General features: G+C 39.1%; 2 protein-coding genes across 2 annotated transcripts; one reads left to right on the top strand and one right to left on the bottom strand.

Annotated features, from left to right (window-relative positions):
* Positions 1 to 14,341: 14,341 nt before the first annotated feature.
* On the bottom strand, positions 14,342 to 15,864 carry Klln (killin, p53 regulated DNA replication inhibitor; the record flags this gene model as incomplete). Its single annotated transcript, XM_051199776.1, is given in 2 exon segments — positions 14,342 to 15,610; positions 15,613 to 15,864. Coding segments are annotated over 2 exon segments (492 nt in total), but the record flags the coding sequence as incomplete, so codon positions are not given.
* A 180-nt stretch (positions 15,865 to 16,044) lies between these two features.
* Pten (phosphatase and tensin homolog) lies at positions 16,045 to 81,457 on the top strand. The gene is made up of 11 exons (XM_051200073.1): positions 16,045 to 16,183; positions 16,313 to 16,885; positions 16,985 to 17,776; positions 35,565 to 35,649; positions 50,291 to 50,335; positions 54,448 to 54,491; positions 56,463 to 56,701; positions 69,211 to 69,352; positions 73,882 to 74,048; positions 75,943 to 76,167; positions 77,982 to 81,457. Exons 1-11 carry the CDS (start codon positions 16,045 to 16,047, stop codon positions 78,165 to 78,167), a joined length of 2,637 nt encoding a protein of 878 aa, XP_051056030.1. The 3' UTR covers positions 78,168 to 81,457.
* The last annotated feature ends 40,225 nt before the right edge of the window (positions 81,458 to 121,682 follow it).

The raw sequence follows: 121,682 nt of genomic DNA, 5'->3' as shown, positions 1-121,682 counted from the left end.
CATGCACAATGGAGCTTTAGACACAAGAACAAAATGGGTAGTAATCACCATGTTAAGTGAAATAAGCCAGACTCAACCATCAAATAACATTGTCTCTCATATTCAGACTCTGGATTAAGCAAAAACAAACAAACAAACAAAACAACAAACAAACAAAAACAAAAGAAAAAAAACCAAGCAGGTAAAATGGTGTTATGATGTTATGGCTTAAACGTGAACTATCTCCACAGGCTCATGTTTTGACTCCTGGTTCCCAGCCTGTGGCTCTGTTTTGAAGGTTGTGGAACCGTTAGACAGAAGTGCTCTCCTGGTGGAAGTGGGTCCCTAGCGGCCGCAGTGTGGAGGTTGTATCCAGGCTAGTTCTCTGCTCCCTGTCCACCACCATGTGAGGAGTCTTTGCAACATGCCCCCACTTTGTGTCTTCCCCACTTTGATGGTCTAAAGCTGTGACCCCAAGGGAGCCTTACCCCCCCTCAAGTTGTTTCTTTCAGGCACTGGGTCACAGCAATTCAGAAGTTTCTGATACAAATGGAATCAAAGTATTCATTATATACATGTATGAAAATGCCATAATGGAACTATTCTATGGGCTCAAAAGCACTTCCGCAGAGCCTGATAATCTGAGTTCGAGCCCTGGATCCCACACGCACACGCACACACACACACACACACACACCACACCACACAAATAAACAAATTTAAAATATTTTGTATAATAAACACACTAACTAAAGATAGTAACTAAGAATGCTTGCCTTGAAAGGGCTCTTTTGGTAAGAAAAGTACTTGCTGCTCTTCAAAAGGATCCAGCTTTAGTTCCCAGCATCCACATGGTAGTTCACAACTATCTGTAATTATGGTTCCAGGGGATTTGATACCACCCTCTGGCCTCCACCCAAATTAGGCATCTACACAGTCTACATAAATACATTCAGGTAAACACTCATGCACATAAAATAAATGTTAAAATAAACAAATAAAAGGAAATGCCCTAGTTTGCTTGAAAGAGAATGGAGTCATGGGAAAGTATCACATGAAGTTGGAAATATTTACCAAATTGGCAAACCAATTTAATTTAATGTCCATGGCTCCAGTATGCATTCTGCTGCTTCATTCCTTAAGATATATACTCTGATTAGTAAATACAGTAATTCAGATGCCAAGTCCTCTTATTTCTTCCTCTACTGGTGGAAATATTATTTGCAAGAAAACAGCGTTCACTAGTAAGGTTTGCATCTGTCTGGGCATGTCTGGTGAACTAACAGGATGAGTTTGCTGGGAGAGTACTTACAGGATACTGGAAACTTTAGAAAATTCCTTTAGGCAGAAAATTGCAGAAATGATAAGAAAGACTGAGCTGTTAGAGGAGATGGAGGATTTTAGCATGTGCGATAGCACAAGGCAGTATTGGGGCACGTTGTAGGAAATACATAAGAGTTCTGTTTAAGTCGCCTATACCTCTAGGTCACCTAATAGTAGTAGACAATCAATTGTTATTGTAATCAGTTCAGTTCATTATTACTTGCTAGGCAATGCTCACAGGGAGTGTCTTTGTAGAAACAAGGGATCTTTAGAAGATGTGCATACTCTTTCATGACCTCATACATTTCTGAATGTTATCCAATAAATGTTAGTAGTTATTTTCTCTCATCCTTAACATTTATTTAGTGTGTGAGTGAGTGTGTGTGTGTGTGTGTGTGTGTGTGTGTGTGTGTGTGTGTGATAGTACACATGTAAAGGTCAAAGGACAATTTGCAGGAGCCGGTTCTCTTCTTTTACCATATTGATTCCAGGGATTGAACTCAGGTCTTTAGGCTTGATGGAAGGTGTAGAACTTTCTTGTCATGACAGCCATCCCTCAAATAAGGACACAGACCCTTATTAATTATGAAAGCTCAGCCTTTGCTTAGGCTTGTTACCAACTAGCTCGTATAACTTGAATTGACTAATTTTTTTAATCTACATTCTGCTACATGTCTTGTTACTTCATCTCCATACTGCACATCCTGCTTCCCCTGTGTCTCTTTGGAGAATCTACCTTTCTTCTTCCCAGAGTCCTCTCTGCCCAGAAGACCCACCTATTCTTTCTTGCCTAGCTATTGGCCATTCAGTTCTTTATTACACCAATCACAGCAATACATCTGAACACAATGTACAAATATCCCACAACAGGTGTGTCTTTTACCCCCTGAGACATTTCACAGGCTTTTTCTTCTTTTGTGATGGCATTTTGCTTTTTTGCCAAGCTATATTTGTTTTTTGTTTTTTTTTGTTGTTTTTGTGTTTTTTTTTTTTTTTTTTTATTTGTTTTTTTGAGACAGGGTTTCTCTGTGGCTTTGGAGCCTGTCCTGAAACTAGCACTGTAGACCAGGCTGGACTTGAACTCACAGAGACCCATGTGCCTCTGCCTCCCGAGTGCTGGGATTAAAAGTGTGTGCCATCAATGCCCGTCGGCTGAAAGCTGTATTTGCCCATTAAGCTACTGAGTAAGTTGACACTATGGGCACATCTCACAGGGCCAGCTAAATTGCTATTGCTTTGACTACGTCCCTATTTTCCATTTTTTCCTAATTTTCAATGGAGTCAGTAAGAAAACAGAAAATAATTTTCCTGCTTTTTTTTTTTTTTCATCTTTTTGTTTGTGAGACAGGTGTTCTCTGTATATCCTTGGCTAGTCTCAAACTCAGAGATCTACCTGCCTCTGCCTCCTGAGTGCTGAGATTAAAAGCATGTACCACCACTGTCTGGTTCCTCCACGCCTTGGTTTAGAAATTAATTTTCAAAATATTCAAATGTTTTCATACATTTCTTTCAGCAGAAAGAAAAAGGTATAACTGATGTCACTAGGTGGGGAATATGGTTGCTATTAATGGGTATTTGTGATCTGCATCCTTCTAGAAGTGGACTCCTGAAGCAAGCTGAATTGCCACACAATCAATTCCTTTTTAGGGATGGTATGCGCTTATTTCCCCATCAGACATTGCCTAGAGCATAGTATTTCCTCTATCCTTCCTTTCTAACTGGCCCTGGTTAGATCTTTGTCAACTTGACACAAGCTAGGTTCATCTAGAAAGAAAGGTCCTCAGCTGAGAAAATGGGGTAGTGTCTTGATTAAAGATTGACGTGGGAAGAACTAGCCTGTGGATAGTGTCACCCATGGGCAGGTGGCCCTGGCCCTGGATATATTACAGAGCAGGTTGACAGCTGAGTGGTGGTGCACATCTTTGATCCCAGCACTAGGGAGGCAGAAGCAGGAAGATCTTTGTAAGTTCGAGGCCAGCCTGGTCTACAAAGAGAATTGTAGGATATTGAGGGGTGCACTGAAAAACCCTGCCTCAAAAAACAAAACCAAAAAACCCAAATAACAAAAAAAAAAAAAAAAAGGAAGAAAGAAAGGTTTACCAAGCCACAAGGAGCAAGTCAGTAAGCAACATTCCTCCATGGCCTCTGTGTCCTGACTTGCATCAGTGATGGATTATGATCTGAGATGTATAAGTCAAATAAATCCTTTCTTCCCCAGATTGCTTTGGTCATTTTTTTTTTTTTTAATCACAGCAGTAGAAAGTGAACCAGGATACTACCTAAGCAAATGAGAACTTTCTCCCTCATCTCTGGGTGAGCCAAGACTTCCAATAGATGACGAGAAAGGCCTCTGTTTCCTAATTGATTGCTTGGCCCTGTTACCTCCACCAACCTCTCAGGAGGTGTCAGGTCAGACAACTTCATGATCCCAGCTTCGGTATGACTGTGTTATATACCCATCAGCATTCTGTTCTTCAGGGCCAACATTTAGGGGATGTCACAGAGCCCAGGGTCTTCCTGCATGTTCTTGAGTTGTGAGATGGTTGGAACATGTGGGTGGGAAGAGAGAGCTTATTTTTATTCTATGGTCCAGATTTAACCAGTAGTTACTAAATCTCGAGCTACTTCCATGGTGATAAATGGGTGTAACTGATTCCTGTAACTGGTTTATAATGTTCTATCACATGGCAACATCACGTTCTGATTTGTATATATTGTTTACACTACGTATGTATTTTTTTATTCATCATATGTGTGTGTGCCACAGAGCATATGTGACAGTCAAAGGACAACCCGTGGAGGTTCTTTGGTTTCCTTTTCACCATGCAGGTTCCAGGGACTAAATTTAGGTTATCACACTTGGTGGCAAGTGCTTTTTGAGTCATCTCACCAGTCCTACACACATTAAAAAAAACTCCCCTTTGGTCTGAACTCTAGCGGCTGCCACTCTGTTTCTCTGATCCTTCAGCTTTCACTCTCTGATAGCTGACTCCAAGTTTTTATTATTATGACTAAAGAGAATTCCTGCTACACAGGTGTTTTGCCTGCATGTATGTATGCCTGGTACCTAAGGAAGTCAGAACAGGGTGATGGATCCCTTAGAACTGGAATTAAGGATGGTTGAGATCCACCATGTGGGTGCAGGGAACTGCATCCCAGCTCCTGAAAGAGTAGCTGAGGTTTTCTTCCTTTATTTTTCTTTTCCTTTTTTTTTTTTTTTTTTTTTTTAAAGATAGAATTTCATGTATCCCAGGCTATCTTAGAACTCACTATGTAGCCAAGGATGACTTTGAATTTCTGGTCTTCCTGCTTTTACCCAAGCACTAGGATTATAGGTATGAATCAATATGCTCAGATAATTTTTTTTTTTTGTTTTTTGTTTTTTTTTTTTCTCTCAGACAGGGTTTCTCTCTGTAGACCAGGCTGGCCTTGTACTCACAGAGATCCCCCTGCCTCTGCCTCCCGAGTGCTGGGGTTAAAGGTGTGCACCACCACTGCCTGACCAGTATTTTCTAATTTTAAAAAATTTTTCATCATTTTAAATGATGTGTTTGTCTACATATATGTGTGCAGGTGCTTGAAGAGGCCAGAGGTGTCAGACACCCGGAGCTGGAGTTACAGGCAGTTATGAGCTGCTCCATGTGGGTTCTGGGGACTGAACTCCGGTCCTCTGGAAAAGCTGTGTGTGATTTTAACATTTGGCTGTCTCTCAGGCCTCTTTACTGTTTCACTATTTCAAATAACATATGTAAACATCTTTATGCAGTGTGTATTTTTGCACATGTCTGAAATTTTGGCTAGCATATACACCTAAACTTTTTTTTGTAGCTTACCTCACAAAACCTTTTGCTTTCAAACAAAACACATTCCTAACACATTTTAGAGTTAGAATTAAATCCTCTGATTAGTTACAAAGAACATAATTTATTCATTAACATTTAGAGTTTTTGTTTGTTGTTTTTAGGATTACATGTCTCTTTGTGGTTAAGATTTGTGTATATCATGTTTTGTCAGCATGCATGCCTGCATGCCACAGTAGGGCAAAGGGTCTTATTATAGATGGTTGTAAGCTGCCACGTGGTTGCTGGGAATTGAACGTAGTACCAGTGCTCTTACTTAACCATCTCTCCAGCCCAGTCTGAGGTCTTTTAAGGAAAGGTCTCCCTTTGGAGGACAATGGTGAGTATCAGATCCATGTGATGTTTACATCTCATTGGGTAGATTTAACATTTCTACTTTTTCTGGGCATGGTAGCCATATTTTCAGCACCTTTTTGGATTTTTTTGTTTTGTTTTTTGAGACAGGGTCTCACTATGTACCTCTGGCTGTCCTGGAATTTGCTCTATAGACCAGGCTGGTCTCAAACTCATGCAGATCCCTGAGTGCTGGGATTAAAGATGGACGTCACCACTGCCTATCGTACTTTTATTTTATAAACCCTGGGTAGCAGTATTCAAAAATATAAGTAGATGTTAAGTGGCCATCACTCATTTAAAACTTTCCAAATTACATTCTATACATCACTTCATGGTTTTAGTTTCAATGACTTATCAATGTATAATCTGAATAGTCGCTTCTTTAATTTGACAGAAAAAAAATTGCTTTCAAAAGAGTTTGTTATTAAAAATCATTCAGCTCCTCACTACCAATTTCATTATTTTGGATTATCTCCTTAGCTCCTTGCAGGTTTTATACTTCAGGGTACATGTCTCTCTCAGCATCTATGTGAGTTTGCCCCTGGGACCACTCTCTCATTCCAGAGTACATGTGTGCTCATGACCCTCTTATACAATGGCACAGAATTTACATATCACCTGCTTTTAGACCTTTGAATAAACCATCTATAGATTACCTGTATCACCTAATACAGTGTAATGCGATATAAATAGTTGTCATACTCGATCTAGAGAATAATAATACCCAGAAACTGTCTCTATATATTCAGAATAGAGGTTACTTTTTCCTGGGTATCTTTGATTCATGTTTTGGGTGAATCTGCAGATGCAGAACCCAAGGGGACAGAGTGCCCTGTGTGTTCCCGCATCCGGATGCCTTTCCTTCTTAAGTGGGCATACACGCTGCTGTGAAAGAGGAGACTGGGACACAGAGCTAGGAAAGTCACTTGGCTGGCTTTTAGGAAGACAAGATTCAGGAGTGAGTACATATGACAGTTAAAGATCTGGAATCGATGCCCATGAACAACAGAGCATTCTCACTGCCAGTGCTCAGAACTGCTGGTGCTGGTACCCGTGAGGTGTGCCCAAGCCACATTACTGAAGGCACTGTCGTGCTTCTCGAGGCCTGGGAACAGTTGCTTTGGAAACTGGTATGCTTCAGGTGTGTGTATCTTTAATTTATGTTTATTTTATGTGTATGGGTGCTTTGCTTGAATATGTGCCATATGTGCCCATGGAGGCCAGAAGAGGGCACTGGATACCCTGGACTGGAGTTACAGATGGTTGTGAGCTGCCATGATGTGGCAGCATGGGTGAGGGGGATTGAATGCAGGTACTCCAGAAGAGTAATGAGCCCTCTTAATGGCCGAGCCATCTCTCCAGCGCCCATATCTACTTTTTGGGCAACACTGTCACTACTTTATTTAGATAACTGGTGACTGGTGGGGGAATAGGCCTCCAGAGTTCTGTGAGCCATTTAATTTATTTCTATAATTTGGTTTGTGACAATCTCTATAAGTATTTCTATTCGCCAATTCTATGTTTTTTTTTTTTTTTTTCTTTGAAGTCATCGTCTACATAAGGGGCAAAGATGGCACTGTAATTCAGTTACACCCTGTTCCCTGAAGCTCAAATGCTTTAAAGTCCTGTCCTTGTGAACTGCAAAGCAAATAGATGCCTGGAACAAGGTCATTAGAAATACTCTGCAGTGGTGGTCAGTGCACACCTTTAATCCAGCACTGGGGGAGCAGAGGCAGTTGGATCTCTGAGAGTTCGAGGCCAGCCTGGTATACAGAGTGAGTTCCAGCATAGCCAGGGCTACACAGAGAAACCCTGTCTTGAAGAAAAGAAAGAAAATAAATAAATACATAAGTAAAATAAAGCATTCTGCAGTCTTGGAGAACTAGCATCAAGATTTCTTGGCTTAATTTATGATACAGACTCAAGCCCAGGATGCTGTCAGGGGAGATTGATGTGGGAGGAAAAAAAGGGGGGGCTCCCCTCCCACAACAATTTCTGGATGTAGTTGAAAAGCACATTTTTAAAGTAACATATAAAATAAATCTATGTAATTTTTTAAAAAAATAATATAAACCAGGTGTTGGTGGCACATGCCTTTAATCCCCCATCACTCGGGAGACAGAGGCAGGTGGATCTCTGTGAGTTCCAGGCCACCCTGGTCTATAGAGCTAGTTCTAGGACAGGGTCCAGAGAAACCCTGTCTCAAGAAACAAAACAAAACAAAAGCAAAAAAAAAAAAAAAAAAAAAAAAAAAACCAAACCAAATCAAACCAAACCAAAACAAAAAAACAAAACAAAACAAAACAAAAAACCCCCAAAATTAATATACTGGTTTTTGTAAGGCAAGAGAGTTTAATTCAGGCGAAGATCTGAATTAAAAAAAAAAGAAAGACAGAGACAGTTTAACTGGATGTGGTGGTCTATACCTGTAATCCCAGCACATAAGGAGGCCCATGACAGCAAAGTCAGCCTGGGCTACAAATCAGGAACCCTATCACAGGGCTGAAGAGATGGCTCAGTGGATAAGAGCACTCCTCACTGTAGACCCAGGTTCAATTCCCAACAGCTACACGGTGGCTCACAACCATTCATGACAATGTGGGCCCTAGACATATATAGGGTAAAAATACTCATATGCAAAAAATTAATCTGAAATTTTTTTAAAGACCCTGTTACAAAAGGATAATGAACAGACTTAGAAATTTTAATGTGTCACATTCAAATTGTTAACCAGTTAATAGTGAAGTTGACCAGTTCATGCTCAATATTTAAAATACCCAGGATCTGAAATGCAAACAGTCTTGAATCTTACAAGGTCACAAGAACACATTAATGATATACAGTTAAGTGGCCAAGATTCACAAAAGAAAACTGCCTTTTCAGTGTCTGTAGAAAAGATAGAGTTTCCAACTTGGATCTGATGACATTAGGCTTTTCTGTAGTGTTCTTTTTGATGTTCTTAGCAGACACAGGAACCTCAGTTACTCTGGGGGAACCTTACAAACTTATTTTATGGATCCTGACACACAGTTTTAATAAAAAACACCCTATCTGGATGAGGTCTATAGCTGCTTTGGGCTGTTACCTAGTGTAACCGCAGAACTAAATGTGGTTTATGACTAGGTGACAAAATCATGTTAAACATTTAAGATACCAGCACTTGGGAGGCAGAGGTAGGCAGATCTCTGCGAGTTACAGGCCAATATTTGCGTATATAAGCAAATTTCAGGACAGCCAGAACTACATAGAGAAACCCTGCCTCAAAACAAACAAGCAAAAAAGGTATTCCATTCACATGACAGGAAAAACCAAAGGGCACCAAACAACAGTATAATGGCATCTTGAAATAGAAGAATAAAGAAGAGAAAGATGGAGAGAGAGATAGGCAAGGCAGAGGACATGCGATAGGAAAGTGGAGGTGTGGATGGAAAAGGGCAGGTAGAAGGTACAATAGCAAGTTCTTCTAGCCTTCTGTAAATTTCCCTTATGTGTGTAATGACTTTCATTGTTGTTTGTTGTTTTTGAGATAAGGTGTTACTATGTAGTCCTGGTCCTGTCCTAGAACACACTGTGTAGACCGGGCTGGCCTGAAACTCTGAAACCCACCTGCTATTTAAACACAATAGAAGAGAAAGGGATGTAAAGAACAAAAGTGGAAAGAAAGAGATCTGTTTCTAAGGCGGAAGAATGGTGAGGCACTGGAAACTTCTACCTAAAAGCATGCAATACTTGAAGAAACGCCTTAGTATTGTGAGACTTAGGTTTGGGGGTGGGAATAAAAATGTTACAGTAGGCTGCTACTATCTTACCCCAGCACAAGCAAGGTCTGAGAGTTGCACTCTCTCCCCTGGCCTGGCTGGGACTGAGTTCAATGCTCATTGTCCCTTCAGCAGGTGGCAGCATTCCCTTTGTTGTTTGGGGAAGTTTGATGTTTTCTTCCTAAGAAGGTCCTTTTCATGCCCCTTTCTTCCCTTTCTTCTCTCTTTTCAGTCCTCACTGATATGTGCCTCCTTCATACGTTTTGGAAATACCTTTCCAATCAACTTTTCCAATCATTCTTTACAACATGTGGCAATTCAGGGTTTCACATTTGATTCATTCATTCATTCATTTCTTCCTTCCTTCCTTCCTTCCTTCCTTTCTTGGTTTTCGAGACAGGGTTTCTCTGCATTGCCCTGGCTGTCTGGGACCTTGCCCTGTAGATCAGGCTGGCTTCGAACTCACAGATATCTGCCTTTGTTTGCCTCCCAAGTGCTGGGATTAAAGATGTGCACCATCACTGCCCAGCTCACGTTTGATTTTTAAGGCTCATCCTTGGAACTAAGTTCAGGAAGCACAGGACAGACAATGAACACCAATCACATCTCATCCCCTTGGTCTGTGTCCAACTCTAGGGCTACAAATGTTATGAAAAGTGATCTCTAGTCTAATCTTCCTATGGTACCTTGTCTGGGTTAAAAAAAAAAAAAAAAAAAAAAAAAAGCTAGGCTTTTGCCCCATTTTTGTTTAACTAAAGGAATTTCCCAGGCTCCTAAGTATTTGTAATGTTTTGTGTAGTAAGAGCATATAAATCATTGGTCCTATTTTCTTTGTATATATAATAGTTTGGTGAATGAAAGGGTCTTTGAGATTTCTTCTCAATCTTCTTCTATCACAGACAAGTCTGCTACCATGTAGGATGGAAGAAGGCTGTGGTACTGTAGAAATAACAATTATTTCTAGAGGGAAAGAATGTTTTGAGCAGAACATTGCTAAGTAGTACAAAAGCTGAAAAAATAGACACAGCTGAAGCAGTTGATACAGGAAAGAGAGGATATTTGGATCAAGACAGAGATCATATAACATACAGCATCCTGTAGCACACAGCATCTCTATGGCACACAGCATCTCTATGGCACATAGCATCACGGTAGCACACAGCACCCCTGTACTACACAGCATCCCTGTAGCACACAGCATTTCTCACAGATATCATTATGGCAGACACTGAGCAGACCTTTAGGCTTAAATACTGGAAATTTCTTAGTGAGCTCACTTATTTAAAAATGAAATTAGATCTGAACTTCCTCTCTGGTTATTTGATATTCTTTTGATAATAAACATTTATTTTTTAGCTTTAATTATATTAGGTGAAATCACTATTTTGTCTTATGACAAGAAAAGTTACCAGTGTAAAGAACACTTTTAATTCCAGTATGCTGGAGGCAGAGGCAGGCAGATCTGTTAGTTCAAGGCCAGACTGGGTCTACAGAGCCAGTTCCAGAATAGCTAGGGCTACACAGAGAACCCCAGTCTTGAAAAAAAAAAAACCAAAAAACAAACAAAACAAAGAACCCAAAAAACCCTTCAACACACAAAGAAACAAATAACACCTGAAGAGATATCAATCTCTCTCTGAAATGCTTTCCCTTCTTTTTATTCTCTCAGATATTTTCTGTGTATTTAGATGAGCATATTTACACACACACACACACACACACACACACACACACACACACACACACACGTTTTCAATTGACTTTTTTGTTTGTTTTTGGTTTTTCAAGATATGGTTTCTCTGTGTATTCCGGGCTGTCCTGGAACTCACAAAGTTTTCTGGAGGTGGAGGCAGGGGGATCAAAAGTGAAAGATCACTGTCAGCTACAATGAGTTCAAGACCAGCCTGGGATAAATAAGAGCCAGTCTCCAAAACAAACATCAGTCTTTCTAGAAAATTTAGGGGATTGGGAGTGTCTCTTTAGATATCAAGTGTCTCAGCCTAAAAAAAATGGCTTCAGGGGCCAACTATACAATATGCCCTTGAAATAAAGATCCAGGTGGCTGCAAAATGAGAAACTGCACCCATGCTCTTCATGATAGCTAGGTTATAAGCTCAGCTTTGGAGTAACTATATGAAGACAGGCAGGCCTTTCATCATTTTAGTTACCCCAGTTGAGGTTCTGGATATACAGGTTGAAACTACCTTGGACATTCCAGATCCAGCCAAATTCACAGCTGAGTAGACCATGTCTGTCCCTTGATCTCATCAGTGGGGAAAAGAATTGCCCAGCCACACCCTTCCTCAAGAATTGTGGGAAAACGAAGATGGTCGTCTCAAGTCACTGTTTTTTTATTTTTTATTTTTTTTATTTTTACTGTGATTTGTTGTGAAGCAATAGATAATTGAATCAGTTATCTAGCATCATAGTCGTTAACTTGACTTTGTGGGTTGTGAGGAGGTTGTAATAGTTTCAGTCCAAGGATTCATGTTCCCAAAGCTGACTCATCCTACTGAATGTGGACCCCGCTGGCCAGTTACTGTCCTACTCAAAAAGCTTAAGAGAGTGGGAGCACATAAAAGTCCCAAGTGCTTGTTGACTGAATCATTACAAGAATGGAGATAAGGCTCTCCTTGCCATCATGAAGATAATTTAAGCAGGTTTTGTCTGGTTTCTCTTTCAGAAAGGTGCTCCTCCTCCGAAGTAGTTGATGATCTAGAAGAAGCAATCTTGATGTCACTCCTATACCTAGCCACACGTGGGTTACCCTCATACATTTAGTTTCTATAATTAGAAGTGCTAGAACAGCAAACTATGTTCCATAGAGCTAGAACTGGAATTAAGACCAAAGTAGAAGATCTGACGGTCAAAGTTAATGGAAATAAAGTTGTTTTGTGTCACTCCCTGAGTGATAATTCCTGAATACCATGAGATCTCCTCCATGGTATGCTAGCACCCAGCTCAGCTTGTTTTTTTGAGACTAATGATATCATACAGAATATTTCTTTCCTGAGACAGGAAAAGTGGCAGAGAGCCATTTGCAAAAGCTTTGGGAGAGTTTAGAGTATAGAAAGCTTATAGACAGCAATGTTAAAGTTTCTCCTAGAGTATAGTATGCGTATGACTTATAGGAGGAAAGGCTGAGCAAACTGTGCTCATGCCTTTGATCCCAGCACTTGGGAGGCAGAGGCAGAAGGGTCTCTGTGAATTTGAGGCCAGCCTGGTCTAAAAAACTAGTTCCAAGGCAGCTTCCAAAGCCTATCTCGGGGGAAAAAAACTGGATGTGGATAATAGAAATAGTTGATGGCTGTTGTAGGTTCTACACTAAAGTGTCGTGTGTGTGTGTGTGTGTGTGTGTGTGTGTGTGTGTGCACTCCATTGTCCTAGTGCCTTTCTCCTCTCCCACACTCTGACCCTTCCACAAGACAGTTGTTAAGTCAAGTGCTTTAATTTTTAAGCAAGTGTCTTTTTTTTTTAACCTAAAAAGCACTTTCTAAATAATAGAAAATACTGGATTATGTAATATATAATTGGCTTTGAATTTAAATTGGCCTGTTCTATGGTTCTGAAAGCTTTCCTCTTATTTATTCTATTATTTGTTTCATTTTTTAAATTTACATTTACTTATTGTGTGTGCAAGCATGCACCAGCACATATACACAGTCCATGGCACATTGGTGCATGTTAGAGAACAATTTGCAAGACTCTGTTCTCTCTTTTGACTATAGCTTCTGGGGTTCTAACTCAGGTTGTCAGGTTTGATGGAACACACTTTACCCACTGAGCCATCTTACCACCCTGGTTTTTTTTTTGTTTGTTTGTTTTTTTCCGAGACAGGGTTTCTCTGTATTATTGCTTTGGAACCTGACCTGGAACTAACTCTGTAGACAATGCTGGCCTTGAACTCACAGAGATCCTTCTGCCTCTGCCTTCTGAGTGCTGGGATTAAAGGCATGTGCCACCACCAGCCGGTATCATGCCCAGTTCTTTGTGTCCCATTTATCAAAGAAACCAGGGATGACTTTTTTTCTGACATCTTTGGTGTGTAGTAACAATACAGTTTTGGAATCAGCTGTTAGAAACTATAATTAAAGCTGGTTTATCATACTCCCTAATTATTCTATAAAGTTAGTCTCCCTAGAGCTTTATATAATTCCTCCTTTGTTATAGGCTTCTGTTTCTCCCTTGGGTGTTTTAAATCCAGACAGGTAAGGAAATGAAGGCCTTGGAAACCAGTGTACTGTAGTATCAGGACAGCCAAGCAGATATATTTTCATTTGAACTTAAAGATTTTTTTATTGGCTGTCTGGGCTTTTCCCGTCCTGGCCTATTCACATCCTTTGAATGAAATAAAGAAGTGAAAAACACCAAAAATTTAAAAAGGCTACATCAGTATTTCAGAATCACTTAATTTTGTGAGAGGAAACTCTCAGCAAGACCTGATGTTGTTGTCAGCCTGGCCAACTTGGTTATCTATTCATTCACCATTAGGGAGTGGAGGAACCTGGCCTTCAGGGAAGCAGTTAACTGGTTTCCGGCTTTCTTCCCTCATGTGGAAGTATCTGTGGGCTGGTGTCAGGTTCCAGCACTTGAATGCTGGGATGTGCATCTCCTGTGCTCTAGAGTGATATTCTGGGAACAGAAATGGATCCCCTTTCCTCCAGCCCTGCATCAGGATGTTTAGGAATGAATGCCTTTCTTTTTCTTTAGAGGAAGATATCGGAGTGTCTTAGACAATCTTAGACTATGTAACATAAGATGGCTCCAGGGAAGAGGCAAAATAGGGTGATGCTAGTAACAGGGACTCTGGGGACAGGAACAAATGTGGGTCATTTCCCCCTTCTCAGCCTAGTTCTTTTGATGTAACTTCATCCTTATTTTCTCCACCGAGCAGTAGTAGATTCTCCACTGGGCACAATTTAGGTTTTTACCATGCATCTCATCTAACACCTTGACTTTGGGGGTTATATGTAAAATAGATCTCCATCTTAGATTAGGCTGTGTGAGCTAGGTTTATTTACATCTTTAGAAACCAAATGGAGTATTTACATCTTTAGAAACCAAATGGAGGGTTTTCTATTGTTTTTTCAAATTGCTCTCATCTGTCTTCCCTGCCTCCCCCAACTGACCAGAACCGTGCACAAAAACAGCCTGCAATAAACATCAATGCTTGCTTAGTTTAGGCTGCTGACTCCTGCAGAGAGATCTTAAAAGGATGCATCTAAATGCAAGGTTTGAGTAGCCTCAGAGATCTCTAATAGAACTGTAAATATCCCTGGTTTAATTAGCAGTCCTGGAGTTAGGTAATGGCCCGTGGCTCTCTGAGCCAGGCCTCTTGAGGTTTCTAGGCTTCAGGAGCTGCCTGCAACTATGCTGTGCACATACGCAATTTTCTTTCTCCTATACTTCATAAACCCTCAGCTGGCCTTCCTAGACACCTACTCGCAATTACTGCAATACCCATGATAATAGATTACTAATCTCCAAATTTCTAAAATGGCCCGGTGCCTCAGTTTAGGTCTCAAGTCAGATACTTTCGGACTCAAATTGTCACCCTGAGAACTAATTTCACCTCTGGGGAAAGAACAAAAAGGAAGAAATCCCTGCGTTGGTGTTGATGTCATTTTTCTCAAGGTGATCGCTTGCTTTGTGGCTGGCTCATTCGGGAGGAGGGGCTTGCACTCTAGTTATCAGCATTTCTGAACCAGCTCTCTCAACCGCGACAGGTCAGCCAATCCTGGCGGTAAGCTTTTACTGGACAGGTTTGTTCTGGGCGGACAGCCATTGACTAGGTGCTCAGATAAGTCACTTGGCTGAGTCTACAGTAGGTGGGGCGCGCTCACCAGTTCAGGGGCAGTGACTGGAAGTTTGTTGCAACATCGGTAAGCCCAGGCAGCCAGCAGCAACAGGAGATACCCTTTTGCCCCGCGAGTACAGGTCTGCAGAGGGTCCATCTCATTAGCAAAGGAGATGCGTCAGATCCCCTAAAGACCAGCCTCTTCTCCCACGGTTGAAAAGCGCGGTATGGGCAGATCCAGAGCAAGAGTCTCGGCCTTCTGCTTCTCTCGATGGGGTTGCAAGCGAAAGGGAAGAGCAGCCTGGGGAGTCTCCGCGTCACCGTGCACAAACCGGCGCGGCCAGCAGAGAGGGGTGGCGGGGGCACGTGTTTGGATGTGGGTGCTTGTGTAACCAGCTCCCCAGGCGCTTGGCCCCGACAGCGCTCCTGCGTGCTCCAGCGCTCGTGGGTGCTATTCTCCGCTCCGACCGGGATGAGCTGAGGTCCAGCCGCTCCCACCTGGGGTGACCATTCAGCAGAGCAGTAGGGTCCGAGCTCTCGCCTCAGGAGCACACAGATAGGGCAATGGGAATTTGGAAAGTTCCCCAACTAGGACCACACGTGACCTCCTCCTGAAAGTAGTTCCGACCGCGGCTCGTGTATCCTTCCACCTCGCCTTTGAGCCCTCCCAGGCCTGCTCGCCCCGCCCACTCTCAGGCTGCAGCTTCCGACCGTTCCACACTCCACACCCCGGCCCAGGAACCGGCTCCTGGACCGTGCACGGTCCGAGTGGAGCAGAACCTGGCCACAGCGACCCAATTCTGCCGGGTTTTCATAGCGGCCACAAACGGGAGGGGGAGGCTTAGCCACTTCAAGACAGAGGTTGAGTGATCCGGTGGACCCACCGCTGCGGGGAGCTGCGGGGCTCATCACCCAGCAGGAGAAGGGTGCGTGTGCGGTGCACCCTATTCATGGAGGTCCACTTTGTCCACCGAGGGGTATCCTCTGGGCCATGGATACTCTGGGGAGACGTGCATATACACGCCCCGTATGCACAATCGTCGTGCTTGGTTGGGGGCGTTCGTTCATCTCTCGGGCAAATGATCCCAGCCGCCTGGGAAGCAAGAGGTGGGGCAGGGAACCCGAGCCCGGTGAGGTGACCCACGCGGGAGACACAATAGGGGGTTGCTCTTTGTGCAAACACTGACACCTTGAGGACACCGTGGGGGTGGGGGGAGAGGTGCACTATCTAGGTAAAGACTGTCGCTGACAAATCGTAGCGAAGCACTGCAGTCTGACCACGGCGCAGGGCAGGCAGGGAATGCTAGCCCCATCCAAAGAAGCCCAGGGACGGAGGCAGGATGGGTGTCCCTGCCGCAGGGCCCTGCCCCTGGGGCTCCAGACACTGGCTAGCGCGGCCAGCTGGCCCGATGCACCGCTGAGCAGTCAGCGATCCTGCTCAGCGCAGCTTCCCTCCGTCACAGCCTTTCCTACCTTAGCCGGGTCTCCGCGCCGAGGCCGAAAGCCGGCGCAGCTCCCGGAGACAACCGCGGCCACACTGGGCATGCTCGGCGGGCGCCGCTCACCGCCCCGTCCCGCCGGCGCCCCGCCCCGCCCCGCCCCGCCTCCGCCCCGGCTCGGCCCGCCCGCCCGCCTCCCGCTCTCCTGCCGCCTCCCCTCCCGGCTGCCGAGGCGCCCGGCTCTCCTGGCGGGGCGGCGGAGGGGGCGGGCTGGCCGGCCGGCGCACGGTGATGTGGCGGGACTCTTTGTGCACTGCGGCAGGATACGCGCTTGGGCGTCGGGACGCGGCTGCGCTGAGCTCTCTCCTCTCGGAAGCTGCAGCCATGATGGAAGTTTGAGAGTTGAGCGGCTGTGAGGCCAGGCCCGGCGCAGGCGAGGGAGATGAGAGACGGCGGCGGCCGCGGCCCAGAGCCCCTCTCAGCGCCTGTGAGCAGCCGCGGGGGCAGCGCCCTCGGGGAGCCGGCCGGGCGGCGGCGGCAGCGGCAGCGGCAGCGGCGGCGGGCCTCGCCTCCTCGTCGTCTATTCTAACCGGGCAGCCTCTGAGCGGCTTCGGAGAGAGACAGACGGTGGAAGCCGTGGGCTCGGGCGGGAGCCGGCGCACGCTCGGCGGCTGCACCTCCCGCTCCTGGAGCGGGTGGGAGAAGCGGCGGCGGCGGCGGCCGCGGCTCCGGGGAGGGGGTCGGAGTCGCCTGTCACCATTGCCAGGGCTGGGAACGCCGGAGAGTTGCTCTCTCCCCTTCTCCTGCCTCCAACACGGCGGCGGCGGCGGCGGCACGTCCAGGGACCCGGGCCGGTGTTGAGCCTCCCGTCCGCCGCCGCCGCACCCCCCCTGGCCCGGGCTCCGGAGGCCGCTGGAGGAGGCAGCCGCTGCTGCGAGGATTATCCGTCTTCTCCCCATTCCGCTGCCTCGGCTGCCAGGCCTCTGGCTGCTGAGGAGAAGCAGGCCCAGTCGCTGCAACCATCCAGCAGCAGCAGCCGCCGCAGCAGCCATTACCCGGCTGCGGTCCAGGGCCAAGCGGCAGCAGAGCGAGGGGCATCAGCGACCGCCAAGTCCAGAGCCGTTTCCATCCTGCAGAAGAAGCCTCGCCACCAGCAGCTTCTGCCATCTCTCTCCTCCTTTTTCTTCAGCCACAGGCTCCCAGACATGACAGCCATCATCAAAGAGATCGTTAGCAGAAACAAAAGGAGATATCAAGAGGATGGATTCGACTTAGACTTAACCTGTATCCATTTCTGCGGCTGTTCCTCTTTGCTTTTCTGTCACTCTGATAACCTGGGAGTAGTCGGATGCGAAAAAAATTCCGTAGTTGGGGTGACTATAACGTTTAATCCTGGTCACACTTCTAGATCTTGTATTTTCAGTCTCTTCCAGTGTGTTCAAACCTAGGGGAGTGTTCAGCTAGACGGAACTCATGCCTGCTTTGCAAGTGTCAAGGCACGGATTGGTTTCTTGTCTAGCTCGGTGGTCTCTTCCTAAAATCTATTGTCCGTGAATGCTGAGTACTGTACATTGGATTAACGAGCTCATTAATCCAAGCCTTCTAAATGAACCAAAAATTAGATTCTGTGAGGTTGTGCATATTTCGATTAGATCGTGACTTAGGCCCTAGATCTAGGGTGTAGATCAGATTAAAATGAAAGTCCGTGCTGCACGTAGGCATATTGCCTCAGAATCTTGCAGTGATTGTTAGTTTCCTGGGTTGCGTTGATAGATTTTTCTAAAATGTGACCTGTGGACTGATTTGCATAACTTTATAAGCATAGTCATCCTCAGCGTAGATGGTGCACATTTGAGGGTAAAAGTAGGTCTGTGTGTTTAAACTGGGGTAATTACTACTTTGGAGCTACATGTAGTTCTGTAGTTTGAGATCAACAGTGCCAGAATTTGTGTCATTTGAGCTTTTAATAGAACTTTGTTAAATTAGACTTTGTTTCCTGACGAGACATGGGATGGGGCATAAACTTTGCATTTCAGTGGTATTTTACATTCATTTGGCCTTGCCATACGTGATAGGATAGAAACTGAATAGTTTTTGGTCCCAGATGATGATGTCCGTGTGAGTTCAAGGATATTATTGTATGTGGTGAATTGTTGCAGAGGTTAAACCTCAGCTCTCACATGAAATTTAACTATTATCGTGAACTGGAATTTGCTGCTCATATTTTTTATGTTTCAGGTGCTCTGACCCGTTGACTATCCATGGGTTTTACCCTGATATGTATAGAATGTCAAGTATAATTTAACCAGCTAATGCCCAGAAATACTAGCAAGAGTGGATCACTCTTCAGATTGTAGGTATGATAGCTTTTTAAATGCAGTAATTTCCTGAGTCAGCTTGTTGAATAAGATAGAAACCTTAGAATTTTTAACGGTGTATAGTTCTGATTGTCTAAAAGTTAGGCCTTTGTACTTCAAAAGTCCGTGGTTATCTTAAAGCATTTATCTTTGCAGTTTCAGGTATGATACTGGTTTTGGTCAGGGATATGAAGAGAGCCCTCCTGTTTTGGAGGAAGTATTGACAGATATTGAGAGCTTTTGGGAGGCTGGTGTGTGAGGTGTGTGGAAACACAAGTTGCTGGTCTGAAATGAAAGGCTTGAAAATCTATTGGGCCTTTTGTTATGACCAAATTATTTTTTCATGTGACTTGTAACAATGAGCAATATTTAGTTAAAATTATGTAATTGCATAATTGGTAATAAGTCATTCTTGGTAAAGGTTAATTATTAGTAAATACCAGTACACGTTTTCTTAAGGTAGGAGGGCAGCAACTTGTCTGTACATGCCCTGCTAATAATTAGAGCATTATGGAGAGAACTTTTTTTTAAGAAAATGTTTTCATTTGAAAGGTTTGGGATTTTCCTTTTGGATTGCATTAGGAGCATATAATATGCATAGCTAATTTTGACCGAGTTTTTGTTCTGAAATGAAGGTGAAATTCACTGAAGGACTGGCTTTAGAAACAGGTGAATTTTCTGTTAAGTTAAAAAGTACGATTTGAGAGGAATCTTTAATTTTTAAGTTTGCGTTAATTGAAAAGGTTTACTCAGGATGAACTTGACCCTTTCTGAAAGGTAATTGGAGAAAATTTCGAGTTATCGCTTGCTTCAAGGCATTTGGTGTGAATTAGTGATAGTAATCTAGATATAGAAGGAATTAGTCAGGTATGTTTAATTAAAAAAAAAAATAGGCCCTCATTCAAAAAAAATCTGGAATGCCTGGTAGTCAGGCTTTTTTTTTTCCGCTTCCACAGTAGTTTTGCTGTTCCCTCTTGATTTAAAATTATCAGGTGTATCGGACTCCAAGATTATTTATTTTGCCAGATTTTTATGTATGAACAGTGACAAGATTGCAGTTCCTTATTTGATTTCATAGTACATGGGCTTCTGCACATGCGATTTCTGTGACTTAGAATTCTGAAACTGTACTTTTTATGATATGCATAGAAAGCAGTATCAAATACTGCATCAAATGACTAAAAACAATTTCTAGAGCTGTGGTTTTATTGAGCCAAATGTTGATATGAAAAAGAGTCCGTGGGGAGAAAGTCGGTGAAGCCCTTGCTCTTGTGAGAGTTGTCCTCCTAATGGTTTTGATAAGCCAGAGGGGCTTGCTTGATTCTTCATCAGTGTGTTCTGTGTTTGGGGGCAAGAGTTAAAATACTCATTGAAGATTTGTACTAGTCAGTATTGGCACCGAAGCTGGCCAAATTAAATTCCTTTATGAAACTAGTAATTTGGGGTATTTCTATTCGCTATAGAAGGGTCAGCAATGGTGTACTTTCTGAGGACACCTGAGGAAAGTTGAATTTTAAAATCCTTTGCAAGACTGAATTATTGTAAGAATTTGGTTAGATTTCAGTCTGAGCAATCTAGGAAATAGGCTGAATGTGAGATTGCTAGATTTCACGTGTTTAAAGCCCATGCAGAGCTCAGGCTTCTGTTACATTTTTTTGTTTGGTAGATATTCACCCTTTCAGATACTGATCACGGGAATATTAGCACCTTGTAGTGATTATTAGTGTTAGCTGTTTTGTTACAGACGATTGTTGAAAGTAATTCCACTGTTTTTTTTAAAGATTCTATAGTCTTTATCTTGCATTTTCATAGTCTTTTGTTTCTTTCCAGAAAAAATGACTATATAATCCCTATGTAATAAGTTGCAAATTTCATTTTTCCTATACTTAAGAATAAAATGCTTCAAAACGAGTAATTTTCAGTTAATATAATTCAATGTAAAGAAAAGAAATTTCATTACATCAATTGTAAAAGTTGACATAGTATAGTGATGCAGACTTGATTGCTTTTAAAATATTAAAGATTAAATAGCTCAAGTTAAATATGACATATAACCATGTTAATTTTATACTTTCTTTTAGAAAGTGGAGATTCATTGCCTCTAAATATTTTATTTTAGTAACAGGAGAAAGGCAGATAGTATATTCTAATTTTTGTGTAGAACATTATGTCTAATTTCTCATAATTACATAAAATGTGTACCTAAGTATTATGGACTAACTAGCTTACCTTCTGGAAATGAACTCAATTCTTTGAAATGTTACAACTTGAAATTTGTCTTTGTTTGTTGTGCTTGACAGTATTTAACAATTTTTAAGACACTTCTAAAATAGTCACATTAGAAAATTGTTCATGTAGGAAAAAACAAAGTTTGAACATTCATTTTAGTAAATACTCAGTTTTCTATATTTTATTTTGGGTCTGTCTTTTTAGTAAGCACAAAATAGAGACAGTGTTTTTATGTTGATAGTGTGTGAATTCAGAGTTAGTAAAGATAAATCTAGAAGCCTGTGTATATAGGGCAGTTTTTCATTTCCTTGAAATGTTAGGCCTATTCCATCTTAGAAGTATTTAGTTTCAGAAGACAGTACTAGTTATTAATACAACTTAAGAAATTTATTGGGTAGTATTTTTTTTTCCCTTAGAAACTACTTGGCTTATAAACAAAACAAAACAAAAAAAGACAAAACAGAAGTTTTCCTGCACAAAACTGCTGAATCTTGAGTTGCCCCCCCCTTCCTTTCACCCAGTAAATAAAATTGAGTTTCAGAACAAACATTGGAGAATTGGTTTTGTGATGTACATTTAGGAAAAGTTACAAGGATTTGTTCTAAAAGTCACTATTTAAGACATTTGTGTGGTTATATAAGAAATGATTTCTATAAATATTCAGTGTTTTTTGTAGTTGCATTGTATCTGGTAGTTTTGAACTTGATACAGTTACTATTGGAGATATCAACCGATACTGAGCATAGATGAAATAGCATTTATGCATCCTTTTTAATAGGCCATGCTGCTGTCAAATAACTTTCTTGGTTAGGTGTCTAAAGGTGTTTTGCTATGGGAATAATTTATTGGTTCTCTTGGTATTGAATGTATTGGAAAAGATGAAGTTAAGATTGAGCTTGTTGCTTCACCTACTTTTGTATTCTCTTCCTGGGTTGCAGATGGGGGACTAGCAGTTTCATCTTTTAAAATAATTTGTACTGGAACAAAAAGATGTTTCTTAGGGGAATATTATCAGAGTAAACATGATTTAGGAATGAATTGATTTTTGGCTGGGAAGTTTCAGTTTTGTTCAGAATAGCACACTCTTCCATTGTAAAAGTTGGCATTAGGAAATTTGTGGATGTCTTTACAGTATTTAGACTTGTTGGTAGTGTTGAAATTTTTCAGGGATTGATATTGCAGTTGAGTCTGCTAACAAAAGGATGTTCTTGAGCTGTATGTATATGGTGTGGAAAAGACTATACTGTTTTTTGTGTAATTAGTCAAATAGTTATAATCAGAAGCCAACACTTTAAATATGAACAGTGACTCTAACATAAATATTTGAATTTTCTGTGAGTATAAAGTTAACAAACTCTTACTATTTTAGAAAATGGATTTTCTCCTTAAAGAACAGACTGCTTTGGGGGTCATTTTAAAACATGTTTGAGTCTTTTTTAGAGGTCCTTTTAGAATGTGATTGAGTCTTTTAAATTACATTAAAATGTGGCTGGTTCAGTCCACACTCTTAAGTTATACATTGTTTCATCTTAGTTTTAGGCAGAGTGGACTGGGGCCAGCTGCCTGTGGTATATTCTTGGCTCTGTCACTTAGTAGCTGGATGACTGTATGCTATTTAATTTTTCTCAGTCTTATTTTACCTGAAATAAGGGAAGGATAATGGTACCAAACACAAAAATTTATCTTGATCAAATGATGGAAATATCTGGACTTAGTGACTAATTGCAGCATGGCAGAAGCAGGAGGATTTTGGTAAGTCCTAGTGCAGCTAGGCTGACTGCATAGTGAGTATGAGGCCATCCTGTTGTACACAGTGAGTTGCAATCCAGCCAAGGTTCCATAGTGAGAGTTGCTCAAAACAAAATTAATCATGCTAATTAGAAAATGTTTGCTTTCAGCTTTTAAGGGAAGGTGAAAACTTCCCTTATCATAATGAATTTAAAACTATCTGTTGTAAGATTAAATTTTCTCTTAGTACTCTATAGATGGTTTAAATATGTAACACATTTCTAGCAGAATGTGTGTGTGTTTATACAACATGTATGGCATCTATGATCTATGGTACAGATATGATATATTTGCGTTTTTGAGTCAGGTTCTCTTGGCTAGTAAAATTATTTTTCACAAAGAATAATTCTCAGCACTAATAAATGAATTCTAATGTATAACTCTAAGAGTTATGTAAACTATAAGCATTTCCTTTCAGGTTCAGCTTTATGTGGTAGTCATGCAGCTCTGCCAATTTACATTCATTACAACAGACACACACACATATATGTGTGTGTATATTTAATATAAGCTGCAGTGAATTAGTATAAGAAGTTAAAGTTAGTGTTAATTCTCTTAATATTGCCCCCATTTTCATGTTTGGCCAAGATTTTCCATATAGCTAAAACTTTGAAACAGAAAAAGCTAAAGGAATTTTTTTTCCCTCGTATAACCTATTTTTAAAAATTACATTTATTTATTTGGGGTTGGGAGTGGGAGGAACGAAATGGGCATGTATTACCAGGGTGTAAATGTGGAGGTCAGAGGAGAGCATAGCTCATAGGTTGTTAGGCTCGCAGGGAGTGCCTTTATCTGCCTCCTTCCCCAGCCATTGTAGAAGCTTACATCTGCTTTGTTATCTAGGGGAGGGAACAGGCAGTAAACTTCCAATCTGCCTACCTGCATGAGACAGGGAAACTTACTTCTTTCCTTGGCTTTTTAGATGTTTAGTTTCCTCAACAATGGAGCACCTTAATTTCCAGAGGGTTTCAATTTACTTATTTTGAATTGCAGAGTGAATGCTGCTGTAACTATTTCATGACAGTGTTTTTGTGATTTTTTTTTTTCTTTTGTAACTTAGGTGTATTTTTGGTGTAACACAGGTTGTAAAGTTGATGTCTGAGCCTGCTACATTGTCTAAATCAATTTCAGTCCTTCTCTTCTGTGTACCTGTACTGTGGCAAGTGTATAGGTGCTGTATCATTAGAGCTCTGCAGGATAACTGACTTTTGTTTAAAAAGTAATAAAATTCCTGCAGATTTCAGGGTGAAGTAGAATAGTTTCTTTTTTTAATTAAGTGAGTGGTGATCTAATTTTATTTGTTTACTTTGGAAATCTTTGAATAGGATGTGATTACTCAAGGTATGTAACTGATTTGAATCAGGTATCTTTAAATGAGATGTACTCCTAAACGTGATCCATAAAATCAATATACATGTTTAAAGTTGGAAGCAAATTTTTGCTTTGATTTTTTTTTTCCATTAAAATTTTTTTCTCTTTTATGAAACTCGTTTTTTGAGTATTTGTGTTACTCTAAACTAGAGGTTAAATAGAATTTAAATTTTTCTATTAAAATGGAGTTTTGGGAGATATTATTAAGGTTGTCTTTAGGTCTCTGTATTACATTATGTCGAATCAAACAAACCTAATCAATGCGTTATACTCTGTATATATGAGTGTGTGTGTGTGTGTGTGTGTGTGTGTGTGTGTGTGTGTGTGTGTGTGTGTAGGCTAGCGATCAACATGGGTGCCTCCTCTATTACACTCTGCCTTTTGAGACAGGGTCTCTTTTTGAGAGACCAGTCATTTTGGTTAGACTGGCTCTCTTCTGTCTCTGCCTGCCAGTGCTGGGTTACAGATGTGCTGGTACCACTGTCCATGGCTTTACATTGATGCTGGGGGCCTGCCCTCAGATCCTTTTCATTCGTAAGCACTTTATCCATGGAACCATTTTGTTTGTCAGCCTTCATGGGATACTCATTTGAACTAATAGTATTTATAGGTGCATTTCAGCAATAGACATAAATCCTATTGCCTGACATAGGAAAAAATTGTAGATTTTTGTAGACAAGTCCCAGTGAATTAGAATGGCAGCCTGCTGGAACACAAAAGAATTAGCCAGACCCCAAATAAACTTAAATTCTTCCCCCGTTTAATCTGTGATTTGTAGGTATTTGTTTTTGTTAGAAGTATGTGGTATTTTCAGAGTATAGTGTACTCACTCAGGATCATCCCTTCTTACTTCAACTGGAACTTTTGCTAATGTCTAGAGACACTTTGGTGGGCATGGTCATAACTGAGGTGGCAGAAGGCTTGATTGCACTTAGACATCTGCAGGAGTGGGATCTCTCAAATGCTAGATGAAGTGTCTGATATGTAAGTGTAGTACCTTTGCCTTATATTGTGGAGCCACGAAGGTCAAATTGTTACTAAGTGGTGAAGCTAGGCCTAACTAGGTTTTCTGATCCTTGTGGGGCCTGTGTTTCTTTATAAGAACTTTGTCCACTGAAGATGTGTCTTTTGGCATTGTGAGGTTTTGGACCTCTGTTAGAAAGGTTAAACTTGTTCCTAGTAAACCCTGCTTGTATGAATCACTGTTCCAGAAGGGTATCACATGGAATGCAAGAGGTGTGTGCTTGAGAGGAAGCAGGTAAAGTCTGGTGTGTTGCTCAGGCCTATAATTTCAGCCTTCTCAAAGCTGAGTAAGGATTGTTTTATGTTTGAGGATAGCCTGGTCACCCTCATACTTTTGAGTTCTAGAATCAGACCCTAAACAAGAATTTTTTTGTTTGTTTGTTTGGACAGTTTTTTCTGTAATCATTTAGGGAGTTACTTTGCTGCTAGTATCTTTAATGTTGTGGTTGTTTAACATTTTCTTTCGTCTTAGACTTTTACTCTAAACCTTTGTTTCTTCAGATCTGATGAAGTTAAATGTGCTGATGCAAAATGGCAAATTTCTGACCAGTAATAACAGAAACCTTCACATTTCTCCGGATAAGGAGGACTGGGTTACTTGACTGAGATTTTCAGATGTGTGCCCCTTTCTGAGCTTCCCATTTGTTGTCAGCCTGCTTGAATTAAAGTGTTTTACTTACCTAAAATAAAGACTGAGATGCTGTGAAGGATTTTTTAATTGGGCATGCGATTTTCATCTACAGATACAAAAAAAAACCAAGGGAATATAAAGGACATTAAGTTTCTTGGTTTTATTTTTAGAGATTGCAAACATAATTTTAAGTATTCTAGGAATAGAATAGTTGCTATGCTTTTTTTCTTTAAACAATTTCATTTTGTGCTCACTTTACACAGAATAAAATGTCAAGGTATTATTTTTTAGATTCTTAGGAAATTTAAGTACTGATTTAGAATTTTGGTTCTTGAAGTTAAGGGGGTTATTTAGATACACTAAAAACCAACATGACCTGTCACAATAGCTTCATATTCATCAAGAAAAGCAAGTAGTATTTATTGCTTTAATTCAGCTGAAGAGATTTATAGTGATTAGGTCTATGAATTAAAAATTTACTTTTTAAGAAAATCCTTTTTCTTTACAAGAGCTAGTTTCAGGACAGTTAGGGTTATACAGAGAAACCCTGTATCACCCCCCCCCCCACACACACACAAAAACAAAACAAAAAAACAAAATTCCTTTTATAAAAACATTACTAAGATAAAAATCACCTTTTTTCAAGCTTCAAAACTTCACAGCGTTTTCTGATTCATGGTGAACCTAAGGAGTTATCTTTCTCTTTTTGATAATTTTGCATAATGCTTCATAATTGAAATTTTCAAAAATATTTACCTATATATCATGATCTCATCTTTTTTGTCTCTTTTCTATAGTTCCTTAGAGTGAACTTAAGGTGATAAATAGGAACAATTTTTATGATGCACATTTTACAAAAATCATGTCTATTAAAAAAAAAATTGAAGTATTAGCCTTGAAATTCTTCCTCCCAAAATAACTTCCAGGAAATCTATTGCAAATTTAATACTTAATGTTTCTATTCCTTACGTAAGATAACACATTATATATAGCATACAATACCTATATAATATATATGATATAACATTACATATCTCTGATCTCTAGCTCTAGCTTTCCAGCCTCTCAAGGGCTGTGATTATAGGCTTGTATTACTATTCCAGGCCCAGAATACTTTTGATATGTTAATTTCATTTGCTTTGGAGCATTTCTGCTGTGTTGAAATTAAAGTAGAATAGAAGTAATTTGAATAAACTACTTTTGCACTAAAATGGGCATAGCTCTGGTGACGTCCTTTTTGAATCCAGGATTATTGGCTTGCCATGGTGCTACTGTTGCATAGTTTGAGTGATGTGGCTTATAGTTGCACGGTTGCTCATGTTATTGTTGTCCTATTAATTGATCAAAGTTTTCTGTGCATTCATTTGTGATAATAACAAGGACTATATAGTCAAAAATTGGATTAAGTAGTTTTGTTAGATTTTAAGTCAGATAGAAAGAGACTCTATCCTTGCCAGGCAATTGATCATTCTTTGTCAGTGAATTGATATTTTTGAACAAAATGTTTAAAACAAAGTGATAGAAAACACAATTGTCTTATTTTTATAAGCAAAGTTATTACCAGGTGTGCTTGTATGGCCTGTAATCTTAGCATCTGGGAGGTGTCTCCAGGAAAATCAGAAGTTCGCTGTTGTCCTCGGCTACATTAAAGTTGAAGCCCAGACTGGGCCACCGGAGACCCTGTCTTAGAAAACTTAAAAACCAAGGAAAGACAAAAAACAAAATAACTTGCTTATTATTAAGTACAGTTTTTTTTTTCCCTCAAATAAAATGAAACTTAAACTTGAGATTTTCATCTGGGCATGATGGTTGCTGTCTTAGATTCTAATAAAAATTAGTGATAGCAAAAATATTTTGTTAGTGTTTTCATGTTGCCTTTTGAGGGTGGCAGACATAGACCAGTGTCTTGTAGTTGCTGTGGACTAATTTATAGAAGATTTGCATGAAATAACAGTATACTAAACAGTGTGATACATTCTTTATCTAGATTATATCTATATTGTGGTCACAATTGTATGTGACTGGAAATATGCAAGGGTCCTTATTAAGGGTGTTTGCTTTTTACTACTTGAAAATGTCACAGGTTGTGATTGTCTGTGGTGTCTGGGAGCTGAGGCCTGCCATCATTCTTCAAATGTAGGAAATATTAAGGTAATTCAGTGATAGTAAGTGGTTTTGACACCTTTGTTTTTGGAGTCATCTAATTACAAGTTTTTAAGACCTAAGATTAAACTTTAGGCCTTTGTAAAAATGAAACTTAAGATCTGCTGGCATCTTCCCTTTGCTCCTCCTCAGCCACTAAGGGGCTGCTTAGGATCTAACATTGCTGCTGCGAGCCTGGAGTGTTTGGATGCTTCAGTAGAAGTGTTGTTTTCACTTGAGATACCAAATTGCACAAAATTTTGGGGTTTTTAGCTAGGTCTTCTAAGAAGTTACATTAAGAATTGATAATATGAAAGTCAGGAAGGGGACTGCTTTAATAAGCAACTTTAAAAGTTTGCTTCAAGTATATTTCAAGTCCTCTGCTCTTTTTCCCTCTTCGCAGTGTCATTCTGGACCGTGTGTAAAATAACTTTCTCATTTAAACATTTCTCTTGCTCTTAAACCACGACAGAAGTTGTTTCTAATTTATATGTTTTCACCCCTATGAACTTGATGCTAGCTATGCTGTATAGAAATCTCTAGAATGCCTTAATAGAATTTGATGAATTTTATTTATTTTATTTTTTATTTGTTTGGTTTTGGGTTTTCAAGACAAGGTTTCACTGTGCAGACCAGGCTGTCCTTGAACTCACAGAAATGTACGTGTCTCTGTCTCCCAAGTATTGGGATTAAAGGCATATGCTACCACCTGGCTTAGGTTTTTTTTTTTTTTTTTTGTTCTTTTTTTTTAAAACTTACCTTTATTTTCTTGAGTAGGTTTTTTGTCTTTTTTTAAAAAATATGTCAAATGGTTACTCTAATAAAAAAAAAAAAAGTAATGTTTTAAGTACTATAGAATTTATAGTCTCAAACCCAACTTTGCCTGGGGCCTGTACTTTTGGTACTTCAGCCTTGTCACCATAGCCACGTTAGCATCTGTGAGGAAGAAGATTGTGTTCGTACAGTTCCAGGGCCTGACTGGAATGACTTTTCCTTTGGTCAGGACTCAATTACAGGCCATGAAACTTGTGGGCCTTTTTGCATAGGAAGCCAGTGTGTATGCTTTTACCCAAATACTGAAAGTTTAGAAATAATTATCCATTCTACTTACTTAGTGTTTGGATAATGTGGAGTCCTAAAGAGTTCCTGTCTCATTATTTTCATTTATGTTCCTTCCATTTAATTGGTATTTTTGTCATACTGTGTACTGAACTTTCTGTCTTCCCCTCTCCTCCTTTCTGTTAGGGCCTCACTTTGTGGTCCTAGTTGCCTTGAAATTCCTCCTGCCTCTACCTCCTGGAGTTAAAGAGGGTCGTACCACACCTCAACCAAACAGTATCAGTTGAAAAGGTTGACTTCAGTTTTGTTTTTTGTTTTTTTTTGCTTTCCTATTTTCTACATTTTAAAAATGTGTTCTTGGAATATAAAGATCACTAACCACAAAAGTGCTTTTTTTCACAGTGGCAGTAATTGTTTTCTTTAAAAAAAATTGTACACCTCCAGTAAATTACTAAAAAAATAAGGCATTTGTTTATTACTTAAACATGCACCAAAGACTTGTTCTTACTTTCAATCTATCAATACAGTTAAAATGTCATAAAAATTTCATATCCTAAAATGAATTTTGACCAACATTTTTGTCTATTATTTCAGAGTTTGACAGATAATTTATAACTCAGATATAAAGTTGATTATAATGGTAAGAATACTTTCAGTGGGAATAGGAATCCTTTCACAATATTAAAGACAAGGCAATTATAAAATCATAAATATGACTCTCTTTACTATAGTTATGAGTGACAGTTTATATGTTTTCATGATTTAAAACCCACATATTCTGGTTCCTGTCATTTTTCTTCACTTCAGAACAACCTGTTGAGGCAAATTTATTTATATCACTTGGAAATGAAAAGTCATTTCCAGATGATAAATAGAATGGAAGTATAGGGTAAAGAAACTTGATTTACTTCATATATTATATTAAAGCCATATGTAAAGTAAACTAATCTAGTCTACACATTTGGAGTTTTTCTGTTTTAAAGTCTCAAAGACTTTAAAGGGCAATTTTTTTTTTTTTACCCTTTCAAAGAAATTATCTTTTTTTGGATGCCTTTTTATTATTATTTTTTATAACCAAGTCCATTTAAATGAAAACAAACATTTATAGACAATATTTGGGAATTTGGGCGTCGTTCTTTCCAAACTACTTCCTGCTGGTAAGGGGCAGCATGGGGGGATTCTAAGAAGATGCAGAAATCCTGGCTGTAGTCTGCAAGGCTGCTTTGTCCAGTTGTTTTGAATGTGGGATCACCTGGTACTATTTCAGGCGGTCTGGCTTGATCAACCACATTAGTCTGGAAGGATAAAGGGCAAATTTTGATTGTTAAAAGCAAATGTAAAGATTTTGCCATTTTTGGCTGAATTAGTAGAGAAGATGCATTGCTGGGGACATGTTTTGTATTAGCTGTGAGGTGGGCTCCGAGTCTCTTTAAGTTTGCTGTTGAACCTGTAACAACAGTGCAGGTATATATTTTGGAATGTTTTTTCAAAATACAGTTACTACTAAGTGAATTGGCACCAAATATGACTTCTCAAGTAATTTGTTCTCAAATTACTGGTACATCTCACCTGTTGTAATATCCTTCCTGTCATAAGTTAGAGACCTTAATGTCTGTTGTGTGATTATTAAGTATCTAAAACTTAGTGGGTTTTGTTTTTGTTTTCTTTTTAAGCTGCAGGTTGTAAGAGTGACCTAGAAATCTAACATCAAACATAGATTAGAGCATTAGAGGTATTCCTTATGAACTCTGTGTTGGGTCAATTGCAGCTTTAATCTTGTAGTCTTCTGTATGCGCCATTATGATTTTGCTATAGAAAATTTGGAGTTTGTGTTTGATTAATTCTCATGAGGCTGTTAACAAGGATGCCTAATATGTATGTGTTGAGCTTACAAGCTTTTGAAAGCTGTTATGTAAGTTATTTTTATATTCTTGCGTGATTTGTCATTCATTAGTGGTCAATTGTAGGTGGTTTTTAGTGGCTAGAGAATCAAAGAGACAGCAGAGTACATGGATGTGTGTACATGTATGTGTACTTGCATGTATTTTAACTGCCCTGGATTTCTGGAACCAGAAACCAGTCTTCAGAGACTTTCAGAGTCCTAGGAAGAAGGTAAATTGTTGGGCTTTAAAGGCTCACATATGTAGGCTTGAGCAGTGTAAGTACATCATTTCATAATTATCTGAAGAAAATCTGGGTAGAAAAATAGAGAGGACTGTTAAGCCCCCAACAAACACACCCACTAAACCTTACTTTGAATTCCAGAATTTCTGACAGTAAAAGGGACTGAATAAGCCAAACTTAAAGTTCAGAATATTTTATTCCTTAAAAATGGAAAGTTTCTTCATTGAGCCTATTCTTAATCTATATGCACATAGGATTGAATTTCTTTCAGAAGGATTCTTAAACTTGGAGGAATTCAGTGAACTTGGCTTGCAAGGCAAGGGGTTCTGCTATTGAGCTAAGTAAGCGTCCCCTTCTTTACTTTCCAGTCAGGTTTTCCTTAGGTTACCCTGACTATCTCACCCTGATGGTAGCCCAGAGAGCCTAGTACTTGTGATCTTCCTTTTTCAGACCTTCCAAAAGCAAACTACAAATAATTATATACAGGCAGCACAGCACATGCCTCTAATGCCTGCAATCCCAGCTCTTGAGAAGCTGAGACCAGAGGGTTGCAAATTCAAGGCCAACCAGGTATACAGACCTGTTTTCTAGTTTTTCTAGTTAATAAACAATACTATAAATTGGTACACTCGACAAGGAATCTCTAAGCTACAACTATAAAATGTTTTCATTCTGCTCTAGTAATATAGTTGAGGAAAATATACCACACAAGAAAGCATAGTCTTCAAAGACTCAGAGCAGTGCCATTCATAAGAGAAAATGGAAAAAATTACAACAAAGTACAGAAGCAAACCATGGCATTTAGCATTAGCATAGCTTCCTTCCTTTTTTTTTTTTTTTTTTTTTTTTTTTTTTTGATTGAGACAAGGTTTCGTAAAACCTCTGACTGGCTGGCCTGGAACTTGCCATGTAGACCAGGTTGGACCAGAACTTCGTTGATCCTCCTGCCTGCTTCTCAAGTGCTTGATGTTAGATTTGTGGCCACCACAGTGGACAGGAAGAACTCTGATAATAATAACCTCTTAGTTACAACAGAGACCATTGCCTTTTTATAAATTCAAAGATATTTTCAGGTATCTTAATTGAATCAGCTAGCAAAGAAGCTAATCAAGAAATACTGTTACTTTACATGAGAGCAGAACTAGCGAATGGGGCCCAGACATGGGTTTACCTGCAGCCAATCATCAGCTTTATGTTGTAGAATTGGACATATAAACTTGGTGTTCTGTATCAAATGGAAATATTCATTCCATGTTTAGAACAGGGCCTGGTACCTAGTAAACATTTACACAGCCCTATATTCTTTTCTAGAAAAAATTTCAACATTTTCTTTGTAATATGTAACATGCAAACGTTCATTGCACTGGCAGATACAAGGGAAGACAGAAATGGTAAATTCCAGTAGGTCTTGTCTGCTGATTGGACAGGCCACGATCAAGATTGTCTCTGCACTTGTTCTTGGCTCTGACTTCAACTGTGTATATATACCTGATTAAGTTGAGCTGCTTGCCATGGCATCCGTAACCCTATGTGTGCTTTATGTAAATCCTATCTTTCTGTGTTTCTTTATGAGCTGGATTTCTGTCTCTTGGGCATTCTCTGCTCAGATCCATCTAGCCACTAAGTCTTTCTTTTCTAATGTGACATTTATTTTTGTGTGTGTGTGTGAGTGTTAGGCCTGCACTTGTGTCTGTTCACCACATGCATGCCTATTATCCACAGAAGCCAGAAAAGGGCATAGGATCTCCTGGAACTTGAGTTATGGATGGTTGTGAGCTGCCATATGGGTGCTGGGAACCAAACTTGGATCCTCTTTCTGCGAGAGCAGTGAGTGTGCTTAACTGCTGAGGCATCTCTTCAGTCCTGTGTTTTCTTTTGTCACTAATGTATGATAAAGCTGGGAGGGATTCCTACCATAATACTCACTTGCTGGCAGTTTATTCCACAGAATTAACTCCTCCCTTAGAAAACATCTTGATTTTTAAAAATGTACTAGTACTTTAAGAACCACTGTAGGTCTGTGTGCCTGTCTTTCTTGAAAGAACAGTAGCTCCATGAGGGCAGTCGTCTTGACTTAGCCTCACGTTGGCAGCGTCTAGTTCATAGACGGTTCAGTACGTGGATGACCTCACGAATGGACGGGCCAACTGAGTTTAGGAAGTAAATAGCATCCATTTATCTGTAGTTACTGACAAGGTTTTCTTTAGGAAGGTAACTAAGCTGGGGATAGTGTCCAGAGGCAGAACACCAGTTCTACCAGCAGCAACAGAAAAGAGGTCAGGAAACTAACCCAGTCTTTTGCCAACTTGTTGAGTTCATTAGTACTCAGAGCACAAAGCTGAGTTTGAAGGTAGACCACACTTCAAGAGACCTTTTCCTATGCTTTTCTAAGAGAAAAGTCATATTAACATTCACTGAAGATGGTAATAATTGTATTTTTTCTTTTAATAAGATTCAGTTCTTAGTTGCGTTGTTCAGTAATTTTAGAGTAGTGATAAATATCACTGCTTTGGGCCTCTATTTTGGTGACTCATTCTTTTGCTTGTGTTTTCCATTTTTCTTAAATTGGTGCTCAAAAAATTAAATCTTTTAAAAAACATCTCAGAAGTTGTATTGCTTTTGTCTTGGTTAAACCTTTCTTTGCTTTTCCCCCTTATTACTGGACATAATAATCAGCACATTTTAGTAATTAAAGACGAGCTATATTTTCAGGTCTGACCATTTTCTTAATTTAGAATTATAGGTAATATTTGTGATATTTAAATGATACTCATTTATTTTGAAAGTTTTCTATTTTTTTGGTTGAAGTGAAATTATATGTTCTTACAGTGACATAATTTGTTCCTGGTACAAAAAATGTTATTCAAGTATATATGTCTATACAAGCACTTAAGAAATTAGGAACCTTTAAGGCTGTACCTTGACTTGCTGAAGATGCTAGGTTATGTCCTGCGGAATTTTTTAATTTGTCTCATTTATTCTTGCATGATGTCATTTAGCCATCTATATTATTCCTGTAAATTAACATTTTCCCCTAAAGGCTTTGTGGGTTGGTGTTAAAGATACCTGACCATCACAGATATTGCTCTGCCCTTGTAGTATATGGCTCCAGTTTTCTCAGTGGCTGGGAGATTGATTGCTGAGTTACATGTGGGAGACAAATAGATCCAGAGTGTGTAGCCAGAGATTTTTAGTGACTGTTTTAAAGCAGGCAGCTTGCCTTAATTGATTGATGTGAAAAGTCTGATAGGTAGTCATGAGACGAGAGAGGATGGGCGGAGCCCCAGAGTAAATGGGAGGTGGGAAAGCGGGCAAGGTTCATTGGGATGTAGATTTTTAGATAATTGGAAATAATTTCTCCCTGAGTATAGAGGTTTGTTTTTATGTTAACTGTTGGGTAACAGAGTTGAAACTACAAGACATGCTAAGTACTGATTACATTGATTAGAAGAAAGTAACCAGACTTGAACCTCAATTGACTTCACAAATGGCAGGGACTAGAGGTCTTCCAGGTTATCTCTTCCTGCTCAGTCATTGGGTAGCATAGTCTAGGGATGGTAAGTGACTTGTCCAGGTTATACAGCTCCAGGGACAGCTAGCTCACTATCTTCCTGATTTTCTATTTACTTCTAACTCACTGTTCTAATCATTGTTACCCAGGAAAAATTAGAAGTTGTACAGTCTTTTCAGGCTGGCTCAGGTTTTTGTTTTTGAGTTCGCCGTGACATACCAGCTATTTGGTTTACAAAGTATAGAGGTTACATTTTCCTTATATGTCTTAACAGTGTAAATATGGAAATGACCTTTTGTCTTGGGCTTACTTTCCTTTTAATTTCTTTAGGCATGGTTTCTCTGTGTATCTGTAACTGTCCTGGAGCTCACTCTGTAGACCAGACTGGCCTAGAACTCAGAGATTTGCCTGTCTTTACCTCACAGGTGCTGGGATTAAAGGCCTTCCAACTCCTTACTTACTGTTTTTGACAGTTTGTCACTATAATCTAGGCTCTTCTGAAATTTGTTCCATGTCAAAGGATAGCCTCCAGTTTGAAAGCTTTTTGAGTCCTGGGATTATAGGCTTTTGTATAATGCCCAGCTTTAGGGTTTTTTTTTTTTCCCCCCCAAGGTACTAAATAGAGAATTTTTAACAATATTTTGTTGTAAAATTGTTTTGAAAGTCTCTTAGAGTGATGTGTTTATTATTATTTCTTAATTATACATAGTAGGTTGCAGGCATACATTTGACAACCTTTTATGATTATAGTTATAGTGGGGGAAGTTAATGTTTTAAAAATGCATGAATATATGTATAGTTGCATATTTTAGTTATTTCCTTAACTTAAATACTCAGATATTTATCCAAATATTATTGCTATGGGATTTCCTGCAGAAAGACTTGAAGGTGTATACAGGAACAATATTGATGATGTAGTAAGGTAAGAACTCTTGATTTTCTACTTCATATATTAATAAACTATATTGATGTGTTTTATTTAGAAATGATTCCCAAAACACAGCACAGTACATACATTATGATGTAGGCTTTGTTTCTTTGTGATAATACTCTGAAAGTTTTTAACCTAAAGCATCTGCTAGTTCTCAGTAGGATGCAATTCACTGGATAAGAACTGACTTCATATATAATCATGTATTTTTGTGACATAATTTTTTTGTATTTGATAAGATGCCTCTTACCAGGTTAGTGCCTGGTTTCTCTATTACAGTACAAGTTTTTTTATTTTACATTTAGGTTAAGCCTTGAATGGGTTTATTTAGTTATTCACACTGAGGTGTGAGTGACTGGTCATGTATGTTTATGTAGAACTTACACTTGTGGTAATGTTTGATTATAGTGACTAAAAAAGGAACATATGAAAGACTAAATTAAGAGTTTTATAATTTACATAATTTTCCATGTGTAATTGTCATTTAATTCAGAAAAGTATTTCTCAAGGTCCAGTTAAAAAATACTTTATGACCTAAGAATATATGAAATTGCCTGTTGGGCAAATAGTTTTAATATATTTTCTTATTTCAGAATAAAAATGCATGTAAATGATCATTAAATTTTAGTACAAACTATAATGGTACTTTAATAGTCCATTAATATTGTGGCTTGCTATGTTTGCTATGCTGGTTTTGAAGTATTTAATTGAGTTAAAAGTTAAAATTTTGGTCTATTTCCTTTGTACTTACAAGTCTTGGACTTTTAACTACTTTGATCATGCGGATTTAAATGGGTGGTAAAGCACGTTGTAACTTATAAAGTATTAATGCAGCTGTAGAATGCTTTAGTAATAGTATATGGATATATGACTTTATACCTTCATATGTGCTAGCTATCGGTTTACCCAAGTGGTTCATTGTTATTGTATTACATTGTGTTAATTTAGATACTTATTATAGTATTATTTATGCTTTGTTCAGGCTTAAGTTTCACTATCTATAAAATCAACCAAAACAAACTCCCAAACTCCTGTACTACTTTGTAGTTTCCATGAATTAAACTTTAGGTTTTACTGTCAGAGGTACTGTTTAAAAACTTTAAAAAAAAGGGGGGAGGATGCATTGCCTTCTCATAATTCAGTAGAACATAGTGGAAGGGGGAAGCGTGTATCCTATTATTCTTCAGCAATAAAAACTTGGGAGTCAGGTATCGAGGTAAGAACCTGAATGTTCAGAGAAGTGGAGGTGAATCGACCAGTGACACCCAACCCCCAAGTCCTCCATTCAAAAAGGCTGAACTCCTCTCCCAGCCCTACCCTTCTACTTCCTGTGTCTCTCTATCTGTCCTCAGTTCTCTGAAATCTCTATGGTTAATTTTGGTCAGCTGGCAGCTAACTCCGCCCTTGGTTTTAAAACAAACTTTATTGTCAGTCTAGGGAGTGTCAGAATGCAATTAAGATATCACACCATAGAAGGGCACTTTCTATGGCAGGCCCATAGGAGCTGCAGCTTGGTAGTTAGTGGTAACACAGCCAAAATGCAATAGGCCATAGAAAAAAAGAGTAAGGGAGGGAATTTTGAATTGTGAGTTGTAGAATATGGTGAATGAGCAGCCTGGCCAGGCCAGATGTGGGTCACCAGATAATCTATTTTCTGCTGTGGTGCAGAATTGTTTATGCCTGCATGTAATGCCTTACAAAATGAGCTATTTCACATCAATTTTGCATTCAACCAAGAACCATTTCAAGCAAGCCAAATGAATACTTCTGCTGGATCAGAAAAGGGTCCAAGTACTTTGAGGAGAGGGGCAACTTTCTGGCCATGTAAGGTTTTTCTGACTAATCTGGCATGCTAATTTTATATTGGTTTCTATTAAGTATGAATTAGTCAGCGAGGGTGGTTGATCATCTTTCATTTTACTGTCAATTGCAGTTTCTAGACCTTTACCGCTGGGTCACTAGACTTTATACTATAATAACTCAGCCAAGAATATGTTGTGTTGGGAAGTTAGTGTGGTCCTGAATCTTCTGGTTTCATAATTCCTAAACTATGCTCACAAATTAAGAGATTTTGTATGTTCATTTTGTAATTAGCAACCAAGACTAAAATTAATTCTGTCCAGATTTATCTATCTAGTTTTATTTTGCTTTGTGGGTTTTGTCAGATGCTTTTCTTAAATAGTTTCTGATCTGGGTTATTTAGCTAGTTCCTACTGTAATGTTTTTAGCATAGCAGCATGGAGAATAGCTGTATATGAAACTATGCTCCTTGGTGGATTTGTTGTTGTTTTTTTGTTTTTTAAGTTCAATGCCCTCTATTGTAGATGAGAAGATGACAAATTTTTTCCTCCACACTAAAATGACTACAAAGAATATTTTTTGAGTGTGGGAGTTTTGAAGATAGGGTCTCATCTAAGTAGCCTAGGCTAGCTTGGAAGTCCCTATGTAGACCAGTAAGGTCTTGAACTCACAGGCATCTGCCTGCCTCTGCCTCTGAGTGCTGGGATTAAAGGCGTGTGTTACCATGTCAGCCCTTGCTAATAAACCTTAATTAACATGCCTTTAGGATCGACTTTTCCAAAGGTTTCTGTGTCCATCATCTAAGTAACTGATCAGTTTGTTTACGCTGTATTGGTGATATTAGAAATAATCAGTAGTGAATTTTTTTCTTGCCTCAAAGTTGATAACATCTCAGAAATATTTTCTTTTTCATATATACCTTTGTGTTAGTTACTATTGGCATCTGTCACCAAATAACCTGGCAGAAACAGGTAATGGAAGATGGTTTTGTTTGTCTCATGGCTTCAGAGAGATTTCAGCCTGTCATGGTGGAGAAGGCAGGAAAGAGGCACTGTATTCCCCGTTCATAACATCATGCACTTGGGGCAGAAGTTCATGGTGGAAGGAGTGTGTGGCAGTGACTCCTCATGGTAGTGGGCAGGAAGCAGGGACTAGTGGACTCTTCAGGTAGCTGTAGCTGCACCAGGTGACTGATTTCTGTCAGCCAGATTTTACTTCTGAAAGGCTCCACAATTGGGAGTGGAGAGAACTCAAACCTTAACATCTTTGTCCTTTTATTAATAAAATTCTTTTCAGTTGAACTTTCTTCACTTTATCCAGTGGGGTGTCCAAAGGATATTTTAAAGTGTTTTTCTTTTATCTAATTCCACATTTCTTATGAGTTCCCTCAAACAAGAAATACTGTATAAAACTCATTCTTTGTTATTGTACTATATCTTTACCTGGAGTGAAGCAAACTTAAATCACAAGCTTAAATTGTCGTGTCATGAGTAAAGGTTTGGGATGAGTAGTGTTCTGGTAATGTGAGATTTTGCATTTGAGAATTTTGTGGCAAATATTTAACCTCTCCATTTGAGATCAGGGCTTAATAAAAAACAAACAATGAAAATGGAGAAATGAACCGAGTTGTTCGCTCGCTTTCTCTGTTTCCAAAGACAAGGTTTCTCTGTGTATTGGACTGGCCTTGAACTCACAGAGATCCACTTGCCTCTGCCTCCCAAGTGCTAGGGCTAAGGTCATGTGCCACCACCCCTTGGCTGGAGCTTTGTTTGCTTTCTTAATTGCGAATGATTTGCTTAATCTCAGAAATGAGCAGTGATGGAGGACAGGTCAGGACAACTCAAGGGAGGGAAATAAAGAGCACCTCCATAATAGTTGTTTCTTTCTTTTCTCTCTTTATTTCTTGCACTGAGGTCTTGCCCTGAGCTGGGGGTAATATGAAACCAGTCTTTGTTCTGATAGCTCATTAATCTTTGATTTATGCATTTACATTGTCCCTTAGGCCAAGATGAAAGCACCCTGTTTCTAAATCTAAGCAGTCTTTAACCGACTGGTGCATAATACCTTTGTGAACTGTGAACTGTTGTGCCCCTAATGAATTAGGAAAATGTAGATGGTAACAGAGGCAAACTACCTTCTATGAAGATTCTTTACAATGCCACCATATGCACCTTTCCTCACCTCACCTTTTATGTTTACTCCATGCTTTCTTGGTTTTCTTCCATAATTTGTTTACCCTCCTAGACAGTATTTGATAGAGCTTAATGTAGGAAATGTTGAAAGTGAAAACGTCATGTGTGTAAATTTTTTTTCTCCTTGTCTGAATCTGTGGCAATTTATTTTAAAGTTTATGGTAAGAGCATTTTTGTAATTTTGCTGTTTTGAGATAGAGTGGGTCATGCTACATGAGCCAGGCTGACTAATGTTAAGTCTAGGCTGGTTTTGAACTCAAGACCCTTGTGCTTCCGACTATGGGTGCTGGTTTTACAAGCATGTCCACCAAGCCCAGTTTACCCATAGTTTAAAATAAGGAAACAGAGCTTTGTCTTATGATATAATGATTCAGCAAAGGCTATCTATCTGTTACTGTCTTGTTTACTTGGCTTCCTTACCCATGTGTAACCCGTTATAGATTCAAGAGTCTGTTCTTTCTTGGCTGCTAGCATATACACTTTTTTCTCTGAAGGAACTTTGCAAATGTCAACTCTTAATTATCTGTACATTCCTCAATCAAACTTAATCTATGTTGAGTTTTTAAGGAAGTATTTGTTTCCTAATAGCATTTTTGATTGCCAATTAAAAATAAGACTTGAAAATAGGTACAGCGAACTTGACAGTGATGAAAGTATATTACTTCTGTTCTTCCATGCTAACATTCCTTGTTCCTTCCCTCATTTGGCCTGCCTCTTTCCCACTTAAGTTAAAGTGAGTTTGTCTAACAATCACTGTTTTTGAACTGTGTAATTTGAGTGACATTTAATTTCACAGTATAGTCAGAGGTGATGCAGTCACCATGTATACCAAATTCCAGAACATTTTTGTCATTCCTGAAGAAAGCCCTATTTCCATCAGCTGCCTCTCACTTTTGCAGGGCGTATTTCTTTGCTCATAGGGAGATTTTAGTGTATTAGACAATAAGAATATTATGTGCACAAGTCTAGCTTTGCTATTTTAATAGTGGATACTGTTTTCTGTACATTACTATTTAACTATTGTACTACTAGCTTGCATATACCATTTTACTAAGTTTTAGAGTGAATCTAATCCCTGTTTCACTTTTATAAGTGATTTAAACCTCAATTGGAAGTAGCAAGAGGCTGAGAGTTGAGTCCATGTCTGTGAGATTCTTTTTTTTTTTTTTTTTTTTTAATTCTTGTTATTGTATTTGAGACAGGGTCTCATTATCTAGCTAAGACCAGTCTTCAACTCATGATTCTCCTGCCTCTGCACTCTTAGTGCTGGGTGTATAACCCTGTGGTAATCTTCTGGAGGTTGTATTTGGAGACATCACTAGATCCTCTACCACAGTGTAGAGCTCAGAGCTGCTTTTCCTTAGTATCTGCTTTCTCAGGTATCAGAAGACAGTCTGGAAACCTTTGGACAAATTTGGACCATATTTAAAAATCAGGAAGCCTCATGCTAAAACCTGCATTTCTAGCTTATTTTAAAAAGCTGATAGAATTGTAAAAACTGAACTCTCTCATTCCTACGTGACAGATCAGCTAGGGTTGTGTAATGCCTGACTTTTGTCGTTAAACACGTTGGTAAGTTGCCATTTTTTGTCTGCTAGCAGACTGATCACAAGGCATTAAAGATTGTAACTATGTGTAAAAAAAATGTACTGTTAGGGGCTGGAGAGATGGCACAGAGTTTGAGAATAGGCTGCTCTTACAAAGGACCTGGGTTTGTTTCCTAGCACCCACATAGTGACCCAGAAGTGCCTGTCATTCCAGTTCCAGGGGATCTGATGCCCAGATGGCACCAGGCACTCATCTGCTCTTCATGTGTACAAGCAGTCAAACCACTCATAAAATAAAATTTCAAAAAATATTAAAAAAAAACCCAAAAAACTTGTGTTCTCTATCATTTTTCTAAAACACACCAGAGGATCAGCATAAAATTCTGATCCATGAAGAACAAGCAGATGTTGGAAATTTTACTTTCTCCTACTGGTTTCTTTGTTTGTTTTTAATTATATTATATATTAAAATTGTTGTGTGCCTAGATTATTAAGCTATCATAGATAAACATGCATTGGGAAAATGTGTATACATGGTTTGTGGCTGTCCACAGTTTTAGGCAACCACTATGGGAGGAGGATGTAGTATGTCCTCTGAGGATGAGGGGAATCTTGTGTGTTGTAAATGTTCTGTCCCACTTTGAAGGACTAGTCGGGTGGTAATTAAGTTTTCTTAACTTTGCTTTCTCTGGAAATATCTCAGTATTCTTCCTTTTTGAAGGACAGTTTTGCTGGATATTTTTATCTCAAGATTTCTGAGGGGGGGGGAATCTACTGATACTGAAGCTCTATTGTTTGTGACCAGTTGCTTCTGTCATTTTGCATTGAGACTGTAGGCTTCCTTCCCTCCCCTCCCCTTCTCTCCCCTCTCCTCCCCTCATCTCTCCTCCCTTCCCCTTCCCTCTCCTCCCCTCCCCTTCCCTCCCAAGACAGGGTTTCTCTGTGTAGTTTTGGCTGACCTGAAACGCCACCTGTAGACCAGGCTGGGCTGGCCTTGAACTCAGAGATCCATCTACCTTGCTGCTCTAGTGCTAGGTTTAAAGGCATGTGCCCCCACCACCTGGCTAACTGTGGGTTTCCTTCCTTCCTTCCTTCCTTTCTTCCTTCCTTCCTTCCTTCCTTCCTTCCTTCCTTCCTCCCTTCCTCCCTTCCTCCCTTCCTCCCTTCCTCCCTTCTCCTTCCCCCCCTCTCTCCTTCTTTCCCTTCTTCCCTCCTTCCCACCCTCCCTTTGATTTTTTTGAGACAGTTTTCTCTGTAGCTTTGTAACCTATCCTAGAACTTGCTCAGTAGATCAGGCTGGCCTTGAACTCACAGGGATCGACTGGGTTTTTCTAAAGACAGCGTCTCACATAGTAAAAACTGGGTTGGAGCTCTCTAATATGTAAGGATGTACTTGAACTTGTGGTCCTCCTGCTTCCACCAGGGTAGTGCCGGGATTGCAGGGGAGCACCACCCTGAGGGTCATGCAGAGCTGCGGATGATCCCAGGGCTTTGTGTGTGTGTGTTAGGCAAACTCTCTTATCAAATGAGGTACATCCCCAGTTTGTCTTTTGATGGTTTGATTGTGGGCTGTCTAGTGAGTTTCTGAGTCTTTGTGACTTGTGGTTCATTGAGCCACAGTTCTTTATGTTTATATCTTTCATCAGATTTGAGAAGCTTTTGATTATTCTGCAAATAATTCTCTTCCTGGAATCCTCAAGGTAAATAAGCTAGACCAGTTGATGGTGTCTCACAGGTTGGTTAATCTCTTTACTTTTCCTTGGTAAATTGCTTTCAGTATTGATCATCTTTATCCTTTACCCCAGCTCTCTCAGATCCTCCTCAACCTCCCTACCTATATAACTTTATATATATATATATATATATATATATATATATATATATATAGTCTCCCCCACTCTCCCCAAATCAGGTAAAGTTAGTTAGTGTTGGACAACACTGCTTTATATGTTGTCTGCCCTGGAGTGTGGTTTATACCATTAAAGAAAACTAACTTTCTCCTAGTAGTAAATGCCTTAGTACTTCAGCTAGGGGTAGAACTTTGGCTTGCACTTTCACAGACAGGTCTGTCATGCTGTCACAGTTGCTGTGATCACCTGTAGTGTGCATCTGCCCTGTTGTGCCTGGAACACACTGTTACCTTGAAGTCACCCATCACCTTTGGCTTTTAACAGTCTTTATGCCTTTTGCATAGATCCCTGAGTCTTGAGGGGAGGGGCGGAATACAGAATACTCTCAGGGCTGGACCAGTCGTGGATCTTTGTGTTATTGCCATCCGGAAAAAGCACCTCTGGTGAGGGTTGAATGGTATACTGAGCTATTGGTATAGCAATAAGTCATTAGGAATCATTCTGTTACTGTGTCTTTTTTAATAGTAGGTTTCCTCGTAAGGTCCATGACCTATCTAGCCACAGACTCTTGGCCTCATGTTGACAGTGTTAGATGTGGATTCCATCTTATGGAACAAACCTTTCATCAAAAAGTTGTTACTCCTATAACGTTCTAATACATTTTTGTTCTGTGTACTTTATTTTTCAGCCATGGCTAGGATTATATTCTATTAAATTCTTATTAACATTTTCATATATTTTGATTATATTCTTTCTCCTCATCCAACTCCCAGTTGGATTCTTTCCATTTCCCTGTCTACCCAACTTCATATTCTTTTTCTCTGTCCTTTTCAAAAAGAAAAATATCAAAACAAACACCAGGCGGTGGTGGTGCACACCTTTAATCCCAGCACTCTGGAGGCAGAGGCAAGCGGATCTCTGAATTCCACAACAGGCAGAGCTACAAAAAGAAACCAGGTTTTGAAAAACAAAAACCAGACAAAAAAAAAACAAAACAGAGCACAAAAAGCATGGAGTCTGTTTTGTGTTGGCCAACTACTCCTGGGCATGAAGGCTGATCTGGAATGTGATTCATATGCCCAATGACACTCTTGGAGAAAACTGATTGTCTTTTTCCCATTAGGTATCAGCTGCAAAAAATTTCTTGGTTAGGGTCAGGACTCTGTGTCCTCTTCACCTGGGACTTTGTTTGGTTTGAACCTGGTCAGGTCTTGTACATGCTGTCTCTCTGACTTCGTATGCTGGTGTACATCCCTGGTGTATCTGGAAGACAGTCTTGTAACTTATTTTTTCCCACCTTTGAGTGATATACACTTCCTATTTTGGGATGTGTGTGCATGTGTTTCTGTCTCAGACTTGTAAATTGTGGCGGGTGTGGAGGAGGGGGACTAAAAACATTAATCTGGCTCTTCTGGAGTGGAATCCCTGGAAACCTGTGCTCCCGCTTTCCAGAGTTTGCTCAGCTTTTCTGGTGGGCATTTCTGTGCTGGGTATCTGCTATCAACGTAAGATTTTGTTTTAGGCCTGGGTTTTTTTTGTGGGTATAGGGGATGACTTTCTAAATTTTCTTGTTTTTGTAATTACTCTCCAATGTTACTACTCTTAAATGTTTGGCTTTTTGAAGGAGGAAATGGGGGGGGGGAGGAGGTTGGAGGGTGGTGGGGTAGGGGACACAGAAGAAGGCTCTAGATTTTAAAGCCTGGAAGTCTTCAGTTGGTCGAGCTTGCAAGCATGGTTAGTTAGATCAACTGCCTCTCTGTCTACACTTGTGTGATCAGAAGCAGCAATTAGTGACCAGAGCACAGATTGCTAGTATCGAAACACATGGCCTTTATCACTAACTATGGCTTCTGCAAGTTGTTTGCAGGCCTCTGTAGAGGGGTCAGTGACTGTATTATGGACTTGGATGAGTTAGAATCAGGGCTGTAGCAATGGCTCAGTTGGTAAAGTGCTTGCTGTACAAGCATGAGGATCTGAGTTCAAAGCCCTAGAACCTGTGCAAAAGCATGCCATGTTTCTGTAACACCAGTGATGGGGAGGGAAACAAAGAGGACTGGTCCCGGGGCTTAGCCAGAACAGTGAACTCCAGAGCTCCATGTCCTGTGACACTCTGATTCAAAGACAAAAACAGAAAACTAAGTTGCAGTCTGCTCCTGGCCTCCCTGTGCCACACAGGTACACACACACACACACACACACACACACCCACCCACCCACCCACCCACCCACCCACCCACCCACCCACCCACCCCAACGTTAACTTGTGGAAACTGCCAGCCATTGCCTAGATGCTCCAGAGCCTGAGTCGCCCTGTGGGAAAGTTCTGCAAGTGCAGTTGTTAGGTGAATACTGATTTCTGGTGCTGTTTTTTCTGTCCTCTTTTTAAAACAGGTTTTTGTTTTTTGGTCTTTTTTTTGTTTTTCCTTTGGCAACACTGTTATAATATTTGAAATATGTATTGTGTTAAAAATAATTTAAAAATTCACTCTTGTGACTTATCTAGAGGTATTTCACAAGAAATCTTCCATGCTTGGGTAAACAACCTCAGCGACACACACGGCGTGCACACATGCACGCAGAGTCATCAAAGTTGGTTCTTTTTGTTTTGTTTTCTTCAAGACAGGGTTTCTCTCTGTGTAGCCCTGGCTGACCTCAAACTTAAAGAAATTTACCTGCCTTTGCCTCCCTTGCTTCCCTGAGTACTGAGATTAAAGGCCTGTGCCACAACTGCCCAGCTCTATCAAAGTTGGAAAGAAGGGGTTCAGCAGGGGTAAGAGGGTAGTGGTGTGTGTGTGTGTGCGCGCGCGCGCGCGTGCATGTCAGAATTGCTTCAAGTGAGGTATAGTTATGAGTTATGAAAGACGTGTTTTACATTGTGTGGCTTTCAGAAGTGTTGCCTCTTTGCTTTTGTCCAATGCTTTGGCCTCTTCTCTTTGGAAAGTACTGTTTTCTTGCCTTTCCCCCCTTTCCTTTCTGTTGTGTCAGACTTAAAAGCTGAGCCAGATGTGGTCATGAAATTCCTGAGAGGACAGTGAAGGAAGTGGTGAATGTTTCCCTAAGTAATCAGTTCTTTGAAATCCCCTCCCCCAACACACACACACACACACACACACACACACACACACACACACACACACATTCACTCACACACCCCTTTCAAATGCTGTACTGTATATTTTAAAGGCTTCTTCTGGCAGTCTTGCTGTGGCTCACATGCTAGCTAAGAAACCATAACGTTCAACTGTTAAGGGACACACTATGGGAAATATTCTCTAAAAAGAACTATGAGCTCTTGGTTGCAGAGGACAGAAAGTGTTTTTAACTTACTCAGAAAGGCATAGTGCTGCTTAGGAAGTTCATATGTTGGAAAGCAGAAGTTTGGGAAACAACGGCATGTCTAGGAGGTTGGAGGGGCTGTAGTCTCTTAGGACATTGCTGTTAGATTCTTGCTATACATGCTCCTGCTGCCCTGCTTACATCCCGGTGGCTGCCCTGGAACTGTCAGCTCTTCCAATGAGATCTTTGAAGAATCTGTTCTCTTGTACATTGCTTCCAGCTCTATAGGATTCAGTGTCTAACACAGAGGGAAAGATAGGGGGGAAAAAAAAAAAAACACCTGCTTCTGGTCTCCTATAGTGTTTGCTAACTGCTCAGCATAAGGATGATGGCACAGCTTCCCTGTGAAGCTTTTATATTCTACCTCCATTTGGAACGGTGTTTAGACATTAATCAGCTTTTTAAAAAATATTATTTATTCACTAAATTTCCTGTGCACATGTGTGTACACACTTGAACTTTCCAGCTTCAGAGCTATGGACAGCTAATTTCTGTTGTTAATACATTACCAAATCTAGTTGGGCATGGTATGCATACTGGTATTTATATGTGTGTTGACTTTCTTTTCAGCTTACTTGTCTTTTAGATTGTTTTTCCCCTTAATGATTTTTGTTAAATCTAAAAAGTAAGGAAACTGTTGATTTCTTTTGTAGGCAGCTTTATAATTCCCTTCCCTTCTATGCTACTAGATTCAGATAAGCGTTGGTTACAGAAATTGATGGGTCATGATGGGTTCATAATTACTGGTTGCTAATTCTGCTTTATTAATGTATATATCACAGGGTCTCTCTGTGTAGCTCTGGGTCTCTGTAGACCAGTCTGGCCTGGAACTCAAGAGACCTGCTTCTCTGTCTCCTGAATACACCACCACCTCCCAGGCTGTTAAATTGTTTTTTTGTTTGTTTGTTTCTTTTGTTTTTTGTTATTGTTGTTTTTGGTCTTGAAGAATTCATTGCAAAAGAGAATCCTAGAGAGTCTTAACCAAATCCATAACATTGTTATTATGATTGCTGTGGTTTTTTTGAGATAGTGTCTTTAATCCTGTCTGACTTCACACTCATAAGACTTGGCTGCCTTCTATGTATTGGGTTTACAAGTGTGTTGCGATAACACACATTCACCATGTCACTCAGTGGGTTTTTTTTTTTTTTTTTTAAGTAATCAAAGTATGTCTTCATGTTTTTGTCTTTTTTGAAATAGCATTTTTCTTTCTGTTTTTTAAAAACTTATAATAGTTTATAGTTGCCCTATCGACATAGTTGAATTATTCTGTCTGTAGTCTTTTTCTTTTAGATTTGGGTATAGATCTTAGGCTGTTGATGGAATGAAGCATTTGAAATGTTTTACAGATCAGTATCGTATCTCACTATGCCAGTATTTCCTTCCTTGTCTGACGTGAACTCTAAAATTACATGAACACTTTCTCCGTTTCCTGACATTTCCAGAGTTGTAGTTTCCTTTAAAAAATTATTTGTAAAAGAGAATTGACCCAGCATTTCAATATTTATTTTAAAAAGAGAAAACCGCTGTAGTTAAAAGATTTAAAGTTCCTAATATTTTGCTGTATTTTTCTTTAGTTTTATATTGTATTCCAAGGATATACCCACTTCATTTACCTGACTAGGCCGAAAGTATGTTGTGTCATATACTGTTTAATTTTCAATTTTTTAAATTGAGAGAGATTTTTTTTTTCATACAATATATTCTGATTTCGGTTCTTCCCTAATTTCTCCCAGTCCCCCTCCCATACCTCCTCTCTCTTATAAATTCACCCCCCTCTCTAGGAAACAGAGACACTTAATAAGAGTAAAACAATATAAGATAAAAGCAAGCAAACCAGAATAGGACAAAACACACACACACACACACACACACACACACACACACACCACAAAACAAACAAAAAATGAAAAAGAGCCAAAGAAAAAGCACAGGAAACCCATTGGCACACACAGAAATCCCATTAAAAATGCAAAATGGGGAAGCAATATATCTGTAGTAGATCTATGTTGATTCGAATTTATTCACAAACCTGTCCGTCATTTCTGTAAATCTCACACTGGGTGAGTGCACCCCTATCCCCCCAGACAGTGTTTCTTTTTGTAGCCCCGACTGTCCGCCTTCTTCTGCCTCCAGAGCTCTGGGATTAAAGGTGTGCGCCACCACCGCCCACCACTGTGGTTGAGCATGTTTGATGCTCTTCAGTCTCTCCCTTTCCTGCTGGAGTCACCTGATCTGCCAGACTCGTAATTGCTGTCCTGTGTGTGCAACCTGCCTGACATGCCCTTTTACCCATCCTTCTTGGGATTCTCATTTCTTCTCTTTCAGGTTGGGTTGCCCAGTTCCTAGAACCTATTATCTCCATTCATGATTTTTCTACTCTCAGCAGCTTTTACAACTTCCTGAGAATAGTGTATGGAAAACAAAATGACTTGTTATTTAACCACTGCTTGTATTATCTATTCACCTGCGATCGTCTGTCTTGTTATAGCGTTCTAGGCTGGGAGTAATTTTTTCTGAAGGTCAGACTTTTGTATAGTTACTTTTAGAAGCTAGTGTTATTAATGGCAGTCTTTGATATCTTCTTGTTTTTATGCCATCTATTTCTTTTCTAATAGACTTTAGGGTCTTGTGATATGTTTGCTATTTAGAAAATACATAAGATGTGTGTGTTTCTATTGGAGCCTTTTTTCTATAGTAATTTTTATCGGCTATTTATCCCTTCATCTTGAAAAACTCATGTTGGGCTCAGAGATGTAGTTAATTGACAGGGTGCTTTTCTAGCATGAATGAGGCTCTAGGTTTAATCCCCAGCACTGCCTAAACTCTACTTGGTGACACATACCTGTAATCCCAGTGGTGGAGGGAGGAGGGTCAGAAGTTCAGGCTTATGTACCACCACATAGCAAATTCAGGATTAGTTTAGGCTACAGGAAGCTGTCTTTCGTCCTTTTGTCTTATAATTAATTCTTCAGTGTTCTACCTCGCTGAGCCTTCTGTTACAGTCTTGAAGATTAAACAAATTTACACATATAAAGTGTTTAAAATAATACCTGGCATATAATAAGTGCTTTGGTACCTGTAATTATTGTTTAGTTTCACAGCTGAGGGAGTGGTCCTTGGGTTTGAATCTTCCCCTACACACTTCAGGCAAGTCTCCTAATCTCTTTGAGACTACTTCCCTTCTCTGTAAAATGTAAGTTCCACCCTTTTGGTGCTTATGAGGGACAAGAGAGAACACACATGTGAAAATGCTTACTAAACTTTATACAGGATTACATTGCTACTTGTACCTTCAAATATCTTTTTTTTTTCCTTTTCTTTTTCTTCCCTTCATTAAGAAAACTAAACTTGTCAGGCTGTGGTGGTGCATACCTTTCAACCCTAGTAGCTAGGAGGCAGAGGCAGTCAGATCTCAAGTGTGAGGCTAGCTTGGTCTACAGAGCCAGTTCCAGGCAGGCTACAGAGAGAAACCCTGTCTTGAAAAACAAAAAAACAAAAGGAAAAAAAAAAAAAAAAAAAAAAAAAAAAAAAAAAAGAAATTTAAAGCATTTAAAAAGAGTACATTATTGCTTATGCTTTTTATGGAAATCAGTATGAGCTAGGTGCACTTGGGAATTGCTAATATTGCCCTTTCAAGAGATTATCATGATTTATTAGGATTTATTAGGTTGAAGATAGAAGAGATGAACGTAGTTTTTTTGATAAAAGTCGGTTCTACTTCAGATTGTATGAATCTGTGTAATGTTATTAATGAATGATGTGAAGTTGGAGGTTATATGCGTTTGGGTTATTAGTAGTATTTGAGGTTAGGGAAAATAAAAATCTGTTTTAGTCCTGCTCAATATTGTTGTAATTTGAAATGCTAGTTCATTTTTGTTAATGGTGGCTTTTTGTTTGTTTTAAGGTTTTTGGATTCAAAGCATAAAAACCATTACAAGATATACAATCTGTAAGTATGTCTTCTTATTTGTATGTATGTTCAAATACCTAAGTAAAAGTTATTTCCTTGTTGGAGTTAAAGATATATTTTAGTAGAGCTGGATTCCTCAAACAGTTGAAGTCCGATAGAGAGGGTTGTTGGATCTAGAAAGTGTGGTGATGAGGTACGACAGTGCTGGCAGATTCATGTTACTTGATCTGCTTTAAAAGACTTGGCGCCTAGCCCATCCTTGAGCCTATAATCATGTGATAATTTGAAATGTAATCCACAGCAGCACTGGGGTTAGTGTTAATGATGGCATCTATGGAGGCAGACTCCAGGGTGGACAGACCTGTCTTTCTCTGTGCTTATCAGTTAATTGACTGAGACAGCTATTTGAATACTCTCTGTGTATAACCTAAATAAGTTAGCCAGCATTGTTTAACCATCTGGAACAGGATATTAGGGATTGTCTATTAAAACTGGTAGGCCTGTCTTTAAACCTTTGTTTTGGAGTAGAGATGTGAAAAAGAGAAAGGGGGGAAAATCTTTAAACATTGAAGAACAAAAACTTTCTCCAAATACTGAGTATTTTTTATTTTAAAATGCATAAATTATAATTATTTTTCTATGTGCCCTTTTGTCTTTTATATCTGATTTATACAATAGGAGAATTTTATGCAGTGTTAAATACTGATTAATAATTACCATTTTCTGTAGACTTTATCAAATATAAGCACAAGTATTCTCTCTTCTGCTGGGTGAAAGGTGTTGAGACAGGGTTTCTCTATGTTGTCTTGACTACCCTGGAACTCACTCTGTAGACCAGGTTGGCTTCAAACTCACAGAGATCCACCTGCCTCTGCCTCTCGTGTGCCACCACTGCCCTGGTGGGCATTTGAATTTTTATCCAGAGGATTTTCTGGCCCTTGTTAGATTGCTGGATGCTGCTTTTTTCTTTCAGTCTTTAATAGTAATTCTGTTTTTGATAAGAGTTAGGAGTATTCATGTGAAGTAGTTACCAATATTGTGTCTCATAGTTCTTGGTGACTTCAGATTCAGAAAAGTGCAGCTCTTACTTAGGTAAACTATATAGATAGAGTGCTCACAAGGATAATTCCAGCCCTTAGGTAGTGCATAGTTAGTTTGAAAGTTAAAGTATTGTAGGAGTGAGTAGTTATAGAACTGTAGACAGTAATTGGGCTCCATGGGAAGGTTTTTGCAAAGGTCAGGATGTTTAAGCTGTGCTTACTTCTATCTCTCCCTGTTACATACCTGGCTTTGTTTTCTTTCAGTTGTAAGGATACAGTTGTATGTGATAACATCTTTCTTTGAAAACATATATATTTGAAAATCTTGAAGTATTCCCCTGAGGCTTTTCTGCTAATCAAAATTAGGGGTAGTTAGCCATTGGGCTGAGGAGTCTGGGGCATGGCAAGTTAGGAGATTGATAGCACAGTGGTCTATGAGTTACGAAGATTAAGTCATTTTTGGCAGGTGGTGTTGTATACTGTCTTAGGTGGTGTTATAATAATAAAAGGTGCATAGGAGAACTACAAAAGTCTGTTTTGAACAGCTGCACTGGGAAGCTGACTGAAAAAAGACAAGAGCTGTTGAAAGCTGGAATTCATTAAATGAGTCATTTTGGACTCGCACTGTCAGGATTGGAGATTTAGAGTCCCAATAGGGAAGTAGAAAGACACTAGAAGACACATTTTGCCTGTGTTGAAATTTTATGCCTGTTTAACATATCCAAAGAACAGGGAGGAAATTCTTTTCATTCCTGTGTATAGTGGCTTCCTGCTTCTAGAATTTAGGCATTAGGTTTATGCTATCTCCTTTGTTCTATTTTGGTATAGTTAAAGGTGGCCTTGGGTCGTAGCCTAGGAACTTGATTCCCTGTTTCTAAGCATTTGATTCCCAGTTTAATGAACTATCCCTTTATTAGTTGAGAATACCCTTTAGAGCATATTAATTTACTCCCATATCACCTATACGGAGGCTTTGAGAATGGCAAAGTTACTTAGTAGTAACTTCTCATCTTACAGATAGTGAATCAGGACTAGGGAAGTTTAAGGGAGGTGGCATTAGGTTATCCACGGTTTATGCCAGCAGATCCTTTTGTTAGGTCTTTGTTTTTACTTCTCCATGTTTTATTCACTTCAAAAGTTTCAACACGTATAATAAAGTTGAATGTTTTAATTCCCTCTCTCCCTCTCTCCTTCTCTTTTGGTTTTCTGAGACAGGGTTTCTTTGTATAACAGCTCTGGCTGTCCTGCAACTAACACTGTAGACCAGGCTGGCCTTGAACTCAGAGAGATCCACCTGCTTCTGCCTCCCTGAATGCTAGGATAGAAGGTGTGCAACCCCGCCCCCCCCCCAACACAAAGAAAATCTTAACAGATAAAAAAATAACACAGTTAAATGTTTGTCAAGAGCTTCATGCTTTTTATTTTTTCAGCCTCACAATCATATAACAGTTTATATACCCATTATATAGCTGAGAGAGCTAAGGTTTAGAAAGGCCCTTAAAAGCTTGCCCAATCACACCGGCAATCACACCATGATACATGAGCTCAAGTTCAGTCTCCCCGGGCACCAAAATCCAACAACTTTTATTAGTGTTTGATTCAACATAATAAAAACACTCAAGTTTTAAATGTTAAAGCAGTGTCAAGTTTTACTCAAATTAGTTAAAGTCAGCCCTAACATAAACAGTATCTGTCACTGAAGACGGACCCAAGAATTAAAATTTTGGAAAGAAATTACATTTCAATATGCAGAAAATTTCAGCTTTCAAAAAAAAATTGATAGGCAAGTATATATCCTTTGTGTTACCAAGTACCCGTGTGGTGGATTGGCTAGTCTTTACTGTAGTTGTGTTGTTGAAGCCTCAGATTGGGTTCTATTAGAACTTCAGGATTTGGGTTTGTGGGCTAAGGAGTAATGGAACTGTTAAAATGCCAACTTTTGTTTTCAGTAATTTCCTTTCTTGTTTTTTTGAGACAGGGTCTTCTTGATCTGTAGCCCAGGCTGGCCTAGGAATCACTGTATATATAGCAGAGACTAATTTTTTTTTCCACCTTGATTTTTTTTGAGACAGGATTTCTCTGTGTAGCTTTGGAGCCTGTCCTGGCACTTGCTTTGTAATTCAGGCTGGCGTCGAACTCAGAGAATCTGGCTGCCTCTGCCTCCCAAGTGTTGGGACTAAAGGTGTGCACCACCACTGACTGGTGCAAAGACTAATCTTAGCAATACAGTTTTCCTGTTGTATCTTCCGAAGTGCTAGGATTGCAACCTGTGCTAACACACCCAGCTTATTTTAGTAATTCTTAACTATTGTCTGATTTTGTTAGTAGTTGGGAGTTACCAGGATGCTGCTGACACCACTAATTTGTAGGAGACCCTTTGACCTTATTAATATTTATTTCATAGCCTGTTAATTTTGAGTGAGCCAGTTGCATAATAACTACCACTAGTGTTACCAAAAAGATATGTATGTTTTATAATGGTGCCAGCATTTTACTATTTACTATTGGCTTTATTTATTTTATTGTGATCTGATACTAAAATTTGTACTCAGAAACCATGGACAAAAATGACATTTGTATACAAAAGGATAAAAGGTCTGGTTTACAATTTTTAGTAAAAATTGTGTTAAGTAAATTAGTATCATTCAGTTGTCTTTTATGTTTTCTTTGTTCTTGTTTTCACTATGTATGTTTTAAATAATGGTTTCAGATTGTATATAATCATCTATCAGGTAAAAACAATATTGAAAGTAGCTATTCACAGGTATTTGTGAAATAAGAAACACATTCTAAAGGCATGTACAGTTTTCAATCAAGAAATCTACAGGGTCAGTGCAGTGGAATTCAGTGTTGCATGTTGATGTCACAAATTGTGATTTCATGAATGCATCTAACCTTTTTATTAAGCTTTGGTGTCTTTAGTAGTAGTAGTAGTAGCAGTAACAGTAGTAATAGTAATATCTACTTCAGAATTCTTGAAAATTGTGAATACAAAAAACACTTAGCATAATGGCTGGCATAGTATAAAGGGTGAACAAATGTTGGTAATGTTAATACTCTGCCTTCCAAGTGTGAAAGGTAACTTTATGCCACATTTAAACTTTTTTGTAGATGTGCTGAAAGACATTATGACACCGCCAAATTTAACTGCAGAGGTATGTATAAATATAACCATACATAGTATATTAGGTAACTTAAGACCAATAGACTTTTTTTTTTTTTTAAACTGTATAGCGATAATTATCTAGATTATTGAGTGAGATAGAAATCCTAATGGCCTTTGGCAATTTTAAAAAGTGAATTTAATTTTAGAGTTACACTTTAGGTCATATAGACCTATCATATTTGTCAGGAAAGCTAAATCACAGAGTAGATTGAGAACCAGGGGAGAGCACTAGACTAAACGAGGATTGTAAATGATTATAAGAAGACTGCAGAACCATTTTAAGTGTTCTATGTAGAATAATGATAAAAGAGGAAGGGATAGAGCAGCTGGGTCCATTCTGTCCCAGAGCCTGCAGATACTTCAGTGGAAGTCAAAAAGAAATGGGTACTGTGATGGATTTATGTTTGTCATCCAGCATGCGTGTTAATGATGATCTGAGAACTGAAGCATGAAGAACTAAGTGAGAACAATTTACTAGGAATGTTTCTTTTGTGGGATAGATGTAGGCTCCTGCTTATTAGGAAGCACACCACAGTTGAAGTTACTTAGTTTTAAATGTACATTTTAACAGACTCTCTTGAATGGTCTTGTGTGCCACTGGGGAAATGAGATTGGGATCACAGTTAATGATTAAGTGAAAGCTAGCTTGCCACCTGTGTAACTGTATGTTATTGTTAACCAGAGAGCTCCCCTTTCCCAAGGAGGGTCAAATGAACTGTTCTATCCCAGTTTAGGATAGCTTGGTTGGGATATATCATAATTTTTACATATAATACAGCAAATAATTAGAATAACAGTGTCCATCAGGAGTATTCTTTTACTTTTAAAATTTTAAGGCAGTGTCTCAGTGTCCCAAAGTGGCCTTGAACTCATTGTGTAGCTGAGGGTGACTTCAAATTTCTGATCCCCTGATCCTCCTGCTTTTGTCTCCCAAGTTGGTATTACAGATGTTCATCTCATCCTCAGCTGTATGTTTGTGCAGAGCAGGGTTGAACCGAGGGTTTGGTGCTTTTGAGCAAGCACTTGGCAAACTTGAGTCACACCCTTGGGAGTTCTTTAGGGTTTAAGGATCTCAATAGAGTAACATCAAGGCAGATACTAGTAAGACAAAAGCCAAGAGGGATAGAACGGAAGCCTTGTTTCTAGACAGTTACCAACCAACCTTCACAAGCTGAACTCTCACTGTAGGGAACAAAGACATTGTAGTCCATGTGAAAAAAGTCTAAAACTTAATTTGATAAACTTTACGACAGTTGTATGCTTTTAGTGAGTAATTAATTAGAGGGGAGATATATATGTACGTATATGTATATATACATATATGTGCCTTTCAAGCCATGGATAAACAATTGTAATATTTGTGAGACTATTTTAAAAAGCCAGGCAGTGGTAGCTCATTCCTTTAATCTCAAAACTTGGGAGACAGAGGCAGGAGGATTTCTGAGTTCCAGGGCAGCCAGGGCTACACAGTGAAACCTTTCTTGAAAAACTATAATAAAATGACGATGATGATGTCACCTGGTATTATTATGAGATATAAAAGCAGTCTTTTCTGTAGTTGACTATTAATAATCTATACTTTCTTCAGAACCTGTTTTGTGATAATGCAGTAATATCTGTTATTGCTCCTTCTGTTAGAAGTTACTTCTTGACGAGAGGCCTGTGTGACATCCATTTGGATTCAGCTGTACTGATACGCTGTGACGTGTTCCCTTCATGTAGCAGATTCCTCCTTCGTGGAGTGAGGAACACAATATTTGTTTCTTTGTCTGAATACATTTAAGAATTAATAAAAGACATTAAAAAAAACTGGGCTAATAAGCAATAATTTACTGGGAAGTTGGCTTCTTCATATAGCAGCAACTTCATATATAAAATTTTTAGAGTTGAGTTAAGCTACTTTTCAATTAAAAATTTAGAAGCTATCTTTTCTTACACTGAGGTTATCTTTTTGCAACAGTTGCACAGTATCCTTTTGAAGACCATAACCCACCACAGCTAGAACTTATCAAACCCTTCTGTGAAGATCTTGACCAATGGCTAAGTGAAGATGACAATCATGTTGCAGCAATTCACTGTAAAGCTGGAAAGGGACGGACTGGTGTAATGATTTGTGCATATTTATTGCATCGGGGCAAATTTTTAAAGGCACAAGAGGCCCTAGATTTCTATGGGGAAGTAAGGACCAGAGACAAAAAGGTAAGCTGTCTTATTTTCTTTTTCCTCTTTGTGGACCCAAGAATTTATGGGAAATGGGTCTCCCCCCCCCCTTGCTCTATTGAGGTGTAACTGAAAAATAAAAGTCTGATCTACTTAACAGTGCGTGTGTGATGTTTTGAGAAATGTATATTGTCATTACCACAGTTGTATCCTCTTAGTATGTCCCTCATTCCCTGGCATGGCTGTCCTCCTCCTTCACTTACTGAGAACGGTTGAGATCTATTTGGCAGTCGCTAAGCACACAGTGGTGTTATGTGCTGTTGGCTCTTGCTGCCATGCTGTGTAGTCCAGGTGTCCAGCTCTTGTTTTTCTTGTCTGATAGAATTTTTTTGTATATCTCCATTTAAGAGATGAGCTAATACCTATTTTTAATCCTTTCATTTTGTTGAGATAGGATCTCTCATATAGTTGAGGCTGGCCTCTGAAGTGTTATGAGTATCAAAATATGTCACTACTTCCAAAGTTTGTAATCAGTTCATTTAGTTTTTTCTCTTCATATTGATATTTTCTATAATACTAGCAAAATTACCTACCCACTAACTATACTGGAAATCTTTATAACTAAGGTTTAATTAAATAAAAGTATATATTAATAAAGTGTAATCCTGGTATTTCAGAGGGATACATGAAACCTGAATGCCATTACCTAGTAAAGCATGATATTCAATTTGGTAGTAAATAAAAACACTTTCTGTTATGAATATTTATTAATATAGTCAACTAATCAAAAAGTCGATTCATTGGTTATTCAGAAAACTAAAAGCTGTTGAAAATGAATGATGTGTTTAGTGATCAGTAAGCAAATTCTTGTAAATGCTTTTTCAGAGCATCCATTTCTTTAGAAAGTCAGTTGAAAAATGTTTAATACAAAGATTTTTTTTTTGCGTTTCTTCTCCAGATAAATTGAAAAGCTCAGGATAGCAGTGAATGTGACCTTAATATAAGATTATAAACTCAATTAAACATTGAATTGTTTTGCGATCTTTTTGTAATCCAATTGCATGGTTCTGGAGTGTGGACTTTGTAAATGACAACATATTTTGCAATGTCAAAAAGATGTACATGGAGTAAGACAACTTTGAAAATTGATTCTAGTATTAATTTGTTCTGCTACTCTGACTTCCCTTCCTTCTGTCTTTCCCTCCCTCCCTCCCTCCCTTCTCCCCTTCCTCCCTCCCTCCTTCCCTTCCTCCCTGCCTCCCTCCCCCTTTCTACTTTTTCTTTTAAGCCCTAATTTTATGTAGCTCTGCTTTGGACCATAAATAGAGGTGATCATACTTATTATGCTAAGTTCTGTGATTGCAGTGGTCCTGGCCCCCTCTACTTCTCTTTTACCTTCTGTTTTCAGTCCCTGTCTTTGTAACTGCTTTGAGTTTGTTTAAGGATGTCAAAGGAATGTTTACGGGTGTGAGTTCACAAAATTACACCTTTGATACAGTAAAAAAGTCATGAGCCAGAATACCAGGTTCAAGCTAGAGACTCTTCAACTTTGTGTGTTATACAACATCTTTCAAAACTCTGATGAAATCTGCAAATGTTCATACATTTAACACGTGCATGGTATATATGTAATTGTAAATTTTTGTTGATAGCTTTTATTTGCACTCAGACTTAAAAACAGTATAAAGAACTTCTAACAACCCATGTCCCACTTCCCCCATTTAAAGAGTCAGCATCCATTACTTGAGGGCAGCAAGTATGTAAGTGGTTTGGTTCTGCTCAGTAGTGTGAGAGGGCTACTTTTACACAATTTTTAAAAACAAGTTGAAGGGTTGCCATTGTTTGACTCCATCTTACGTGCTGAAAACTCTTATCTCACATATGGAACATAGCATTTCTGGACCAATTAAAGTAGACTGTGTCAGATAAAATCACTCTGAGACTAGGTAAGTTCATGTTGTATTAGTTTCTTTGCTTTCAAGGTCATTATGATTGATGCTGTGTGGCAGGAAAAGATTGTGGTCCATTTTAGTTTTAGGTTGAAGTGTTAAACTGTGACAGCGTTGCCTGACTTCTGGATATCAGTGGACCATATGCAGGGAAGAGCTGCATGCATAGTTGCTCCTGTTTCTTGACAAAGCCTCTCGAGAGTCTCTTTGATTGAAAGTCTTGGCTCTTGTGAGTTTGGGTTGTTCACAGAAGTAGGTTTTTCATGACAAATCTTTCATAGGCCATGATTTAAAATATATGCTTATAAGTTGGAGAACTTTTCATTAACAATAGACAAGGCTCTTTTAGGATTGATGTGACCTTGTTGCCCAGTGCAGTAGGGAGTGGCCATGGCAGAGAGAGCATCTGCCTTCACTAGTGCAGGAAAACCAGAGGTGGTGTAGGTAGTTTTTTATTTTTCCTTCCTTCTTTTTTTTCTTTTTTCTTTTTCTTTCTTTCTTTCTTTCTTTTTCTTTTCTTTTCTTTTCTTTTTTTTTTTTTTTTTTTTTGAGACAGGGTTTCTCTGTGGCTTTGGAGGCTGTCCTGGAACTAGCTCTGTAGACCAGACTGGTCTCAAACTCACAGACATCCCTCTGCCTCCAGAGTGCTGGGATTAAAGGAGGTCGCCACCACTGCCCGGCCTCAGGGTTTTTTCTTAGGCATTTTTATGTAACTTATTTTTTTACACATTGATATTTTTTTAATATAATTTTTTGAGATTATAATCAAATTATATCATGAGTAAGGTATGTATGTATGCATGCATGTATGTATGTGTGTATAAATACTACTATCAGATACATGTTTTCATTGCTTACCATTTGGTATTGGATGGCCAATTGTGCTCTTCCCTGGGGAAGACTATTTCTCCCCTTCTTAGCATTCCTTAGTTGCCAGTAGATCTTTAGTAGGGTTGAGGTCTGGTGAGGTGTCCCCTTCCATACTAACATGCCTGTTATCCTCCTTGCTCAACTTGTGATTGAGCAGTGATGTTGATGAGACTTTATGGGTGTAGCTTTTGACATTCCTAGAAGACACAATCTCTGGTCCTCTGGCTCTTACAATCTTTCTACCCCTCTTCTGCAGTGTTACCTGAGCCTTAGGTGCAGCAGTTGTGTTATGGATGTCTCAGTTGGGACTGGGCTCCGCAGGTCTGTATTTTAATTGGTTATGGTTTTCTGTAGTGGTCTCCTGTTGCAAAGAGATATTTCCGTGATACGGGCTGAGGACTGCAGTTATCTGTTGGTATAAAGATAAATATTTAGAATGTAGTTAAATATTAAGAATTCAGATGCTAGTGAGTGGTACATTCTAACATTTTAATGGCGCCTTGTAGCTTTAGAGAACGATGTTAGTTTTGGAGAAGTGGATGAAATGATTTGACTAAGGTCCTGCGGCTGTTTCAATCTTCTCTCCTGACATTGAGAGCCTCAGATATTTTCCTTTTTCTCTCACTCCCCTTTTGTGATGGTGAGGATTGAGCCTAGGGACATATACGTGGACACAGACTCTATTGCTAAGCTATATCCTCAGCCCTTGTTAAAAGTATTTCTGAGTTTGGCACCTGGTGCTATCATCGTGTTTAGTTGCATGACCTTTCTTTTCTTATGGCCAATTCAGTCAGATATTCTTCACTTGGGACAAATAATGGTTTTGGAATTGTCTAGGCTTTTCTAAGCTCTGCTGTCACCCATCCTGTCTTTTCTCCCTTCACTTCTTCAGAATTGTCAGCTGTCTGTTGAGGATGGTGAGATTTGCAATAAGAAAACCACTTGGGAAAGTCTGTCTCATGTTCAAGGATAGGAGTAAAATTCAAGGGTACTTGAACTTTCCTCTAAGTTTTCTGTTTTCAGTCCAGGTTTGGTACATGATCTAGTTTAGGTGCAGGATCCAGGTTAGGTGCAGGGGGCCAAGGTCAGAAAGTGTGGTCACATTATCTGCCAGTGCAAAGACACTCACTCTATTTATTACAACCTGGTAACCATAGTTTGTTTCCCTCTAGAGGGAAAGCGAGGGTGTTAGTGGTCTTGAGGAATATTACAGGCCAGGGCCAAAGTGAAAAGACAGCTAGGGAAGTATTTGTGAGAGTGAAACGTGAAGTCTCTAGTGTCATTTAGTAAAATGTGATGCTTGTGTCCTTAGTATAACTGTACTGGGCAGCAGACACTCTCTTACCTTTTCCCCTGAGTGAAGATAACAGACTAATATAAAAAGAAAATGCAGAGCAGTCGACATTGTTAGAGCTAAACATTTGATGTTTAGCTATTACGTTATAGGGAGATTCCTTAAGTAATTTAGCATCCTACAGTCACATCAGTAGTAGAACTTACTGTACTTAGCTGATGTATAATTAGTATACCTAGACAGTGTTTTGGGTGCATTATACACAGATTTTTCAAAAATTATACATGTTCCCTTTATTCTTTTGTTTATTTAAAGACAAAGAATTGATGAACAGATGCTGTTGACCAGTTTGTGTTTTGCTAAGTGGTTTATTTGCATTTTAAGCTGCACCTGCTTTAAAAAGCCAGACAAAGATAAAAAGCCTTAAGCTATCTCTACCTCAGGAATGCCTCTTTATAGATGATGTGAAGGCCCAGAACAGTGAACTGTTGTGATCAGAATTATACAGTTCATGACAGCATTTAGAGTATAAGCAAGTCCCTTGACATGTTCAGTTTCTTTTTATATGGTTTGTAGATTCTGAACTGCAGAAGGAACTTTGAGGCTGTTGAGTTTGTTACTTCTTTCCAGGCTTTCCTGAAAGGTTCAATAATGCTGATGGTTTTTTCAAGACACCTCAGTCTTATGTCTTTCTTTACAAGTCGTGTTTATGAGATTGCATATCTTGTAACTATAATGCTGTGCATTTCCTTACAGTTTTTACAATTAATTTTTGTAAAGCTTTTAAATGTAGAGAAAAATGAAATCATGAAATTTATAGGAAAAGGATGGACTGGAAGTCATTATTTTAAGCAAAACAAACCTGATCAGAAATACTTGTTTTTTCTCCTGTGAAGAACCTAGCTTGGAGGTGTATGTGTGTGTATACCACCACCAAGCTAGAAAGGAGACCTTTGTGGGAGGAAGTGACCTCAAAGGAAGATGGGCAGGGGAAAGGCAGCTAAATGAGAGGGATCAGTAGGAAATGCAATGATTCTTACGTGTGGAAATGCCATAATGGAGCACATTATTAGCAAGAAATAAATAGTAAGACAAACCTTAAAAGCTATCACTTATTTACCTAATGGTCAGTGTGGTAGTGAAATGATGGATAGATACATTTTAACTTGTTTTCATCATAAGAAGACTTAGCTTGAGTATGGTACAGTTTAATACAACTGAGAAATTCTTCCTGAGAAGTGAGTACCTTATAATAAATATAATTGATTACCCAGAGTGATTTCTTTCTTAAAACATATGGCAGTACACACAGTGGAATTTTGCTTGAGAATGCCATAATAATTACCTAACATTTTGTATGCTAGCTAAGAATCCCTCCCTAGTAGTATGTTTACCCCCTTCTTGTCATTTAGGTTCATTCTGGATTTGCACTTGGGTGCAAATTGTAAATGACTGGAAGTGAATAATAGTTTAAAAGTCTGTTTTGTAGTTTGTATGGAAAGAATTTTACTAGAATTGTCTTTATTATTTTGCTTATATTCTTAATTTTAACTATGGAGGGACCATAAGAAGCTGAAGAAAATTAAATTCTCGGGCAGAATCTTCTGTTCTTATTTTAAAGGAAGAGGTATCTGGCATGTTGTGAAAAATTTGTGGATTTTGCATAGCTTCTCAAAATACTATGACCAGGTTTTGACATATCAACTTGATGCAGATTGGATACACAAGCTCCTCATAAAATGTAGCATTGTGTTCTTAATGTTCAAACAATGCTTTAGATTTTCAATACTGCAGAGAAGTCCAATAGTTGATACTTCCTATGAAGAAAAATGTTTCAAGAGTGAGTTAACTGCTGAAGGGAACAAAGACTCATGTCTTTTATTCAGTAAAGCAAAACAAATATGTTATCCCATTTCCCTGGAAATTATTTACTTGTATAGTTGGTACTTTATGAAAGTGTGACAAGTTGTCCAAATGAAAAGCCATGAGGGTACCCTGTCTCCACCATGCTGTAAGTCACCTCCTGGGGTACCCCACCCCCTCGCTGTAAGTCACCTTCTGGGGTTGGTACCAGTCTGTCCTTTGCTGTTTGTCAATGGACTTAGGGTTCAGTACAGCAATACATAAGTTTACATTATGTAAACTGGCAAAAAAAAAAAAAAAAAAAAACCCACAAAAAAACAAAACCAAAAACGAGGGAAAACCTCTTAAGAATGCTGATGAGTGCATATTTTGGAATGATTACCCACTTCTACTTACAGACACTGTCATTTACCTTATTTAGAGTCACTGCTCTCTCCCCTTGCCCTTGAATAATGGCAAATAAAATAAACTTTAAACTTATTTTCTCTTATTAACGTTTTAAGGAAAAACAATTGAAAAGATTTCAGTTTTTTTTTCTTTGCTTCCAAATTGGTTATTGGAAAGGTGTGTGTGAAAGTGTGTTTTGTGCTTGTGTACAGAAGTGTGTGGTTTGTGTGTGTTGACCTAAGTACCTCAGCTTGTCAAGTATATAAAATAATAATGCTAACTTTACTATCAAGAGTTTTCATTATTTTCTCTGAGGAGTGAAGTCTTATAACCTATAAACAGTTTTTTCTGTTTCATTTAATATATTCCTCCATATCATAACTTATGGTTATTTTCCTTAAAGCAAAGAAAAAAATTTTATTTATTATGTATGTATTGCCAAGAGAACAAGACATTATTGGCCTTAATGTGCCAAACCAAAATTGCCAGCTGAACATAAAGATTAAAAATGCCTTTAAATATCAGGATTAAAAGTTGACTCTAGGGTTGGGGAGGTGGTGGTTCAGTGTTACAGAACCCTGGTTCAGTTCTCAGTACCCACATCCAGGAGATGGGATGCTGGGTTCTGCGTGGTCATGCTGCAGACACCATAGACTAACTAAAATGTTTAACTCTGGCTGAGACTGACCAGGACCATGTGTCAGGTGTTGTCACTCAAAACAAGAAGCCTGGAGTTCCTACTTAGCTGGAACGGGCATTAACTCTCTCTACCTAATGTGTGAACACTCAGGTCTAAAAAGGGTATTGAAGACTTGTCAGAGACAGGGGTCTGGGTGCTCCTAGGAGCAAACAAAAAATTATTAGGGCAATCAAATTTGCTGTGACATCAGTTGTCATGGGGTAGAGTGTGTTCGTTTGTGATGCATGCTATTTTTAGCCTATCATCCAGTCCATACATTCATAATTTTGTGCACTCTTATGCTTTGAAGGATTTAAGCCTCCCCTCAAACCCCCCCCCCCCAAGGAAGGTGGATCTACCTAGCTGAAGCTCAGACTGGGCTTCCTTCCTTCCTAAAAATTTATTTAATTTAGAAACAATCTTATTTTACATATCAATCCCAGTTCCCTCTCCCTCCCATCCTTCCATGCCTCCCACCAACCCCCCTCCCCCATTCCACCCCCTATTCACTCTCCAGGGAGGGTGAGGCTTAAGCCATTACTCAATTCAAAGTACACCAGCAAAGATCAAGCTGCTCTAAGTTGCATTTCTCTTTGTCATACTCAATCTCCCTGCTGTACTAAGTTCTACTTAATTTTTTCTTTTTGACTCCTAAAATAGAAAATAATGCCGAAAAAAAAAAAAAAAAAGAAAAAAGAAAAAAAAGAGAAAAGAAAAATAGCTGTTTTAAATGTGTGAGTTTTCCAGTCTCAGGTCAGAGAAACCGAACTTAAAGTAAGCTTATACAAAAAAGAGATGCTTACTGACTAATACAGCCTGTAATGTAAGCTCAGGTCTGGACCTAAAAGTTCCCACAGCAGATTCTGTTTTTTCGGGGTTAAAGCATGCACCTCTCTTTGAACCACATGTTCTTGCTAAGGATTGGAATCCTTTGATTGACTCATCTGAATTGAAGACTGGGCTCCACTTTGAAACCACAGAGAGAATGATAGCTTCTGAAAGAAGACTCCATGTGAGGAAAGAATGGTGGCTAGACATGATCTGCTTCACTTTTGTCCCAAAGATTCTGTAGAGCATGCCACACTTAAAATAAGAAAATATAACAGTGTTAGAAATCTTGATATACTCCAAGGAAGTGCAAAGCAAGATATGTATACCGTGAAGAAAGTAATAAAATTAGCATATAAACGCTTCATAGTTCCCACTCACTTAGATTAATAACTCATTAGACTAACTCCAAATCCTCTCCACAAGCCTTAAAAGTAGAAACAGATTACGTCATTCTTGATGGCACTTAAGTAGAGCTGCAGTTTAAAAGTTTAATTCCAATCCTTATGGAAAGGTGAGACCATTTTTTTAATTTTTGAGCCATTGAGGAAAGATATAGTCACAGTAAGATTATTAACCAGTAGAAATAGAAGACAAAAATATAAATGAATGAAATGGAATCACAGCAAACTATTTGGATTAATAATGAAAACACTAACTGTAGAAAACCAAAGCTAGTGTTTTGAGTGGTCTGTAGGGTCAAATCTGGGTTTCCGTAACTGAACAGATATGAGAATCGAAGATGACTAGTGTAAATGGACTTAATTTCTCTTCCTGTGTGTGCTTGTGTTTACCAGGCAGTTAAAAATCCTAGCTGGTGCATGGAACTCAGCTTCTCCTTCGCCTAAGGTCTTGGCATGGTGCAAGGCTTCACCGTGCATTTCCACTGCCTCTCGGCAGTGAGTCCTGGTCACACACCACTCTTGATCTGTGTATGGTTTACTTATCCACAGGCTCGTGTCAGAAGGACTAAGCGCTGTCAATCACATCCTATACCCATCACCTGATAAGACCTAAAATGTTGAGAACCATTTATTACTGTATACAAATGTACACCAAAAATAGAGGTCAAGGGAAAAATAACATCTGAGCCCCATAAACTACTAAGTTGAAAACCCGGTCTTAATGACTTGCATTTAGTCTCTTTTAATTAATTTCATTTTAAAGCTTTTGTGATGGGGGTCTCATTATGTGTCGTGGGGGTTAACTTTGACCCAGAATGCCTCAACTTCACAAGAGCTAGAATTACAGGCATGTATTACCGTATGCTTTGTACAGCTTAAATTTTTTTAAATTTAGTCTCTTGACTAGAGACAAATTCGTGGAGTTCAGAAGTTTATGTTGTTAAAACAGCAGCAACAGCCCTCCTCCATCTCCTGTCTGCTCTTTCTTCTACCTCGCTTGCTATGCTGTCTTTTTGTTTGTGTGTTTTTTGAAACAGGGTTTCTCTGTTTAATAGCTCTGGCTGTCCTTGAACTCACTCCATAGACCATGCTGGCCTCAAGCTCACAGAGATCTGCCAGCCTCTGCCTCCTGAGTGCTGGGATGAAAGGTACACGCCACCACCGCCTGGTGCAATGCTTTTAGCTTCATAATTGACAATGGCAACTTGTGTGCTGAAGTTTCATAAATAAGGTGCTCTAATGTGCAGTCTGCACTAAATTTAGTCCTTTTTAAACTTCAGGATACTCCTTAGTGCTAATGTTCTATAACAATTCTTTAAATTAGTGTGACTTTACAACACATTGCAATATTTTCCTAAAAAGAAAAGTGGAGAAATAAAATCCCACCTGTTCAGCATTTCCATAACTGTGTTTCTATAGCTGTTACTTAGTATTTGTACATTATTTTGTATTTTTAATGTTTTTTTTTTTTTTTTTTTTTTTTTTTTTTTTTGCCTTGTTTTTTTGAGACAGGGTTTCTCTGTGGCTTTGGAGCCTGTCCTAGAGCTAGCTCTATAGACCAGGCTGGCCTCCAACTCACAGAGATCTGCCTGCCTCAGCCTCCCGAGTGTTGGGACTAAAGGTGTGCCTGGCTGTTTTTAACATCTTTTGTGTAACTGCATTTACTGTTTTATCCTCATGAGAATCCTATTAAGAAGGTACATGTTATTTATTGTCCTCATTTTCCTAAAGAAACAAATTGAAATCTTACCTTTTGTTAGAGTTTAAATAGAAGCTTTGGTTAATGAGTGTGTGATTTGCATTCTGTCCAAACTCTTAAATGACTAATCATGATTTCAGGTGATTTCTATCCATTCTTGTTTGTTTTTATTTTTGAGACAGGGTCTCTCTTTGTGGCCCTGGCTATCATGGAACTCGCAGATCCTCCTGAGTGCTGAGATTGAAGTTGTGTGCCACCACTCTTGGCTGGTTATATCCATTTTGGTACACATACAGAGCAAAAAGATAGAAAGACAGACAGAGGGAGGAGAAGAAGACTAGAACCCATATTCCTCCTGTACTTGCTAGTCAGCACACTTGTCATATATTTTTAGCTTTTCTGTTTTCTGCTCATTTGAATAAGGATGTTTGTGTCTGGGGTTCTTAACACAGCAGAGGTTTAGATGTCATCAATAAATTAAAGAATATTGCAAATACTTTTTAAATAAACCTCAAATATCATTTTCTTATAATTCTTTTTTGTTGGTTGAGACTGTGCCTTACATAGACCAGATTGATCTTGAACTTCTGATCTTGGGTATACCCAAGTACTGAAATTACAAATGGGTACTACTACCATGCCAAAGCTCTAGTTCATTTTTTTTTTTTTTTTTTTACTGTTGGACTTGATGTTTATTATTTGCCTTACATTTCTAAGTTGATTTTTTTTCTCCTAAATTATATTGTGTAGTAGAAACATATTACTTATTTGTGAATGCATTGTTACATATGTGAGTGTTTTTTTTTTTTTTTTTTTTTTTAAAGAAAAGTCAGGTCTTTTAAAGTTTTATCTTTCTGAGCTCTATGTCTCTCTGTGTATGTGTGTGTAGGAATGAGTGTTCCTCCTGGTGATATATTTTTTTGGTGCCATACATCCTGTTCAGGCAGGGTCTCTCATTGGTCTGGAACTCATCAAGGTGGCTAGACTGGCTGCATGTGAACCCAGGGATCTGCCTCACTCTGCTTTCCCAGTGCTGAGATTATAAGCACATGTATGGTTACATGGTGCCTTTTTAAAAATATATGTCTGTGGAAGGGGGTCTGCTGGAGAGTTGGTTTAGAGCACTTGTTGCTCTTGGAGAATGCCTAAGTTCAATTCCTAGCACCCACATGGTTTTTCTTACCATCTGTAACTGCAGTTTCACGGGATCCAGTGTCTTCTGGTTTCTGTGGGCACTAGGCATATCCATGGTGCACTTACGTAGATGTAGGCAAAAAACTTGAACATATAGAATAAGCACTACAAAGATAAGAAATATATATACATGGATTCTGGGCCCTTCATACTTGTAAGGCAAACACCTTATTGATTGAATCATTGTATCCTGTGTGGGTGGGTGGGAGGTATGTGGATCTTATCTTCTTCTGTCTGGCCTGGAACTGTGTATCCCTGGTTTGAACTTAACAGCAGTCCTGCTTCAGCCTCTTCTGTGGTGGGATTACAGGTGTGGGGCACCATATCTGGTTAGGTTTCCCTTTTAAATACCATATGAAATTATGTCTTTTAAACATTTGCAATACTTCATTTTTTCTAAGCCATTTATTGTGTTCATCTATAATTTCTTCAAGGACTGTATAGCACAGGGATGCCCTTTATTATTGTAGGTGGAGTTTTTCATTGGGACCACCTGCCAGCTCCCAAATAACCACACAGAGTCTTAATGTTAATTATAAATGCTCAGTTGATAGCTTAGGCTTGTTACTCTTACAACTTAAATTAACCCACTTCTATTTTAATTTATGCACTGTCATGTGGCTCATGGCTTGTTACCTCACCTTCATGTCATACCTTCCTCTACGACTCTTTGGAACTCTGGCCTTCATCCCAGTGTCCTCTCTGCTCTGAAAATCCTGCCTAACTATTGGACTGTCAGCTGATTATTAAACTAATCAGAAGGCACCTTGGCAAAGATACATCGAAACACTGTACAAAAATATTATTCTGTAGCACTTCAGTACTTCTGCTAACAGGTTGTTGTATTTGTTTATCATTCAGCTGCATTTTCTTTGTTGGGCTCTAAGGTCAGAATCTCAATTTCTTCTGCTTTTTTGTATAAAGACAGGACATTTCTCTCTAGTATGCTTTTGCTTGGAAAGTAGGTAAGCAGGTTTGTGAAGAATTGTGCCGGAGTCCACCTTTGTGAGGAAGCGTGGATATAAAAAGCACAGCTATATAGTACAAAGGCCATCACTGTTACTTTGAATATGCAGTGGTCTTTGCTTATTGGGTTCATAGATTAGAACACTATTTAATCTTTGAATAAATGAGGTGTTTATTTACCACATCCTAAGAATATCTGATATTTCCCTTTCTTTTGCTATTGCTTTCATTGATTCTAATACTGACTTAGATTTGAGTGTTAGCCACTTAGAGAAACTTTGGAATAATCCAGCTATCATAGCAATTTAGTACAATAACTTCAATGAAATTTTTCTTTTGAATTTGTCTTGATTTATTTTTTCCTGTTCATTTCTTTTAAATTTGACTTTCTTTTTTTTCTTTTCCTGTTCACCAGGGAGTAACTATTCCCAGTCAGAGACGCTATGTATATTATTATAGCTACCTGTTAAAGAACCATCTGGACTACAGACCAGTGGCACTGTTGTTTCACAAGATGATGTTTGAAACTATTCCAATGTTCAGTGGCGGAACTTGCAGTAAGTCCTCTAAATTCTCATCCTTCTGTGTGTTGGAAAACTTTTCTTAACATATCAAAATGTGTATGTAAAAATTTAGAAATAAAGTGTCAGAATTAATTAGTTCTGTTGTTCAGTTCATTGGGCTAAGAAAGCCAAGAATGGTAAATTTGAGTGTTCTTGAAGCTAGTTACATGTATGGGAGAAATGTCCTGTGTCATAACCTCCAGCTGCAATCTCCGTTCTGACCGAATAACTGAAAGACACGCTTAGAGGCCAGCATGAGACTGGCAATGGGATCACCAGTTGGTCTTGGGACAGGAGCCAAGTCTTTCATCTGAGACGACAAATGAAGTGCCCCCTGGGAGTGGTCAATTATATTTATACTTAAGAATAATGCAGCGTCATCATTTCAGATAGGTGCCCTCATTAGAATCCCTTAATATATTATTTTACAAATGTTTAGCAATTTGTTAGTGATTTTAGTTTTTAGCTTTAAGCTGTTATTGAGGTAAATTTATTTGTTCTCTCTAAAATTATGTGGAGAAAATTAATTTCTTGAACTCATCTATGTTACTATGTTTTTCTGATGGATGTGATTACCATGTGTGACAACTTTATCAATAGAGGCTTCAGAGTTATTAATATAGCTTATCAGAAAGTCCTAAGGAGCATCACTGATCATATCAGTATACTTTTAAAAACTTGAGTATAAGGCACAGTGAACTATTGAACATGATTGACCTAGGAACCTCACCACATACATAGAGAGGGGAAAAGGGTGAAGACTCATGTGCTTCCCATGCTTTGTGTACCAGTGTAAGATCTAAACAGTTGGTGCAGGTGCAGGAAGGAAAAGGGAATCATACCAGGCGCTCACACTAGCCTGAGTCTCATGGAGGTTTCTTGTCAGTTCTACTTTGCCTGTCTAGGATTCATTTCTGTTTTGTTTGGCTTTTGGGCTCACAATATTATGTTCGTATCTCTGGACTTAAAATTATTGACTAATAATTTTTTTAATATTTTAAACTTCCTAGCTGGCCTATTTATGTGCTAGGATTTAACACTGTATATTGAAGTTGTATTAAAATACAACTCATGGGGGTTTATATACATAAATTGTAATGCTATGTTCATAAAAGGTTTTGGAAACTATTTCATGGAGAAAGTCTGCCATTGGAGAACACATACAGTTTAGATTGGCATTAAGTTTGAAGGAAATATTGCCAGCACTAGGAAATGGAAGGAACTGAGCTGGACAAGAAATGAAGGTGTGATTCACTGTTAGAGGATCTTGAGTGGGAGAGAATAGACTTGAAATATTGGTGTCACGATGATTTTAGGGATTTTAGCCATGTTTTTTTAAGAACAGTTGTATACTCTATGGAAAGTTGTCACGTAGGAGGGGGAAGTAAAACCAGCTATGTGACTGGCCAAATTTTGCTAGAGCAATGAAATGGGCTTTGTTTGGTTTTTCTTTAGCTGATCTTACTCAGGTGGCTGATTTACTGAAAGGGGATGAAGAGAACATTTGAAATTTGGAGACATAAATACTATCACTTTGGCTTTAAAGTTGTTTTAAATCTACTGAAAAGCTGTTTATGGAAAGATTTACAGTCCGGCTAGAGGTTTGTCTCAGGTGCAGTACTTGACTAGAACTAGAAAGCATAAGGTCTTGCGTTCAATCTCCAGCTTTTTTTTTAAAGATGCTCACTGGTTAAATTCTTGGTGGATGTGAGCATAGGTTCAAGTCTGTGTGGGAGAAACATCAGGAACAAGATAGTAATTTATTTAGCCTTTTGGGTGAGCATGATGTAAAGTTGGAAAGGGTGAAGGAAAGAAGGCACAGGGCAGGACTGAGAAGGGAAGAGTGAGGTGGGTTCAGGGAGAAGAGGAGGCGCCAGTGAGACAGAGCAAGTGATGAAAACTAAAGCACCTTCTGCAGTTTCAGGGGCTGGCGACAGTTTTCTTAACCTGATTTTGTTTTTTTGGGGGGTGGGGTCTTAATGCTTCTAACTAAGTGAAGGAAAGTTATGTATGGGTTCTAAGTATTAATAAGGTAATAAGGATGACCTGTGTATCTGTTGGGATACATTTCTTTTGAACATAGTTAACATACTGAAGGTTATATTTCAGATGTGTACCTTTGAAGTCAGAAAAACTTTATTATATTATAGTAGAGTGTTGTTGTTAGGATTTCCATCCCAGTGTGAATCTCATACTCTCATACCAGAGAATGCTTCCATTTATTCATTTTTTAAAAAACTTTATGCTCTTTTATTGTACAGGCCAACCAAGGGCACTGTCTTACTGTTCTATTTCTGTGAAAAGACATATTGACCACCACAACTTTAAAAAAAAATATTTAATTGGGGGATTTCTTACAGTTTCAGAGGTTTAGCATCATCAGCATGGTGGCGTGCAGACAGACAGACATGGTGCCAGAGAAGGAGCTGAGGGTTCTACATAGGGATTTGCAGGCAAAAGGAAGAACAGACAATGGGCTTGGCTTGAGCTTTTGAAAGAAACCTGAAGCCTATCCTCAGTGATGTCCTTTACTTCCTCCAGTAAAGTCACACCTACTTCAAGGCCACACCTTATACTCCCTTCCAAGCCGTTCCTTGCTGACTAAGCATTGAAAATATGAGCCTCTGGGGGCCTTTCTTATTCAAACCACCAGAGACACTGAGTTTAACAGCTCCCCCGACACACACACACACACACACACACACACACGCACGCACGCACGCACGCACGCACGCACGCGCGCGCGCGCGCCAAGACGGGAGCCCAGGGTCTTGTGTGCTAGGCAAGTATTCCACTACTTAGCCTCCCCAACCAATCATCATAATCTGTCCTCCATGTCGCGCTGTTAGTATTGCCCATTAAGCTCTGCGTAGAGTGTTGAACTGCTTTTCCAATCCAAAGTCCACATTGTGCTGACAAGCAGCATGGTCAGGCTAATTATTTTTAGTGGAAAAAACTTTTTTTTTTTTTTTTTAACAATTTTTATTATCTTTTTTTCCTCAATTACATTTTATTATCTTTTTGTTTTTTTCCATCTTTCTCTACCCTCTTTCCTCCTCTTTCCTTATCCCCTTCCCTCTTGCCTCCCACTATCCCAATTTACTCAGGAGATTTTGACTTTTTCCTCTTCCTAAGTGGATCCATGTATGTCTCTCTTAGGGTCCTCTTTGTTACCTGAGTTCTCTGGAGTTGTGGCTTGTAGACTGGTTGTCCTTTGCTTTATGTCTAATATCCACTTATGAATGAGTATATTTTATATTTATGTGATACATTTACACAATGTAGTACTACTCAGCTGTCAAAAGAACAATGACATCTTGAAATTTGCAGGCAAATGGACGGAACTAGAATAAGCCATCCTGAGTGACCTAACCCAGACCCAGAAGGACAACTACAATTAGTGAAACTGTTTTTATCTTATTTTCATGGGAAGTTCTAAGTAATATGGATTTGTAATTAACTTTGTCGATTGTTTGATAGTTGGTCAACCCTTGGAGATTTACACCTTAGATGTTGTTAGTTGAAATACAGATTATACTGTCTGTTTTCAAATTCTGAAATCTGTAGTATCAGATTCTGAACTAGTAGAATCAGTAAGTTTATAAGGCATTTTATCCTGATAATTTTTACCACAGCATTGAAACCATGCTTTGTTCATTTGTTTCTTGTTAACTTCATTATTGTATAGAGCTTTGGAAATATCTCATTGCATTTTGAACCTTTAGTTAAAGAAGTGAAATGTTTTGGTAAATTGTTGATGTAATGTTTCTCCTTTTTGGGTGGGTTTCATGATAAATATCTGGTAAATCCAGGTTAGAATAAGTCCACATGCTTTGTTAAGGGTCCCATTTTCTATGAGATGATTGTATTTATTAATTTAGAAATTTCACTTTCATTGGCTTAGCTTCCACATTTTCTCAGTCATTTGTCATATTGATTAAAAAAATCTCATTCTGAAAGAAATAATACCTTTGGTATTGATTTTTTTTTTTTTTTTTTTTTAAAAGTGGTTTTTCAAGGCAGGGTTTCTTAGAGTAACAATTCTGGCTGTCCTAGAACTAGTTTAGTAGACCAAGCTGGCCTAGGACTGGAATTAAAGGTGTGTGCCACCACTGCCCAGCACACAAGTCCTCTAATTTGAACATATTAGAGTCCTGTTTCTTTCTAGCTATAAATTAATTTGAGTACATTTTAGAAATAAAATGCCAGACAGTGGTGGCACACACCTTTAATCCCAGTACTTAGGAGGCAGAGGCAGGTGGATCTCTGTGAACTTACTGTTATGAAGTAGCAATTGATTTTCCTTACATTCCTTTACATAAGGGTTCAAAGAGGAATGATCTTTACTTGGAATGAGTGGTTATGTTTTAAATCAATTTATTTCTATTGATTTGTTTTAGATCAGTCGATATGAAGAATTATTATTTTACATTTACTTCTGTTTGTCATTAAAATAGTTTCTGATAATTTGAGTGTTAAAGTTATTTCCTGTAAAATGATCATATGTGTATTTAACCATGTAGATCCTCAGTTTGTGGTCTGCCAGCTAAAGGTGAAGATATATTCCTCCAATTCAGGACCCACACGACGGGAAGACAAGTTCATGTACTTTGAGTTTCCCCAGCCATTGCCTGTGTGTGGTGACATCAAAGTAGAGTTCTTCCACAAGCAGAACAAGATGCTCAAAAAGGTTTGTAATTAGCGGGCCCTGAGTAGCCTCAGACTTTTTTCTTAAAGGGACAGAGATACAGTCTTTCTTTACTGTCCACTGAGCTTTGATGGATTTCATGTTAGGTTTGCAGACACCTTGCCTCATCAGTGGTATTGATGGGACATGTAAGCAGAGCCTTTGTGCATTTTTGCTTTTGTTTTATTTGTTTTGCTCTGTCATCTTATGCATGACACAAACCTTGTTTTTACCCATTTGAGCTATTTTTCATTTTGGTTTACAAGATTTGCTAAGATTTAGTCAGCATTATTTAGTTGAAAGAACTGGCTATGAAGAATTAATTTAAAAAAGAAAAAAGAGCCAGGTGGTGGAGGCAGAGGTAGGTGGATCTCAGTGAGTTCGAGGTCAGCTTGGTCTACAGAGCTAGTTCCAGGAGAGGCTCCAAAACAATATAGAGAAACTCTGTCTTGAAAAACCAAACCAAACAAACAAAGAGTAAGATCACAAACATACCAAATTAACATTTTTATCGTAGACTCAATTTTCTACTTCTAAGAAAGAAAAAAAACGCTAAGTATAATTCAGTCTCTTTGAGTACTGTTTGTCTTTGAGAGTGCAATAGGTGTGAGCCAATATTTCAAAAGTCAGGTATTTAGAAGGCTCTGGTTTCTCCTCCTGCCTCCTAGAAGACTCAGGATTCACATAAAATTTCGTGTGTGTGTGTGTGTGTGTGTGTACATGCGTGCACACATTTTTATTCCTGATTTTCTTTGGTAGTGGTTGATTGTTTTGGAGATAGGTTCTCACTTTGTAGTTCATACTGGCCTGAACACAGTAAGTAGCCCAGGTTGGCTTCAGATGAAGCCTTTTGCCTTGACCTTCCAAGTGCTGTGATTATAAGCACTACCATACTTAGCTCTATATTGTAAAATAGATACTTACCTCATTGTCTCCTTGTCCTTTTAATAATGTGCTATTTCTATTTCTTTTCTTCCTTCCTCTCCTGGAACTCGCTCTGTAGACCAGGCTGGCCTTGAACTCACAGAGATCCGCCTGCCTCTGCCTCCTGAGTGCTGGGATTAGAGGCATTTGCCACCAACGCCCCGCTTACTCCATATCTCAGTTGTACATTTATATGCACGAAACTGAAGATTGGATATTTATATCTTTTATCTTAGATTACTTTATGTAAATTTGCATTTATCATAGCTTTTCCTGACTTAAGTCATTATGATTTAAACTAAAAAGTTTCAGAACATTAGTACACATCAACAAGCTACATTTTGGGAGTTTAAAACAATATTTCCTTTTTTTTTTTTTTTTTTTTAAGCAAACTATAGTTGCTAAATTAACAACTTTGCTACAGTAGCTGAGACCAGTAAGGTTTTAGAAAGGCTTATCATGGGCTGGAGAGATGGCTCAGCAGTTAGGAGCATTGGCTGTTCTTCCAGAGGACCCAGATTTGATTTCCAGCGATGTTGACTCCAGTCACAGGGGATCTGAATTACTTTCTGGCCTCCATAGGCACCAGGCATGCACAGGATATACATACGTATATCCAGGCAAAATATGATTGCCGTATTTACTTAGGGAGTTGGTGCTAACCTTCCTAGGGCTTCTACTGAAATAAAACACCTGAATTTTGCTTATATCTACATACATGTAAACTCCAAACATCCTTAAACTCTCATATTAGAATAGAAAATACTTAGAATTTTAGCATAAAGTAAGTTACCGGATTTTTACATGATTATACTTTTATCTGAAATTTGAGTAAAAGATAACTTAGTGAATAAGAATGTTGACATTCCATAAGTTGTTTGCCTTCACTTAGAATACCAGATTGGATATGATTTACTATGTTGACTATTTGTGATATATTTTTAAATAAGTAAAATACCTCTTTCTCTTTTAGGACAAAATGTTTCACTTTTGGGTAAATACCTTCTTCATACCAGGACCAGAGGAAACATCAGAAAAAGTGGAGAATGGAAGTCTCTGTGATCAGGAAATTGACAGTATTTGCAGTATAGAACGTGCAGATAATGACAAAGAGTATCTAGTTCTTACCTTAACAAAAAATGATCTGGACAAAGCAAACAAAGACAAGGCCAACCGATACTTTTCTCCCAATTTTAAGGTCAGTTAAAAATGTCTTTGGGTTGGGAATGTGTATTTTATTCTAAGTCTGTAGCTGAAGAACTTGGCTTCACTCATTTAATACTAAACCTGTGTTAGTACTCTTCAGTTTGTAACATTCTCAAGTGGTTGCCTAGCCTTTCCTTTCCCTTTTTCCATTGATTACTCTAGTGGCTCATGTTACTTCTCCTTCTCTTTCTGTTCCTCCCCCTTCTCCTCTTCAGCTTTCCCTTTCTCCTTGTTTAATTCTGTTGTATTTGTTTCATTCACATGCAACAAACTTCACCATAGATTAGGAACATAATAATATTCCCAATACTTAAAACAGAGATGGATAATTACGAGTGTTATGTGGAAAGAGCTCTACTATTCAATGCTTTTGGATATCAAGTTTAAGTTTCCTATAGAATCCTCAGGTTTTTGTTTCCTTTCTTTACTATAGATTTACATTTGTATCAACCTTTTTTCTGCTTTCTGGTTTTTAAGATAGGGTCTTGCTAGCAACTGTCATTCCTCCTGCCTCACTTGGCAACCACTTGCTTTTAAATGTATTTCTCTCTCATTTTACTGTTTTAATATTTCTCTGGCAATGTACCTGAACATGGGTGATGCCCTGAGTTCAACACCAAGTACTATAAAAACAATCATTAAAAAAATAAAGTATAAAAAGAAAAAGTTATTGTACATAAAAGCTGTTTTTGTTGTAACTGATCAAATATATCAAGGTAAGAACTACGGAGCACACGACTGGCAAAGATGGCCCGGTCAAGTGGATGATCTTTAAAGAATGAAATGGGCAAACTAACAACTATTTAGAAGAAGGAAGAGTAGATGCCAGAATCCTGAGGCAGCAATGAGCTTGACGTATTTGAGTGGCCAAAGTCAATTCCACTGAAAGAGAGTAGTCACAAGAGAACCAGTCTTGATTTGACTATGTGGAGTGTTGAGCATAGAAAAGCTGTAATGACCATTTGTCTTTAAATGTCAGTTTACTCCCCTACATCGAGACTGGCTAGGCAACTAGGGAGAGGAGGCAGGATGGAAGAGGAGAATGTGTGGGAAAATGACCCCACGGGCAGTCAGGTCCTGCAGATAAGAGGTGGTGCTTGCATGGTCTAAAGTAATGTCAGGGAGGGGTGGTAAAATACTTTGAAGGGGGAACTTAAAGCAAATGTTGGTAATAAGAAAATTTTACAATGACTTAAAATAGAGAAGCTATAAAGATTCCGTTTAAATCCAGCCTCCAATTCACCACCAGGTATTGTTCTTTAACATGGTGCCTAGTCTTCAGGTTCTTTGTTTCTTTTCCTTTAAAGTGGAAATATTTAATAATAAGTTACTTTTACTGCAGCCATGCACACATGTAAAGACCATTGACCCACTCTTTGGACTACTGTTAGTGTCCTCCACTCTCTGTTTAGGTGAGAGTTTTAGGGCTAATAAATCTTGAACACATTATCAATCAGTATTTGTATAGTGTTACTAATATAAAAGTTGTCTCAGATGGAGATAGAAACAAATGTTTTAGAAACTTAAGCATTTTTAAATTGAGTTTTGTGGTTGAAAAGCATCTGTAGTGAGTTCCTGTTTGCATTTCTTTTATAGAATTATATAGCTTATGCTTCTTTAAAAATAGTAATTGACATGTCAGTGTATCTTTTCAGTGCATAGTAGGCAATTTCATGGTTTTTTGAAAAGCAGTATCTTTCAAATTCATATTTGTTACAGTCCTTTCAAAGTGAATCTGTGAAAGTAAATGCCTTTGTTAATACTCATTGTAACTGTTCATTTTCATCTTAAACTTTCTTTCTCTAGGTGAAATTATACTTTACAAAAACAGTAGAGGAGCCATCAAATCCAGAGGCTAGCAGCTCAACTTCTGTGACACCAGATGTTAGTGACAATGAACCTGATCATTATAGATACTCTGACACCACTGACTCTGACCCAGAGAATGAACCTTTTGATGAAGATCAGCATTCACAAATTACAAAAGTCTGATTTTTTTTTTTTTTTATCAAGAGGGATAAAATACCATGAAAAAAAAAAAACTTGAATAAACTGAAATGGACTTTTTTTTTTTTTTTTTTATAATGGCAATAGGACATTGTGTCAGATTGCAGTTATAGGAACAATTCTCTTTTCCTGACCAATCTTGTTTTACCCTATACATCCACAGGGTTTGACACTTGTTGTCCAGTTGAAAAAGCTTGTGTAGCTGTGTCATGTATATACCTTTTTGTGTCAAAAGGACATTTAAAATTCAATTAGGATAAATAAAGATGGCACTTTCCCATTTTATTCCAGTTTTATAAAAAGTGGAGACAGACTGGTGTGTATACGTAGGAGTTTTCCCTTTTCTTTTCTGTCACCAGCTGAAGTGGCTGAAGAGCTCTGACTCCCAGGTTCACGTCCTACCCCTTTGCACTTGTGGCAACAGATAAGTTTGCAGTTGGCTAAGAGAAGTCTCTTACAGGGTTTTGCTACATTCTAATGCATGTACTTGGGTTGAGGGAATGGAGGGAATGCTCAGAAAGGAAAATTTTTAGCTGGGCTCTGGACCATATACCATCTCCAGCTACTTACATGCACCTTTCTTTAGCATGCTACAGTTACTAATCTGGACATCCGAGAAATTGGCCGCTGTCACTGCTTGTTGTTTGTGCATTTTTAAGAGCATTATTGGTGCTAGAAAAGGCAGCTAGAGTGATTCAATTTGTGTTGGGGTACAGGAATGAACCTTCTACAGCATCTTAAGAATCCACAAATGAAGGGATATAAAAATAACATGGTCATGGGTAAGAGACACAGCAACAATGACTTAACCATACAAATGTGGAGGCTATCAACAAAGAATGGGCTGGACAATTGACAATGATTTATTCAGTATGCTTTCTCAGTTGTAATGACTGCTCCATCTTCTCTGTAATCAAGGCCAGTGCTAAAAGTCAGATACTATTAGTACCTACATCAGTCAACAACTTACATATATTTTTATTAATTTTCAATCATATACCCACTGTGGATGCTTCATGTGCTGGCTGCCAGTTTCTTTTGTCGTTAAATAGAAAATGTTTTGTAATTCTTCACAGGAAATTTCAATTTGAGATTCAGCAGTAAGCAGTTTTTTCTGTAGAGATGGATGATGCACTTACTCAGTCCTGTAGCTGTCAGATGCCCCACCCTTTTGACCTTACACATTCTATTACAATGAGTTTTGCAGTTTTGCACATTTTTTAAATGTCATTAACTGTTAGGGAATTTTACTTGAATACTGAATACATATAATGTGTATAATAAAAAAAGTCATTGTTTGTGTTAAAAAAGGAAATTAGAGTTGCAGTAAATTTTCAGCACTGCACGAATAATAAGGCATTTAAGTTTTTCAGTAGAAATTGTCCTACAGATGCTTTATCGACTTGCTATTGAAAGAGTAGACCTTTTTTAATGTGCAGTGTTGAGTCACTTCTTTATAGTGGTAGAGTTGGGATTAGGGCTTCGATTTTACTTCTTAAATATCATTATATGTTCGATATGCCCAGACTGCATACAATTTAAAGCAAGAGTACAACTACTATTGTAATGGTAATGTGAAGATACTATTAAAGAGGATTTTTTTTTTTCCTGGGAATTTGGTGTCTTTCAAATTAGACCTTGACCTTGACATTTGAATATCTAGCCATTATATTTCTTAATGGTGTGAAGTCCCATTTTCAATAACTTATTGGTGCTGAAATTGTTCACTAGCTGTGGTCTGACCTAGTTAATTAACAAGTACAGATTGCGTAGGACCCACCAGAGAAGCATTTATAGTTTGATGGTAAGTAGATTAGGCAGAACGTCATCTAAAATAATTCTTAGAGAATAATGTTGATGTATTTTCCATACCTCATCAGTTTCACTCAACCAATAAAATTTTTAAAATTGTAACAAAGCTCTTAGGATTTACACATTTATATTTAAACATTGATACATGAATATTGATTGACTGTTGATAAAGTGATAAAGTTAGAGACAACTTTTCCTAAGATCTCACCATTGAAATTTGTATACCACCTTGTCTTTCTTAAAAACTGAAAGTGGTTGACTAAAATGAGAAGCAGCTATTGGTGTTTTGGAGATAGTGATGAACACTGTTCTTTGTTAGTTTTGGGCACAGCATGCTAAACTATAACTTGTATTGTTCCAATATGTAACACAGAGGGCCAGGTCATGGATAATGACATTACAATGGGCTGTTGCACTGTTAATATTTTTCCTTTGGAATGTGAAGGTCTGAATGAGGGTTTTGATTTTGAATGTTTCAGTGTTTTTGAGAAGCCTTGCTTACATTTTATGGTGTAGTCATTGGAAATGGAAAAATGGCATTATATATATATTATATATATATAAATATATATTATACATACTCTCCTTACTTTATTTCAGTTACCATCCCCCTAGAATTTGACAAGAATTGCTATGACTGAAAGGTTTTTGAGTCCTAATTAAAACTTTATTTATGACAGTATTCACGATTAGCCTGAAATGCATTCTGTAGGTAATCTCTCCTGTGTTTCTGGAATGCTTTCTTAGACTTTTTGGATGTGCAGCAGCAGCTTACGTGTCTGAAATGACTTGAAGGCATCACCTTTTAAGAAGGCTTACAGTTGGGCCCTGTACCATCCCAAGTCCTCTGTAATTCCTCTTGGACATTTTTGCCATAATTGTGAAAGGGTAGTTGAATTCAATAGCATCACCATTCTTTGCTGTGGCACAGGTTATAAACTTAAGTGGAGTTTACCGGCAGCATCAAATGTTTCAGCTTTAAAAAAATAAAAGTAGGTTACAAGTTACATGTTTAGTTCTAGAAAATTTGTGCAATATGTTCATAACGATGGCTGTGGTTGCCACAAAGTGCCTCGTTTACCTTTAAATACTGTTAATGTGTCATGCATGCAGACGGAAGGGGTGGAACTGTGCACTAAACTGGGGCTTTTACTGTAGTATTTGGCAGAGTTGCCTTCTACCTGCCAGTTCAGAAGTTCAATCTGTTTTCATATAGAATATATATACTAAAAAAACTGAGTCTGTAAAACAGCCTTACTCTGGTTCAGCCTCTTCAGATACTCTTGTGCTGTGCAGCAGTGGCTCTGTGTGTAAATGCTATGCACTGAGGATACACAAGTATGACGTGTACAGGATAATGCCTCATGCCAATCAGATGTCCATTTGTTACTGTGTTTGTTAACAACCCTTTATCTTAGTGTTATAAACTCCACTTAAAACTGATTAAAGTCTCATTCTTGTCATTGTGTGGCTGTTTTATTAAATGAGAATATAATTCAAATTGGTTAAACCCTTTGAAATGTCCAGTAATGGGCAGCCAGATATGATTACAAAGTTCCTGTAGGGTTTTCCTTTTTTTGCCCCCCTCCTAGATGGTTTTCAAAGCTGACTACTAGAAAAGCATGGCTTTTGTCAACTGGGAAGCACTTTGAGCCTTAGTTACTAATCATACCATAAATTGTTCTAGGCACAGTAAGGAATATTTTAATCTTGAAAAAGTTCAAGGTTTTTGGAAAATGGTGCTTATTTGTTTTATAAAGCCAGATGTGTGAGCCCCTACCACCATCCCAAATGGGCTTGATGTCTCAGGTCTGCTTTGTGGCTTTCTGTTTTCTAACTCTACAGTTGGCCCTCAGCATATGGCAGGCTTCATCAGGACTTGTCCCATATGAAGTTGGATGTTCAGAATAGTAGGCTCAAATATGATCTCATTTCTAATGTTCTTAAAGGTTAAAGAGTAAGGTATATCCTTTCAACAGTAAGATAATTTGTGACAATATGTTTTGTACAGATATTTTGAAAGTAAGCAGACCATTCTTGTCACTGTGAAATTTTAATGTTACATAAAGTTTAAAGCTTCTCTGAACTTTTTTAGAAAGTAAATTGAGTGATATATAAAGAAATTTGAAGATTGTATGAATTCACACATTTTTCTTTAGAATTCTTAAGTTGTGTGTATGGGTTAAAACTTGAATATAAAGGTATTTTGGTTTATAAGATGTTTGAAAACCAGAGTTTACTGATAATTTGCTTTTAGATCATGTCCTCATTCTATTATACTGTAATTTGAGCTGACTTGGTTCAGTGAATGCCATCACCATTTCCATTGAGAATTTAAAAAATCACCAGTGTTTAACATGCAGGCTTCTGAAAGGCTCCCCAAAATTCAAGACCCACAAGTCCAGTTAATGTACTGCTAATTTACATCGAAAGCAGAGTCTTAAGTGGCTAGTATATAGCTTTTGTCTAACAGTGCTGTTGCTAGGGCAGAGAGAAATGTTGCTAATGGAAACATAATACCCACTCCAGTCTGGTGCAGTGAGCAGTACCTAAAATCCCACCCTCAGGTCAATGGAACACTTTTAAAGTAGGAGTCTTAAAAGGCTGATTCCCCCACCCCCCTATGGAATTACATTGCAACAGGAAGCCTACTGGTATAGTTCCTTTTCATGTTAGAGCAAGTTTTTATGGTTATACTATGGCTGCTTTTCCATTTTGAAACAGTTATCAGGCTGTGGGTGGGTAGCTTTAAACAGCAGGGTTAATGTCAGTGACAGTCCTCTGGCTCTTAATTTAGCTGCTCTGAGAACTCTTTCCCTACATAACATCGTCACAAAGTCCCTTGCCCTTGGAGGCATACCCCATATTATTAAATATATTTTAGCGACTAAGCAATCATTTTTTTGTTTACACATGTACATTTTTTTAAAACTTAATTCTGCACTGTGTATGTCTCCATAGCCTTTAGCTTAATTCTTAGGGAATGGACACTGATTGGGTCACGTTTTAATACAGCAGGTATGGAACATGTGCATTATAAAGACCTTTCCAGTTCTGTGGGTCTTGCTGAATGTTTATTGCTGTCCTGAGGATGGTGAACAAGTGAGTTCGGTTACATTGGTTTAGCAGAGTAAACTTACTCTGGACCGCTCTTCTCGAGAACCACTTTAAAGCAGGGCATGTGAAGCGCTGCAAGGAGCTTGTAGTTTGCAAACGGTTGTTGGGTTTAGAGCAAATTTATATCTAACCCCGTCCCCTAAATAAAAGCAAGAACTACTGCTGATTTATTATCACCCAGCTGTCCTTACATGTGTGCCTGTGACTCGAATCACATGAGACCTAATAGTTCACAAATCACTACCATTTAGCTATGAGTGTTTAGTATTGTGGGCTTACAACAAACTCTGACAGTCATTTGAGAGTTTTCATGAAACATTTAGCTGAAAGCATTTTATAATTTATAAGAAAATGTGTTATCTCAAGAAACATATATGGGAGACATTAACTGCCACTTTTGAGCATACTGCATTTTAAAATAAAGCTGCATATTTTTAAATGAAGTGTTTAACAAGGATTTATATGTTTTGTTTTTTAAGATTAAAAATAACTTATGTCTTCTCGTGTGGGATCTTCTCTGTCACAATGGTTAGATTGATGTAGACTAGAGCAAGGTGTGTGTTTCAGCTTATGGTAAAATGCTTACTGTTTAAATGTGTTCACTTACGGCTGTCATGTCTGCCTTTGAGATTGTCTGCCTGTTTTGTGCAGTTGTGTAAATGATACTACACTTGGAATTATCACCTTAGTATCTATTTCTGTCTCCATTAAATTACCCCCATTCTCTACTGAGTTTGCAGGCATGCACATTCGCGTATGTGTGTTTGTGGGGTGTGTATGGGAGAGTTAGTTTTGGAAGTGCTAGAGTAGAGATGGAATTTGGTTCAAGCAAAATTTTCCCACTGGGATTTTGCAGTTCATTGTAATAAAATGTCAATCTTGGATGATCTTGAGTATTAATGAATTTGTCAGTAGCCTCTTGATGTGTGCATTAATAAGATATATCAAAGTTGTACATTAAACCAAAGTTGGAGTTGTGGAAGTGTTTTTTTTTTAAGAAGTTCCGTTTGGCTACCAATGGACATAAGACTAGAAATACCTTCCTGTGGAGAATATTTTTCCTTTAAACAATTAAAAAGGATCATTATTTTTGATGATTTGTTTCTTAGCTTTTTATTCATCAACGAGCTTTTTATTCATCCAACGAATGTTGACACTCTGCTGTGAATAACAGGTATTTGGAATGTTATTGAGTGAAGGAGGTGCACCTGGTCCCTCTGGTGGAGTTTAGATTCTGTCGTGCAAACTGCTTCAAAGCTGGGAGGGTGTGCTGGGAAGTATGAGGTGCACGTGGTACGCTGCATATTTCCAAACAGTCTATGGGCGCCCTGCATTCCCATCCCCTCAAGAGTTTCCATGCAGCCTGTTAACTACTGCATTCCGGTGGAATAGCCATAAGAGTATAGAGATGCTTCCAAGTAAAGGCAGTGAGAAATCCCTGTACCAGCCTGTCTTTTTTTTCCCCTATTGCAGTGATTTGAAGTATGGCATATTGTACAATGTCATGAGATACTACATGAAATAGAACTCTTGAATTTCTCCACCCCTCCCTCTTCAAACCACTTAGTCCAACCAAGAAACAATCACACTAGTATTTTGGGATAATACATCACTAGGATGTAGTTTATTCTAACTAATATACTCTGAAAAAAATTAGGTTTCTTGAGAAACAAAGGGAATTAATAAAACCGCTTGGTCCAATTTGAGCAGTAGTTACTGAGGTATGTCAGGGGCCATTATTCTGGATGCTGAGTGTGCACCTGTGTGAAGAGCAGTTTCCTGTCTGTGAAGTTTGCAGTCTAGCTAGAGAAATAGAACGAAGATCCCATATAGAGGCTAGTGGGTACATTTCGGGGAAATGGTCAGCTAACGGTGGGGTGATTGCAGTGTTGAATGGGGAAGGTATTTGGGAATGGCTTCACAGAAGTGCTATTTCAATAGATTGAAGCAATTAGCACTCGGAAGCCTCCGTAAAACCTTATTCAGGCTCTGACATCTTGAGTTTCAAAATTTTTAGTATAGCTAAGGAGAATTTATAATAATCCTACCCTAAGTAGCCGTGACCATTCTGTTGTCTAAATTGGTTTGATAAAACTTAAACAATTGGTTTCTTTTCTCAGAGTTAACTTTTCTTTGTTATTTTTCTTTGTGTGTGCTTTGGAAATAGACATTTTTCAGAAGTCAAAATTTCCTAAGCATTTCTGTGAAGCTGAAGGGTCATGTCTTATGAGTTGTTGATGGAAAACGACATAATGGATGAGATTATGGCCTGGTACTATATATATTAATTCTTAACTCATAACCAAACATCTGAAAAAAATACCAACATCTAAATATCAGAAATACTATTTTCACACAAAGATGAAATTCCCACCTTTCTCACCTCATCTCAAGGTTTGGATCCAAAATAGTTTAATAATCTGACACAGTGGACATTAGAAACTTGTATACTCACTGCATCATCAACATTTTACTAGTGACTCCCTCAGATCAGGGCCATAGATGGATATGAAATCTTTATTTCTGTGTATACATGTTCACATGTGCGGGGACATGTGTGACACATGTATGTACCTGTGGGTGGAGGCCAGAGGTTAATGTTGATTGTCTTCCACCATAGCTCCTTACTGAGTCAGGATCTCTCCCTAAACATGGAGGTTTTTGGTTCATCTGCCATTACTGGTACGGCCTAGCATGTAGCTGTTAAGACCCTGACTCCAGTCCTCAAAATTGCAGAGCAAACACAGCCATCTCCCCAGTCCCCAGGTATGAGATCCTGAAGGGAAAATGTTGAATATTCATTTTCTTCCTCATGATTCTTAATTTAAAAATAGATTTAAAATTATTTGAAAGGCATCTTTGTTCAGACAGGATATAAAACCATTAAGTGAGTTTTCCAATTGGGAGAAAATTTATGTAAATACAGAAAAGTTATCACAAGACCCTTTGGTCCCCCTTTAGCTGTTAAAATTTACATAGGTTGTTTCCTGAACTGGGCTACTGGATTTTGAAGAGTGATGCATTGACATTTCAGGAATGTGTATGTCAAAGAACTGTGGGTAACTGGGGAATGCCGAGCGGGAGAAAGTTCTCCCCTGGGAATGCTACACTAGTTAGGTACTTAGTACCAGATGGTCCACCCTGAAAACACAGGTAACATTATTATACAGATTAAGCATGTTGTATTCAGGGATATGTGTACATATATATATGCATGTAGCAATAATTAATGAAACAGACTGAATCTGTAAGAGCAACGGGGTGTATGGAAGGGTTTCTAGAGGGAGGAAAGTGAAGGGGAAAATGACATAATTACATTATAATCTCAAAACATCTGAAAATAACTGAAAATTTTAATTTAATGTGTTCATGAGAACATTATTGGTAGGAAACTAAGCATTTTATGCGATCACCTTTAACATGGAGCCATAAGCTGGTTTTTGTTGTTATTTATCACATTTGTGTGTATGTGTTTATGCATGTGCAAACATTTGCTATGGCACTCTGGTGGTCAGAGGGCAAGTTGTGGGGAGTCCATTCTCGACTCCTACTATGTGGTTCTCAGGAATCAAACTTGGGTTGTCAGGCTTGGCAAGTGCCTTCAGCGGCTGAGCATCTCATCTGCCCATGGACAAGCCATTCTTTAACAAGTGCGGCAGAAGGCACAACCAGTGCGGCCCACACAAGCAACAGGACTTCTTTATGGTAGAAATAATGGGCTGCTGCAAAGGTCATGTTTTAGCAATATACTTTTTTTGTTTTGTTTTGTTTTAAGACAAGATAGTTAGGCTGGCCTTGAACATGCTATGTAATCTAGGCTAGCCTACAAAGCACGATCCTCCTGCTTCAGTCTCCCAAGTGCACTGTTGGCTGTAAGTGTTCTACATTTAATGACTGATTTACTCTTTGGTAAAAAGTGTAGTTATAAGGTAAAATTTCCCTATGTCAGACTGAGTAGACACTATTTAATGGGGTCAGCCACCCATAGAGAAGAGACTTGAGATGTTGCTTCTATAAAACTCTAGAAAGATTAAAACAATGTTATAACACACTTTACTCAGGTATAAAAATCTTAACTGAGAGGCACTTGAAAGTCTCAAGCAACTTAATTGAATCTCCAAAAAGTTAACCTCAGAACCTGAAGACTCATTTAGGATGTATGGGAATTTTGCTTGCCTGAAGTGAAAAAGGAATACAGGGGGGAAAATAGGAGGAGGAGGAGGAAGAAGAAGAGCAAAAGAAGGGCAAGCATGAAGGAAATATAGGGAGAGCATAAACTACAGTGAAGGGCAGCCAAAGATGCAGAGCAATAGTAGCTTGGTGACTTTGAGTCTGCTGTTTGCAAAGCACACTTTACCTTCCTTTACCGCAGGTGATCTCATTCAGAAAACCGAAAAAATGTGAAGTACCCAAGTTCACAGTTAGGTAGTACTGAATTGGATTTGAACACAGAGCAGTCTGGCTTTTGCCTTAGAATGACCACTATCAAATACAAAACAAGCAAAACGCAAAGCTCTGAAATAACTTATAACACGGAGTCACTCGATATTATTTGTTAGAAATAATTTTCAAAAAGCAAACCAGTGTAAGATAAAAATCTTGCAAAATTGAAGTGAAAGATAAACACTTAGGAACGGGAAGATGACTCAGTGGTTTAGAGCATGGTTGCCCTTGCAGAGGACTCTGGTTCGGTTCTCACACACTCACATGGCAGCTCACAAGCAAATGTAAGTCCAGCTCCAGGGGATCCAACATCCTCTTCTGGACTCCATGGAATTGCATGCTTGTAGGGCAGGCAAAACAGCCACAGAGTGAAAATAAATCTTTACAAAGGCAAAGATTTAATCATTCAAGCCACAAAGTTCTTGACAGGCTAGATTAGTAAGGTAAGGACGTATAAAGTCCTATACCAGTAGATAGAATTTGAATTCTAATTTGCTAATGTGGTGTGAAAGCCACTGGATAAATTATGTCCTTTATTGTTGTATCAACTGGAATACCCAGATTGTTTAAAGTGTTGGTCCTCATCAAGTCTCTCAGATTAGAATTACTGTAGTCCAGGAGTCAGAGAAACTAGTCGATATTTTGCTGAAGGAGAACATAAGTGCAATGGTTTGATGTGGGAACAAAGATAACTATTTAGGAAACCATGAGTGTGAGAAGGCAGAATAGACAGCAGGATAAATGGTAGGAGGTGAATTTTGGAGAAGTTGTCAGAGGAGCTCATGGTCTGATCAAAGCAGAATAAAACTACGGAATCCTACCCCACAATTAGCAAGTAAAAAATCTCTGAACCAGTCAAGGGCTAGTCTAACTCTTCTAGTTCCTTATTCCCCTCTCAAAGGTCACCCTAAATACTGTTAGCTGTGTTGAGGTGTAGACCATTCTAACTTCTTCCAAGTTGGAAAAGGATAACATAAGGAGGCCCTCTGAGGAGGGCCAGTAAAGGGCTTTGATAAACTTAACCAATGGCAAAGATTCTGAACATAAGACGGCCATTTAGTGACTACGCATCCTTGGAGCTAGCTATGTGAGTAACACACAACTAAGATTGTTAGTACGATTACAATTCCCACTAAAACAGTAGTTTTGAAAATTGGGTGTGACAGCTCATGTCCCAGCATCTGGGAGATAGAGGCAGGCAGATCTCTGAGTTCAAGTCTAGCCTGGTCTAAAATAATAATTTCTGAGATAATCAGGACTATGTAGAGAGAGGCTGTGTCTAAAAAGAAGTTGTTGTGAGCAGTTTTATCCTTATTAGAGGAAGAGCACAGCCATCCAAAGAACCTTGGCAGGCTTTGTCATCAGCATCAGCGAGACTGATATTTTCTTTGCTACCTCTGTCCATTGCAGGATGTATCTTGTGGAGGAAGCCATTAGTCTGATTTGAGAGTTCAAGAAGCTTTTCATCAGTTCAAATTTAGAAGTTGGCCTTTGGGTCTGTTCTATCATGGCCTCATGGGGGAACATTAAGAGACAACGTTAATGAAAATTCCTTAACTTGATGAATAATGTCATGTCTTGTTTAGTGAAATGAAATGGAATTGTGCAGCTGATGACTGTGTATCAAAACTCTGTAGAAAGATGACATCAGAGAAAATGATCTTGTTTCTGTCTAGGCTAGTTTAAGTTTTGTTTGACAGATCCAAGTGTATCTGCAATCAGTTGTTAGTTACCTCAGACTTCTACATAAGGAGTGAATGCCTGGGAACTTCTCAAGATGAGTCAAAACAACAGTCTCATCAGTATCAGTACTCTCACAGGGAAAGGGCCCAAAAAGAGAGAAGAAAGATGGCAAACTGCAGGCTTCTTTCTCATACTCCTGGCCTGAGACAAAGGCCTAAGGGTCTGGTGGGCTTTTTATCCTGACAGTAGGTCCCCTTGCTGGTAGTCTGATCTGACAAGTTCAAGGCCTCATCAGGACAACTCCAAAGTTGTAGACAGATTAGCCTCCCTCCCTGCCTTGTTTCAAACTGACCAAGGACCCATGGTCTGACATTCCCCAAACTGTAAGCTAAGATATAATTTGATTCCTTTTAAGTTGCTTATCTCAAGTATTTTGTCGCAGTGATGCTAGTAACGCAACACAAGAGGTCAATTTGATTGTTAGTCCTAGGTTAATTATGCACGTGCTAATTCCTACACAAATTGGACATCTTGTTTTCTTTAAGAGCACAGGCTACAAACTGGAATGGGTAAAATTGTGATGTCAGTGGTGGCTCTGAAACCTAGTTCTCAGGATCCCTTTGCACTCTTGTAATATTTAAAGGCCTTAAGTAGGGTTTGTTACTGATATTGAACATATTTGAAACTAAAACAGATTGCTTGTTGTCTGATATTTACTGATTTAAAATAACAATAAGCCTGTGGTAGACTGAGTCTCAATTTCCTGAGGAACTGCCATACTGATCCCCAAAATGGCTGTACAAGTTTGCACTCCCACCAGCAGTGAAGGAGTGTTCCCCTTTCTCCACATCCTCTCCAGCATAAGTTGTCATTGGTGTTTCTAATTTTAGCCATTCTGACAGGAGTAAGATGGTATCTCAGAGTTGTTTTGATTTGTATTTCTCTGATAGCTAAGGATGTTGAACACTTTCTTAAGTGTCTTTCAGTCTTTTTTGATTTCCTCTATTGAGAATTCTTTATTCAGTTCTGTATCCCATTTTTAATAGGGTTATTGGTGTTTTGGTGACTAGTTTCTTGAGTTCTTTGTATATTTTAGAGATCAGCCCTCTGTCAGATGTAAGGTTGGTGAAGATCTTTTCCTAGCCATTTGATCTTGTTTACTGTGTCCTTTGCCTTACAGAAGCTCCTCAGTTTGAGGAGGTCGCATTTATTAATTATCGAGCTCAGTGTGTATGCTACTGGTGTTATGTTCAGGAAGCAGTCTCCTGTACCAGTTTGTTCAAGGATACCTCCCACTTTCTCTTCTAAGAGGTTCAGTTTGGCTAGATTTATGTTGAGGTCTTTGATCCATTTGGACTTGAATTTTGTGCATGGTGATAGACTTGGGTCTATCTGCAGTCTATCACAGGACCCAGCAACCCCACTCTTAGGTATATACCCAAATGATCCACATCCATGCAACAAAGGTATCTGTTCAACTATGTTCATAGCAGCATTATTTATAGTAACAAGAACCTGGAAGCAACCTAGATGCCCCTCAACTGAAGAAATGTGGCACATTTACACAATGGAATACTACTCATCCGGGGGGTGGGGTGAGGGGGGAGAAGAAACACAATGGAATCTTGAAATTCGCAGGCAAATGGATGGAACTTGAAGAAACCATCCTGAATGAGATAATCCAGTCACAAAAAGAGGAACATGGTATGTACTCACTCATATATGGATTTTAGACATAGAGTAAAGGATCACCAGCCTATAATTCACACTGCCAGAGAAGCTAGGATACAAGAAGGAACTTAAGAGGTTCATACAAATCCCTCACAGAAGGAGAAAGGAACAAGATCTCCTGAGCATATTGGGAGTAAGGGGGGCAGTAAGTGGAGAGGGAGCTAGGAGAAAAAAATGGGTAGGAGAGGAAAGCATGTGGGACTAGGAAGATTAAGTCGGGGAGGAATAGATGAGAGGAGAGAGAGGGAGAGAGAGAGAGAGAGAGAGAGAGAGAGAGAGAGAGAGAGCATAAAAGAGGGAGCCAATATAGGTTTGAAGAGAAAACTGACTCTAGAGAAATGTCCAGAGACCTGTAAGACTGACCCCAACCAACAATCTGAGCCAACAGTGGAAAGGTTACCATAAAGCCCTTCCCTGATAATGAGATTGGTGACTAACTTATCTACCATCATAGAGCCCTCATCTAATAGCTGATGGAAACAGAAGCAGACACCCTCAGCTAAACACTGAGCCAAACTGGAATCCAGATGCAGAGAGGGAGGAGTGATGAGCAAAGGGATCAAGACCAGGCTACAGAAACCCACAGAGACAGCTAACCTGAACAAGGGGGAGCTAATGGACACCCAGACTGATAGCTGGGAAACCAGCATTGGACCTACTCAGACCCCCTGATCATGGGTCTCAGTTAGAAGGCCTGGGCAGTCTAAGGAACCTCTGACAGTGGAACCAGGATGTATCCCTGGTTCACGAAAGGACTTTGGGAGCACATTCCCCATGGAGGGATACTCCCTTAGCCTAGAAACAGGAGGGAGGGCCAAGTCCCTACTCCAAATGACTTGACAGATTTTGTTGATCCCTCCTGGAAGGCATCATCCTCCCTGTGGAGTGTGTGTGTGGGGTAGGATGGGAGGATGTTGCTGGTGGGGACTTGGAAGGGAGGGGAAGGGAACTGGGATCAATATGTAAAATAATAAAAAAAACAATTAGCCATTACATACTCATATAAATATTGCATTTAAAAAATACACTTCTAGTGCAAATTTTTAGTTATGAGGGTGTTGTTTTGGAAACACTTCCTGATATCTCTTGAATATTTGACTTAGTAGAAAACAGCTGGCTTTCTGTGTATCCTTCCATACTTGATCTCTTGTGGTCTGCTCTTCTGGTTGTAACATATCACATACAGTTTTAAAAGAGTCATTTTAAAAGTCTTTTAAGACTATCAAAGCAGTAAAGTTGTAATTCTCTCTCTCTCTTTGTGTGTGTGTGTGTATATATATATATATATATATATATATATATACATACATATATCTAATATATATGATATAGATAAGTATACTTATGTATATGTATATGTATATGCACATATAGCCAAGTTGGCCTTGGACTCACTATGTTGTCTAGGCTGACCTTAAGCCACAATCCTCCTGTCTTGCTTTTCCGACAGCTTGGATAACTGACCCACACTACTATGTCCGCTGAAGTTTCCTCAAAGTTAGTTAACGTGTGGAATCAGAAACCCAGGAAGAACTTTTTGTACTATCCTCTTACCTTGTTCTGTGACTAGATCTGTTCTCCTGCTCAATTTTTTTACTTCAGCCATTAATTCTTTTGGGGGAAGAATGGTTCATTTGGTGCGTGTGTTGGGCACTATTCCCTAGAGGAACCAAGCCAGCAGAATGAATAGATTATTATGAAAGGGAGTTAGGAACTCAGAAGGCTGGTTCAGAGACTATGGGATGGAGTCAGGTTAGAGGGACTGAGAGCCCAGCTCAGTCTAGGAAGCTGGGTGCCTCCAGCAGTCCCAATCCAGTGCTGACAGTCTAGACCTCTGTATCTGGGAGGTGTCACCCACTCAAGGAGGTTCTAGATCACGGTCAATTGACAATCAAGGTTAACTAAGTTTTGCACATCTCGACAATGACTACAGTTTTTTTATACATACATACATACATACGTACGTACACACACATATGTATTGCATGTCTGTTAATATCACTACTGAGCTTACTAGAAAAGCCTTTACATATTGAGGCACTGTCAAGTTCATAATGGCAAGTACAAGACCCTGAAATATTATAAAAAAGATTGAGTTCTGTCACTGGCAATGAATGTCAGTTGTTTCCTGGCAAGGGTCTCAGCTCTGTTCTTCAGAGGCTGTGGCCCTCTTTTGAAGATGACTGGTATAAGAGATTTCATTGGGAGAAATAAACACAAGCATGTTTACCTAAAATGTCCAAGCAAAATAATTTTTCAGAGTGCTGAGGAATTTTAAAATGGACTCTCAGAGTCACAAGCAACACTGTCTGCTAAATTAAGGGAAATAGGAGAGAGTTCAGGCACACAGAAATGAAAAGAGAATGCCTTATCTCTCTAGAGAGATGGATTCTGGGTAGTGAAGGACAGGATATTTAACATAAATTCCCAGAAAAGTGGTTTAATATATTTGGTAACAGGCAGTTTTTATAAACACCAGAAAAATAACTCAGTGAATACCAGCTGTCCTGAAGGCCATACAGGCCATCTTAAAATCACCTCAAATTGTAATTTTCTTGTATGGTCATGTGCACAGTTTGCTACATGACAGATGGACATGGTTGCAACATTTATGTAAGACAGTTGAAAATAGTTTTTTATGTAACAAGCTGGGTGTAATCAGCTCTCTTTTGGTTAAGAATCTGGCCTTTAATACCTGCCGTATAAAAAATGTGGGTAGATAAAGAACAAGTCTAGAAGACAAGGGTGCAAACCTAAGCATTTTCCTTGAGAGCAGAGAAACCCAAAGGCACTCATGTGTCATAAAACACTGGAAGACTCTCTTGTAGAGAATTAGTATTACATTATGTGTGGCTCAGAGGAGAGATTTAAACACTTGTGTGCCCGTCTGACCTTTACCAGTGATGTGATAGACTAGGGCAGGTACTGTTTCACTTCTTGTCTTGTGCTCCATCCATTCTTAGCTTCTCTTTCCAAAGACAGATCATGCTTAGTGAATAATCTCGGGGTTTTTTTTTTTTTTTGTTTTTGTTTTTGTTTTTGTTTACAACACTTAATTCTCTTTTGGATCATTTCCTGGGGAAACCTATCAATTGCTGTGGAATAATCCTTATGCATATTATGAAGTATACTATGTGTTGCTCTCATTATTAATAAAGCGCTGACTGGCCAGTAGCTAGGCAGGAAGAGGTTAGGCGGGAGAGCCAGACTAAGAGAACACTGGGAAGGAGGGCAGAGTTGCTAGCCAGAGGCAGAGGAAGCAGGAGATGAACGTACTAGGCTGGAAAAAAGGTACTGCCATGTGGTAGAGTGTAGATACGAAATATGGATTAATTTAAGTTGTAAGAGCTAGTTAGTAACAAGCCTAAGCTATTGGCCTAGCATTTATAATTAATAATAAATCTCTGTATAGTTATTTGGGAACCAGCTGGTGGGACAGAGCCAGCTGACTGTCAGGACAGAAAATTCTTCCTACAATAAATATTCCTAATTTTAATCTTTTAAATAAAAGAATAGACTTTACATTGCATTGTATTTTGACATGGCTGTTCTTTCTTTTTTAAAACTAAAAACTTAAAATAAAAATTTGCTTTTGTATTTACTTTCTCACAGCTGATACACTCATTTTTTTTTCTATCCACGACATTTAGTCAGATGTATGTATTCCAGGTGTCTATACCCTACAGCTAAATATTGAAAGGTAAAACATATAGCTGGGCTTCCTAATCTTTCTAGACATTAATTCAAAATATCAGAAACAGATATTTCTGGCACATTAATTCTCATTCCTGAAGAGAAATTTTGTATCTTCTCCCCCCATTAAACCTCTGAAACTTAGGCCAGTGACACAACACTATGCCTTGAAGGTATCACAAAAACATATCTGTTATAGAATCTAGCAACCAGTGTGTGCGCTCTCTGATGCCTCGTTACAATAAAAAAGGTCTTGTTCATTTCTCTACAAATTCATGAAGAATACTCGAAATAAAGGAGAACACAGATAGGGCCTGGAGAGATGGCTCAGGGGTTAAAAATACTTGCTGCACTTCCTGAGTTGGATTTCCAGCACCCATGACAGGTGGTTCACAACTGCTTATAACTCCAGCTCCAGGTGATCTGATTGCCCTTTCCTCCGTAGGTGCCCGCATGTAGCATACATTCACACATGTATAATTAAGAACAAAATAAAACTTAACAAAATAGAAGACAGATAAATAAAAGACGTTTTCGGTTATTTTTTCCAGCCTCTTTGAAACATAATTGTATTAAGAATTCCCAGATAAATTGTCTCCATTTTTTCCCCTCTAAATCTTCCAGAGGCTTGGTAAATTGCAAAGTATGCTGGCAGGCCAAAGTCTCAGGAAAGATATATAATTGTAACCTGAAGGTCAATATGGGAGTTCTCAGCAAGACAGACTAGGGAAGCTGATAGCATAGCTTCCATTCTAAAGACAGACTATCATCCCAACTCGGAAACAGGCAGCATTCATCCTCCTTTATTAGAAACAAAACCAAGGGCCAGGAGTGGTGCTGCACGCCTTTAATCCCAGCACTGAGGAAGCAGAGGCAGATGGATCTCTGAGTTCAAGACCAGCCTAGTCTACATAGTGAGTTCCAGAATAGTAAGGGCTATGTATAGAGAAGCTTCCTCAAAAACAAACAAACAAACAAACAACATAAATCAAAACAAAAACAAGACCAAGCAAACAAATATCCCAAAACAACCACAAAACAAACCTCTCCATCTTTTGGGGTGATATCTACACATGCCTGTTTAGTTTGTGTTGTTTTTGTTAGACGTAATTTCACTATGTGGCCCAGGCTGGCCTCACACAATTCTCCTCTTCAGCCTCCTGAGTGCTAGGATTAGAGACCTAAGTCACCATTCTCCGCAGAGTTCTTTTCATTCCATTCAGGCCTTGAACAGGTTGGATGAGTCCCACTGATGTTAGGGCAGTCAGTCTTATACATAACACCATTCAGACATTACTATGGTTCAGGAACATGGCTGTAGACACTCTCAGAACAATGTTTAACCAAATATCTGGGCATCCATGGCCCAGTGATATTGCCACATAAAATTGCCATCATACTCAGAAACTGGCAGAGTTCCTTCTGGACAAGATTTTAGTTTTTGTTCTACTAAGATTTTAATTAACCATGTGAAACACACCCTCACTATGGTGACTAATTGCTTGCTCAAGGTACTCTGATATAAATGTTCATCTCATTTAGAGAATGCTTCATTATGGGGCTGGAGAGATGGCTCAGTAGTTTAAAGTACTTGCTGTGTAAGCATGAGGGCTACAGGGCCATCCTCACAGAGGCTAGGCATGGTCTCATGCATACCTGTATCACCAGCATTCATCAGGACAAAGACAGGAGGATCACTAGGTTTTGCTGACTGCCAGTTTAGAGAAAACAAAAGAAAATTGGAACCATGATCTTTGGATTCAGGGAGAGACTCTTCCTCAAAGAAACAAAATGGAGAGTGATTCAGGAAGACACTTGACACTGTCTTCCAGTCTCTTTGTGTACACACACGTGTGCAGCTTACAAGCCAATAAATAATGCTTTTTTAATAAACATCTATGCTTAGACTCGAACAATTATCTGGATAGTATGGTCCAGCCAATTATTAAACATAAAATTAAATATGAATTATCAAATATTTGATGATGTGTACTATAAAATGTATAACATCTAGAATTAGTGCAACAGTACAAAAATGGACAGAGGATGTATAAGGTATATAATTGCAAAATATTTACAATATACTTGAGGTGATATAAGGTGTGTGATTTTTTTTAAAAAATGTATGTTGCAAGTCCAAAAACAACCATACCACACTGAGAACAAAAAAAATCATAGCAGTTAAGATATTAGTGAAAATAAATGCAATGATTAAAAAATTACCACAATAATCCAAAAGAAAGTAAGGAAAATAGAAAGGGGACATAAAGTGTGGACCAATACTAATGAGGTAATTGAAAATCTGACCATCTCAATAAAACACTAAGAATAAATGTTTTAAAACATCTTATTAAAGGCAGTAAATATATGATAGAATAAAAACAAAAATTATAGTTATAAGCTGCCTACAATTCTCTTTTATATAAAATGTATGTAGCAGCTTAAAGGATAGCTCAGAGGTAAGAGCTTACTGCCCTATAGAGTTCTGGGACCTGGCAACTACAAATACCTGTAACTGCAACCCCAAGCCCCCATTTTGACCTCTATAGACACCGATACACACATGTGCACATACATGTATATCTGTGCATGCATGCATGGGATAAAACATACAGATAGGAATGAGAAGGTAAATGTTATGTAATTGTGAATCAGAAGAAAGCTGAAGTGGCTATATTGTTATTAGACAGCATAAAATTAAAATTAAAACATGTAGCTATAGCTGCTACTTTCTACTGTACATACATCTTATAGCAGAGTATCAACTATATGAAACAAAATCTAATAGAACAGATAATAAAATGGACATATACACAATTATAGTTGTAGAGTGTATTTATTATAAGGCTGATTAAGCTGTAATATTTAGAAGCACTTTGTTCATAATTTAAAATCAGGATACATAATGAAAAAGTCCACTATCTTGTCACACATTTGAGGCAACTACTGTTACCAATTTTTATGTATTACCTAAATGTTTTTTTATGATTATGCAAAAAAACTTTTTTCTTTATCTTTGACAAATAAATGATTACACTATATAAGTTTCAAAACTCCATTAACTTTGACCATTTAACAACACATTGGTTTTATTAATGGTACAAAAAACTGTAGATTAGGCAACTTTAGGAAGTGATATTTCTGTATAATTGTCAATTCTGGCTTTTATTTGATAGTACTTGGTATAACTTACAATGTGTCAGTAGGTCTTAAGCCCCAAGAAGACTTCACTGGATTTTTATTGAGATGTAATATATATCTTATATTTAACATTTACTTAGAATTTAGTACAATCACTGCCACTTTCTAATTTCAAAATAATTACATTATCTGTGTCCATTAGTAGTCATTCCCTACTGTCCTTCACTACCCTGGAAATTAATAATTTATTTCATTATTCTGTAGATTTCTATTCTGAACACTTCATATGAATGGAATCATGCAACATATGGCTTTTTTTTTGTGCCTGCCTTCTAAACTTACTTTTCTAACAACATTTTCTAATTTCATGCATTAAACTTCATTTCTTTTCATGACTTACTAACATTTAATTTTTTTAGATATACCATATTTTGTTTTCATTAGAATTTGAAACATCTTTATTAACAGTATATAAATTAATCAAAATAGGACCAGGAGATGCTATTTAGTATGCACCAAAACATAAGTTTTTTAGGCTTTTAATTGGAAGAGTTTACTTTTTAAAAGCATACTTTATATTCACAGTTTCTATAAGGATATTCAGACATGAGTGAAGCCCATTTAGGAGAATTGAGTCAGTGGCCCCTGAATTCTTGGAAAGATGGTAGTTTGTATATGAGCTTCTGAGGCTTTTCTCAGAGTTAAAATGCCCAAGAGACATAAAAACAAAATAACCTAAACCAAGGAATAGGGTCAACCACACTCTGCAAAATTCATGGAATTTCTGTTAGTTTTGGAGCAATGGAACCAGACCCAAGTGATTAGAAATCCCGACACATCTGTAGGAACCAGTTAGTTTAAAAACAATGGAGTTAAAAGTTAGGGTGGGAAATGTCTATAGTAGTAGGTTCCCATAGAAGCAGAGGTTCACAGCTAGGCACTGGGCTGGACTCCTGGAGTCCAATTGCAGAGAGTGAGGAGTGGATCAAGACCAGGCTGGGGAAACCCACAGAAACAGCTGACCTGAGCAAGTGGGAGCTCACTGACTCCAGACTGACAGCTTGGGCAGTCTATGGGGCTGCTGGCAGTGGAACCAGTATTTATCCTTAATGCATGAACTGACTTTTTAGAGCCCACTCCCTAAGGAGGGATGCCTTGATCAGCCTAGATAGAGGGGTGAGGGCCCCGGTCCTACCGCAAATGATGTGGCAGACTAGTGATTCTTTATGGGAGGCCTCACCTCCCATAAAGATGGGGCGGGATAGGGAGAAGGTAGGGGGCGTGGGAGATGGGAGGAAAAGGGAACTGGGATTGGTATGTAAAATAAGATTGTTTTAAAAATAAAAATAAAACAGGAAAAACAAAAAAACAAACAAACAAAAAACCTGGCTTATAGGTCCATGGTTTTTGAGGGGCAAACTGTATGGTTCAGGGAAAAAAAATCTATAAGACTTCTTTGAAATGTCTTTAGTTGTTCCTCTTATACTTCCTCCTCTACTCTCTGCCCTTCCTTTCCCCTCCCCATTTAACTCTTCCTCTTTTGTTATTCCCTTCACCCTTTATATCATTTCGTTCTATTTTCCATGGCCCCTTAATAATTCCCTCGCCTCGACAGTATTCCAAATGAAACTCGTATCTGAATACTCACAGCTAACATCCACAAATGAGAGAAAACTTATGGCTTGTCTTCTTGGGTCTGGATTACCTCACTCGGAATAATTCTCTCCATTCATTTACCTCAAAATTCATTTTTCTTAAAACCCGAATAATGTTCCATTGTGTAAATGTGTATGTTTTCATTATCCATTCATCAGGTGATGGGACATCTAACTGTTTCCATTTCATGGCTGAATAGAACAGAAATGAGTGTAGATGAGCGGTATTTCTACAGCAGGATACAGAGTCCTTTGGGTAGACATCCAAGAGTGGTATAGCTGGATCATATGGTACATCTATTTCAGACTTCTTGAGCAATCTTCACGCTGATTTTCATAGGGGCTGCACTAATTTACACTCCTACTAGCAGTGAATAAGTGTTCCCTTTCCCTATTCCCATACCAGCACTGTGTATTTGTTTTGTGTTTTAGTTTTATTTTTTTTTTATCTTAACCATCCTGATTAGGGTAAGATGGAATCTCTAAGAAGTTTTAATTTGAATCTCCCCAATTGCTAGAGATGTTCAACATCTTTAAATGTCTCTCAGCAATTTGTATTTCATCTTTTGAGACCTCTCTGTTTAGTTCTAGGGCCCATTTTTAAAAATAGGTTATTTCCTTAATGGTTACTTTTCTTTCTTTCTTTCTTTTTTTTTTATTAATTGTTGGTTCTGCTTAGAAAATTCAAGCATATTCTCTACTTTCTTCTCTGTCAGGTTCAGGGCAACAGACCCTATGTTAAAGTCTTGATGTATTTGGAATTGAATTTGTGTTATTTTCATTACCATAGCTTTGTAGTTTAACTTGGTGCCTGGGATGGTAATACCTCTAGCAGATCTTTTATTGTTCAAAATTATTTTGGCTATGCTGGGTTGTTCATGCTTCTATGAAATTCAAGATTATTCAATTCCTGTGAGGAATTGCATTAGAATTGTGATGAAGATTGAATTGAATCTGTAAATTGCTTTTGGTGGGTAGCTAGTATTCACTGAAGCTTCATCCCTTCTGGCTAGTTTTTAAAATGATGGAAGATGCTATGCATGATACCTGAGGAGAAAAGGAGTTACCAACCTTACCTACCTGTGAATTTTGTGAGCCACAACAGCAATTGGCCTGACAAGACATGACCATTGGTTGCAATAGTGGGAGTAACAAGCTACTTTCTGATTGAATTTAAGGCCTACTCCACGAGTTGAAACCCACATTTTTCACCATTATTAGGGCCAAAAACTTGTTAGTAGATAGGCCAAACCTACCATTACTCTGCTAATTAGATTAGTATTAATTAATTAGTTAATTAATAACATTGTTATTCGATTAATGCATCTTTCAACCTTCATCAGAAAGGCTTCTCTTCACAATATACCCACAATGGACCAAGGTTCAGGACATAAGGTACTTTAGAATGACCAGCCCTAAAAGTGATGTCTGAATCACAATTGTTTCTTTCCAGGGCTCAGGAATCATTTTGGAAGTGGGATGGAAAATTGATAAGAGTCAGAGGCATTGGATAACTACAGGGAAACAATGTTTTCTGAACACAGCAGGGCAGCTGCACTTAAGAACATACAGTGGTTGTGACAATGTGCACAAGACTCAAGCAAGTTCAAACCAGACAAAAATCCCAGCATGGAGTGGGGAGGTCGGAATGAATTCCCAGCCCCACCTGAGGAGTTATTGGCAACTGATAGTAGGAGAGGGAGAGTCAGTTTTCTTCAAGGGTTAACCACACTCTAGTTGAGGGCCCCAAATCCAAGAGTACATAGAAGCATAAACTACTTGGTGAGTTAAAAAAATGAAACAAAACACAAAGTTGGATGGGTAGGAATGGGGAACAGATCTGGGAAGACTGGGAGGAGGGGGTTAATATGATCAAAATACATACAAAACATTTTCAAAGACCTGATACAAATGAGGAAAGTCCTTTTAAAAAGATAGTAATAATAGCCTGGTGGTGGTGGCACCTGCCTTTAATCCCAGCATTTGGGAGGCAGAGCAGGCGGATCTCTGTGAGTTTGAGGCCAGCCTGGACTACAAGAGCTAGTTCCAGAGCAGCTAGGGCTACACAGAGAAACCTTGTCTTGAAAAAACAAAAACAAATAAAAGATAGTAATAATAACAAAAAAGGAGCTAGGGTGGGAATATTCTGTAACAAGGGTGTGACACATAGCACCCAAGAGAAAACAAGTTTTGAATTTTCTTTATCTTCTCAGTAATTTAGGGTTCCACATTAAGGCAGAAGGGAACCTTTCAAAAGAGGGATAACCCCAGTGCCCAGTTTTTACAAAGATAATGGAAGACTGTTTCCAGTAGTAGAATACTGAGTGTCCAGCATGCCAAACAAATGCCAAGCTGAACCCAGAGAACTGTCTACCTGGGATAAAGGACAAAACAGGGAAGTAAGAAAAACAAATGAACAAACAAACAAAAAAACCAAAGACCAGTTTTTTTCATCCCTGTGATATGCCAGGAAAGGAGGTCTAGCCTTGCTTGCATTTCCCTTGAGATCAGATTTGTACATCACTGGTCTTCCAGCTGGGTTAAGGAGAAGTTTCAGTGGTACCCAGAATCAGTAAGGAAACTCAAGGATAATTCGTGCATGCTATCTGGGGTAAATCTATTTTCTGATCCTCAACTCCACATGTCTATATCCTACATAAATAATTCTTAATTTTAGAAATTACATTGATTTTCTTTTTTGGTAGATGGCATTTAACACACTGGCTCTCACTCAAGCCTTTTTTTTCCCTTTATTATTTTACTTTATGTATAGAAATGTTTTTACCTGTATGTATGTATGTGTACTACATGCATGCCTGGTGGTCATGAAGGCCAGAAGAGGGCATGGGATCCCCTGGAAGCAGAGTTATAGATGTTTGTGATCTGCCATGTTCTTGTTCAGAGTAAGGATATCAGTCTTCTGAAAGAGCAGCCAGTATTCTCCCCCTCTGAAATATCTCTCCAGCCCTTGCTTGCCTTGTTTATTTCCTTGTACCTTGAGCCCTTTGTAGTTTTTCTCTCCTTGTAGTATGGAGTTCCTTATGCTCCAATCCAGTAAGGACTTACCTACCCATTCATTCCCTTTTGTGTCCCGAGATAGCCTTCTGATTTTCACAGGGTGCCCTCTAGACCTGCTGTCCTGTGGGTCCTTTGTTTTCCTCCAGTGTTACATCCCTTGTGTTCAGCTGCACTATTCATGCCTCCCTTCCTTCATGACTTCTTTTATTTTTCTTTTTTGAGATTAAACTCTCCCCAGTATGTAGTGTAAGGTGGCCTCACACTCAATTCTACCTCAGTCTTCCAGGTGTGGGCTTCTAGGCCTTTGCTGCTTGCTTCCTCTTTTGTGCCTTCATCCTTTACTTCATACTGTCCATGATTCCTGGGGAAAAAGACAGAACAGATTAATTTTAAAAATAGTTTTGCAGCAGAGCCCAACTTTCTGTTTCTTTGTTCTTTTTCCTAGACATACCTGTTTAAGAGTTTTAGTTAAGAGCTGACCTTGAATTGGCAGCTCATCTATCCTTAGGATTTCCAAGTCTTGCTCAATTTGTCTTCTTTGAGTTCAGTTTTATAAAGTACTTAGGAAATGCCAGGTGCCTGACCCTGTTTGGCTCTTAACCACGCTCTGAGGCAGGAGCTGTTCTTTTCCCCATGAGGAATCAACTGTGCAGGGTCAGATTGTCACAAGGGAGGAAAGGCAGGATGCAAACCCAGGAAACCAGTTCCAACTTTGCACCACATCGTTGCCTGGTGCTCCCATGACTGGGGCAACAGTGGCACTTGGTTGTCAGCTGCCTTTAACACACTTTGCCCAACTCTCTCTCTAGGACTGTTTAGGACCTTGTTTATTTTGGATGCTCTATAATTTTATGAGCACGTTTCTTGTGTCACATGTCTGTGTGTGCACACGTATGTAGGTGTAGGATAATTACTCTCCTACCATGCTCTCTGCTGTGTCCTCTGCACCCCTCCTCCCTTTGTTCTGTTTATTTCTATCTTCTACCAGCCATGTCCAACATTTTGACATTGTGACATGCTGTTCATGCTACAGAACTGTGTAACTGAATTAAAATAAATCTCATAATGTTTAACTGAGGTTATGATTTTGTGTTGGGCGATATCCATAACCACTTGGACCACATCCTTCAGCTGATCTTTAAAGGGCTTTTACTGTATTTTCATTTCCAGAATCTTATTCTTGTTCTCTGATTTTATTTTTCCAGTGTTGAGGATCAAACCCAGGAACTTATGTATGCTCAGCTAGCAGACTGCCATTGACCTCCATCTTATATCTTATCTTTCTTTTTATTTGGCATCTTAATATGGATTATCAGCACAATCATCGTTTTGGGAATAATATATACAGTTTTCAAATTTTAATATTTCTTCTGCTTTTTTGTTGCTCCCCCCATCAATTTCTGTTACACATTTTGTTTGAGTCTTCCTGTCTTTGCTTTCTATATTAGTGAGAATTTTGGAGATACTTGTTTACCCATTTGCAATGTGACAGAGAGAGCCGAATTCCAAAACTCCATGTTTGGTTTTAATCTCCATTTTATGATGCAGATAACTGACACTGAGTATTTTCTAGGGTGTGTTGGAGTAAACAGACTTTCTCACTGGCGTCTCTCACTAAGTTTCACTTCTTGATGTTCTTCCATCTTCATATTTTCATGGTTTATTCAAGTGTCCAGCAATCATGTCTGTTTAACAGCAACATACTCATACAAAAAAAAAAAATGCTAAATCTTATCACCATCTAATTGACTAAGCAGTAAACAGAAGGGAGGCAATCAGAGGAGTATACAGCTTAGGAGGTGAAGAAAAGCTGTTCATCTGTGATGAGACGCAGTAGATTTGACTTGAGTAGTGTAGTGAGATAGTCCTTCTGTGGCACTGACCATGCCCATTGGGGGTGGAGCCATGGGCGGAACTGACCTGTGGAAGGAAGTCGGAGGGAGAGCGGGAAAAGTTCTTTTGCTGGCATGACTCGGACAGGAGAGGATCGGGTTGAATTTCCTGGTGTTCATCTGTCTAGGTTGTAAGTAATTTCTCCCTGAATAAACATCTATTCGTCCTATTTGTTTATCCTGATCCTTATTTAACCGCGATAGAGTAGTGTGATGGTTTGAAAGAAAATGGCCCTCAAAGGAAGGGAATGGCACTGTTAGGAGGTGTGGCTTTGTTGGAGGAAGTGTATCATTGTGGGGGACAGGCTTTGAGGTCTCTTTTGCTCAAGCTTCCCTCGGTGTGGCAGTCAGTTGACTTCCTGTTGATCTCAGCTCCAGTACGTCTACCTGTTGTCATGATGATAATGGGCTGAACCACTGAAACTGTAAGCAAGTCCCAATTAGTTTTCCTTATAAGTGTTGCAATGGTCATAGTGTGTCTTCAGAGCACTGAAAACCCTAAGATAAGTAGTTTCTGAGAATCAAGTAGCATGAAAATATATAGCATTATAGTAGTAGTCTATCTTACCTGTACATTTTCTTTTTCCTGTTACACTGTTACAGAAATTTGCCATTGGTTTAAGTAGGTTTTGAACAGCCAAGCATAGTCTAGATATATTCATTGGGAAATTTTAGAAATAAACAATTACTGGATTTTAAATTCCACATCATTGTGAGCACTGTGAAAAAAATTCATGCTAGCTTCCTCCATCTTGTCTATAATGTGAAGTGCCTTTGACTAATGTATCCATACACTCTCTGCTCACTAGTTATTTATAACTGTCATGTTTATCAGATCAGCAGTTAAAGAACAGCCGTGCTTGTATTTGGGTCACTCTTATTTCATCCAGTAAGGGTTCCAAAGCACAGTAGTAGAGAATGTTATTAGAATACACTTTTATACTGTAACTATTCTGTAACAGTTATACTCTATTATTAGTTGCTCCTCTGAAACTTATAAATTAGGAGTCCTTAGGAGTCCTTAATTTAAAAATAAGTTTTATCTGGAAAGAACGATGCCCAAATTCCCAAATATTTTCTATAAATGTTTGTTTTCATTTAAATGGACTTGGTTATATAAAATAAATAAATAAATAATAAGTTTTATCATATGTGTACATAGAATTTGGTGCGATGATATATTATTTATGAGTTAATAAAGCTTGCCTTAGGGTACAGAATACAAAGTTAGTCACATGTCATAGAGGTCAGGCACAGAAGTTTTTCTGTGTAATGCCAAGTGACACAGCTGTTTATAAAATAGTCACTCAGAGGCTTAATGTTAATTATAATTTGCCAATGGCTCAGGCTTATAACTAGTTAGCTCTTACATATAAACTAATCTGTTTCTATTAATCTACATATTGCCACATGGCCATGGCATTACCTCATTTTCTACATGTCTTGTTTACTTGGTGGCTGTTGGCATCTCTCCGACTCTGCCTATTTTCTCCCTGTATCTTTGCTTGGACTTCTCACTTAGCTATCTTCTGTTCTGCTATAGGCTAAAGCAGCTTTACTCATCAACCAATAAAAGCAACACATATTTTCAGCATTCAGAAGGCCATCCCACATCACTAGCTAATCTAGGATAACTGAATAATTATTAGAAAAGAGGTGACCGACCATCACAAGAGAGACACACATAGTAGGAAGGAGGGAGTATTGACCTGTATTTTGCTTTATTTTTTCAAGACAAACTCTCACTATGTTACCCTGGCTGTCCTAGAACTCACTACGTAGACCAATCTGGTCTTGAACTCATAGAGATCCACCTGCTTCTGCCATCCAAGTGCTGAGATTATGTATGTATTTAGGGGAGAATTTATAAAATTACAAAATTGAAGGACATAAACCCACATTCTTATTTCATATGTGGAACATTAAGCATGGCTTCTCAAGGCCAGAAAGAACACTCTTACCATTGGTAGAAGCCTCTTCCCAGGAGACCATATCACAAAGTAAAGAATGGAAAGAAAAGTAGTTCCCAGAAGAAGACAGATAGAATTCATGCTAGCCTTGGGGGAACGTGCTCCTAGCTTCTGGGCCTAGAAACTGAGAAAAGTTTTGAGCCTTTGATGAATCACTGTGGTGTTTAAAGTACATAGCTATGGTATTGGGAGTCAGTATGCAAGGTCTGCCATTTAACAAGCTTGTGACTTGATTATCTAAAGGTCTTTGATCTTGAGTTTGCTCATATATAAAATGGGAATTGCAGACAGAGTTTTTGTTCAGTCTGGTCCCTCTGCTCTTTAGCCCCAAATAAACACACAAAGACTTATATTAACTAATTAACTATATACTCTTTGGCTGATGGCTCAGGCTTCTTACCGGCTAGCTCCCTCTTAATTATTAACTCATAACTATTTTTTTTAATTCAATAATTTAACAATCAGATGATCAGACTGTCTTCCTAATGAACTCTGTTGGGCTGACATCATCACACATGACCAGTCTCTGCAGATGTGATGCGGGACCTGAGGTGGTTGGGCACCTGGGTGGTAGCAGTGGCTACAATACTGGTGGTGGCTGCCAACCCATAACCATTAATCTATGTATTTCTACATGACCTTATCTTATCAGAGAATGCCCAGAGTGTCCTATCTTCCCAGTAGCTACTTGACATCTCCCTCTGGCTGTTTCTTTCTACCTCCTCTCTCCAGAATTCTCCTTATCTGGTATTCCCACCTATACTTCCTGGTCACTGGACAATCAGTGTTTTATTCATAAACCAATAAGAGAGACATATATGCAGAAGAACATATGTGCTGTTTTTGTGTGTCAACTTGACATAAACTAGAGTCATCAGAGAGAAGGAGCCTCAGTTGAGAAAATGCCTCTGTGAGATAGAGCTGTAAGGCATTTTCTCGACTAGTGATGAGTGGAGAGGGCCCAGCCTATGGTGGATGCTGCCATCCCTGAACTGGGTTCTATGAGAAGGCAGGCTGAACAAGCCAGGGGAAGCAAGCCAGTAAGAAATAATTCTCCATGACCTCTGCATTAGCTCCTGCCTCCAGGATCCTGCTTTATTCCTTTCTTGATTTCCTTCAGAGATGAACAGGAATGTGGAAGTGTAAGCCAAATAAACCCTTTCCTCCTCAACTTGCTTTTTGGTCATGGTGTTTCATCACAGAAATAGAAATCCTAACTAAGATACATAGCTATGTGTATGCATATGAAATTACATATACATGCAACATTAGACATACATTCCTAAAAAAATGTTAGAAGGGTCATTTGAAAGACATTGTCTCAGATCTTGAAGGATTAACACACACACACAGAGAGAGAGAGAGAGAGTGAGAGAGAGAAGAGAGAGAGAGAAAGCAACTACCAAGCATATCAAGGACATAGAAGGAAATAATGGAGACAGTCTCTATTCTCATGAGACTTATAGTCTTAAAATAAGTAAGGATTTTCTAGGCAAAGAATACAAATTACTGAGCTGGAGAATGATGGAAGTTGGGCTTTGTGTTGTATCAGATGCAGCACAAATGAAATCAAAGTTCTGTTCCAATTATATCTTAATTATTTACTAAACATTTTTAATTTAAATTTTTATTGATGTGTATCCCAGGTTGGCCTTATACTCATGATCCTTGCCTTCGCTTCCTTCAGCAAATCCTACTGGTGTGCACCACCACAACCAGTTTACTAAAGCTTTTAAAGCACCTGTTAACTTAGTATAAAATCTTTAGTGACTCAATAAGAACATGGGTAATTTTTTAAAGGAATTCAAAGTATGGTAAAAAGAAAATCAAAGTATGGTAATAAAGTTAAAATACATGTAGTAATGACTACAGTGTCATTTGGAATATTGCAGTAGGGACTACACCAAGGACAGAAAGATTATACTGGGCAGAGCAGTATCACCATCACTTCAGAGAGGAGATGTTGGCATTCTGACTGGTTTTGTAGGAAACTTAGAATCATGACATCTGTGGCAGTAACAGATAACTTATTCATACAGTTAAAAATTAAGCTAGAGAAGAGCAATGCAAAGTTAAAAACAGAGAGCAGGAAGACCTGATTAGATCAATAATCACCACAGTACCACTTTTCCTTTCCACGGAGTTTTATATTGGTTTTGAGAGGATTCAAGCCAATATAATTGGGTGTAAAATTGCTGGAAGTTGCTCAAGATCAAATTCTTCAGTATTTATTTATACTTGGGTTCTCATGACTTGTATTTCTCAAAACAAGTAGTAAGGTAGTTCCCACAGACTGGGTAAGATGATGTTTGTTAGGATGTGAGAAGATCTTAATTGAAAACTGAGGTTTTGGGCTGGAGAATCGACTCAGTGGTTAAGGGCACTTTTTGTTGCGAAAGGCCTGGGTTTGATTCCCAGCACTCACATGGAGGCTCACGACCACACACACATGTACACTACACACGTGCAGGCAGAACATTCATACACACAAAAATTAACAAAATAAATCTAAAGTAATTTTATAAGAAAACCGAGGTTTTAAAGATAATGGAGTAATTCTCATAACGTAGCAGGCACATACTGTTTTTAATGCCAGAAGAGGAAAAGCTAATGTATGCAAAAGGCTGCTGAAAAGAGAAAAATGAACAGAATAACCCCCTTTGTTTCAGGAAAATAGAAAGCAGTGCCCCAGGGATTGTTGGCAAACATTATCATCTTTGAAAGTTACTGCTTAATACAAATTCTGGGAAACTGAAGGCTTCTGGGTAATATGAATCACAAGGAAAGAATGCCCATTTTGTGGCTGAAACTTTCTAATGGGATACTGGTTGATCTTAGTAAAGAAGGCCAGGGGTCAGTGCTGGTTAGGAAGGATTTTCAGCCTGTACACAGGGTCTCAATTTTGCTTGGATCTCTCTTGGCATGTTTGATTAGAATCTTTCTGTTACACAACTCTTAAAATGTAAAAAGAGAAATATAGGTATATGTATTTGCTTATAACTGAGCTTAATTGTATCTATTTGTTCCTGTGTGCAAATATTTATTAAGCTCTGTGGTGTTTTGAATATGATTTGAATGTTTAAAAAGTGGCTTTAGGAGGCGAGGCCTTGTTGGGGTTGATGTGGCCTTGTTGGAGGGAGTGTGTCACTGGGGGTGGGCTTTGAAGTTTCAGAAGCTCAAGCCAAGCACCGTGGCTCTCCATTCTTGTACCCTGCAGATCAGGATGTAGAACTCCCAGATACTCTCCAGCACCATGCTTGCCTGTGTGCCACCATGTTCCCTGGCATGATGAGAAAGGACAAAACCTGTGAACTGTATACCAGTCCCAATTAAATGCTTTCTTTTATAAGAGTTGCCATGGTCATGGTGGCTCTTCACATTGACAAAGGCAGAAACTAATAAGATTTTTAGTCTTTAATGTGTCACATATATATACAATGAGTTTTAGCTATTTCTACCCCCATTTTCCTCTCTTTCTACCATAAAGAAACTGACCCCCTTTCTCCAGCCACCATTACCTGTCAATAGTTCTTCAGGGAGAGGTGGGACCTCATGAGCTCTTTCTCCTTTCAATATGAAATGGACTGGGATATTGTCCCAGTATTGCGCAGGTATTGCATAGGTATCCACATCTGTAGTAAGTCTGTGAGTGTAATGGAGATATTATGTTCAGGAGATATCTTTTTGCTACATACCGTCCCATCCTTAGAATCTTCCATTCTTTACCTACCATGTTCTTTAATGTTTCCTGAGCCTGGAGAGGGTGGTATAGATGACTAATTTAGGGCCAAGCACTCCATCCCTTATTCTTGGCTCATTCAGTTGTAAGTCTCTGTGCTAACTTCTGGCCACTGCAATACATTTCTCTGACAAAAAGCTAAGAGTGGCACCGATATATGGACATAAATGTGAATATGTAGAGTGTAGTTTGACCACATGACCATTTAGCAAAATGATAATAGTGGATTCCACACTAGAGTCTAGGACCTTTCCAGCCACCACTAGCCTATGATCAGGTTTATAGAATATATATAAGTTTCAGCAGAGAGAGAGAAAGAGAGAGAGAGAGATTACACACACTACATGTATATATGTGACACATTTCTTCCAACAAAGCCACATTTCTTAATCCTTCTCAAACAATTCCACTAACTGGGAACCAAGCTTTCAAATACATAAGCCTACTGGGGACATTCTCATTAAAGCTACCATAATCATTAACAGTCTTACCCAAATGAGAATAGTGTGAGCCAGAATAATGATTATCCCGGCAAGACATGCCCGTTAGTGCAATAGTGTTCTGGGGGTAACAAATTGCTTTCTGCTCCCCTCCCCAAGAGGGAACAACATATGACAGGTGCTGTAAACCCAGTCAAGAGCTGGCAGCTTTCAAGGTCATAGTGCCTAGTGCGGAATCCACTATTATTTTGTTGAATGGGTATGTAGTCAAACTGCAGTCTAAATACAGGGAAGCAAGCAACCTAGAGATAAATAAGGGGAGAAATTGCTGCCGCCCTAGGGTAGGACTGCAGTCTAGGGGTATCAGGATTGTGTAGTGAGAGGTTGAATCACTTAGGACCTGACTGGCGGGCGGAGTTGGCCCTGGACAAAGGAAGAGCCAAGGAGAAGACAAGCCATTTCTGTGATGTGTGGAACATCTTAGGAAGCTGAGGGAGAGGGAGCATGATTTTGGCTTTTCAAGACCTGGAACTTTTCACCTTTCACTAGTTTCTTTCATTGGCCAGATTTATGCAGGGCTAGACGAAGGGGAACCTGGGAAAGGAAGTTATGTGAACTACAGAGTAGAGGAGAGGAAATGTGAGAGAGCGGATGGCTCTGGGAGATAGATGCAGAATGATAGTGTACGAATTGTGCCCAAGCAACTCTCTACAGTGTACACTGTGGAGCAGTGTTTATAAACCATTATGTACTCTGCTGGAGAACATCAGGAAAAAAGACATTTGACCTATTTCAAGTAGAGTAGGTTTATGTTAGGGAAAGGGTGAAGGGAGAGCAAGGCAGAAAATCACTTTGCCCAGGATATTTGTGGGTTGTGTTTGTAGAATCATATGTTCAGCTCTGTGGGGTCAAGCACCAGTGAATGGGTAGTGAAAGGATGAGACTGGGAAGTGTTTGGGAATTAATTAGGACCAGCCTCATGCTTAGGACGAGCAGTTAACATCAACTAGAACTGACAAGTGTTATTAGGATTGTCTGCCCAGCTCTCCTGCAGCATGAAAATGTAGATGGACCGCCTGAGGAGGTCAGGTAGAGAGGAAAGGAGAGGGACCCTTCCCTTCCCTGACAAAGCACAGTGGAAAGGGAGCTCAGTAATCCCAAGGAAACAGAATGGGTAGGACTTGGTGCTGGGAATAGAAATGACAAGGGTCAGGAAGGGAGGTTGGGTAGTTCCCTAGACTGCTATTGAGCAAGCCAGGGGTCCGGATGGTCCTGAGAGGAAGAGGGAATTTTCTTTTTTTTCTTTCTTTCTTTTTATTATTTATTTATTTATTTATTTATTTATTTATTTATTTATTTTACATGTCGATCCCAGTTTTCTCTCCCTCCCTTCCTCCCTCTTACCTTCTCTGCCCCCTCACATGCACCCTGACCACCCTCCCCTCCTATCCCCTCACCCCAATTCCACATGTAGGGCAATGCCATCCACGTGGGGTCATGTAGATCTGTCAAGTCATTTGAAGTAGGGACTAGGCCTTCTCTCCTGTCTCTAGGTTAAGGCAGTAATCCCTCCATGGGGGATGTGTCTGCAAGGTCCTTTTGTGCACCAGGGATACATCCTGGTTCCACTGTCTGAGGTCCCTTAGACTGCTCAGTCCTTCTGGCTGAGACCCATATTCAGGGGGGCCTGAGTCAGTCCCATGCTGGATTCCCAGTTATCAGCCTGGGGGCCCATTAGCTCCTCCTTGTTCAGGTCAGCTGTCTCTTTGTGTTTCTGCAACCTGGTCTTGTCCTCTCCCTGGAAGAGGGAATTTTCATGTTCTTCTTTAAATTGCCTCTGTCTGTGTGCCCAAATCCTCTGTCCTGCCCCTCCCATCCCTTCAAGGATCCCGTAGATTTGCTGAAGAAACTAGGTTGTCTGGTCCTACAGTCTGCTTTCCGATAATTGCAGTGTTAACACACGTGTTTCTTTGCTGAATTTCTCATTGAGAAATCAATATTATGAAGTCATCAAAGAAAGGAAGGTTTATAAACAGACAATTTTTCTCACTGGCTTGGTGTATTTGGCCTCAAACCAATAAGTTATCACAAAATTAATTTCTAATGTTTAAAAAATAAAGTGTGAATTCTTATTCATTTATTTTCTCCTTTTAATGTGTATGTGGTGTGCCTACATGTGTGTATGCAAATTCATCTGGGTATGGATGCATATGTGTGGGCAGTATTGTGCACTTGTGTGCATGTGTCTGTGGTCCAAGTTTGGTATCAAGAATCACTCTTGATCTCTCTTCTACCTTAGTCATTGAGAAGAGACCCCAGTCAGGCTCAGAGGGAGCTCATTGCTTTGACTAATCTCCTTAGCTGGCTTGTTTTGGGTACTCCCCTGTGTTTGCCTTCTAAAGCTAGAATTACCACATGTTGTTCTTTTTTACAGTTATGAGAAAAGCTGAAGAAGTGTGGGGGGTCCTGCATGGGGGTATTCCTGAGTGAGTGGGATCCCAAGATAAGTCCTTTTGTTACAGTTATAGGAAGAAGCTGGAGGAGGTGGGGATGGTCCTGAGTGAGTGGGGTGTCCTGAGGTAAGGGTCCATGTGGGAGAACATAGCAAGTTCCACAGGAGGTGAGGGTGACTGAGGCAGAGGGAATAACAAGCCAGGCAGATAGGGCTTAAATGAGGAGTTTATCTAGAAAGGGGGGTGAGGGTGAAGGGAAGAGACATAGAGATATCAGGAACAGAAGAGAGAGGCGAGAGGGGGGGAAGAGGGAGAGAGAGAGAGAGAAGAGCTGGAAAGCAAATGAGAGCATAAAAGAGAGAGCAAAAGAGAGTATAAGCAGGGGTCTGTCTTCTAAAGGGGTCCTTTCCACTTGCCTGCAGACTAGTACTCATGCAACCCTGAGCTGACCAGAGTACTGCCTGAGTGCATTCTGCCAGGTGACAGGGGCAGGCCAGTGTAATGTCTGAATCCTTACACCACACCCACATGACATGTAGGGGCTGGGATTCAGACTCTTGTCTGTTTGTGTTCACAACCAAGCTACCACCACAGCTCTGGATTCTTATTTTTAAGTATAATTGTTATTACTGTTTTATTATGTAAAAACTGAAAATCTTACAGAGTAACTTGTTCCGTATTCAAATCTGTTCCCATTTGTCTCCCGTGGTCAAGAATGGATGAGCACATTGATAATATTGAATTGCCCTTAGCTTTTGGTTGAGATCAGTGGAGAAGTGTATTAGTTACTTTTCTGTTTCTGTGATAAAATTCCATGACCCAGGGAAGATATCAAAGAGATAGTTTATTAGGGCTTATGATTCAAGAGTCCATCATGACAAAAGGGCATGACAGCAAATATCAGATGGCAGCAAGAGCGGGAAGCTGAGCTCATATCTTAAAATGTATGCATAGAGCAGAGAGTGATCAGAAAGTGAGGCAAAACCATAAACCCTCAAAACCTGCCCCAGTGATGTTCCTCTTCCAGTAAAGCCTCACCTCCCAAGGGCTCCACAGTCCTCTCGAACAGCACCATCAAGTGATGATCAAGCCTTTAATTGCTTGAGCCTATGGGAGACATTTTCAATCAAACCACTACATTCTACTCCCTGACTTCCAAAGGTTCATGGTCCTATCATAATACAAAATGCATTTAGTCCAACTTTAGAATTCCCCAGTCTTTCACTGTCGACAATACTTTAAAAGTTGGAAGTCTCTCTGAGACTTCCTTTTCATCCTTGTCCTTCATCTTTGACTAAATGGAGTTCAGTAATGTAGCCGTGGCTGTCCTGACACTATGTCAACCGTCAACCATATTGGCCTTGAACTCACAGAGATCTGCCCGCTTCTGCTTCCTGAACGATATGCTTAAAGGCATGCACCACCATGCCTGGCTTAAGACAATGTCTTAATTTTAACATCCTGTTAAAAAAAAAAAAAAAGGCAAATTCCATCTTCCAACATACAAAGGCACAGACTATGCATTATCTTCTGTGGGGGAGAGGGGAGGGATGGGACATAGCAAGACTGGAATCTAGCAGGTCAAACATCAAATTCCACAGCTCCATATGTGGTATCAGCAGGTTTAGATGGCTTTTCCACTTCAGCTTTGCTACCTGTAAAATACACGCAACTCTTGGGCTAGTTCCACTTCCCATATGTAGCTCTCCTTGACAGATACCCTGGTTTTGGCATCTTCAACATTCTGGGGTCTTCACTGAAATCCAGGTTTCACTTTTACATCTTCATGTAATGGCCGTTCGGGGCCTTTACAAACGGACATTTGTCACATATTATCTGACTTCAGTGGCTCTCTCAAACTTTGGAAGGAGAATCTATGACTTCCTCACTCTTGTAACCTTTCATAGTTCTAAGGAGTGTGCTACGTAGATGCCACTGCCAAGTTCTGTTGCCAGCCTGGAGTGGCTCCTGGTACCCTTGAATCACATCAGCAAGGGCTTTTCAAAAGATGATTTTAATTTATGTGTATGGGTGTGTGAGAGCAGAAGTTACATATTCAGTTTTAATTACTATGCCCAAGAGATCCATGAAACAAAATAATGCCTCTAATCTGCAAGCCTCTTGCCCAAGGACAGATAGTTTCTGAAATGCTGGAGGCTGTTGTTTATGGGAGATAACAAGCAACATGTTTTTACTCCCCTAACCAAGTTTGTTTGACCCATCTGTGTCAGATGGGATTGATTACATGTGAGCAGGAGGTAGTAGTCAGGAAATACATCAGGTTGTGTGTTTGTCCCTGATTGGACCTGATGGGAAATGCAGTGAATTATGGGTTTTCCCTCTTAAGGAAAGTTGTGATTCAGGGCCATTTCACAGGAACTGAGTATGGACCTAGCCAGTGCCCATCCACTTGGCCAGTATTTAATTACAGCTTGCTTCAAATTTGGCTTTAAACTATGGTAGTGGTCTTATTCTGGATAGATGGGATTAACTCTGTGTGTATGTTTGAGGAGCAGGCATGCCTGGCACTTACTGGGGCCAGAAGAGCTGTCACAAGGATGCTGGGAATTAATACCACCCACCAAGTTGTCTGGAAGGTTAGCCAGGGCTCTTAACCCTGGGGCTATTCCTTCAGCCCCTTGCAACAGTTTTTTTATTTAAGTGCTTTCTGGAGGTGAAACTCCTCAGGCTGCCTTTCACAATTTGGAAGTTTAGCTGGGTGGGGCCTGGCCCTAAGGGCATCCTTCCCTTTATTTCAGTGCAGAGAAAGCTTTTCCTAATGACACCAATGACCTTAACAATTACAGACCCTCTTTCAGCACAGGCCCTGGCTTAACCTTAAGCTTCCTAGTATCCTGTTTCTCTTCAAACAGTACATTTGGTTTTTTTTTTTTTTTTCTGCCCACTAGTGCTTTTGCATTATAACTTGTATATGAGTTATTAATTAACAACCAAGCCACAGATTCTTGAATTTTCCAGGGACAAAGAAAATTGTTCATTACTTTTTATTTTAGCTCCAGACAGGTACTTTCTTAGGACCAGAGCAGCTAGATTATTGGTGGAAATGTCATTTAAGTGGACTCTAGCCCATGGGCATACACAGTCTGCTGTGCCACTAGAATGTCCATTTAAGTTCTGCTTACAGCATTCAACTGCTTTTCTGGTCCAAAGTCTCAAACCCTTCTACCTTCTTCTTTTTTTAAATGCTAATTTTTAATTTAAATTTGAAACAAACTTGTTTTACATGTCAATCCAAGTTCCAGAACCCTCCCCTCCTCCCTCTCCTTCCCCCCCACCAATCCTCAGTCCATCCCCTTTCTGCTCCCCTGGGAGGATGAGGCCTTCCATGGGGGGATCTTCAAAGTGCCTTCCACCTTCTACAGTTTCTCCAAAAACCATGTGGTCAGGTTCATCACATACATACCCCACTCATGATACCAACACCTACATCACTTACTTTTCTGTTTCTGTGATAAAACCAGGGCAATATGGAAGAAATAGTTTATTTGGGCTTATGGTTCTAGAGGGAAAAGAGTTCATTGCGGCAGGGAGACCACATGGCAGAAAGTAGCAGGCATAGCAGGAGGAGCAGGAAGTTGAGAGCTCATATCTTAAAAGCAAAGGTCGGCCAGGAAGTGGAGTGAAGCTATTAATACTCCAGGTCTATTCACAGTGATGCAATCCCTCCATCAAAGCCCCAAACCCCCATCAGCACCACAAGTGAAGTTCAAATATCTGAGCCTGCTGGGGACATTTTCATTCAAATGCCCATAAGGAGGAACTATTTTGGAGTAACTTATTGTTTTCTGTTGGCTTCTTTATATCTGATGGGCATGTTGTTCTTTTGTTTCCATTGTTGGTCACTTGTAGAATTTGGAGGGCTTTTCCTATTTGTGAGGCTTTGAGGTGGCAACGTTGCCATTGTCCTTTTAGCTTATCCTCACAAGACATGAAAGGATCCCCCAAAGGACTGCATTTTGGAAGACTCATGGCCTAATGCAGTTAATTAGTGGAAATTAAACATGCCTCTTAAAAGTGATTCTATTTTTATATGAATGTCAGTATACCAAGAAAGCCCACAGAGACTGAAATTTTATCTTATCATTATTTTGACTTCTATTATTTGTAACTTGATATGAAAATTTTTGATTAAATTTAATTAAAAGTTTGGTTTTTTTCAAAGACAGGATCTCACTATGTTTCTGAAGGTAGGCTTATATTCATGAACCCTATGTCTCAGACTTCTGAATGTTGCAGTTATAGGTGTGTGCACCAGCTCTGGCCTAGATGTAATAATGCTTGCTAAAAATATCTAACATAGTTTGCATCTATAAACTATTATAAATAATAGTTATGATCTCTATCTTTTCTTTGTGTGTGTATGTGTGGTGCACGCATGTGTGCATGGGCCAAAACTTAACATTGGATTGTCCTTCTCAGTTGTTTTTCTGTCTTTTGAAACAGAGATTCTCACTGAACCAGGAGCTCACTGTTTTGGCTAGAATGGCTTGTCAGGGATTCCCTGGGACCCAATCTCCTTTCTCCGTTGTGTGTAATAGGTGCATGCTTCAGGCTCTGCATTTCTTATGGACATTGCAAAGCAGAACTTGGAAGCTCAGTCCTTGTGTGTAACAAGTACTTTACTCACTGGGCAACCTCTTCAGTTCTGAGACATATTTTAAGTATTTAAAATCTTTTAATAGTTTTTGTACATGAAACAGCATTTCTAGTTCTACAGTTTTTTTCCTTTTATTTTTGGGACAGGATCTCATGTAGCCCAGGCTGGCCTCAAACTCATTGGTTCAGAATGACTTTGATCTTCAGATATTACTATCGTCCCTTCTTAACGATTGGTGTCTTAATTACTTTTCTATTCCTAAGAAGAGACACTATGACTAAGGAAACTTATAAAAAGAAAAAGTATTTAGTTGGAGGTTTGCTTACAGTTTCAGAGGGTGAGTCTGTGACCATTGTGATAGTAAGCATAGCAGCAAGCAGGTAGGCCCAGTGCTTGAGCAGTAGCTGAGAACTTACATCCTGATCCATGGCAGCAGGCAGAGAGCCAGAGAGACTGGGCCTCGTGTGAACTTTTGAAATCTCAAAGCCCATCCCCTGTGACACATTTCCTCCAAGGCTACACCTCCTAGTTCTTCCTGAACAGTCCACCATCTAGGAACTAAGCATTCAAATGTATGAGCCTATGGGGACCGTTCTCATTCAAACTCCCACAATAGGATGTGTGTCATCAAACCTAGCTTTTTGTGTGGTCCAGGAGACTGAACACGGGGGTTAGTGCATGATCAGTAAGCAGTTTAGGAACTGAACTACATCCTCAGGTATATAATTTTGTTCTTGCAGTGCTAAGTGTATTTTAATAGATAGAATTTCTGCATATATATATATCTTACATAGAAATATATACATTCAACATTTTCACCTTATAGAAAAATGAGCATTTTGATATTAACAATACATCAAACTAGCGTTTTCTTTCCCTTTGTTTCTGTGTTATGCTATAGTGAAAATCTATGTTATCACATGATGTGTTGTCTAGGTTTATGTCAACTTGACACAAGCTGGAGTCATTTTAGAAAAAGGAATCTCAACCAAGAACATGTTCTTTCTAGACTGACCTATAGACAAGCCTGTGGTACCTTTTCTTGATTGATGGTTGACATGGGAGGATCTAGTTCATTGTGCAGTGCTACCCCAGGATTGATGGCCCTCATATTATAAAAAATACACTGAGGAAGCCCCAAGGAGCCAGCCAATGAATAGCATTACTCCATGGCCTCCACATCAGTTTCTGCTTCCAGGATCCTGTCTTACCTTGAGCTTATTCCCTGACTGTGATACAAAAGTGTAAATGAAACAAACACTTTCCTCCTCGTGTTGTTTACTATCATAGGTGTTTTATCACAGCAATAGAAACCTTAATTAAGACACGTCATTATTGTTTAAGTACAGGTTCAGGATGAAGGATGAAGCCAGTTGTTTGGTCTTTCAAAGCTGAAGCTGAACACTGGTTGAATGCAGAGGTGGGAGGGTACTGCCAGTGTCTAAGTAAGCAGTTGAACCAGGAAAGAGTAATCAAATCATCAAACATTGATTGAGTCTCTTGTGGGCAAAGCACTGTTCTGGGAACTTGGGAGGCACTGGAAAATCGGAGTCCTCTCCACACACTACACACACAGTCTTGTGTAAGGAGTAGGTTTTTCTGCCCGCCGCTGGCCTTGTCCCACAGCTGCACAAGCCTCAATTAATACACAGAGACTTTGTATTTGATGTAAAGCTGTTGGCCAGGTACTAGTTTCTTATCGGCTAGCTCTGTCTTAAGTATTAACCCATTTCTGGTAACCCATTTCTGGTAATCCACGTATTTCCATGTGCTTTCATCTTGCTGGTGTCTTGCTCTCTCCAGGCTCTCCATCTTGACTCCTCCTTACTACTTCCTCTCTCCTCCTTGTTTCCTAGTCCCGCCTATCTTGCTTTCCTATTGGCCAACAGTGCTTTATTCATTAACCAGTATAAGAAACATATTTACAGAATGACATCTCCCATCAATTTTGTGTGACAAAACCAAGGACACCAAGGAGAAGAAAGTTTCCCAGAGAGAAGCGTGATCAATCATTTGAAGTGTCAATATAAATAAAGCATGAAAATGCTCAGTGAGTTTGGCAGTGAAGGGGTTAAGCCGATATGATAGTCTTGTGTGAGAGTACTAGAGGAATTGCATGGGAGGCTGGCTACCACAGACTGGGTAGCAAATGGGTGGCATAGAGACTTGTCTTAGGGTTTTTTTTTTTTTTTTTTTTTTTTTGCTATGAAGAGACACCATGACCACAGCAACTCTTTTAAAGACAAGATTTAATTGAGGTGGCAGCTTACAGTTTTGGAGTTTCAGTCCATTATCATCATGACAAGGAGCATGGCAATGCACAGGCAGAGGTGGTACTGGCTACATCTTGACCATTGGGAAGTTGACTGTCACACTGAGAGAAGCTTGAGAAAAAGAGACCTCAAAGCCTGCCCTCACAGTGACATACTTCCTCTAACAAGACCAAACCTCCTAATAGTGCCATTCCCACTGGGGACCATTTCCTTTCAAACCTCCACAAGACTTTTCAGAAACCTAGCTGTCAAGAGCCAAAGGAAGGATGAAAGCGATGTTTATCTTAATCTAGGAAAGACTTGAGCATGCTATGTTGATAGTGCAAAATAAATGCCTCTATCTGGAAGAATAAGGGGACCAGTAAGAGGCCAGAACAAGGACGGGAGATATAGAGATAGAGGGTTATTTTTAAAATTTGTATGAATGTATGTATGGTATACGTATATGTTCATGTTTATGTATGTGTGTACATGTTTAAGGATGTATCCACCCATGTATGGGTGTGTAGAGGCCAGACATCCACATAGGATGTGTTTTCTATCATTCTCAACCTTATGTTTTTTGAGACAGGGTCTCTCCCTGAACTTAGAACTCTTCATTTTGGCTAGGCTGGCTGACCGGCAAGCCCCACATATCTTCTGCCTCTGCCTGCCTCCCCAGAGCTAGAATTAGAAGCTCGCTACGCAGATATTTCACTTGGTTTCTAGGGAACACCAGCTCAGGTACTCATGCCTGGACAGCAAGTACTTACTGATCTGTCTCCTCAGCCCCAAGTGTTCTTCAAACATGCTAAAACTGACAGGAAAGAGAGCCTCAGAGGGTTTCCTCGGGCTACTGAACAGCTAACTGGAAGCAGTACCACACATAACACTTACTTTTACAAGACCTTACATGTGACTCCTGGGTCCTTAATAGGAACTAGCCTGCTTTTAATACATTCCAAACCTTAGAAAAGAGCCAGAAGTGGCATTTTCCTCAAACTGAAGCTGTCATAGACAGGAAATGACAGGGTTCCTCCTCTTCCTTCCTTCCTTCCTTCCTTCCTTCCTTCCTTCCTTCCTTCCATCCTTCCTTTCTTTTTTTTAAAGAAAACCACTATTTCTGCATAAATACAGACTCGTGCAAGGTAAAGTCAGATTGCTCACTCTTAAAGGGACAAAATGATGACTGTTAGGTGTCCCCTATGTGTCTCAACACTTTGGCCTCCAAGTAGTGACATTGTTTGGGGCCCTTGCGGATTCTTTAGCAGTTCTCAGCTTGTGGGTTGTGACCCCTGGCAAATTTCCAATGGTCTTAGGAACTGAGACACTGCTCAAATATGAAGTAGCAACAAAAATAAGTTTATAGTTGGGGGTTCCTAATGCCATCGGAAATAGGTGTTTTCTGATGGTCAAGACCCACAGGTTGAGAACTGAGGGGAGGCCTAGCTGAAGGAAGTGGATAAGTAGGGGGCAGGTCTCGAGGGTCCAACTTGATTCCTGTCTGAACCCTCTGCTTTCTGATTGTGCTTCAAGCTTCCACTGCCATGAACAGAGCCCCCAGACATCATGCCTTCCCCAGTATGATGGGCTGTCTCCCTTGAACTCCGAGTCAAATAAACACCTCCTACTTGAAGTTGTTTTTTAGTAGGTATTCTGTGGCAGCAAGGAGAAAGATAACTAATGCAGGGACGGAGCTTTGTGTCCACCAAGCCTCAGGTCTAGGGCCCAGGCTTGCCACTCTAGGAAGAAGTCATCTTTTCCATAATTTGCAGCTTTACTTGGAGTAGAAGCAGCCCTGTGCAGGCTTGGAAGGTCAGTCCTATTGATTGACATTGTCCCT

Source organism: Phodopus roborovskii, unplaced genomic scaffold, assembly GCF_943737965.1.
Source record: "Phodopus roborovskii unplaced genomic scaffold, PHOROB, whole genome shotgun sequence".
Lineage (NCBI taxonomy): Eukaryota > Metazoa > Chordata > Mammalia > Rodentia > Cricetidae > Phodopus > Phodopus roborovskii.
Note: the sequence above shows the minus strand (reverse complement) of the source record. Positions and strands in the feature narration are given on the sequence as shown.

Coding starts and splice junctions, on each gene's coding strand:
- Pten (XM_051200073.1), top strand. CDS start 16,045: ATGGATACTCTGGGGAGACGTGCATATACACGCCCCGTATGCACAATC. Junction 17,777..35,564: donor ATTCGACTTAGACTTAACCT/GTATCCATTTCT, acceptor TTAAATACTCAG/ATATTTATCCAAATATTATT. Junction 74,049..75,942: donor AGAACAAGATGCTCAAAAAG/GTTTGTAATTAG, acceptor TTTCTCTTTTAG/GACAAAATGTTTCACTTTTG.